Genomic DNA, 144179 nt, shown 5'->3' on the forward strand with positions numbered 1-144179 from the left:
AACATTAAGAAAGAGGGTATTAATATACATTTCTCTGTTTTAATTTCAGTAGCAGAAAGAGGTTGCTTTCACGTGCTATAAGTGAATTATGTTACCATTGAACATGAGCGTTTACCTGGTAAATGGAGCTTTTAAAGGCTGTAATGTTAGAGAACTAAGGTGACATTTGGAGTGGTTTCCCAGTGCGCTGTGAGCTCACCGGGGGTAATTGTGACTCCGAGGTCATGCTCGAAAGCACAACCTGGTAGAGGATATGAGAACACATCCGGCCAGTGGGTGCCACGGGACCTTCTTATTTAGTGACACAAGTTTCTTGTCTTTTGCAGGCAATACGCATTCCTCTCTCATCTGCTTGCTTAAAGTACCAGCACGCTGAGCACTCCATTAACAAATGCTCTAACTTCTTATTTCTTTAAATATTGACAGCATTTTAATCGTAGAGTTTCCTCCAATGTCTGTTTTAATGCTTAACTCATGTATGCAGGATTTCATCGCACTCTTGAGAGTTGATGAATACAACAATATGTATGTCATACCGTTAGTTTGATATTTTGGTTCTACATTTTAAATTTCTATGCCCGAAAAGATATTAATCACAGTGCCCGACCTATTTTTATTTGTATTTCTATTTGTATCGGTGATAAATAATATTTATTAAGGACCTTTACCTTTCTACCGACTTTCTAAAATGTTGTCTGGCCCCACAGTTTTAACAAGAATTTGACTAACGTAGCACCTACACATATAAGTCTTATGGCGACGATGGGATAGGAAAGAGCTAGGAGTGGGAAAGAAACGACTCTGGCCTTAATTATGGTACAGCCTGGTGTGAAAATGGCAAACCATGGAAAATCATCTTCAGGGCTGCCGACAGTGGGGTTCCAAACCTTTGTCTCCCGAATGCATGCTGATAGCTACGTGACTCAAACCGCACAGCAACTTACTCGCTGCCTCTCGTTTTATATAGTTTTCTATTCATTCCATTTTCCTTTCATTACTCTTAATAGGGGGATCTTACTGAATTTTCTATCTTAAATTTAACCTGATTTACATGAAATTCGGTGAGGCAGTAACTAAATTTAAACAATTAAAAATTAGTTTTTGTAAAGGTGGGGTTTCTTCCAAACGCCCTGTGCACAACTTTTCTTTTTCTGGTTTGCAACTTGATTGTTTAGCTCAAAAATGTAAAAAAAACTAAATCGTAATTATTACTGTTATTAATTAAAAACTATTATTTTAAAAACACTTCTTATTAAGTGGCATTGCTTCTTAATGTCAGTTGATTTTTCTATGCGTTGACTGAAGGTTCTTGTAAATCAATTTCAAAGTAGATCATTTAAATTATGAGCTATCTTCTGTTTAGATGCAAGCCTTTCTGACATGATCGTCTCGGTGTCAAGTCTGTATGGTCTGGAACCGCGGTTAGTCGGTTTGAGTCCCGTTGGTAGAAAAAATTCTAAAATCGGAATGTTTTCCGGCAGGGTAGGAAAGGAGGTGGTAAACAATTTCTTTTTTTTTTTTTTTGCTAGGGGCTTTACGTCGCACCGACACAGATAGGTCTTACGGCGACGATGGGATAGGAAAGGCCTAGGAGTTGGAAGGAAGCGGCCGTGGCCTTAATTAAGGTACAGCCCCAGCATTTGCCTGGTGTGAAAATGGGAAACCACGGAAAACCATTTTCAGGGCTGCCGATAGTGGAATTCGAACCTACTATCTCCCGGATGCTAGCTCACAGCCGCGCGCCTCTACGCGCACGGCCAACTCGCCCGGTACACAATTTCTAATCAACAGATTACATGCCAAAAGCCTGGATTCAGTTACAGACCTCTTCGCAGTCTTCATATGGAGCTAGGGCATACGACGCTGTTGTTGGTGATTCGTCAGTCGAATGAGGACGTTAAGCCTTGAGCAGACCCCTTGGTGCTATTCGATAGGAGTTGGCTATGTTTCGGCACCGTGTTTCAGCATCTCCCTTCCTAGTTTCATAAACCACGTCATTCCCTTCTTCTTATTAACTTATCTGAGGAGGCTGACGTCAGGAATGGCATCGTATCGTAAAAATTCTCTGCGACATTTCATCTCACTTCATTCCCGACGCTGTAGACAGAAAAACGGAACGAGGGTTGGACGTACCATCATATTATATAGATGCACGGGTGAGCAATATTTGAAGCTAGAAATGTTAAATGTGGTTTTTCTGGAGAATTTTACCGAGCTGGATAGCTGCAGTCGCTTAATTGCGGCCAGTATCCAGCATTCGGGAGATAGTGGGTTCGAACCCCACTGTCGGCAGCCCTGAAGATGGTTTTCTGTGACTTCCCAATTTCTCACCAGCCAAGTGCTGGGGCTGTACCTTAATTAAGGCCACGGCCGCTTCCTTCCCATTCCTAGGCCTTTCCTGTCCGATCATCGCTATAAAACATATCTGTGTCGGTACGACGTAAAGTAATCAAGATTAGTGACTTTCTAAAATACCATGTTGGTAGTTCTATTGGTGTTTGGTACGTTACCTGCTGTAGGTTACGTTAACCTTGTTTCGTATTTGGTTTAGGGGAAATATAATAATAATAATAATAATAATAATAATAATAATAATAATAATAATAATAATAATAATAATATATATATATATATATATATATATATATATATATATTTAATGTAGCCAAATAGCCATAATTGAGAATATAGATTATATTAATGGGTTACATATCTGCATAATCACTTATAGACATCGTTCTTCTTGTACAGAATTCAATGTGGTACTGTTCACACTTTTTTCCACATAATGTGCACTCACAGTCTATACTTGGATCATGGAAATTTTTTTTTTTTTTGGCTAGTTGTTTTACGTCGCACCGACACAGATAGGTCTTACGGCGACGATGGGACAGGGAAGGGCTAGGAGTGAGAAGGAAGTGGCCGTGACCTTAATTAAGGTACAGCCCTAGCATTTGCCTGGTGTGAAAATGGAAAACCACGGAAAACCATTTTCTGGGCTGCCGACAGTGAGGTTCGAACCTACTATCTCCCGAATACTGGATACTGGCCGCACTTAAGCGACTGCAGCTATCGAGCTCGGTAGGAAGTGTTTTAATTTGCAGAGTAGGTGATGAAAACCGTGAACTGCTAATCTTGTAATGACATGTCTTAATTCAAAACTAGCTTTTATCCACGAGCGATCTATCATTGCCTCTGTGCCATAGAAGTCTGGTTGGACTTCTTCTCTCTTCTCCGTCAGTTTTGCCAGCAGTTTCTCTGATGCACCGGTGTTCGGTGTTCCTGACATCGTCTACGAGAAATCATTTCCTTGCCGGGAGATATCCTAGTCCAGAACGTGTTCTTGATACACATATTTCACTTTGTTGTTTAAAAAATATCTACTATTTTGTTGGTAGGGTACTTACAGTATAAAGACAGGTTATTATACGAAGTTGTACCTTCCGCGGTTTTATATTTAAATTCGTATAAGTATTAGACACGACATTTCTGTAGCACATTGAGATCTGTTGCACCTATCACGAAGGAATCAATTTCTTTAAATAATACGATATCGGTAGCATTGCAAATCAATCAATCAATCAATCAATCAATCAATCAATCAATCAATCAATCAATCAATCAATCAATCAATCAATCAATCAATCAATCAATCAATCAATCAATCAATCAATCAATCAATCAATCAATCAATCAATCAATCAATCAATCAATCAATCCTGATTTGCCTTTAGGGCAGTCGCCCAGGTGGACGATTCCCTATCTGTTGTTTCCCTAGCCTTTTCGTAAATAATTGCAAAGAAATTGGGAATTTATTGAACATCTCCCTTGGTGAGTTATTCGTATCCCTAACTCCCTTTCCTATAAACGAATATTTTCCCCAATATGTCCTCTTGAAATTCAACTTTATCTTCATATTTTGATCTTACCTATTTTTTAAGTCACCACTCAAACTTATTTGTTTACTAATATTATTCCACGCCATCTCTCCACTGACAACTCAAAACATACCACTTAGACGAGCAGCTCGTCTCCTTTCTCCCAAGTCTTCCCAGCCCAAACTTTGCAACATTTTTGTAACGCTACTTTTTTGTCGGAAATTACCCAGAACAAATCGAGCTGCTTTTCCTTGGATTTTCTCAGTTCTTGAATCAAGTAATCCTGGTGAGGGTCCCATACACTGAACCGTACTCTAGTTGGGGTCTTTCCAGAGGCTTACATGCCCTCTCCTTTAAATCGTTACTACAACTCCTAAATAATCTCATAACCATGTGCACAGATCTGTACCCTTTACTTACAATCTCATTTATGTGATGACCCCAATGAAGATCTTTACTTATATTAACAGCTAGGTACTTACAAAGATCCCGATAAGAAGCTTTCACCCCATTAACACGGTAATTGAAACTGAGAGGACTTCTCCTATTAACCCTCCACTGCATGAATTATTTTTCGTTGTTTTTCGGTGAAGAAAAATTCAAGCTTTAATGTTCAACATACGTTCAGTGTTTTAGATGTACCAGCAATTCTTAACTGGGGCTAATAGCTTAACACTCGAATGTGATATGGATTGCCATATTGGAATATATACGAATTTTCATGATTTAACGCTAAGCTTTTAACATTCAAAGACCGAACATTACTACCTACTGGCCATGGGTACGTACTGCAAGGCGCAAGTACAACTTGCACGACCGTAGGTCGGTAATGTCTTTGAGGTTGAGCCAGAGGTACTTCTGAAGCCTGTGGTAATGTGATAGGGAGGGCCCACGTAAAATAAACGGTGGCTGGTACGCGTGGATGTTGACGGGGTGGAAGGAGTACCTTTGATTGTAGAGCTGTTTTGTCTTATGTTATGTAAAAAACAAAGGCAGGAACACTGGGATATATGTTTAATTGACTGTACAGTTGAAGGTGTGCTGTAAAACTGCCTCTGTCTACTATATTTATCCATTTATACAGGTGAAAAGTTATTTGTTGCCTAACGGCAACAGTATGCATTATGCAGTATGCAGTATGCAGTAGAGGGTTAACTGAAAATCACAACCTGACTTTTAACCCCGTTTATCATCGTACAATTGCCTACTGTCCATCTCACAACATTATCGAGGTCATTTTGCAGTTGCTCACAATCTTGTAACTTTTTTATTACTCAGTACAGAATAACATCACCCGTAAAATGTCTTATCTCTGATTTCACTTCTTTACTCATATCATTTATATACAGTGAGTGTATAAAGTATTCGTACGACGCCGCATGTTTTAGAAAGTAATGAATTTTTCTTACATTTAGATAGGTTTATGGATTTAAAAAGTATCATTCATGTAGTTTTCAAATACCTTTATTCATCCCATTAACAATATGAAACAAAACATTGTCACAAACTTGTAAAAATGTTACAGAATGTAAATTTTCGTTTGAGGACCCGCGAAAAGTATTCGTACGACGGCCGTTTTCGCGAGTAAAATCAGCCCTTCACTCCCTGCTAATGACGTTGTGAATGCTGCTGTGGCTCGGACGTATCCTGTTCATTCATTTCGACTCAGATGTTGGCAGAACACCGTTCGAGTGCATCCACACGTTGTCAGAATGGTCCGAAAGAGTCCAGAAATTACGCCCAGCGAACGAAAAGTCATCATCCGCCCTCTTAACAAGACATGGTCGCTCGGAAGTATCACAGAAGCAGTTGGGAGGCCTAAGTCAACCGTGCAGTCGACCAACGACCACTTTTCCGGGACAAGAACTGGGTGTCCCCGGGCCCTTACCCAGACAGACAGGCGCTTCATTGTCGGAGAAGTGAAGGAAAATCCACGATGCAGTGCCCCGAAAATTGCTGCTGAGCTGGAACGGCGAGGTGCTAGTGTGAGTGAGTCGACAGTGAGCAACACCCTTCGTCAAATGAACATCCATGGCCGTCGGAGACGTAAGAAATTCTATGTAAGCAAGCTTAATAGTCTGAAACGGTTATGCTTTGCCACGGAGCACCGAAACACAGGTCTGGAGGTTTTCAATGGACTGATGAGAGAAAGTAAAACGTCTTCGGGTCAGACGAGAACCTCCAAGTATGGCGGCAACCGAATACAAAGCTACAACAGCGGAACCTGATTCCTACTGTGAAACATGAGAGTGGTTCAGTGATGGTGTGGAGGTGTATGAGAGCTAAGGGGGTGGGAAATCTTCATTTCATTGAAAGCAAGATGGACCATCGAACGTACATGACTATTTTGAAGCAAAACTTACCTACCAGTATTGATAAAATGAGATTGGGAAGTGATTATTTTTTCAACAGGACAATGATCTGAAACACAAAGCTCGAGATGCCTCGCTCTGGTTGTTGTACAACAGCCACGAGTTTACAGGAATGATGACGAAAATGGCATAACGTGACTCCCCTGCTGGCGAGCAGCCATCGCCGATGCCATGGTAACCGGTAGGTTCGTTGCGGTCTGTCGGTCACTGAATGCAGAGCATGAAACCCGCAGAAAATAGTAATGTTCTCCATCATTTGAAGAGTAAGAGAAATTATTTACATTACAAAAGCGTTTCACGTTCAGTCCATGGATATTACAGAAAGTCAATACTGTACGAGAAAATGGAAGAAAACTGCTCTGGTTTTCCTATTTCTGTTCAGAAATGTTTAAATAATATGCTCATGTGAATCTTCCTCTGGATGAATATACTCTAAATATGAGGTTTGGTCGAGGTCTATCCAGCCGTTTCACCATGATTACTTTATTTTTCTGATACCGATATGGCAGTTGGAATCATAAAATTTAGCTAACTTATGGCCACTGGTCGTGTCATTGTGTGTGCAAAATTTGATTATATATTTCCTATAAGTGTGCCAAACGATAACATATACGTGTAAAACAGTACAAAATTAACTTAAAATCTAGAAGGGCAGCTCTATCTAACATATAGGGGATCGAGATACGGCAAAAAGTCATAGTTCAATAGTTGTAAATCTCTCCAAATTGTGCGCCGGTTATGCTGTCCGCGTTTTTGTGGTACGGCTTACCATTTAGTCACCAGTTATCCTGAAAGGAAGGTCTGCACCAAGGCAAAAAATGCATCCATATTTCGATATTTTCTGTGGCCGAAAGTTATTAATTTGAACATCTTGGAATGTTTCCTCAAAGGAAGAGTGTCCTGGTTTTGGGGTTAGCACTCACATACATACGGAGTAATTATGGTAGAAATTAATACTGTTAAGAAAGTTGACATTAATAAAAATAGGATTACAGCTGCTGACAGCCGGAAATGACAAATATGTAAATAGCAAGTGGATGTATTGAAAAATGAAATGCCCTTCCCTAAATTGTGATGATATGAGTTTGGCATATTAGAAGGCAGTAAGAGAGGAGTAATTTAGGCGCAGGGATTATTAGGTAATCAGAAAAGAGAATGACTTCTGGTGTTATTACATACGAAAACAACTTACGGAGTGAAATAATGAGTTACACTCCGCGCTACTAATGAAATATGCAGAGCCCCCCTTAGTGCTACTCGAGGGCGATTCTAACCTCCAACGTTATTCCGAAAATATCCCGCAGAATGGCAGCTTGACGACTCTCTCTCTCTTTCTACCCAAGGAACAACCACGAGTTTACAGGAATGATGACGAAAATGTCTTTACGTTACTTCCCTGCTTGCAAGCAACCACAGACGTTTCAATGGTAAACGGTACGTTCGTTGTCGGGCTGTCGATCACTCAATGCAGAGCATAAAACTCACAGAAAATAGTAATTTCCTCCTTCATTTGCAGAGTAAGCGAAATTGTCCATAAAAACGTGGTTTAAATGAAGGGACGTTTCACATATAGTGCAAGGATCTTACAGAAAATCAATAGTTTATGCAAAAAAAGGAAGGACATTTTTCTGGTTTTCCCATAACCCCTCAGTGTATTTTTAAATGGCATGCATATCCAAACCTTTCCCTGGATGAGTATACTGTAAATATGAAGTTTGGTCTAGATCTATCTGGCCATTTCACCGTGATGGTGGAACAAACAGGCAAACAGAGAAACAAAGACGAAAGATAAAAATCAATGATACGGCCTCGAGTTGGCCTAAAACGGATAAATATCTGAAAAATTAGCTAAAGAAACGAAATTACAGACAGCGGCCCCCCATAACTTTATTTATGTAGATTAGGATACTCCTGCGTAGTACTCTAATATAGTTATTCTCTCAGTATCTTGCTTACTCTACTGTCGCGTATTACTTGTGTAGTGTACAACATTTATTTTCTTTTATCTTTCTTAATTTAAAAAGTGCATTATTTTACATTATTTGTAGACTAATTTCTTCAAAATATTTCATATTTCCGTAAAGTATATTAAATAATGGCCGACAAATATAGGTACAGGCATTGTGGATGCGAGCGGGAATTAAGCAGAATGAGAAAGGATATAGTTTTGTGAGATATAATTAGGATTCTAACTGGGCTCCAGAAGAATCCTCGTGAGGTCTTCATACCAACGGAAGATCTGGAAGAATGGGAGTGTGGTGCGATGATGCAAATAAGCAGCATCGGAAATCAAGAATTTCAGAGGCAAAGAAATTCTCACATTCTCTCCACTCGAAATCCAAACACAAACTTGCCCGTGGTGTCCTCTGCTAAGCCGGGCAACTTAGTGGAAGATTGGGTAATCAACACCAAAGGGACACTGGGTCAGTGAACATATTTATGTTTTGGGGGGTGGAGGTTTTATTCTCAGCTGAACTGTTAGCCCAAAAAGTTGGGAAGTGCTGGCGTCAGGGAGCGTCTGCGGCTGTTAAACATACATGACAAAATTATAAAAATATGGCAAGTTTTTTTATAGCCTCGGAAACTGCTAAGAATTGCCAACAAGCGACGCGCAGGGTCTCGCCTATCCATTGCGAGAAATGGTCAAAAGCTACCGAGTCATGGACGGGCTCTGCTGAGGAAGCAAGTCCAAACGAGAATTGGTGCACCGACTATTGGACCTATGACTGGGAAAGGAAGAGAGATTGTGGACCTAATGATGAGAAAAAGGAATTGGAATTCTATATGGTCAAGAATCTAAGTAGAAGAGCAGTAAGAAAATAGAGCTATAAGTGGCTTTAAGTTTCTGTACAATGGATTAAAGAGTACAGGAATAAATGGTGTTGGAATTTTTCCTCCAAATACGTGATCACCTGCGAGGCTATTGTACAAAGAAGAAGAAGCCGAATTATGAGAGTGAAGTTATGTCTTGGGGGAGAGTGTTCCAATGTAAATGCCTATGCTCCACAAAATGCTGTGAGGAGGAAGAAGAAGATGCATTCTGGAGGGATCTGGAATAGGAACATTCCTGTATATCAGCTGATGAAAGGATAATTCTGGGTGGAGACTTGAATGTTTATGTTGACACCAATTTAGAAGGACAATCATTGAGGAGAGTACATGGAGGTTGGAGATTTAATACCAGAAATGAGGAGGGTGAAAGAGGTTTGAATTTTGCCCTGGCATCTGATCTAGCAATATAAAACACCTCCTTCCAGAAAAGCAAGAGGCATCGAGTGACATACAAAAGTTATAGGAAGAGAAAGTATCTTATGCAGACTAATACATTTCAAGGAGGTTAAGATGTAAAGTCATCATGGAAGAAGATATGACACCTCAACACAGGATGCTGGTGCTTGATTACAAATGCATGTATGTGTGAAGGAAAATGTAGTCAGGGAAATTACACCAAGAATGAAATGGTGGAGATTAAAAGCTAAAGGTTTGAGATGTAAATTCAAGGATAAGGTTCTACAAGAAACACGGTTAGTGGAAGGAGTTCAGAGATGGTGGACGATAAATGCAGAAGTAATCAGTACAGTATGTGTGGACGTTTTGCGTAAGATATCTAAGAAAGGTGCTCCACTGGGCAAAGAAACATGTTGGTGGAATGAGGAGTTTCAGTATACTATCAAGGCAAAAAGGAAAAAAAAAGAAATGTGACGAATAGCTAACATTCGATGCGGGAGAGCAATACAAACAGGCAAATAAAACCACGGATAGAGTGGTAGAGAGAGAAAAGTCAGCTGCGTGTAATGAAGGGTACGAAGAACTAGAGATCACAAAAGTGGAGGCAAAAATCTACAGAATTGCTAAGGCATGCGACAGAGCATCGAAATATCACACACACACACACACCAGTCATATGAGAAATTAACAAGGATTATAATTCGAGATGAGGAGCATATTGAGAAGAGGTGGGAAGAATATTTCTACAGCTGCTCAACGAGGAGAAGGTACGGCTTGATTTTGAAGATGGCATCCCAAATGTTAATGTAAGAACTGACATATGTAGGGCGGAGGTTGTAACTACTATTATTAAAATGAAATGTGGAAAATCAACCGGCCCCGATGAAATTCCTGTGAAGGTTTGGAAATGCCTTGGGGAAGAAGGAATAGAGATATGGAAACTATTTCAACATGAATTTAAGGAAGAAACAATGCCCAAGTAATGGCGAGAGAGTACCATTATCTGTATATACAGTAATATAACACGCTTGTGGGAGGTTTCCCGCTCCCCTATCGGGCGCGTCCCAGGTGGCGGATAGGGGTGTCACCGGATTTTTCGGAGGGTCTGAGGGAAATAAAATACCTATCATGGACCAAAAACAAGCACAGCCAGAAAACATCTTGAGCCAACATGTCAGAAAAACGTCAGCTGTCCGTATGGACTAAAAACCAGTATGATGAGAGTGAAATGGTAATCAATGACTCACTCGCTCCGAGCTCAATCCCTTCAGCTAAAATCAACTACGAACAAAGCATGATGGAAACACAAGTGACAGAGCGACTACTTCAGTCCCGAGCTGATAACAGCGAAGGTAAACCTGGTCATTCGGATTATGAGGTACCAGGACATCATGCTGGGAAGATTCGAAGCTTTCCAAAACTCCTCAAACCCAAGACACTGTCCATTGGTACACTTAATGTACAGACACTGACCAAAACAGGAAAACTCAAGGCACTGACAGATACCTGTGACAGATTCGGAATCTTCATACTTGCCGGACAGGAAACACGATTACGCGATTCTGATCATTTCGACTCCTGTGGATATCACACATACAAGGGAAAACCTGAAATTAAAGTACCAAAGAGCAACCTACATATGTTTTGGGAACAGGATTCCTAGTACATAACAGTATTCAGAACTCGGTGATAGACTTCACATCACCCTCGGAACGCCTCTCCGTACTCACAGTTAAATGCGCCAACAAGGACTACACAATAGTGAATGCACACTCTGCCGTCAACAATGAACCTGATAAAAACAAAGTTGCAAAATTCTGCTCACATCTGGAACGAGCACTTACGAAGATCACTCAGCATCATGTCAAGATTCTCTTGGAGATTTCAATGCACAAGTTGGTAGAGAGGGAGAACACAGGCATATCATCAGAATTTCTTTCTCAGCACACAGAAAGACTAACGCCAATGAGCATCGTATAATCAAGGTCTGTGGAATAGCTAATCTTCAGTTGATGTCCACACATTTTAAGAAACCACTACGAAAAATGAGTACATGGAAATCACCAATCACTCACATTGGCGAATATCAGATCGACCATGTAGCGATCGCCAGAAAGATTTCACAGGAAATTATGAACGTGAGAGTACGTTACGCAAGAGTTATGTGGAGTCCGACCACCATTTCTCACAAACCAAAATTCGTTTCAGACCCAATCGGAAAATGTATCAAAAAACTAAAATCCCACAGATTGACCCGGAATATCTGAAAGAACATACAAAAGAGGTTGCGCTATCATTACAAACAAAAGTACATACATGGGACACACTTCTTGATACCATCCAAGAATCGTCAACAAAACTCGGCTTACCCCTACGGAAACGGAAACAAAGATGGTGTGACAAAGCTCTGGAAGCTGGAACATTAGAATGTTGGAGACGAGCCGTAGATGAGAGCGGCATTAAAATCAGCCGGAACAAGACTGAATATGTGTGTCTGTAGGGAACTCTTCAGAAGGATAAAAACCAGCTCCAGGCAAGGAACATTTCCAAGTACTTAGGATCCACTATGTTTGACGAAGGTAATCTAGATCTAGAAATTACCCGCCGAATTGAAGCTGCCTGATCTAACTGGAAAAGGTTGTCTGGTGCCCCCTGTCACAGCAGACTAAATATATATAAATAAAGGGGAATGCCTATAAATGTGCGAAGGGACCTGCAATGGTATATGGTGCAAAAGTTTGTTCAACACTGCAGTCACACTGTAAGTGGGTGGAAGTAGCTGATATGAAGTTGCTGAGATGGATGTGCGGGGTTTCGAGAAAATACCACATCCAGAACACCTGTATACGAGGCAGCGTTAAAATGATTGAAATATCTAGAAAGGTCCAAGAAAGGCGATTATTCTGGTATGGTCGTATTACGCGCAGGGATGAGAACTGTGTAGGAAAGAGAATGCTTGACATGGTGGTGGGAGGGCGAGAGGTAGACCCTGAAGAAGATGGATGAACTGCGTGCGGGAAAATTTCAGGGAGAAGCAGTTAACACAAAATTGCATTTGGAACCGAGGGAAATTGTAACGAATAGTCAGAAACGTCGACCCCGCATGAAGGGGAAAAGAAGAACACGAAGGATAAGACGAATTTTAACCGAGGACAGGATGGAAAGTAGGTCTCGCTCAAACAATATACAGGGTACAGTTGGTAGACAGGAAGGTGGGGAATGAGGGGGATAAGTTCAGGAAGACGTGTGGGTTAATGATTTAAGGGGAAGCATACTGAGGATCATGAGGTGCAGTCTGAGTGAGAGTTAAAAAGAGGTATCGGTTCGGGTACGAGTCACTGGAGGTAGAACACCACAGGGAAGATAAGGAACAAAGATTTGTTACAGAGGATAGGGAAGTCGGAGGAAAAGGGAAGGTAGGAAAAGAAAACGCAGAATAGGATGTATATATAGGTCCACCGGGTGAGCAAAACAAAACTGGCCCGGAAAATATTTACAATAGGACTGAAGCGGGATTTACCCTTGTTAATGAACATCATAGAAGATGCTGGAAATGAATAAATGATGAACTGAAGATCCTAAAGTCCTAACTCCACTTCACTTAGAAACCACCGGCAGAACTCAACATGCGAAGGTTCGCGCGGACGCTCTAACGCATGCACAAGAGAAAATTTGTAAGGATACAGATGCAGGTTCTCACTGATAATGTTTCGACATGACGACTTCTTAATTCCCACTTGCACAAATAAACGGCGTTGAGATTTCGACGGACTTCATTCCAGGTTCCTATCACTCGAGCAAAGTTTTCTGGTGTTGGAACTCTTTTCGGGATGTTGCGGTTTCTCTTCCCTACAGAGACCGTGTCACGTCATTTTGCCACTAAGTTATGCATTGCAGACTTTGCTGGAGTTTTTTTAAAACATTTGCAACCCATTAGTGCATCGAAATCGCGGTTCCCAGCATTTCTTGTGTTAGGCAGTTCATTAGCAAGGGTCAATTCCGCGTCAGTTTTATAAATATTTTCCGTGCCAGTTTTATTTTGCCCATCCTGTATATATAAAATAAGAGTTTTTTTCTGTACGTTGCCCAGAATTTGAAAATAATCGTATTTCTGTATCGATCATGTCCACAGTAACAAGGAAATGCACTGTTTACATTTCCGTAATTTCTGTCTTTCTGTATGTATGTATGTATGTACACGCATCATGAAAAAACGGCTAAAGAGAATTTAATGAAAATCGGTATTTATAGTCGGGGGATGAGCCACTACAATCTAGGCTATAAATCATTTTTTTCACGCTAAGTGAAATGGTAGTTTAGGGCAAGGCATAAAATGTAATTCCCAAATATTTATATTATTAGTGGTCCTATCGATAAATACGACATAACTAAAGTTATATAGAATTAAAATTCCGATCATTTATGTCGGATACATTTTACCGTACCGGCTATGATAACACAGATATCAACGGGATTGTAAAGTAATGTTACAGATATCTTCATACCGTGATGAGGGTATTTAGAGTGTGTAGCAGGGATGTGCAGGACAGGGCGTATTATTTTCTGGTAAGACACCAATTAGAGGTTGGTTCCAGTGTATGGGACCCTCATTAGGATTACATGATACGAGAACTGGACAGGATCCAAACGGTGATTTCCGGCAAAATAATAGGTACGAAGACATTGCAAGATTTGAGCTGGGAGGACTTGGGACTAGTGAGACAAGCTGCTCGACTGAGTGGTATATTTAGAGCAGTCAGTGGAGGGATGCCGTTGTATGACATTAGCAGAGGAATACGCTTGAATGGAGTTTTAAATATAGGAAAGATCATAATATGAAGATGAAGGTGGATTTATAAAGGACAAGTTGGACAAAATATTCATTTATGAGAACAGGAATTAGAGACTGGAATAATTTACCAATGGGGATATTCAATAAATTTCCATTTACTTTGAAATCATTTAGGAAAAGACTAGGTATTGTACCGGTAAAAGAGCCCGACTCTCAGATTAAATGTTAAGTAGCATGACTATAGTTCTCAGGGCGAAAATGGATTAATTGTAGCTAGGGCTCGGTACAGGAGGTAGGTCCTATCTACAGAAAAACTTTGACTCTGATTGCACAAGAGTTTATTCAAATAAGACATGAATTGGCACATCACCTCTAAGTAGAAATGGATTGTCTTCCACGTATTCCAATAGTATGGCTCGGGTTCTCCAGCTCACCAAGCCAAGCTGGTTGAAGCACGTTCCAGAAGACTTCAGGGATTCCAGGGATTCAAGGGACTCCAGATACTCCAGACAGAGGCAGCTGGACTGTCTGGATTGACGGCAAGTAGAGATGTCTCGAATTCTGAGGCCCGGGTCGAACCTCGGTGATCCAGGCGATGAGGCAATGAGACTGAGAGGATTGATGTTCCCAAGGTCACTAGTAGCACTGAGTCCATGAAAACCTTGGATGATCAACTTATAAGCAGAGTTCTTGATAATTGTACATCAAGACTTCCAACACTCCTAAAACGATATGGGTGGTATTAATAATTTTAGAGTTCATCACTAGGAAAATCCCCTTCCCTGAATAACTTTTGGCAACGAAAAACACAAGTCCCTTCTTGTGAAATTATAGTTAAACTCAAAGTTCATTACTGGCGAAGGTGCAAGTCTTTGCCTAAACTCGAATGAAAACACAAGTCCATTCACTTGGAAGTTTGAATATATTTAAAGTTAATCACTGGTGAAATTCATAAAGTCTTTGAGTGACCACTGACGGAAACACAAGTCCTTCCACATAAATAAATTCACTGACGAAATTTATAAGTCTTTTAAACAAACACTGGCAAATGTACAAGTCTTTGAGTAAATGCAAGTGAAATCCTAACTTTGTTTAGAGCCGATGGAAAGTTCAAGTTCATCACTAGCAATGTAAATCAATCGCTGTCTATTAGAAGGATGAGATCCTCAACAGTCGCAAATATTCCACGTAAATAATACAAGTCCATTTCACGAACACTTAGAACAATTCCAATCTCGAATACTCGTAAATAATACAAGTCCATTCAATGATCACGTAGAAAAGTTCTGGTCTCGAACACATGAAAATAATACAAGTCCATTCAGTGAACACTTAGAAAAATTCCAGCTTCGAATACGCGTAAATAATACAAGTCCATTAGTGAACACTTAGAAAAATTCCAGCTTCGAAGACACGTAAATAATACAAGTCCAAACACTTAGAAGAATTCTGGTCTCGAACCCATGTAAATAATACAAGTCCATTTCACGAACACTTCGAAAAATTCCAGCTTCGAAGACACGTAAATAATACAAGTACAAACACTTAGAAAAGTTTCAGTCTCGAAGGCACGTAAATAATACAAGTCCATTTAATTAACACTTGTAAATATTCTAAGTTCATTTACGAAGACTTAGAAAATTTTCTACAACACTCGAAGTCTTATGAGTCCACTTATAGTACTTGGAAGAATCGTCTTCCCACACTTGTATAATGACAGAGTTCCACGATGATAGTAGCAGCAAGAGTGTCCCCGCTGACTACTCAGCTGAGACTGTGTGAATAGGCTACAGTAGGTCCTCCTTTTATTCAATCCGGGATGTCTACGTCATAATACGGTTTGATTGAATATCTCCCGAATCCCTCGATGGATTTGCTTGAAACTCGAGCATTGGGACGTTTAGGTGATCCCAAACAAGAAGACATATCGCTCGATTCGCTAGCATCATTATTATAGAAATTTCAAAATTTTCTCCATCGAACTCTCTAGAACAAGTGACGTGGAATCCAGAAAATACCAGTCAAGGCTGGTAACACGTATTGAGACGAGCGGGCGGTCTAGCTAGCCCCTGTCGCTACGTCACAGCTCACAGTCGTCATACACTCGCTAGCTGGTCCTCGCTGCTGGTAAACAAACCAGGCGCGCTCGGAACATTACGCGTGGTAAATAAACGTAACTTATGCTCAAAAAATACTTATGTACAGGTCGTAACCGGTACAGTATACACCTAACAGGAAATCTGCCACTTATTCAACAGCCCTAAATGCATAGCATTGATTGATTGATTGATTGATTGATTGATTGATTGATTGATTGATTGATTGATTCTCCAGATGCGAAGATTGAAAAAGCGTAGTGAACCATCCGGTGATGGAAGTGTGTAACATTGTATAAATAAAGCAGCGGTCAATTGAATGCAGCCTGTTCTGGTCTCTTTGTATTTCTTGAATTCAAACGTTTCAGAATTAGTAATATAGCCTCATTCGTGGTCGATCAAGTTTTCTCTTCCGAGGACGTGAAAAAATTCTCGGCGAAACGCCAAGATTCTCAGTAGCTTGCCTCTTTCGCTGGGCAAAAGCACAAAACATGTTATATCAATGGAAGCTAGAAAGCTGAATGGATATAACGTTTTTTTCATAAACATTTAAATACCTTCAGAAGTTAATCTTCCAATATTATGTAGGCTACATAGTGCGAAGCGTGAAAACATTTTTTGAAATTGAATTATTTTTAATGTCTAGATGCTTTCTTAAATTCTAAAGATATGTATTCTTTACGAATGATAGGTATACATACGTAGATGTTCAAATAAAAATCGAGCCCATGGTATTCTATGTTCTTTGAATTTAATATTTTATCAGACATAATTTGATTTATTACTAAAATATAATTCACCTCTCATGTAGATACAAACGCTGTAGATACTCACAACAAGCATTACATGTATAGTTTAAATTGACGATGACGACGATGATAATGATGATGATGATGGTGATGGTGATGATGCTGGTTATTTATAAGGACCTAACATCAAGGTCATCTGCCCCATAGGTTCAATTGTTTTTAGGAAAACGTGTACCGGCGAGGAACTTTTATAATACCATGCACTCATTCTTGTGTGGAGTACCTGTACATAGTGTGTGATGAAATTACATTTCTTCTAAATGAAACTCTTTTTCCTACATACCAAGATGCTGCCTTTAACTTTAAATGTCTGTCATATGTTACTTCTTCATATACACGATGGTCGAAAACAATGAAACTCTTTTTTCTACATACCAAGATGCTGCCTTTAATTTTGAATGTCTGTCATATGTTACTTCATCATATATACGGTGGTCGAAAACAACGTGAAACGTTAGAGCGTTGAACATACTGATCGATAATTTGAAAAAAGAAAAAAAAAAACACCGATATCTCACGCCGTTGTAATTTGGTTACTTGCTGAAGTTAGCCAATCAGATCGCTTCGCGGGCGAATTCAAATGGGCTTTAAAAGGCGGTGTTACTAACTCTGCACGTGGCTTGTTCGGGCTTGACAGCCATGTCGAGAAATGAGCATCAAACGTTAACACCGTGGGTTTCAACCAATGCCACCGTAGTTTTCTAGCTGTGGGCCGAGCCTTTTAGGTGGGAGGTTCTTGTTCAAGTCCCTCCTCTAGAGAAGTTTATTTCTTCTATTAGTGCGATCAGGCCGTAGGTGCATATATTGTAAAGCTCATTGCTTTATTAATATTGTTACATGATCTCGAAGTAATTTCTGACTTAAAATTGTACCTTTCCATGTTTTTAAACAATAGCTTACTGTATATTGAAATGTGCCAGTGTGTTATACAATATGTAGGGTAAGTCAATAAGGACGAACATCTCAAATAACTTCAGATCCTCTAAAGATGTAGATTTTGTATTTTCTTATTCTTAAATGGCATTAAAGGTCTCGTCAAACCACACGCTACCGTTTCTGTAAAGTTATTAATAACGAAAATATTCCGATCACCTTTGTTTTCTAAAGATGAACTATTAGCAGTGTTGAATTAGTCAAATTCAGTGGCGAACTGGTTTTTAACATACAATCATTCCTTACGCAGCACGTTTTCCAAACTTCACTCTTTTGATTGTGGTATGAAATGAAATGTCGTATGGCTTTTAGTGCCGGGATATCCAAGAAAGGGTTCGGCTCGCCATGTACAGGCCTTTCTATTTGACTCCCGTAGGCGACCAGCGCGTCATGATGAGGATGAAACGATGATGAAGACAACATATACACCCAGCCCCCGTGCCATTGGAATTAATCAATTAAGGTTAAAATCCCCGACCCGGCCGGGAATCGAACCCGGGACCCTCTAAACCGAAGGCCAGTACGCTGACCGTTCAGCCAAGGAGTTGGACTTGATTGTGGTGCGAATGGTAGTTACTTTTCAGCAGGAGGAACTAGTGTGTAGGTATGCGTCACGATGTATTGATAAGGCTGCAGTCAGTGTTCGAGACAGTTGTAGTAAGATGTGTCATACAACTGGATATAGGCTGCAGGGTGATTCAAAACAACACCGAGCTATACTTAGTATTTTCTAAAGAATGACCATTGTAACTCAGCATTTGAGAGCTACTATATGTGTTTGTTTAGGGCGAACCTTCACCGCTCTCTCTCGCTGTGATGTACGAACGCAAGCGCTGGGTTGCTGACCTTGCCCTTTTTTTTTCTTGTCGACGTTACAAATGACTTGAGATTTAAAAGCTGCTCCCGCTGTGTACGAGTAAGATGCCTGCCTCTTACCCGGAGTTCCCGGGTTTGATATCCGACCAGGTCTGGAATTTTCACCTATATCTGAGCGCTAGTTCGTGATTCACTCAAGCGACGTGATTAGAATTGAGGAACTATATGACTGTGAGACAATAGTCCCGGTCTGGAAAGCCAAGAATAGTGGCTGAGAGGATTAATCGTGTGGACCACACGACACCTCGCAATTTGCAGGGGCTGAACAGCGGTCACATGGTAGGCTATGGCCCTTCCATTATATTGTGGCATGGGTGTCCGGGGGTATTTAAATGTTTCCTTGCAAGGAAAAAATATGTTAATTGGTGTTATGTGGGACAGAATTTGTTCTTTCAGGATGAAACTCTCACTGTTCCAAAACCCGCTACAGGAGAGTTCACAGATTTAAAAACATGTTACTTGTCAGACTGTACCTTTGAAGGTAACTGTGAAGCCCTTAAACAAATCGATAATGGTTTTAAAATGTCGCCTAAATTTTAAAATGAATGACGACGCCTATTTCTATAAAATTTTGAGCATGTTCTAGTGAAATTGCTATGAGAACTGAATGAGAATAAAATTAAGATATGTTATCCGATGTTGGATGAATTTAAAGGAATGACAGGTGTCAATAATAAGAGTTTTATTGCGTTGTATTATTTTCTTGCAGGCTGGTGTTTTTGAATATTCTTTCTATGTTGTCTTATGAAATGCGCCGTCTATATGCGTCACTCCCCTCTATACTCAAGAGTTCTTTTACGTCTACCGACACGAGGATGACGTATTTGGGTACCTTCAAATACAACCTGACTGAGCCATGATCAAACCTGCCATTTTTGGATCAGAAGGCCAGGACCTCAACCGTCTGAGCCACTCAGCCCAATGTGTTAAAATTTGACGATAAAATTTGACGATTTGACGGATATGGTGATGGCGGTAAATTCCACATCTAGAGGAGGAACATCTACCTACACAACAAGAGCATCGCATCCTGCATTAAATAATTACAAAAGTGGTTCAAATTGTCGATCTCCAACTAGACTGCAGAACCTACATCGAATGAGCAGAGAGTGGAGCTCATGATCAAAGACGTGTGGTTGTGTGCTCAGTATTTCATTCACTGCGTGGATTCGTGGGATGAGGTCCTTCTTTAATGAAACAGGTCTCGTGCAACGTGCTCTTGATAGTCCCACAAATATGAACCCTGTGGGTGGGGCCGGTAGAATACAGTCAACGCATCCCCTGACTGTCGTAAGAGGCGACTAAAAGGGTGACCAGGGGCTTCCAAATTAGAAGCGTGGTTCATCGACTACGGTTCCCCTAGCTGAGTCTGGCATTGCTTCACTTACTTGTGCCAGTCTCCTCGCTTTCATCTTTCCTGTCCGATCTTCTTAGGTCAACTCTCTTTCTCTTTCGACCCCGATGGTATTAGGATTTTCACTCCATTCGTGGTCCTTGCGTTTCTTCTGCCGATACCTTCACTCCTCGAAGTGTCAGACCTCTTCGATTTTTTCCTGTCATTAGCCTTGATAGAAAATGGTTGCCCAGTTGCACTTCCTATTAAAAGAATAACCAACACCACTCCCACAAAATCGTGCTTGACCATGAGCGCTAATCTCTTCACCGCTGATGTAGACTCAGTAATTAATTTGAAGATGGACAATTGGAACCCCTTTTTAAATCTAGTACTCGGGAGGATGCTCTTGGTTGGTGGATGTTTCCTCATAAAATATGGAACACACAATCATACGCGAAGAGTTGTAAAAGTTTGACGCCTCACAGCATCCAAATCACTTATTTCCAGACAGGAGATCCCTCTTGAATAATTCACATTATGATTAGTTTGCCACGTCACTCAACATACTAAGCGTAGTCAGTGTTGTTTTCAATCACCCTGTATACGCTATACGAAGCAATTCATTCTTAGGGCACGTTCATCGTACCAGTGGCAAATTGGAAACGGGAGGGGAAGTTAACAAAATTTGTGCAATATTACTTTGTGTGGACAAACATAAAAATGATTAGATTTGGTCCTGAGTAACGGTATCCGAGCACGACTTATGTGTCTGAATGTTACGTAAGATGCTACTCATTCGGCCATAAAGCGAGTTGGCCATGTGGTGAGGGGCGCGCAGCTATGAGCTTGCATTTGGGAGATTTTTTTTTTTGCTAGGGGCTTTACGTCGCACCGACACAGATAGGTCTTATGGCGACGATGGGACAGGAAAGGCCTAGGAGTTGGAAGGAAGCGGCCGTGGCCTTAATTAAGGTACAGCCCCAGCATTTGCCTGGTGTGAAAATGGGAAACCACGGAAAACCATCTTCAGGGCTGCCGATAGTGGGATTCGAACCTACTATCTCCCGGATGCAAGCTCACAGCCGCGCGCCTCTACGCGCACGGCCAACTCGCCCGGTCATTTGGGAGATACTGGGTTCGAACCCCACTGTCGGCAGCCTTGAAGATGGTTACCCATGCTTTCCCATTTTCACACCAGACAAATACTGGGGCTGTACTTCAATTAAAGGCACGGCCACTTCCTTCCCACTCCTAGCATTCCTGTCCCATCGTCACCATATGACGTCGATGTGACGTAAAGCCAATTGTAAAAATAAAGACATCATAGGCCGGTCGTAGCGCCGTAGCATTTTTGACAGAGTGAGGAAAGTATTAGCAAACTCTCTCACTCCTCATCATGACTTGTATACTTCATTAACAACGGTGAACAGTCTCCAGAGAGGCTTTCAGTTCGACACCCATAGGCGACCTGGACATCTATGAAGATGGGACCGTGCCAATAATGAAATCTAATGTTGAAGACGGCACGAACACGCACTCTCCAAGCCACACGAAGTAACCAATGAAGGTTACAACTTCTTGGACCAAAGGCCATCCTTATAACCTGTTAGCCATGAAATTGGATTGCGCCTCATTATGACATTGCCGCCTGGTTTTGCGGCTTTCCTGTATCCACATAGCCTACGTAGGTGCATTTTGAGGATCTAAGCCGCCTCTGAGGTGAACACTTAAGAGACAGAATATAATTTAAGTGATCTAGAGATATTTGAGGAGGACGTTCTGCGTGACTCCTTCTGCATTTAAAAACATGCTTGTAGATTTACGTAGCTGTTGATATCATGATCATAGCCACGGTACCTCTAGTTTTGCGTGGAATGAAAATCAAAAGAATGTGACGTTTCGTTTTAAAAATCTCATGTGCATTCACCGGGTTTCGAACCGTGGCTTCCTTGGGCAAAAGTCATTGACTCGGCTAGTCTCTCGGCTATCACAACCCTACCCTGAATTTTCGATAGACAACAGACTCTTCAGACACATCTCATTTTCGATTCATTATATAAAATTTGGGTTTGCACTCTACTTAAGTAACTCTGTATTTCAAATTTCCCGATACGTAGACATCAAAAGAAGCGACCTCTGGTGAACTTAGTGACCTTAAAACTCTTCTCATCTTCAAAAATTGCACTCAATTCATGGTCTAAACACAAGTCTTTCTGTACTTTCTTGCTAAGATTTCTGATTCGAATCAGTAACATCTTAACTGCATGATTTCATTTTTATTGATCTCATGCGATTGACTGTCACAGGTAACAATTCTTAATATGTACGTACGAGCACAGGCACGTATAATGAATGACCTCTGGGGTAATGATACTGCAGATAGTCCTTGATGAAAAGTTGAAGAAATCTCGATTTTTAAATAAAACAGCAATAATATACGTATTTATGTCGTCTGTTGGGTATTCAGTCCAAAGGCTGGTTTGATTCTCCACAGCTCCTCCAACAGCTGTCATAAACAGCCTAAATGTCACTGAAGAGGCATACTAGGGAAATGAAGAGTGAGGTAGTTTCCAGTTGCTTTCCTCACCGAGCCAGCCGTTGCTGTTACATGTCAGTCTGCCAAGCCCACTGAAATACATGCACCAATCGACCCTATGAGCGATATTTTCACACCATACATAACAGGGACTGACTGCATAAGGAATGATCTTACTAGCATCACACATACCTTGGTCACTTTCATATTTTCAAATCCACGGATGAGACTGAGACAGGTCAAAAAAAGTAACAAATTTACTCTAGCCAATACCAGATGACTGCAAATACTACATCTCATCAGCAGACGCGTATAATAAACGTACCATGTGGAAAAATACGAAATATCTAAGCGCAAATTTAAACGAAGAAATCGTTCATTAATTTATCAATTGAGTCCTAATAAATTACGTTTAAATATAAAAATAATCTTATGTGCCCGTCTTCAGTGTGTGAGAGTATTTTTCTTTGAAATCATTTAGGCTGCTTGCATGGACATTATGTTGCACTGCAATAGAGAGTAGTCAAACCAGAAATCTACTGGGTGACTTACTACTGAATTCTAATAATTTTGTCGTGTGAATACCGAATGTGCAGCCGAAGACATTTTACCTGTTAACATCGTAGGACCCGGAGTGTTGAACAAATGTATTCTGACTTTCAAAAATGATGTTATATTGTATGAACACCCAATCATGATCCAGACATACTTTATTACACTGAAGAAAATGGAAATTGCAGCATCCAGAAGGAGTGGTGCTACATTGCTGCAATTGACCATGCAGGACGAATTCGATTATTACACTTTCAGGTCCCTCTGACAGCAAGTTTGGACTACAATCAATACAGGATGTGCCCAGCACGAGCTGCAATGCATTGATAAATGCATCGAGGCATCGAGTCAAAAAGGCCCTGGATCGCTTCCTGAGGAATTGTGGCCCATGCTTGCTGCACTGCACGGGTCAGTTGTTCCAGAGTTGTGGGAGGCTGAGGACGGTTGGCCAGTTGTCGACCCACCGTGTCCCACACATGCTCAATAGGACTGAGGTCCGGGGATCTGGCGGGCCATTCTAAGGTTGTGATGTCGTGGAGAGCTTCTCTGGAGGTGCGTGCAGTGTGAACCCGGGAATTGTCCTGCTGAAACATCCCTTTAGCAATGTTCGCCATCATAGGGACAATCACTGGATTGAGTACCCTATCAACGTACAGTCGAGCAGCCATAGTGCCCTCAACAAGCACTAATTGTGATATCACATTAAAGCCAATAGCTCCCCAGACCATAATGCTTGGTGTTGGCCCTGTGGGCCTCTCGACAATAAGATCTGGGTGGCCCCTCTCCCCGGTACGTCGGCGCACACGATTCCGGTGATCACTGCGGGCAAGACAGAAGCGCGATTCATCACTAAAGACGACCCTATGCCATTCTTCGACCCACGTCGATCTTTCTCGACACTAGGCCAGCCTTACATGTCGCTGTTGTGAGGTCAATGGAACACCTTCTGCAGGGACACGGGCTCGTAAGCCAGCTGAACGCAGACGATTAACAACTGTTTGTTGTGTAACGTGAGGTGCCACAGCTGCTCGAATTTGCGCCACTGTTGCATGGGGTTCCAGCCGGGCCATCCGAATGATGCGGCAATCCTCTCTTACAGTTGTCTATCGCGCTGGGCCTGTGCCAGGTGTACGAGTGTGGGTACGTTCATGTGACCACTGCTGCCATACACGTTGTACCGTAGATGCCAGTCGGCCAACACGTGCAGCGAAAGTCCGTAGCGATAATCCAGCCTCACACAGCCCAATTATCCGAGCCCTCTCAAACGGCGACAGTTGTTGATAGCGTGCTCTTCTCTGTCGTCGAGGCATGTTTGACGGGGAACACTTCACCGCATAGACTGCAAGTCAACTACGCTACACCAGAGTCCGTATACTGGAGTTGATTCCTCCGCGACTAATCACGTGGGGAGACCTGTAGCAACAATCCAATGGGTCTGAAACTTTGATCGTTTACATACCTGCATGGCATCGTTCCATATCTTGAAAATCAACACATCGACCAATGCCATCATGGGGTTGCAATTTCCATTTTCTTAAGTGTATCATGAAAAATTTTATTCAGTTTCTTCCAGTTATATTTGAGGTCGCTGGAGACCGCCCCATGCTCATTATTGTTTTGGCTGGGGGTTTAATAGCTGATTTTTAAGATGATAATCTTAACCCAGGATCGACTGGGATTCAAACCTCAGATTTCCAGGAAGGAAGCCAGCAGATATCTCCTGTCCCGTTTTATTATAATTAATAAAGAGATGCAAAACGGCACAACTTCATACGTGTCCTCCTACAAATACATTGAAGAAATCATACTGCCATCGGTTCTAGACGGTAGGGCCAACGTCGAAAGAGCCATCAAACTCCTTTAGACGTACAGACTAATGTGGAATTACTACAACGAAAGTCATATCGCGTAATGCAAATTTAGGACACTACAGGACAGTTGTTTAGCCGGATGCTTTATATGCCTCAGAAACCATATTCCTTGGAGATCAGACTAAAATATATAGAAATTGGAAAGCAAGAAAGGAAAATTCTCTGGAAAATGTATGGTCCTAGGGAGAAAATGGAATGTGGAATAATGAGTGAATAATGGATGCAGAAATATTCTGACGGAACTGGAGTGCGTATCGTCGAGATAGGATAGGAATGTTAGGAGGGGGAGTATTCATTCTGGTGAAAGAATAATTTGTAAGCTACGAAAATATTAAGGATGAAAAACATGAAGTTCTGGGCGTAAGGCTCATCTCTAAAGATAATAGGCAACTTGATGCCTTTGGAGTGTACAGACCGGGAAAGGGTAGCGCTGACACTGATTCAGAATTATTTGATAAGATAATCAGCTATGTGGGAAATGATAAGGAAAGGAACGTGATTGCAGCCGGTGATCTCAATTTACCAAATGTCAATTGGGAAGGTAATGCGAACGACATGAAGCATTAACGACAAATGGCGAATAATATAACATGGGAAGGGAACCTGATTAAGAAAGTGTTGGAACCAACTAGAGGGAAGATTATTTTGAATGTGGTGTTGATAAAACCAGATGAGCTCTTTAGAGAAACCGAAGTAATAGATGGTATTAGTGATCACGAAGCTGTTTTGTCGTAGTTAAAAATAAATGTGAAAGAAAGGAAGTTATTAAATTAGGACTATTAGGCAGTACCATATGGCTGATAAAACAGACATGAGTCAGATTTTAATAAAGTAACTATGATCGCTGGAAAATGGTAAATAAAAATGTAAACAGACTCTGGGATTGGTTGAAAGCAATTGTTGAGGAATGTCAAAATACGTCTGTACCTTTAAAGGTGAAAACGAATGGTAAAGATCCACTATATTATAACAGAGAAATAAAGAGACTAAAAAGGAGGTGCGGGTTGGAACGAAATAGAGTTAGAAATGGTTATGGAAGTAAGGAGAAATTGAACGAACTTACTGTGAAATTGAATCTAGCAAAGAAGTCAGCTAAGGATAACATGATGGCAAGCATAATGGGTGGTCATACAAATTTTAGTGAACAATGGAAGGGTATGTATAGGTACTTTAAGGCAGGAACAGGTTCAAAGAAGGACATTCCAGGAATCATTAATGAACAAGGGGAGTGTGTATGTGAGGATCTTCAAAAGGCAGAAGTATTCAGTCAGCAGTATGTAAAGATTGTTGGTTACAAGGATAATATCCAGATAGGAGATGTGAGTAATACTACTTACTTACTTACTTCCTCTTCATGGATTAGGCTAATAGCCTGTTCCGACCTCAGATTTCATTCCATCTCTTCATAGGACGACTAATATCTCTTCTTCCTGTAGGATGGTATTCCAGGGCAAGTTTTGGGATTCTGTCGTTATCCATCCTCAGAACGTGGTTTTTCCAATTTATCCTGTTTTGGAATATTCTTTCATTCATTGAGAATATATTTAATTTTTGTCTTATCTCTTCATTTCGTATTTTATCTTTTAGGGAGTATCCTTTCACTGATCTTAGGAATCTCATTTCAGATTATTGTATTTTATTCCTATAGCTTATTTTATCTACCCATGTCTCACTTCCATATAGCAAAGTTGGTACAGCCATAGTCTTATAGAATTTAAGTTGAGTATTTTCTCTTAATTTTCCTTTCAGTGTTCGGCGAATTGTCCCACACATATATTGAAATCGATGAAGCTTCTTCTTCACCTCGTCATCATCATTAAAAGATATTTCACAACCAAGGTACTTAAAATTTGTGACTTGTTCTACTGGTTGATTGTCGATTACTATCTTCGCTCTGATAGGATATTTCCCTTGCCACGCCATAACTTTGGTTTTTGTTCTGGATAGCCGAAGATTATAACTTTTACAAATGGTGTTTAACTGATGTATTGATTTCTGGAGTTTATCTTCTTCATCCTGCAGGATAAATTGATCATCTGCAAAGAGCATAGTATTCATGTATGTGTTTGTGTTCAATTTTATTCCAGAGTGCACAATCCGTTTCCAATTTCTGATTACTTCATCTATATATATATTGAATAGTGTTGGAGAGAGGCTGCATCCCTGACGTACACCTTGATTAATTAATATTTCTTCCGTTAGTTTGTATCGTAAATCTAACACAATTCTCGTCCTTTTGTACAGACTTTGGATAACTTGAATAAGATGTTTAGGGTATCCATTTTTTACCATTATATTCCATAACTGTTCTCTATCTACCCTATCAAAAGCCTTTTCATAGTCGACAAAAGCGACAAAAGTATTCAAGTTAAATTCTCTTCTCTTCTCCAGTATCTGTTTGGGGCTAAATATATTATCTGTACAGGATCTACCTTTCCTAAATCCACATTGTTCTTCCAATAAGAGATTGTGTGCAATGATTTTAAGTCTATTATTTATTATTTTAGCATATATTTTATAGCCAACATTTAATAAACTTATTCCTCGATAGTTACTGCAAAAACTTCGATTTCCTTTCTTGAAAATGATATTATTTTAGCTTTTCTCCATTCTTCGGGTATATTTCTTCTTTTCCAACAAAGATTAATTAAATGTAACATTCTAAATTTAAGAATGATCCCACCATATTTGAACAACTCCATATTTATGTTGTCTAACCCGGGTGCTTTTCTATTTTTGAATGATTTCAGAACAGTATTAAGTTCTTCTATATCTATTAGGTCAATTCCTTCAATGTCGATATCTATATCTTGATCTTCCTGACTCTCTCCATACTCTCCGTTATACCACAATTCTTTGTAGTGTTGTATCCACGATTCTTCTTCGATTACATTTATATTAGCAGTTTCTCTTTCATCACTGTTGAGGTGCTTCATTAACTTATATGCCATCTCTTGCCTACCATGGATGTCATCCTCTATTGAGCTTATTAACCTATCCCATGATTCTTGCTTGAGTTTTCTCGTTAGTGACTTGACCTTGTTCCTGCTGTTTTTATATTCTTTCTCATTTTGTGGGGTGCGATGCTGTATCATTTGCAGGTATAATATTTGTTTTTGCTTGACAGCTTCTGAAATTTCTTTATTCCATATTTTAAGCCCAGTTTTTCTCCTAAATTTCTTCTTCACTCCAATGGCTTCATCTGCTGCCCTCTGAATTGCTGAGGTTATGATTTCCCATTCTTTGTTAATATCAGTACTTGTCGGAATCTGACCTAAATACTGTTGCAGCCGATTTTGATATAAATATTTTATTCCATCATCCTGTAGTAAATATACCTTATAGATCTCTTGGTTTCTGTGTATATTTCTATTCAGCCTTTTCCTCCATTTAGCAAGAATTCTGATTTTTGCAATGACCAGATAATGATCTGTATATAAATCGCTGCCTCTATGTACTCTGACATCTGTTACATCTGGGCCTAACTTTTTATTGACCATTATATAGTCAATAATTGATCGCTGTCCTCTTGCAGTCCATGTGAATTTGTGTATATCTTTCTTCTCAAAGAAGGTGTTAGTAGTTTTTAATTGATTATAGGATGAAAATTCTATCAATAATTTACCATTTTCATTCACAGTTGGTTCACCTTTATTTCCCACTATTTCTGCAATTGGTTTGTTTCTTACTCGAGCATTGAGATCACCAGCCAGAACAACAAAGTCACTTTTACATATGTTATCCAACACTGATTGAAGAACTTCATAAAACTGTTCAGATTCTTCCTGTTTGTTTTCTTCAGGAGCATACACGGCTACCAAGGTTAATTTCCTTCTCTCTACCTTCAACCTCAGCACCAAAATCCTTTCATTTATAATGGTGTAGCTTTCTATTTTGTTTTTCCACTTCCTGTCTATTAATATTGCGACTCCTGCTGCAGCTCTTTTATCCTGTGTAACTCCGCTATAAATCATAGTGTATTTATCAATTTCTTTTGTTCCTTGTAATTTCTTTTTTGTCTCAGTAATTACAGCAACATTGATTTCTTTCCTAGCCAGCTCTCTATCCAGTTCTTCTTCTTTTCCTTTTATGCCTCTCACGTTCCACCTTCCCAACTTTAATGTATCTCTAATTCCAAATCGTTTGGCCTTTGATCTTGCCTTTGTCGTCATCATAGAATCTGTCCGGTTATTCATCTGAGATTTATGAGTGAGATAAGTTTTTAAGTGGAAGAGTTACCAGCCCTTCGCACAACCCCCAACCTGGAGGACCAGGGACTCTTCTGTAGGGGTTACCATACCTTAGCCGAGGGACCCAGTTTTAAGGCGCCAGGAACTCGCCCTCACCCATCCCCATGAGGGGTAGGATTTGCTGGTTACATTGACAGATGGACTGTCAACTAAAGCATTTCTTGAGTTTTAATGGCAGCACTTACTCGACATCAGTGCAACCCCCAAGACTCAACAACCCGCCATTGACCCTCCTCCTTTACCGGGCTTTGGACCGGCACTATGAAATCCGAGTCATTCCTAGTGGCGGAGTTTGAGTAATACTAAAGAAGTATTAAAATTTACCTATTATAACAATGACATTTACAGTAAGATACAAAATTTGAAAACTAGAAAAGCAGCTGGAATTGATCAGATTTCTGGGGATATACTAAAGGCAATGGGTAGGGATATAGTACCATAGCTGAAATACTTATTTGATTATTGTTTGGTTGAAGGATCTATACTAAATGAATGGAGAGTTTCTATAGTAGCCCCTGTGTATAAAGGAAAGGGTGATAGACATAAAGCTGAAAATTACAGGCCAGTCAGTTTGACATGCATTGCATGTAAGCTTTGGGAAAGCAAATCACCCAGAACAAATCGAGCTGCTTTTCTTTGGATTTAGACATGTTTGCGAAAATAACTGGTTTGACAAAAGGCAGTTTGGGTTTAGGAAAGGTTATTCCACTGAAGCTGAACTTGTAGGATTTCAGCAAGATACAGGGGATATCCTGCATCCAGGAGGCCAAATGGACTGACCTGTCTAAAGCATTTGATAGGGTGGATCGTGGGAGACTATTGGCAAAAATGAGTGCAATTGGACTAGACAAAAGAGTGACTGAATGGGTTGCTATATTTCTAGAAAATATATCTCAGAGAATTAGAGTAGGTGAAGCTTTATCTGGCCCTGTAATAATTTAGAGGGGAATTCCTCAAGGCAGTATTATTGGACCTTATGTTTTCTTATATATATAAATAATATGAGTAAAGAATTGGAATCAGAGATAAGGCTTTTTTGCAGATGAAGTTACAAGATTGTGAGCAACTGCAACATGACCTCGATAATGTTGTGAGATGGACAGTACGCAATGGTATGATGATAAACGTGGTAAAAAGTCAGGTTGTGAGTTTCACAAATAAGATAAGTCCCCTCAGTTTTAATTACTGCGTTGATGGGTTGAAAGTTCCTTTTAGGGATCGTTGTAAGTATCTAGGTGTCAATATAAGGAAAGATCTTCATTGGGGTAATCACATAAAAATGATTGTAAATAAAGGGTACAGATCTCTGCACATGGTTTTGAGTGTGTTTAGGGATTGTAGTAAGGATGTAAAGGAGAGGGCATATAAGTCTCTGGTAAGACCCCAACTCGAGTATGGTTCCAGTGTATGGGACCCTCACCAGGATTACTTGATTCAAGAACTGGAAAAAAATCCCCAAAAAAAGCAGCTCGATTTGTTCTGGGTGATTTCCGACAAAAGAGTAGCGTTCCAAAAATGTTGCAAAGTTTGGGCTGGGAAGACTTGGGACAAAGGAAACGAGCTGCTCGATTAAGTGGTATGTTCCGAGCTGTCAGTGGAGAAATGGCGTGGGAGGATATCAGTAGACAAATAAGTTTGAGTGGTGTGTTTAAAAGTAGGAAAGATCACAATATGAAGATAAAGTTGGAATTCAAGAGGACAAATTGGGGCAAATATTCGTTTATAGGAAGGGGAGTTAGGGATTGGAATAACATACCAAGGGAAATGTTCAATAATTTTCCAATTTCTTTGCGATCATTTAAGAAAAGGGTAGGAAAACAACAGATAGGGAATCTGCCACGTGGGCGACTGTCCTAAATACAGATCAGTGGTGATTGATTGATTGATTGATTGATTGATTGATTGATTGATTGATTGATTGATTGATTGATTGATTGATTGATTGATTGATTGATTGAGGAGAACAACGGACCTCTACTCATAAACTGACGGGTTCACTGATGCCGTACGGAAGAGACGCCTGACATTTCATGGCCATATGTATAGAATGGACACCGGCAGACTCACCAAAATATTATTTGAAGTAATCAACTGAAAAGACGTCAAAATAACTGGCTACAAGAAACTAAGGTGGAGCTCCAAGAAATGAATATCACGGATTACATCATAGAAGATCGTGGAGGCTTTAGTACAATAGTTGCCGAGCTCAACTTCGTGAAGACACGTAAAAAGTAAAACTGGTAGGATGTGCTCCACAGAACGTAAGATGGAGTACAGTGCCTTCGGGAGGATAAGAAGGCAAAACCATAGGGCTAGCGAACAAGTTATTTGAATGTGCGTAACGAAGAAAGAAGAACAAGGAGGAGAAGAAGAAGAAAGTAAATGACTGAAATGAAAATCCACAGCCTGTTTCCAGTCATTCGACCGGGGCAGGAATTGGATGAATGAAGCCCCCATCTAGCGGCGAGGATAGGAAATGTGCCGGCTGCCGAAGCCTGTCGCACTCCTCTGGGGCAATGATTAATGAATGACTAATGAAATGAAATGATATTGGAGAGTGTTGCTGGAATGAAAGATGACAGGGAAAACCTGAGTACCCGGAGAAAAACCTGTCCCGCCTCCGCCTTGTCCAGCACAAATCCCACATGGAGTGACCGGGATTTGAACCACGGAACCCAGCGGTGAGAGGCCGGCGCGCTGCCGCCTGAGCCACGGAGGCTCCAAAGTAAAAGATTATAAAGTTATATGTAATACATTGTGCATTCGGATCAATTTACATGACTAGTATATCCTACATTATAGGTTCTGTGTAACAAGTGTTAAAATATCAGTCTTGGCTTACGTCTCAATTTGAACATTGTAAACAAGTACATTAATAATCTTTGTAGCGATTTATCTTTACAACTTCACCTGAGCCTGTGAAGTAATGAAGAGTGCGGAGCAATTCCATTTAATGTTCACGTTGTCTTAGCCGGTCACATATCATCTTAAACATAATACGTCTTTCCATATAACATGTGCTTTACGTGAGTTTCATGAATAATATATGAGGTCATAAAGAGAAGTACTCTACACTTAATGACGTAAAGCTATTATCAAGTCATGAATGTTATAGTAGGTACGACATAACAAACGATCAATGTATGTGCAAAAAACTGATATCTAAGTATTATAGTCAGCTATAACTTAAGCCTTATCTCGAGAGCTCGGGAAATTTAATGCATGTCTCTTGAAAATAATCGTCCATATGGTAGAACTAGATGTCTCCAGATATTTACTGCATAAACTAGTTCTCCACGTGCAGTATGTTTCAAGTTGTATTCAAAGACATAATGTCATTTTTACTGATCTCATGTTATGGACTGAGACATTATTTTAAAAATGTAGATAGGGATTCAGACACGTAAACAAAGACGTGAGTTGATCATGATGTAGCTTCCCTTCGATGAAAACCCGGCGAAATGTCGGAAATATATAATTGTAACAGCAATAACATTTGCCATTGTTGTCACTTACTCATTCAGATCCAAATTATTTTTACTTATTGTACGACTCGTTGGCTGAACGGTCAGCGTACTGGCCTTCTGTTCAGAGGGTCCCGGGTTCGATTCCTGGCCGGGTCGGGAGCTGGGTGTATGTGTTGTCTTCGTCATCATTTCACTCTCATCACGACGTGCAGGTCGTCAACGGGTGTCAGATAGAAATACCTGCACCTGGCGAACCGAACCCGTCCTGGGATATCCCGGCACAAAAAGCCATACGACATTTCATTTCATTTTCATGTTTACTTATTGTTTATTTTTAGTGGAAGCATATTATTATTATTATTATTATTATTATTATTATTATTATTATTATTATTATTATTATTATTATTATTATTATTTTGATCAGCAGTATTCTGTAGGAACGAAGTCAGCTCCCAGACGAAACTATCTTTACATCGGTCTGTTTTCAGACCAACTTTGCTTTACGGGAGCGAAAGCTGGGTGGACTCAGGATATCTTATTCATAAGTTAGAAGTAACAGACATGAAAGTAGCAAGAATGATTGCTGGTACAAACAGGTGGGAACAATGGCAGGAGGGTACTCGGAATGAGGAGATACAGGCTAATTTAGAAATGAACTCGATGGATGAAGCTGTACGCATAAACCGGCTTCGGTGGTGGGGTCATGTGAGGCGAATGGAGGAGGATAGGTTACCTGGGAGAATAATGGACTCGGCTATGGAGGGTAAGAGAAGTAGAGGGAGACCATGACGACGATGGTTAGACTCGGTTTCTAACGATTTAAAGATAAGAGGTATAGAACTAAATGAGGCCACAACACTAGTCGCAAATCGAGGATTGTGGCGAAGTTTAGTAAATTCACAGAGGCTTGCAGACTGAACGCTGAAAGGCATAGCAGTCTTTAATGATAATGTATGTATGTAATTATTATTATTATTATTATTATTATTATTATTATTATTATTATTATTATTATTATTATTATTATTATTATTATGCGCATAGCAAGTAAAAGGGAAAAAGTTATCTCTCCCCTAGTTCGTCGGTTCCACTGATAGGCGGCCTTTTCTCCGCAAACTGAGCATGAACTTGCAAGTCAGCTTAGGAATAAAAGAAAATTAGTGCATGTACAATACTTTCATTTCATAAGTCAGTCGTCAGGTAGGTTCCGGATGGACTTTCTGGTCTTAAAGACTTCAGTTCATTTGTAATCTGCCTTGTTACACAACCAAATCAGCACTTTATACAGGGTGTTAGGTGTATACGTGCAGATATTAAGCTAGTCGGCTAAGAAAAATACATCTCATAATATATGCTATGTACTTTTTACCTTGTCCTATTAGTTTGCCCATAACTGAGCTAAATATTTCAGGACCTAATGTGTTTTGAACGGCCGTAGCAGGATACGCCGGTGATGTCATTCTGTCCACGCGTAGCGGAAGTACAGTAGCCGAGTATAGGGCTTGCTGAACCTGTTTCTTATCGCAGGCCAACACATGCTGTTGTGCACTTCCCCTAAAGGCTTGGCAAGTAGAAGAGGATGACTCACGTGCCAGGTCACTTGCTGTACTCGAAAACCGGTGTAGGGTACTCTGTGTGAAAAGTACACAGAATCCTTACAGTGACGTCGAAGATCCGTACAAGCACATACGTGCGAATCAAGTGTTGTGTATTTGTGTGCGATTTTTAAGACGTCAATGGCATTACTCAGTGATCCAAGCTGACAAAATGAAAGGCAATGGTTAATAAGTAAATGAAATATGGGCGCAACATTTCTGTGCTGTTATTGCGACAGTCTACGATGAATTTCTGACAATAGACAACGCGGGTTGTCTATGCTTATTCATAAACTTTTTAGGTCATAGAAAGGACGGTGGACACTGAAAGAAAAGGCTATAAGTATTCAGTGAAATTGTTATTAATGAGACAAATTTCAAAAACCGTAGTTGCATCCATCGTGAACATTGCTCGAAGGAAAAAGACCTACTGTGGAATTGCCGCCGGGCATTTCTAATAGAAGGCTTATTCTTCTTTTTCCTAATCTGTTTACCCTCCAGGGTTGGTTTTTCATGGGACTCAGCAAGGGATCCCACCTCCACCGCCTCAAGGGTAGTGTCCTGGAGCGTGAGACATTGGATCGGGGATACAACTGGGGAGAATGACCAGTACCTCACCCAGGCGGCCTCACCTGCTATGCTGAACAGGGGCCTTGCGGGGGTATGGGAAGATTGGAAAGGATAGACAAGGAAGAGGGAAGGAAGCGGCCGTGGCCTTAAGTTAGGTACCATCCCGGCATTTGCCTGGAGAAGGGGGGAACTACGGGAAACAACTTTCAGGATGACTGAGGTGGGAATCGGACCACCTCTACTCATTTGACCTCCCGAGGCTAAGTGGACCCCGTTCCAGCCCTCGTACCACTTTTCAAATTTCTTGTCAGAGCTGGAAATCGAACCCGAGCTTCGGGGGTGGCAGCTAAGCACACTAACCACTGCACCACAGAGGCGGACGGAAGGCTTATTACTGAACAATAAGTACCGATAGGTAAAATGATGACTGTAATGGACCCGTTTAATTAGAACGTCCGTAAAAATAATATTACTACTACTACTACTACTACTACTACTACTACTACTACTACTACTACTACTAATAATAATAATAATAATAATAATAATAATAATAATAATAATAATAATATCTTTACGTTCCACTAACTAATTTTCACGGTTTTCGGAGACGCTGAAATGCCAGAATTTTTTATCGCGGTATTTTTTAATGCAGCCGCCTCTGTGGTGTAGTGGTTAGCATGATTAGCTGCCACCCCCGGAGGTCCGGGTTCGATTCCCGGCTCTGCCACGAAATTTGAAAAGTGGTACGAGGGCTGGAACGGAGTCCACTCAGCCTCGGGAGGTCAACTGAGTAGAGGTGGGTTCAATTCCCACCTCAACCATCCTCGAAGTGGTTTTCCGTGGTTTCCCACTTCACCTCCAGGAGAATGCCGGGATGGTACCTAACTTAAGGCCACGGCCGCTTCCTTCCCTCATCCTTGCCTATCCCTTCCAATCTTCCCTTCCCCCTACAAGGCCCCTGTTCAGCATAGCAGGTGAGGCCGCCTGGGCGAGGTACTGGTCATACTCCCCGGTTGTATCCCCCGACCAAGAGTCTGAAGCTCCAGGACACTGCCCTTGAGGCGGTAGAGGTGGGATCCCTCGCTGAGTCCGAGGGAAAAGCCGAACCTGGAGGGTAAACAGATGATGATGATGATGATGATGATTTTTTAATGCAAATAAATCTACAGACACGAGACTGACGTATTTGAGCACCTTCAAATACCACCGGACTGAGCCAAGACCAAGCCTCCCAAGTTGGGTTCAGAAGGCCAGCACTTTACGCAGTGCTGCACCAATCATCTTGCCGGGCTGAGTGGCTCAGACGGTTGAGGCACTGGCCTTCTGAGTCCAGTCTTGACAAGGTGCTCAAATACGTCAGCCTTGTGTCAGTAGATTTACTGGTACGTGAAGAACTCGTATGGTACTAAATTCCTGCAAATCCGCGTCTCCGAAAACCGTGAAAAGTAGTTAGTGGGACGTAAAGCCAATGACATTATTATCATCATCTTACCTGCACAGTTCATAGGGGTATCTTACCTGGAGTTCCTCATAGGTACGTTATTAGAGCTTTCAGAGGACGCTCCGTTTCCACTACGCCGAAACATGTCGTTTTTACACGATGGTCCACCTCCTGATATAAGCCGCTTACTGCGTGATCATTTGGATCAGTCCTTTGGTCTATGGCGAATAGGACGACATGGACCCATCAATTGGCCCGCCAGATCTCCAATGGATATTACGGAAGACTGGATTCGGAGAAGTGATTTTCTTTTGTTAGTTGCTTTACGTCGCACCAACACAGAGAGGTATTATGGCGACAATCGGACAAGAAAGGCCTAGGAATGGTAAGAAAGTGGTCGTGGCCTTAATTAAGGTTCAACCCCCGCAATGCCTGGTGTGAACTTGGGAAACCACGGAAAACCATCTTCAGGGCTGCCGACATTGGGGTTCGAAGCCCCAATCTCCCGGATGCGAGCTCACAGCTGTGCACTCCTAACCGCATGGCCAACTCGCCGGTTACGGAGAAGTGAAGCCTGCAGAGTAGTCCAGGGAGGTCACTTGAACAACTGCTACGTGTTTCACATTGGTATGTCAGATGTTACACCATTTCTGCAGCGTATTGAGTTGGGAGTTCAGTTCTCAATCGATGTAGTATTTTGAGTCTCGATAGTTCGATATTCTTATAAATCCGAGCAGAAAAATTGAAGTACCAGTAACAAAAATTATAAATCTAGAGTTTCAGTTCGCGATTGCCTTGTACGTGGCGCAAGCTGAACACAACACACAGAAGACGTGCTTGTTAAAACGCTAGATATTGACCTTGAACACAGCATGGCAGTTCCTCATTCTACACTGTACTGGTTTGGGGTGTCTGTTGATGTGCATGTTTGATGTTTATACACAAAACCTGTTTGTCACACTTTGTCCTCTAGTGCTAACCACAGTACGAAGATACACCTGACTCATCGCAAAGAGACCTGGTTCTGGTCTTACGCATACTATCCTGTAGTAAACTACTGCGAGCGATGTAGGCACGGGTGAAGTACATTTCATCTTGTTTCCTCCTACACCACGCATATTTTACTATTTTCTTCCCTGCCTTTCAGCTCCTAATGACTTGTTAATAATAATACCGGTAATGTTATTTGCTTTACGTCCCACTAACTACTCTTACTGTTTGTGGAGGCGCTGAGGTGCTGTAATTTAGTCCCGCAGGAGTTCTTTTTACGCGCCAGTAAATCTACCGACACGAGGCTGACTTATTTGAGCATCTTCGAATACCACCGGACTGAGCCAAGATCGAGCCTGCCAAGTTGGGGTCAGAAGGCCAGCTCCTCAACCGTCTGAGCCACTCTGCCCGGCAGCAAAAAATGTTATTATTATTATTATTATTATTATTATTATTATTATTATTATTACCGGGCGAGTTGGCCGTGCGGTTAGAGACGCATGGCTGAGAGCTTGCATCCCGGAGATAATGGATTCGAATCCCACTGTCGGCAGCCCAGAAGATGGTTTTCCGTGGTTTCCCATTTGCCTGGTGTGAACATGAAAAACCACGGAAAATCATCTTAAAGCTGCCGACAGAGGGATTCGAAGCCAGTACATCCCGAATATTGGATACTGTTCGAACTTTGGCGACTGCTATTATCAAGCTCGGTGATGATTTAAGAGTGGATTTCTGCCGCTGGTTAATTGATCAAGCACTCAATCCAGAATTTCTGTCAAGTGTATTAGTGACACATGAGGCAATTTTTATAGAAGGAGTGTTTAACATTTAGTATACCAAGGCAACCTCTAGCACCGGCTCTCAATTAATATCTGGATGGATGCAGTGGTAAGTCTGCCTTTGACCAATCGTCTTTTTATTAGCGTTATTTTGCTTTACGTCCCACATACTATTTATACCGTTTTCTGAGACGCTGAGGTGACGAAATTTCATATCGCAGTTCATTTACGTGCCAGTATTTCTACGACGCGAGACTGACGTATGTGTGCCCCATCAAATATCATCAGACTGAGCCAAGATTGAACCTGCCAAGTTGGAGGTCGGAAGATAAGGACCTCAACGGTCTCAGACACTCAGACCGGTACCAATCACCTTACTTGCATAAATTTGATCGGTGTAGCTTTCCTTATGGTGACGATGGGACGGGAAAGGGCTAGTATCGGAAAGGAAGCGATCGTGGCATTCATGACGTTACAGCCCCAGCATTTGCCTGGTGTGAACATGGAAAACCACGGTAAACCACCTTTAGGGCTGCCGACAGAGGGTTTGGAACCCACTATATCCCACTCATGAGCTGTGGAATATCCCCATTCAATAGGACATGGCAGTTTCCAGCACCGGTTCTAATTAATATCAGGATGGGTGTAGTTGGAGGTCGGTTACATCTTTTTATTAATGTTATCTTGCTCCTGTACAGTAGATACAGTACGTTACTGGAGCTTTCAGAGGACGTGTCGCTTCGACTACGCCGAACCACGTGGATTTTACACGATGGTGCAGACATTTCCTCAACGGTAGACAGGACGATGTGGAATTATCAATTGGCCAGCCCTTATTCCAGTGGATTGTTATGCCTGGGGGGACATGAGAAACAAAGTATACCGAACTGAGGTAACCACTTCGGATGACCTCCGTGAACGTATGTTTAAGCACCAGAGGATATTCTGAACCACAGTGGTGTCTTGGCTCGAATGACAAGTTGCTTTACGTCGCACCGACACAGATAGGTATTATAGCGATGACGGGGCAGGTAAGGGTTAGGAGTGGGAAGGAAGCAACCATGGCCTTAATTAAGGTACAGCCCCAGCATTTGCCTCGTGTGAAAATAGGAAACCACGGAAAACCATCTTCAGGGCTACCGACAGTGGGGTACGAACCCACTATCTCCCGAATACTGGATACTGGTAGCACTTAAGCGACTGCAGCTATCGAGCTCGGTGTACCAGTAAATATACCGACACGAGGCTGACGTATTTGAGCACCTTCAAATACCACTGCACGGGGCCAGGTTCGAACATGCGAAGTTGGAGTCAAAAGGTTGGCACCTCAACCGTTTTAGCCACTCAACCAGGCAGGAAGCACGAAATGTGGGTACGTTTAATTTACTTAGTTGTATAATATGTCCATTTTTCGTTTGAAACAAAACGTTCGATGTGCTTCGATAATTCAATTCTGATTCTACTCATATGGATATCCTATGCCATGCATTTGTTCGTTGGCGCAAGGAACTGTCTTCCTTCTTCTACTTTTACGCAATGCACAACGGGGATCGTACCGCATTTCACGTCCCGGCGTGCGTATCCCAACCAATAATTATATCACACGCTCGTACAGGTCGCGCACCGACACAGGTTTTCAGGTCATTTCCATACTCACTAGACCACAGGGCTGACGACCACAGATATCCCTATCCCCTAAAGGACGTAACAGCAAATGAACCAGTATTAACGCTGAGAATTCAATACATCTCCAGGGTCCGAAACCGATAACTAGTGTTGTCTGAAACCCCTAAGACGGAAACTAAATACTAACAACAACAAACCAGTCTGGCGATAATGTAACGTAACATGTTGTAGACTGGTAGCCTTCAGCTGTTACAGTAGGTCAGTTGCTCGTAAACATAAAACCAGTTTGGCAAGTATATTACGTAACATCTCGTGGCATTAAATAGGGAGCGCTCACCTGTCACAGTAGTGCATTTGCTCTTAAACATAAACAGAACAGAAACCAGTTTGGCAGGGATGGCGCGTGACTTGCCTGTTATCAAAGGAAAGCTATTCATTCACAAGAACAAGGCATACTACCTATTCTAAAAACATCGTACCCCTTTGCTCTCGAAAATAACATCCGAGGATTACTAAAAGTTTGATATATAGTGGTTCGTCACATCGTTCTCTATTGCTACAATAAATATCTGCACGTATACACCTAACACCCTGTATATTGTGAAACGTCCAGGGATAACGTCCACTACATAGTCATCACAGCACCCTAATTATTTGCAATTAATCGTGATCCTGTGTAAACTGTCCAAACAATTGTAAAATATATCGCCCCACTAACTTTGTTGACAGGAGAGTTTTTGTTCCATTTCATTTTCAACCTGGAGGAACTCATTAAAAACGGTTCTTGAAGAATAGATGAGGGAAGTGCTCTGCATTGCTACAGTCCCTAATAAACGTGATGGTTGCACCAGGTATCCATTCTGAAGGCATTTCATGAAGCAGGCTGATACATCCGTGTCATTTAACGACCTAGGGTCCGTTGCATATCATATAAAATGTGGGAGGGATATAAATGGGCAGCTGCGAACACACGATGACACAGGTCATTAAGAGCTGGAAAATCCGAAAATAGTATAGTAAAAGATGCGTGGCTTAGGAAAAAACAAGAAGATTTATACTTCACACGTGGCAACATCGCTTTCAGTAGTTAACTACAGAGTACTGTGAGTAAAGCCTGTTGTGCACGATCAAATGTTTGTCAAATTCAAGACTTCACAAGAATTTTCAGTAGCTTTGAGTAGCCGACAAGAGCCTTGAAAGTGAATTAGAACATGTTCTAATCGATCAAAGAGAGGACTTCCCTTCGGGCTTCGCGGAGGGAAGCCGTGGTATTATGTCGTCTTCGGATCGGCCATGCTATCGTGACTCACTCGCATCATTTGAAAGGAGAACCCCCTCCGGTGTGTACCTGCGGCGACCATCTTACCGTGGTACACATCCTTACGGAGTGTATGGACCTGGTCGATCGCCGTAGTCTTAACCTCCCGGGTACCATCTCCCTTATCATGCGAGATGACGAGCAGTCAGCAGACCTCGTCATCCGCTTTATGAGGGATAGTGGTCTGTTTTATCGTGTCTAATGATGTCCTTTTTCCTCGAGTGTTTGTGTCAATTGCGCTTTTATCCCATTGACTTCATTTTAGTTTGTGTTGCGTATTTTAATGTGTTATTTTAACGTCTAATGTAAATTATGTATATATATCTGCACTACCAGGCAATGCCTTATTCCTTTTTTTCCCTGTATTTTCTCTTATTCTATTAGAAAATAAGGCATTGCGAATTAGATCCACAGCTGTTTTCATCTCATACTCATTTTCTCATCACCATTTTTTTAACTCTTGTCAGTGGATACATTTTAAAATTTTAAACATCATGCATCATTTCGTCTATCTCGTCCCATTAGGGGCCGATGACCTTCGATGTTAGGCCCCTTAAAACAACAAACATCATCATCATCAAAATCGATCAAAGAATTGCGAAGTTTTTGACAGAATTGGCCAATGGAATTCGAGTGTTAACGCTGCGCACTATACTGGTAGGCATACTAGTATTGGTGGAACGGGAATCAAAACAACAATAATGGCTGTTTTCATCACCGAGGGATGTTATGTGTGTATTAATTGCTAAGTATGAGGCACATCCCTGCTTATATTTAGTAGACTCCGTAGAGTACCACAATAAAATGAATAAAACGGCGGTGCACGAGGAGTTTGCAAGATAAAAATCTCAAGCAAGTGGGCAGCTTTATGTTTATTATCGTACGGTAACTTATAAATACAGACTGTTAGCAATGATCGATTAATGACGATCTTCACAAATTATTGTTATTATTATTATTATTATTATTATTATTATTATTATTATTATTATTATTATTATTATTATTATTATTATGGAATTCCTAATATATACTGATGTAATAAATAAATTTCCACTGTCTTGCTACCATTTATCTTAATATGAGTAAATGCAAAATAACACAACCTCTCTAGATGACGTTATGGCAGTAAATGCAAAAATTATTTTTAAGATAGCCACATTAAAATTTTTCCCTTGTAAATTATGGTTTATTGCCCATATTTTTTTTTTTCTTTTTAAGGAGGTATCCCACTTCTAGTCGAAGAACGACGACTGCTGTTTGCCTTTTCTCGATGTAAAAGCAAAATGCTATCGAACCTTTCCAAACTATTTCAAATCTTGTCAAACCATCAATGTTGAACATTCTTTGACAATATTTGACAACTTTTCTTCTGAAGTATTAAATTGAAAGAAACATTTGATGGTGTACAGCAGGCATAAGACCAGGACCAGGGGATAAGTCAGCAGTAACCTCGTATCGTGGCTGGCACGGGAGGACGAATTGGGACAAACTGGTTTTGTGTAAACATCAAACATACACATCAACAAATCTGAGAAACATCAGATGCCCAGATGCCCTTCCTGACACCAGCGTCATCAGACGAGTAAGTGAGGGTGGTGGTGGTGATCATTGTTTTAAGAGGAAGTGAAATTAGGAGACCAACCTCTATCAACACTAATGAAGAGAAACAAAATGAAGAAAAATTAAGGTATCGGCCAAAGAAAGACAAGGGCCACGAAGAGCGTGAATATGAAAGACTCCCTAAATTTTGACACGTAATACCGTCGGAGTCGAAAAACAACACGAGTTGATCTACGGAGGTCGATTAGGATAGATGAAAATTAGGAGCTTGTCGCAAGTAAGTGAAAGCAATGTCAGAACTCAGTTAAGGATCCGGTGGTCGCCAGCCGATGGTCCCGAGTTAAGAGCACCTGGGGCCCTTTTTTGCCGCCTCTTACGAGAGGCAGGTGATACCGTGGGTGTTATTCTACCGCCCCCACCCACAGGGGGAAAGTTAATGAGATGATCTGAATGGCGCGATATATGACGGTATGAATGGAGAGGGTGAAACACGTTGTCGGCATATAGTCCTTGAAACATCACATTTTGTTCAAACTTCTACGTTCCTTTAGGTTTAATCACCTTTATAAGGAACGCGTTTCCTTGTATTCCGATCGTCAACACTCCATGGCTTTATTTGTATTTTTAAGGAAAATGAATCCACCTCCCCATTGGCCATCAAGTCTCTTCAATAAGCGCACATACTCTGCACTAGAAAGTCACAGATACCGTATAGTTTTGGGGTTTTAAGCTCCATGACAAACTACAAGCAAAATGTACATTTCGAATAGAATTTGCTTCACTATCTCAAAAGCGATCTATGACTGTTCCAATAATGTCGAATCGATAAAAAATATCATCCCTCCCGGCAACCACTCATGCTAGCGTAAGTGAACGCCTAAGATGTTTTCCCTTTCCAGGAATGGAAAATTTGTTTTTAAATGTTTGACTTCGTAATAAGATTTCCTAATGAACCAGGAACAATTTTATGCCCTGGACTGGACCGTGTACATTAATTAATTAATGAATTTAATTTTTTATTTATTTATTTATTTATTTATTTATTTATTTATTTATTTATTTATTTATTTATTTATTTATTTATTTATTTATTTATTTACTTATTTATTTATTTATTTGCATTTACATAGTCCACCTGGTGGCCATTATCATTAAGGCGTCAAGTCTATATGGTCTGTCACCGTGGTTACTGGTTTGATCCCCGTCGGACCGGGCGAGTTGGCCGTGCGCGTAGAAGCGTGCGGCTGTCAGCTTGCATCCGGGAGATAGTAGGTTCGAATCCCACTATCGGCAGCCCTGAAGATGGTTTTCCGCGGTTTCCCATTTTCACACCAGGCAAATGCTGGGGCTGTACCTTAATTAAGGCCACGCCCGATTCCTTCAAACTCCTAGGCCTTTCCTATCCCATCGTCGCCATTAGACCTATCTGTGTCGGTGCGACGTAAAGCTCCTAGAAAAAGATTCCCGTCGGTCGAACGTTGGTCGGCAATGTAGGAGAGGTGATGACACGTCCTAATCACTAGATTCCATGCTAAAAGCCGGGGTTGAATTCCAAAACTCTCCGCAGTTTTCTATGAAGTGAGGGCATGTGACGCTGTTGATGCTGTATCGCCCGTCGGATGGATATGTTAAGCCTTAAGCAGACACCTTTGTGCTATTCGACAGGAGCAGGGTATGTGTCGGCACCATGTTTCACCCTCTCCCTTCCTGCTATCATATATCACGTCAGTCATTCATTTCATCTCATTAACTCCTCTGATGAGGTTGATGTCAGGAAGGGCATTTAGTTATAAGAACCCGCCACGACAGATTCATCTCACCTCATAGCCGATCCCGACAAGGGTTGGCCAAACAAACAAACAAACAAACAAACAAACAAACAAACAAACAAACAAACAAACAAACAAACAAACAAACAAACAAACAAACAAACAAACAAACAAACAAACAAACAAACAAACAAACAAACAAACAAACAGTCAATAATTAATATCTTCTGAAGTATTGTACCTAGAAGCATGAACTCTGTTAAAATGCTCATTATCTTATGCAAGTTTTAGAACTACAAAAGTCTCAAAACTGTAAAACCCGAATTTAGGTCCCTTTCCGCGCAACGGGTCACAAATATGTTAATTTATAATAGACTATCTCAGGTTGGAGTATGTTCCATGCCATGTATGTTATAAATCTGAAGAACATTTGTGTCACCACAAACAACAGATGGAGAAAGGTAATACAACTTGTCCATGTATGGAGGAACTCGTCAATGGTCGACGAACAAGCAGTGCGTTTGTATCAGATTGGATTTGTCTGAGCGTGTTTTCATGTAGCATTTGCATTGCGACACATGCAGCAGCCTTGTTAACAATAGTGATGGGGAATTGATTGTGACACCAACATGCGTACATTCATCAGGAATCTCACTTCCAGCATTCTTCTGGTGACACTTTGGCACTTCTATCCGAGAGATTTGGAACCAGACATTCACATCATTAGCTCCCGTTTTGAATGGGGCTACTGCAGCTAAACGTGATCGGGAAACCAGGTACGGTATTAGAGCGCTTTGTGCATAATGACTATTACGTTCTGTTTGTGATAAAGCTCAACTCGTGTACCATATGAGGCATGTCGGAATGTTTTGAACCAGTTATTTGAAGGTTTCAGATGTGTAACTGAACGCGTTCACAGAGGATTCTGGAGAGGCTTAGTTAACCGTGATTTTTATGAACACGGGGAACAGGATGATCACACTGAAGACCGAATTTCATTGGATCTCCAAAGTTCGTCATACAGCACCTCAATAGCTCAGGTGGAGGAGTGCTGGATTTCTGAGCTCGAGTCGACGGGTTCGATCCCGGGTCAGTCCGGTGATATGTGAAGGAGTTAAAATACGTCGTCCTCATGTCGGTAAATTTACTGGCATATAAATGGACTCCCGCGGGACGAAACTCCGGTACCTCAGTGTCTCTGAAAACCGCAGAAGTAGTTACTAGGACGTAAAAGCAATAACATTATTATTATTATTATCATAATCAAATTTGAGAGTTCCACAGTTGTGCATTTAAGCTCTGACTTAAAGTGCTTTAACAGTAGTCTCCGTGTCCTAGGTGAGTGCGCTAACTAGGCTACCAACGTCCAGGTTAGAATAACACACTCACTTTATATGGTCACATCTTTGTGAAAAATATAATCGACATTTTCTTGGCCACATTATTCAGGTCACCTGGCTGTGAGCTTAAATTCTGAAGATGTTTTTTTCGAATCTCACCGTCGGGAGCCCTGAAGAAGATTTTCCAGTGTTTGTCACTCTTACACCTAGCAGACTTTGGGACTGTATCTTAATTGATGCCGCGGCTGCTACCTTCCCAATCCTGATCCTTTACTGTACTTGCGTCCTCTAATGTGCGATGTTAAACTATTAAGAAAAACAAATAAAAACGTCCTTGAATATTAGTTTGGAAAGTGCAAACATACTTTATATACATAAACGTAATAGACTGTTTTGCCTTTCAGCTTTCAGTCTGCAAGCCTATATGAGATAACTCAGAGCTGCCATATTCCCCCATTGCAACTTGTTTTCTGACATCGTACTGATCCACGCCTTTTTATCAGTAAATCACAAGAAAAGATATTTAACCATCGTTGCCTTCTCCTTCTATTATCGTAGATAGGCGAGTTCAATATTCTCCTCCTCTATTCGTCACCACCGAAGCCGGTTTATACGTTCCAGCTTTTTGCACTATCTCCTCATTCTGCGGACGTTTTTCCTACCTGCTTGTATCACCAATATTATTCTCGCTATCATGTCAGTTATTTCCAACATTGGAGTAATATATAAAGATATATTCAGTTCACCGAGCTTTCACTCCCTAGAGGAAGGTCAGTCTCAAAAAAGGTCACTGTAAAGATAGTTTCGTCTGTTAGTCTACTTACAGAATAGCGTGGATCGCAACTGTGATATTTTTGAATTAGTTTTGCTGCATATTAACACATTTTTTCTTAGTACTATTACCATCCTAAGAAAATAAATGCCGCAAGTGCTTCAAATGCTTCAAAAGTAATTTCTTGTAAGTCACTTTCGTCAGAATAAAATATAAAGGGTAAATACTGGAATAATGGGCATAGGAAAAGTGACTAGTTTATCACAGATGACTGTTCACAGAGTCCGCCTCTGTGGTGTAGTGGTTAGTGTGATTATCTGCCATCCCCGGAGGTCCGAGTTCGTTTCCCGGCTCTGCCACGAAATTTGAAAAGTGGTAGAGGGCTGGAACGGGGTCCACTCTGCCTCGGGAGGTCAGCTGAGTAGAGGGGGTTCGATTCCCTCCTCAGCCATCCTGGAAGTGGTTTTCCGTGGTTTCCCACTTCTCCTCCAGGCAAATGCCGGGATGGTACCTAACTTAAGGCCACGGCCGCTTCCTTCCCTCTTCCCTGTCTATCCCTTCCAGTCTTCCCATCCCCTCACAAGGCCCCTGTTCAGCATACCAGGTGAGGCCGCCTGGGCGAGGTACTGGTCCACCTCCCCGAAAGTCTCACGCTCCAGGACTGCCCTTGAGGCGGTAGAGGTGGGGTCCTTCGCTGATTCCGAGGGAAAAGCCAACCCTGGAGGGTAAACGGACTACGATACGATTGTTCACAGAGATAATTTAAAATGAATCAACTTATGTTAAAAATGTATGAGAAGATGCTATTTTAATTATTTAAAAGTAAAATGGCTATAATATTGCAGTTATTTATCTAATTGACTTTTTCTTGGCAGTAGGAAACGCAGGGTGCATCGTAATATAAGTTATATACAACACGTCACCGCTGGGTAGAAAACACCGTACCTAAAGAGAAAACTGTACGTGAAAATTGACCCCGTTTAACCACATTTCTGAGTCATCGTTCTGATGCAGTCATGGTAGAGATGCTTACAATTACAACAGATGATCAAAACGACCCACTTACAGCTTGAATGTAAGCAGTCGTCGTTTTGTGGAATCCCACTCTTTGAATCGTACGAGGTATCTGAAGAATTCTTTGGCGGCCATCTTGAATAAACTTGTACTTTCTTCAAAGTTCTCCAAAACACGCTCTTAGATGGCAACAGTTCGGAAAATAACCCAGACTCCTTTTCTATTTTGAAATGATCCTGCGTCTCGTAGTAGTTCGCGTAATCGCTGCTCGTCTGAAGGATGACCAGTTCGAAAAGCATCAGCCTTGTTTCTTCTGTGTACATTCCGCGATTCTATACGTCAAATGCGTATCTGTCACTTCCAGGTTTAATCTATGTCTTGTGCACAACATCGCACAAACCGCTTTTAATAAACGTACAATCTGGAATGACTCACACACTGTACATAATCGACAGTATCCGCCTGTGTACCTCCTCCTTACAACAACTCATCTGCACAATATCTAAGGTGCAGCATTACGTCCGCCTAACCGTAACTTCCATTTGTTTATATATACAATTATATACTATTCTCCCACATATTGCGATACAGTCTGTATATTACACTTCCTAACACGGAAAATGATCGGCTGAAGTTTTTATGTCTCTTGATACAAGCAGTACCGAAAGGATGGAACACGTTATCATTAGACGTTTCTTAGCCAATAAGTAGACTGAAGAAAATCAACGCACTATCTATTCATAATACATACACAGGGTGTGCCAGCTACAAACTTCACCTCAACCAACTCGTAGATCGTTAAGAATATGAAAAAATATTTCAACTGCCCGGCTCCATGGCTAAATGGTTAGCGTGCTGGACTTTGGTCACAGGGTTCCCGGGTTCGATTCCCGGCAGGTCAGGAATTTTAACCACTATTGGTTAATTTCTCTGGCACGGGGACTGGGTGTATGCGTTGTCTTCATCATCATTTCATCCTCATCATGACGCGCAGGTCGCCTAAGGGCGTAAATCTGAAAGACCTGCACCTGGCGAGCCGAACATGTCCTCCGACACTCATTTCATTTCATTTCATTTCAACTTGAATCCCACCGTCGGCAGTCCTGAAGATGATTTTCCGTGGATTCTCATTTTCACAACAGGAAAATGCTGGTAAAATAAAAGCAAGGTCATCTCCGTACAGGCAATGAAGGCTGTTGATGGGGTGGAAGGTACAGGCTTCCACTATCCGTAACCTCGGCACATGGTGGGGTAGAGTGGTTAGCTCTAAGCCCGACCGCCTTTGCTCCCAGGAATTAACCTGGTTTAGTTTGAGTGAAACTCGGGGCCATATGCACCTCCGAAAGCGGAAACCTTAAATGTTTCGAATTCCCGACGGGGAATCGAAACCGCGTCCTTCCGGGTGAACCGAGGACGCCTTTAGCGCCTCGGCCAGGCTGCCCCTGTAAAATGCTGGGGATGTACCTTAATTAAGGCCACGGCCGCTACCTTCCCATTCCTAGCCCTTCCCCGTCTTTCCTTCACCGGAAACCTTCCCTGAGTTACTGCGAGCTTAAACCAGTAGCAAAATAGTAAATAATAATAACTGAACTTGTTGTGCATTTCCATGGTGTCAGTATCTTCTGAAATAGTGGTGATAACTTTACATTTTTAGAAGGAACCACACTTTTTTTTTTTTTAGCTAATATTAGATATATGAGAATATGTTCTTCCCTCGGTTTCCCACTTTCACACTGTTCCTCAATCAAGACCATGGCCGCTACCTTCCTCATACTAGCCTTTTCCTTTCCTTTCGTCACCAAAATCCTTCTGTGTATTATTACGGTGTAAAACAACCAAAAGAAAAAAGCGTGAACCTCGAGGAACATTCGTTTTATAACTAGTGTCCTCATACATCAAAATAAAATATCAGATGAAATTCGTTACCGTCTACAGTTTAGTGGGCACGGGAGGAATTATACCGAAGTTGGAGGGAGTTTCAATTTAAGGGGAGCTTTTTATGAACGACTGCAGTCAGTCAGTCAGTTCTCTTGAGAAACCATTTTTAATCTCACTAATACATTTGTTGAACTGTGCTGAGTCAGTTTCTACAATAAGGAATTGTACCTAAGCCAAGTCTATGGTACAATGTTACTAGCTCACCAGTAGAGGCGAGGAGTTACATACAAAATTGATCAAATGAAGTCGCAATTTAGTCTCTCCTCGTAAGTCATTGTGTTCAAAATTCTGCTGTATGTAGCGATAGAGTGTAAGGACACAGTCTTGCCGGAGGAGGACGAGCAACTAATCGCGGGCTCTCTTAGTTAACAGGGTTATATACATCGACCTAGTCATAAACCGAGGGAGGGTCAATTTCCCAGTGGCCATTGGCCGCAAGCGCTCAATGAGGAACGAGGGGGATCTTAGCCTGGTCCTCATCACATTCAGCAAGACTGCATTGTCATTTTCTATTAACGTGGAGTCTTGGCTAAGCTCCGGAGAAAATGGCAAGAGGGAACGAAGTGGCTGCGCACATTATGTAACAACCTGATTTATTTTTAGACCGGAGCAGGAAACCCTGGGTTATTAGGACTCACCAAAACTGTTCACTCAATATTGCTTCATGATTAAGGTGCAAACCATATCCACATTTCAGCTGGTTGCTTACGACCGCTTGCCGTATAAGTTAAAATTTCTTTGGTATCCAGCTTTTGATATAACGAAAATAATTGAAGTGAAATTATTACTTATAAGCTAGAGATCTCAAATTATTTCACTAAAATGAAACGGAAGAACTTGTCAGTGTATACACATCACCTGCGCTGTTTAAAATTTAAAATTTATTTTGAACTCTTTTCTCACTTGAGGGTTAAAGTACTCATCTTCGTCGGTAAAGACGAAGTGTAAGGTAAGGTAAGGGTTATTCTGCCCGAAGGCAGGTCCGAACCTCCGCAGAGGTGTTCCTGAGTCGGAGTTTACGTGCGGTAGGGTGGCCAGTTCCTTTCCGCTCCCCCATTCCCTTTCCCCCCACCAACAGCGCGTGGCAACCCCTCCAACTCCTGACCACGCCCCAATGTTGCTTAACTTCGGAGATCTCACGGGATCCGGTGTTTCAACACGGCTACGGCCGTTGGCAGACGAAGTGTCTGTCTCTCTATTTTGATCGAAATGAGGTTATATTTGTGTTCTATGTCACTGTATGACAATTGAGGTCAGTATCTATCATTTTACGCCCATCATTCGGTTTATTTTTGTTTATTTGATTGTATGCAAGGTGGTTGGGTGGTTGTTTGGCCCTGTGGCTATGACCATGACTACATCAAGAGTCACCTAAAATTACAAGTCATCTTTGTTTCTTATTTCTATTTTATTCAGTCACTCAAGGCCTGGCCGAGACAAGGCTCATGTGAAAGTAGCAGTACAATTTATTTCTTAGTTCAAACAACATATAAAATTTATGAATGAAATACGAAATAATAAAGCAAAATTCATAGTGTTTCAAATAATGTTCAGAATTTTCTAGAAAATTACACAAGATCCCACAAAGTAAATAACACACTTAGTCTTTGCAATTACTACACATTTATCTCACACACACATCAACATTTTATTGCACCACCTTGGACCAAATAATTCCTGATTACTTAGAAAAAAAAGAAAACAGAGCTACCCAATAAACGTTATTTAATTCCCAACAAAATAACAAATGATAGCCTCTACAACAATACATCTTTGCTTTCTTAAACACACACCAGTACCATAAATATACGGTTCCATCATGGCTAAGTGATTAGCATCCTACCCTATGGTGGATGGGGTCTCGGGCTCGATTCCCGGTCGGTCCGGGGATTTTAAACTTCATTGGTAATTTCCGATGGCTCTGGATTTGGGTGAATATGCCGTCTTCGGCATTAGAATTAATAATAGGTACAGTAAGGCCCCATCCTCAGATGCGGAATCCTGTCTAATCTAGAGGAAGAACTCGTAGGAGAGCACCCGGCAGAACACGTCTCGACTCTCGAATACGCATAAGAACTAAATATTTCGTCACTCGGACATCTCATTCAATCAATCAATCAATCAATCAATCAATCAATCAATCAATCAATCAATCAATCAATCAATCAATCAATCAATCAATCAATCAATCAATCAATCAATCAATCAATCAATCAATCAATCAATCAATCAATCAATCAAGCAGGCAAGCAAGCAAGCTGTGTCTGCCTGTTGACAAAGCTGAGATATGCGAACAACTACATCATTCATTGTTCATTATTCGTCAACTATATCATTACACGGACTGACTATCGTTAATACTGAAGTATGTTGTGTCTCTTCCTTTGCCATTTCATTATGTGGCATTACCCTCAATGGATTATGAATTCATCGCAAGTGAACTTCAAAACTCCTCTTTTCCGAAATATAAAAAAATAGCTAACTGTTTTATATGATTGATTTGTAAGGTATGTTCGTTTCAAAACTTTTCTTACCGATGCTATTTCTTTTTAACAGCACTTTCCTTTTCCACCTGAAACGTATATATTTTAAAATCTTTCCTTTCCCAACACTACTCTCAGTAAGACAACACTGCTTTTTTAGAAATATCCTTATTCATTGGAATATTGTTTTTTAAATTAGCTTAGTTTTGTGGATAGGGTGATTTTTTTGGAAAATATGAAAGAAATATTATATTTTTATATGTTTTTCATATTGTTTGGGGCTTCTTGCCGTTTTCACTATCAGATGTGAAAATTGTAATATGAGAAGCTAACCTGTTTGTCGTCCTTTACATTTTAGCAAACCTTCTTAGGAACTGGAAAGCGAGTTTGCTATTGTAGTTGCAGGAAGAGGAAGAAGAAGAAGGAGAATAACTTTAAAGGACGATTGGACTACTAAAATGAAGGACAGGTATGGTTCTCCCCATTTGTCGATCTGTTTCAAGTATATCTGGGGCAATTATTTGATTTAGTTTTTCTTAACCAGATCTATTGTTGCAGGCACAAATAAATGTCTCCACCCCGGATGCCAGACTATGGACATAATTCAAGAACTTCCCAGTGTTCCACAATTAAACTGCAAGGTATCAGGCGCTTACATCAATATTTTTTTGCCAAACAACGAATAGAGGTTCAGGACACATTCATTTTGAAATACACTTCTCAAAATAAACCTCAAAGGACGCGACGTGGAGGTAAACGTTCATGGTGCTTCTTGTAATACATATGATAATACATGTTTTGAAACCTTAACTGGATGAATACAAATATTTGTCGAAACATTCCTCTCTATCCTAGAAATTTCACACTATCGTGTTCAAAATTTATATCGCAGGTATTTTGCAACTTCACTTTCTCCTAAAACCAACTGAAGAGAACTTGAGAATCTCGTCTAATACAAAGCTGCGATAGATGACGAAGAAGTATGTGAAGATTCAGAAGAAGGTGAGAATTTTATCGTTGACAATGTCAACGAAGTGTAATATCTAGTTGTTGAAGATTAGTATAAGGCAAATTATCCTTTATTTTATTAATACCTAGATACTCAGTAGCAGTTTACTATTTTGTGATATTGTTTATTCAGTAAGCGTGCAGAAGTAGCTTATGTTTTCTCTTAAACTACTCATATCTTCCAGAAGAGTTTTCTTTATGAATCTTTCTCTTTCCAGAAGTGTTACATTCAAAACTCTCCCAATTCATTATTTCGTTCAAAACTCTCCTCAACCAGGCTATTTTATCTAAAAAAGAATCTCGTGACAGATATTTTTCCAACCTAGATTTTATACTTCTCACTAAATGTAATCAATGCCAAAAAACTGTTTTTAAGAACAGCATGCTGAGAGATATTTTATTCTCTCTCAAATGACATTGTGGATATGAAGAGTTCAAACCCACTATCTCCCGAATGCAAGCTCACAGCCAATCATTGTAGCCAACTCGCTCGGCATGTCTTTCTTCATTCCATGGACCAATACTTGCTGTTCTTACCCTTACCCTACTAGACACTGCTGGAAATTTTACTTGTGAGTCTGCTTTTCATTCTCAGTAGTTTAAAGGCCGCCCGGCTGAATGGCTTAGTCGGTTGAGGCACTGGCCTTTTGACCCCAACATGGCAGGGTCTATCCTGGCTCAGTCTTGTGGTATATGAAGGTGCTCAAATACGTCAGCCTCATGTCGGTAGATTTAATGGCAAGTAAAAGTCCTGTCGGGAAAAATTCCGGCACCTCGGCGTCTCTGAAACGGATAAAGTAGTTAGAGGGACGTAAACCCAGTAACATGATTATTATTCATTATGGGCCAATATATTGTCGTTGTCTTTCTTCTACAGCTGTGGTCCACCTTATCCTATGTCTAAACTTGCCTTTCTCTGCTTTCAGTGCTGCCTACATGTTTCTCAGTTTTTTCTTTCATTTCTCCTAACTAGATGCAGAATGTACAGTACGTTCTTAAATCGTTTATATCTAACCGTGCTATTTTAGTGAATAGCGGTTAAATACAACTCTTTGCCCAATTTGTATAGCTGGATACATAATCCTGTGCGACGTCAAATGGGTGCCATAAATGCTTAGTGATTTAAGGAAACGGCATTTTCATTTTACTTTGTAAAATCAGAGAGTTTCGCGAAACGGAGTTGCAGGACGTTACAGTTGTACGAAAGTTGAAGAAAGGCAATTTTACATACTTCACAAAATTTCTAGTATTTTTACTTTATGGCTTTAGACTGAATAAGGCTAACCATTTCTGAAGAATCTAATGAAGATTATTTTGTAGAAAGCTACTCGTCTTTGCTGATATCTGAAAAACTTCTCGATTGAGTTCATTACTGAAGGAATGAGAGATGCCGTAAAACCTCATTCCGCGTAGTAACATCACTCGAGCGATAATGCGCGGCGTTCCGCATTCGGTTGATTACTTTGAAAAACTAATTTTCTTCGGAATAATTGGTAGCTAGAGAGTGTATCATTAGCAACACTTGCTGCCTATAACGTAAAGAGAAACTTCAAACGGGAAGTTAAACTTCGATATTCTTTCAAACCACATTGTTTGAAAGACACGTTTCGATGCATATTAATCATACTACTAGACTAATGCGAAATATGCTGGCCATAAACGCCTAGTTGAGACATTTTTATACAGATAATAAACGGGTATAAACCAAAATGGATCTGATAGGTTTTACAAGCTTACATTGCAACTTTCGAAGAAGTTACGTGGACAATTGTAAAAGGTAATAAAGGTAGTAAAAGGGTAGCGTATCTGAAGCCCAGATTTCAATTCCAGACTAACCAGGGATTTTAATTCTGAATCAGGGAATGAAACGGGGTTTACTCAGCCTCAAGATACGGACTAAAGAGCTAACTAACAAGACAGTCAATGGACCTGGTCACAGAAGCCAAGCAATAAGAGTGAAGATATCGTCATGTGACCACGTGACAATCCAATATTTACAAGTTGTCTAACTGGACAGCAGTCGCCTTTGTGGGCAATAAGTTAGACTTATTACAGGCCTCTTTGCTTAGCCTTAAAATACTAATACTAATACTAATCATAATCATAATCGTACCGGAGGTACAGCCGCTCCGTACGTTTGAAACTAGTGGCTTGGATAATCCCATCTGCAACATAAACTTCGAAACTACGAATACAAGTAGTTTGGACATTTTTCGACAGATGTCTCTACTATCAAAGGTTGTGCCCGCTAGGGTGAAGATGAACTATTAAAATTCAAGAGTACCGGGCGAGTTAATCGTGCGGTTGGGGGATCGCAACTGTGAGCTCGCAACTGTGAGCTCGCATCCGGGAGATAGTGGGTTCGAATCCCACTGTCGGCAACCCTGAAGATGGTTTTCCGTGGTTTCCCATTTTCACACCAGGCAAATGCCGGGGCTATACCTCAGTTAAGGCCACGGCCGCTGCCTTCCCATTCCTAGGCCTTTCTTGTCCCATCGTAGCCATAAGACCTATCTGTGTCGGTGCGACATTAAGCAAATAGAAAAAAAATTCCAAGAGTAATTTTGTGTGTTAAGGTTTCCTAAACTGGAATATTTAGTGTTTGCTCTTGATGTTCACTTCTATCTCTTCCTGCCAAATTAAGGCGTTGGTCAATCAAAAATTGTGTACATTTAACTATTCACCAATGCTAAAATTTTGATGACCGAGCTCGATAGCTGCAGTTGCTTAAGTGCGGCCAGTATTCTGTAATCGGGAGATAGTGGGTTCGAGCCCCACTGTCGGCAGCCCTGAAGATGGTTTTCCGTGGTTTCCCATTTTCACACCAGGCAAATGCCGGGGCTGTACCTTAATTAAGGCCACGGCCGCTTCCTTCCAATTCCTAGGCCTTTCCTATTCCATTGTCGCCATAAGACCTATCTGTGTCGGTGCGACTTAAAGCAAAATAGAAAAAAAAAGATGATTTGATTATACAATGAGAATTGGGGGTGTGTCAGTGCCTTGGCCCAGAGTTTTCTGGAACCTATAAAAAGCTGACACATTTACGGATCAGGTTGTCTTCGTGATCGCTCCAGTATAGAGTGTGTTCGTAACGGAGGCGGAGGCCGCCTCACCGATCTTTGGGAGGTCCACCAGCTCAAGGAAATGGAAGATCCTGTTTAATATGTGGTAGTCTTTCAAAGTGAGCTCGAGACGAAGGTTTAAAATATTTAGTAATGCAACTTTATTTTCTAAAATGTAAATTTCTAACCTTAAAAGTAAATTTCAAACAAGTCGATAGAACTTAACCGAAATCAGGCAATAGAGAGTGAGGTTCCCTCTCGTATTCCCTCTCAACTCGATCTTGAGTTGACTATGATTTTATAACCTTTAAAGTTAAAAGATACATTCCTGCAACTTAAATATTTTTCCCCATCTAGTCACCTCCGTAGTATAGGATTAGCCTCTGTAACGTCGGGCCATAAGCCCAAATAGGGTTTTAAACAGTTCCGCAAATTCTAGGAGTGCAAGAGTTCACCTCCTTACCATTTTTGTTTTTGGCCAGTAACATTAACCTTCTGTTTTTACCGAAGGCTATGTAGAATGGGTACTTGTTATCCCCCTTTAAACTCTTATTTATTTAATGCTAAATGTGTCAGACTGTTGAGCAGTCAAGAGAGTGAAGCTGTTTAATTTTCTTAAATGTAGGTTGTACCTTTGAAAGGCCTGGAAAGTGTGAATTTTCCAAAACAGAGTCCTAAGTGTAAATTTGTAAACCAAGGATGCTCTTCCTTCTGATGTAAACATTGGGAGATCCGTCTCCTTGACTGTTGAATGAATGGAGCAGTAGTGCTCAAGTAATATTTGATTGTAAAATTGTTATATGATTATTCTACATTGTCTTTCGAGCTCACAAGCTAAAATTGTACCTGATTTTATCATTTTACTGGCAAAGTATAAACTTTGAAAAGAAAGAAAGGGAAAGGTTAAGAATGGAAATAAAACTGCCTTTTTTACACTTTTAAATTAATCTTCTGTTTCATATCCACCCATTCATGCCCGCACTTTCCATCACCTCTATTCTCCATAATAACTCCGCACAAAGTGGTAGCAGAGCGTGGTTGAATGGGTCTGGATAAATCTCCTTTTGACGGCACCTCATAGAAATCAACACCGAACTCTAAAGAAATTGTTGGTTGCTGGAATTTTCCAGTTTGTTCAGCTTTTCTATCACTATGTCTGGTTCTCGCGAAGTCCTTGCACCTGGGTACCTGTGCAAGGAGAAATTAATTTATGAACTTCTAATTAGGAAGGTCCAGTCTGGCGGGACGGTTGCGGATGATACTGCCAAACTTACACAATACTTTGAATTTTTCCATTTGTATCCCGGTATTTGGGGAGAAAGATATTGATGAGACTCTGTTCACTATTACTGATAATAACACCAAGTTAGCTTCTGTTGTTAGTTTCTTTGAAATAAGTGACCCTTCTACTAATCTACTTAAACGCGTTCAAGATAGACTGTGTCATTTTTACAATACGGCTAGGGGCCTATTTTCTCTGAAATTGAAGTATGTACATGCCAAGGAAGCTAGTAATTTATCGGAACACCTATCCGACATGTCTAACAGGGTTACTCAGTTGTTGTCCGGGGCCACTAGTGCTAAAAGTGACCATGTTCCAACTGTAAACTTGACTGCGGAAGAGGACTCTAGTAGATCTGATGAAAGTAGGAAGTCGCCAGTCACTCAACAAACGACTGCCCCATGGGAACAAGTGTCTGATCATTTAAAACAACTTCAACCCTTCTTTACCAGTAATGCAGTGTTTGAACCCTCTCAACCTCCAATGCCGTCCCCTATTATTTCGCCAGGTTTTAGCAGCTTGCCCCACCCTTTAGCCGCGTTGCTTGAGGGAATATCCAAATTTTCGATTACTTCAACTAATGATGTAATTAGAAATGAAATTTCAAGATCATGCCTTGGTATTTGCTCTCTCGCACTCGCGAATTCGCGCTATTCTGTGCGCGTTCTCTCAGACAAAATCCTGAAAGCAATAGCTGATAGATCTTCGATAGAAGATAGAAAACAAACCTTGTCTGAACATGAGGCAATGGCAGTGTCAGACGATGGAGTGAGATACGCTGACACCTTACGAGTCGCCAGGGAGTTCCCTTCGTCATCTACCAGTTCTCGGCCACCATCTCGCTGAAACTTCCCTCCGCGCAAGTGTTATGCGTGCGGATCGACAGAACACCTTCGGAATAAGTGCCCCTTGGTAAAATCTAGTGGAACGAGGAACGGAGCAGGTCCGTCCCAAGGTTGTTTAAGTACTGGCTATTCTCTCCAGTTGTATCCCCCGACCCAAAGTCTCGTGCTGCAGGACACTGCCCTTGAGGTGGTAGCAATGGGATTCCTCGCTGAGTCCGAGGGAAAAACCGACTTTGGAGGGTAGACTAAGAAAGAGAGAACGAATCATTATCATTATTATTATTACTATTATTATTATTATTATTATTATTATTATTATTATTATTATTATTATTATTATTATTATTATTATTATTATTATTATTACGTAAAACCATACTGTGAAGCAAGGTATACGAAATTTGGCGCTGATTCTCTCGTCCAAGATTCCGCACAATTTCTAAGTCAGGATATGTACTGTACCAGTACCTAAATTTCCCTTCGGGAATATCTAGTGATCACAAATGTGTCTCTCAGTGATCCCCCTATGGGTGGGTCTGGTAGAATAACACCCATGGTATCCCCTGCCTGTCGTAAAAGGCGACTAAGAGGGACCCTACGGGCTCCATCGGTTGGCGACCACGTGGCCCTTAGCTGAATCCTGGCATTGCTTCCTCTTACGTGTGCCAGGTTGCTCACTTTCATCTACCCCATCCGACCTCCTTTCGTCAACTCTTGTTTCTTTTCGACCCGACGGTACTAGGTAGCGAATCGTGGGGTGTATTTCATTTTCACACCCTTCGTGGCCCTTGTCTTCCGTTGTCCGATATCTTCAATTTTCGATGTATCGGATCACTTCCATTTCTTTCTTACTATTCCTTCTGTTTTACGCCGCACCAACACAGACAGTTCTTATGTCGGTGGTGGGATAGGAAAGACCTTGGAATGAGAAGGAAACTGCTGTGGCCTTAATTAAGATACAGTCCCAGCATTTGCCTGGTTTAAAAATGGGAAACAATGGAATTCCATGTACAGGGCTGCCGACAATGGGGCTCGAACCCACTCTCTTCCGGATGCAAGTTCACAGCTGCGCGTTCCTAACCGCACGACCAGCTCGCCCGGTCATTCCATTTTCTCTCTGATTAGCAGTATATAGAGGATGGTTGCTTAGTTGTACTTCCTCTTAAAACAATAATCGCCACCACCACTCCTTCAATAGTTTGTGCAACGCGACGTTCCCTAACAACCGTGCAGGCTGTGATCTGAAGTATTGATGGATGGCATGATATACGGATCAACGGTCTGTGAAGCTCTCTTCATCACGTGTGCTGTGCATCACGTAACACATTTTTTTTTTACATGACGCTATTCCGTTACACAAATTTTCGGATGACTCCAAGCTATAAGACATATTGATGTGAAAATGACAAATTCTACACCATGATTTTTCAAGATCTTACGTCTATAGCAAATTAACTAAAAAGGTGGCGGTTTTGTTTAGAAATCACGAAAAACGTTCACGTCCTTGGCGCAGCGTTGTAGATCTCGAGAGACCTGCAAGAACCCTGTTGTTAGTAGCGTTTTAAAGAGCACAATTATCTTCCGTCCTCGGGGGACCAGGTTCGATTCCCAGAAATTTAACAATTGCAGGAAGGCTAGTACGTGGTTAAATCGGTACATTCATAACACTTCCATTGAAAGTGTGAGGGAAAAGAGCTGCACCACCTCAGAATGAGGACACGAGTTTACTTACGTGCTAATAGCCTTCCAAAAGCACGATGTAGTCAGACATTACTGTTGTTTTATCCCTCCATGAAACTATTACACTTCTAGGACCCAGCACTGATTTGATACTTGACATTGACACACTAATTTCCCGGAAACTACACATAATGAGTTTACAATTTCCTCGTTGCCGAGGCTATTGATAACCGACTAATCTCGACGCTAAGTCTAATGCTACAGAAATTAAAAGAAAGAGATTTTTTTTTTTGCTAGTTGCTTTAGTCGCACCGACACAGATAGGTCTTATGGCGACGATGGAACAGGGAAGGACTAGGAGTGGGAAGGAAGCGGCCGTGGCCTTCATTAAGGTACAGCCCCAGCATTTGCCTGGTGTGAAAATAGGAAACCACAGAAAACCATTTTCAGGGCTGCCGATACTGGGGTTCGAACCTACTATCTCCCGAATACTGGATACTGGCCGCACTTAAGCGTCTGCAGCTATCGAGCTCGGTAGAAAGAGAATAAAGAAGCTGCCTGCCCATAGTCCTTCTTGGACTAAGAGGTTCAGTACTTGTACAGCGATAACATGTGTTTGCAAACTAGGAATGGTATTAACTCAGTACCCGAGGAGGGAAATCCAGTGAGATATTCATGCAGTGGTTACCCAGCTGCGGCTGACACTGTGTCAGCAGGATGTGTTTATCTCTTGGGAAAGCATCCTCTACCGCATAGTGGGAGTATACAGAAATGCTGTTCCCAAAGCTGGTCTATAAAGGTCCCCATAATGTATGCTGTTTATCCTCGAGAAGAACCGAGAAAACAACTGAGGTATTGATAGAACTGAAGACCTACAACTCTACTTTAGATTTTCCGGTAAAAACTACCCGCCTGGTGGCCATGACCGTTAAGGCGTCTATGATCTTAGTTTTACCATCAGATTATTGGTTGACAGGATTGGAGAGATGGTAGTATACAATCACTAATGACTAGATTGTGTGTCAACAGTCTGCGTACAGTTCTAAATCTCTTCGCACTCTTGATATGAAGTGACGGTATATGACGCTGTAGGTGATTAGTACGTCGGAGTGGAGAGTAAAACCTTGAGCAGATCCGTTAGTGTTATTCGACAGGAGCAGGCTATGTGCCGACACCGCGTTTCACCCTCTTCCTATCTCATTATCATCATCATCCTACATATAGACGTGCAGGTCTACCATCGGTGTCAAATAGAAAGACCTGCACAAGGCGAGCCGAACGTGTCCTATGACACCTCCGGTAGTAAAAGCCATACGAGCGCCAAGTAAAAGATCGGTAAAACTATATATATCACAGGGAGCCCCACCATAAATTACAACATAACTAAAGGTAAAAATAATATAAATCTTACTTCGTATTATCTTACGAGAGTTGTGTGTTTATTGTCATGGCAAGAGACCCATCAACCTATCCTTAGAGATGCATTTACTTTTATTACGAAATATCATAAATCGTGCGATATTGGCTGAGATTTATGAAAGACAGCGTAACTGAACACTGACAAACGTCATTACCAACGTCAGCACAATTGAAAGGGTCTAAAAACTTTTATGCCTCACTTCACTTGGCATATATGAAACTTGTAGGACTTGCTCCGCTTGGTATACAGGGTTATTCACCTAACATGTTACACAGAAATAACTTCTAAAGCATTAAAAATATCGACATTCTGTTTTCATATTCGTAAATGGCACCCAGGGCCTTGTAAAATAACGTGCTACATAGTCTCATAGGGTGGTTAATAACCGAGATATTCATACTAACTCCATATTTTTAAATGGAACGGCACAAATTCATACACCCGGCCTAAAAGATGAACTGCGTTCAAGTTCAAATATGTAAGTATTTTCAAAGTCGGACAATTACTTTTTGAGATATAAATAAGAACAGCATGAGCGGTTTTGCTGCCGCATCAGACGGCGTGAGTCGGGCATGGACATATTGAGGCGCAAGCTGCTTCCTGGCCTTGATTCCAGCCACAGAACGGATACCAGGCATGTACTGTAAACATAATGTGATGTACCCTAACATACCCTGGGTGTGCAAGGTTATTGTATGACTGGTGAACACACAACGGGAAAGGGAGATTAAAGTTGTATTGTTTTGTTTTGACATGTAATAGGTTGCGCTCAATTTTCTCACGGATGGGAATGGGAGGATTTGGAAAGGAAGTCGCCCGTGGCCTATCACAAAGGTACCTATCCGGTTTTTGCCTGGTGTTGAACATGGGACACCATGAAAATCACTTTCAGGTTGGGCGAGGCAGGACTCGAACCTACGCTCTCCCGAATGCACGCTACTACAGTCGCGCTGGAGCTCTGCGGAGATTAATGTGTGTAAAATAAAAGATAAATAATAGTGTTGCTGCCATTTCACCACGATCAGCTCTGACCATTTGCTTTTCTAGAAGGAGGTCTTCCGGTGTTTTGTGTTATGTTCATTTCTCAACTCATAGAGTAGTATGAACTGTACACTAAAACCATTGACAATTATAGCCTTCGTTATGTTCCTTTCAAGGCAAAGTACTTACTCTATTCCTTTTAAACACATCAACCCTTTCTGTCCTGTCATGTGTTCGTCTGTCATACACACTTTGCAAACCCATCACATGTGTACGAGGTGCTTACATGCCTGGTATCCATTCTGTGGCTGAACTCACTCCCAGGAAACTGCTTGCGCCTTAATATGTCCTTGCCCGACTTCACGCCGTCTAATGCGGCATGCAAAACAGCACTTGCTGTTCTTACTTATATCTCAAAAAGTAATTGTCCGATTTTGAAAATACTTACATATTAGAACTTGTACGCAGATGAAATTTTAAATCAGCTGTATGAATTTGTGCCATTCCATTTAAAAATATGGAGTTAGTATCAATATCTTGGTTGTTAATTACCCCCATGAGACTAAGTAGCACTTTATTGTAAAAGACCCTGCGTACCATTTACGAATATGAAAACAGAATGCTGATATCTTTAATGGTTTAGAAGTTATTTGCATGTAACATGTTAGGTGAATAACCCTGTATATACTGTAAATAAGTTAATGCTGATACATTTATATACACACACCACACATGCCTGGGGGTATAAGTAAGACTTTAAGTGGGGTACGCGAGCATCTTTCAATGAATATTTTTTGAGAATAATATAAAAGTACAAAAGAAGCAAATATATACGTTTCAAAAATACGTATATTCCGTCTTAGCGTTAACTAAATTCGTAATAACGTTGTTGGCGAACTTTTAATTTTGCCGTTTTCGACCCCGTCGCAACCTACAACATATTCGGCATTTAACAGTATAGCAAGTATTTAGGATGGCCGTGACATTTCTAAGTTTGGAAACTTGTGTTTATGTCGTCTACCTTGTAAATGACTAAATTGTTGGCAGGCCTTTACAATTATTTCAAAACACTTCAGTGACTATTACAACTTTGATGAGCATAATATCAACAATAGTGTGCATTTAAAATTAGAAAGCGTCTTAAAGGTGAACAGTTTGTTATTACTTTCATGTGAAATAGAGACAGGAGTTTAAGTTATGTTGAATGCCCGGGTTTGTTCTTTTGTAGGTCAACACCTAGTATTCTTTGTAAACTTCCATACAAACAGGAAATTTTGTGTTCTTTTATTACTATTCCATTAATACTTGATAGAGACACAAACTTTTAAAACATTAGTGGTGTGATGAATTTCCTCTCACGACCTTATCTTATGGTTTAGAATGTGTATTTAAAAGAAATGCTTCTAATCAATTAAATCTATCTGGATAATTTGGCAGGTCCTCACATTTTCAACCTGCCATTTAAGGGAATTTTATTGGGGTTTCACATTAAATCTTTAGTATGAGGGAGAGCATGAAGCTGCAGGAGTATGCAGCGCACCTTATTGGGGCTCCATATTGTAAGGTTCTACCAATATTTCTTCGTTTCGCCCAGTCTGTTTGTCAGTTTGCGTGTGGGAAGTCAGGTGGTCTTCCATGGCTAAGCAGGAACATGTGGTAATTTCTTGTTTACTACCGTCGGCGCTGATATTATCAAAAAATCAGAGAAACAAACATAGAGCATGGAGTAAGATGCGGTACTTGAGTAGGAACATATTCTGTGACTTAAGGCTATGGAAAGAACTACTGCTGGAAAATGAAACTGAAGATTAACTATTTAGGAATGGATGAAGATACATTTAATGACTTATGTACTGTCTGCCTCCGTAGCGTAATGGTTAGCACAATTAGCCGTCACCTTCGGGGCCCGGGGTTCATTTCCCGGTACTGCCAGAAATTCAAAATTGACAGGAGTGCTGGTATGTGGTTAAAAGGTACATGCAGTCCCTCTCCCTGGGGGTTGGGTGCGGGGAGGAGGAGGTACTGTATACCTGAAAAGAAATGCACCAGCTCAGGATGACGACACGAACTTACTTTTTATTTGAGCACTGAAGTGTCACTTGTAGTTTTTAAACAAGCTCATCGTGATCTGCGTGTGTGTTACTACTCTGGGTTTCAATAATACTGATTAAAGCATCCCATTGTTAAGGGAAAACACTATAGCCTCGATGGAATGTAACCATCTCGATATCACAAGACCAACTGAAGGAACTATATAATTAGCTGAGTGAACTGCACAATGGTGTTTTCGTTGACAGTTGGCATCGTGATTCAATCATACACCGCTAGCAACAAAAGAAGTTATCTATCGTATAGTTCTACCAATATTTCTTCATTTCACTCCACTGATCAGAGCAGCATGAACTGTCAGTGGCTACGGATTTACCGTTGCTTTACAGCTCTGCGTTCGGAAGGCGGTGTCCTGAGAATTGTTTTCCGTAGTTTCCCATTCACATCGCAACGGTGAATGGCAGTGCAATTCCCTTTATAGGCCACGTCCGGTCCCCTCTCACATTTTCAGCCACGCAAATCACCGCAACACATCTCCTGGCCTGAGCGAAAGCGAGGGTACGGAATAAGAACATTTTAGTAGTAGTATTAGTGGTAGTGATTTCGCCCAGTTTCCTTGCCACTTCTGTGTTTGCGCATGGGAAGTCAGGTTCCCTGCCATGGCTAAGCAAACGGAGCGAAATAGAGCCCACCCACGCAGTTTAAAAATTATTCTAGCTGCATAATTCACATAACGTCACTAAGTAAAATCACTCACTGTAACTGAGTGTGTATGAGGGGGCGGGGGGGAACCTAACAAAAACCCACTACTAGAGGTACGTCAATATAATTCTGGAGTAAATCTTATGTCCTCCTGTTAAGCAATTTAATATTATAAACAGACAAAATGGCGCGCAAAAAAGGCGATGGTTTACTGATTACGTGTGTGAACAATGCTCCAGTGAAAGTGGGTGTTTTCTGCTGATTATGCTGGTTTCCTGATTGGGAGGTGTATCTACCGATACATTAAGTTACATAGAACAGTTAAAACATTAAATTTCAATGGTAGATAGCCGTAAAAGTGGTTTAATTTGTATTCTTTATCAAGCATACTGTTTGTTACAAACCTAAGGAACTCAAAGCATCGCAGTAAGTTCTTCACTGCTAGTTCGATATATTGACCTTGTCTACATTAGCGATGAGCGCCTGTTCGGAGTGTGGAAAAGTCGAATCCAGGCAGGATATCATAGCTAAAGTACAGTGTTCTAGTTGCAGTAAATGGCCCCGTCCAAATGTAAGAATTTTCAGGACAGAGACGTGACGTTACTCTCATCTAGTGATACAAAATGGAGGTGAATAGCTTGTCATAGTAAGAAAATATCGAGCGCTGAGAGTGCTGTGACGCCATCTGTAGGCGACATCTAATAATATCTGGTTATTCAGAGGGAGGATGTGACAGCTTTGAAGAAGTCGACTAATGAAAGTGGAAAACAGTAGGCAACTCAATTAATGTCTTTCAGGAAAGGTTAGACGAACAACAGGATCTTCTTGACAATCAGCAAGCAATAATCGTTTGACAGCAAACTATTATCGATAATTTGCTATACGAAAACAAGTGGCTCTACAAAACAGTAAATGACCTTTCGATCCGATGTGATGACAGTGAACCATATTCTAGGGTAAATACTTTTGAAATATATGGCATTCCTGAGGTTCCCAATTAAAACGTTGTTCAGACCGTCATAAATGTTAATACAGTCGTAGATGTTGAACTTAAAGAGAACATGTTTGATGCTTGCCATAGATTAAAAAATCAACAAATGGTGAAGTTTTTTGGTAGGTGTCATAAGGATCAGCTCCTTGAGGGGCAAAAAATCACAAGGAACATACCCACCTCTCATATGGGCTTCATAGTTGACCATCCTGTGTACATTAATCAGTCCTTAACCCCAGGTAGGAGAATTCTATTTACTAAGGCACAGCTGCAGCACGATGAAGATTATAAATATTTATTGGTTATTAAGAATGGAAAAATATTATCAGGAAAGGAGACCGAAGTCCTGCTCATGTTCTTCGCAGCGTAAAATATAATGCGTTTTGGCTTATTTTGCTACCCTTAAAATATAGATATTAATCCAGAAATTAGTCGTTTGTGAAATTCTATGCTTATTTACCATGTTCAATGACTTTTAAATATCAGTGAACAATACGTTATTACCAAACCGTTACGGTTCTTAGAACTAAATATGATATATTTCCTCAACATCTTCCTTGCTGTTCATTTGATGTACTAGTGTCAACAGAAACGTTCTCGGTTAATGGTGTACTTGGCAGTGAATTATTTGATGATCGATACGTAGTATTTAGAAATGATAGGACCACATCACTAACAGGGAAGTCAAGAGGAGGCAGAGTGTTAATAGCTATTAAAAAGGGATAGCATGTGAAGCTATCCTCTGTTTACAGTAGTCAGCATTTTGAATCTCTCACACTTCACGTTCTATGTACCAAAAAATGTTGTCTGCATAACTCCTTCTCCTGATCACTCTGTATACCAAAATTGCATTAACTAAGTCAAAAACATCAATAATCTTATAATATTCGATTGCATCATTATGGGTCATTTTAACCTAAGTAAAATTAACGACGTAAATTATAATTTTACTGAAGGATCAACGACCAGTCGTAGCCTAGCACTGTTCATGTCGAATTTGGGATTCAAATCATATAGTAATATTCACAATTTCAACTCTAGAACACTAGATTTAATTTTCGCCAACATACCAATTGATATAAAACATGAAGAATTCGCACTGGTATCCGAAGATCTGCATCATCCCGCACTCTCTTTATCATCGTTACCAATCAGAAATCTTCCCTTTCTTAAGGACATACGGTACGCCGTGAATATTATAATTTCAAAAATTGAGATTTTATGCATTTTCACAGAGACGTGCGTGACTTCGACAGGAGCGCGTTGTATTCTTGTGAGAGCGTAGACCTTGCAGTGAATTGTGTTCTCGAAACCATTACTTCGAATGTTATGTACATACCTCAAATATCGACGTCAGTTTGTGTCTTTTAAAGCCAAAATCTCATACCACTTCATTACTTATTTTTGTGTTCCCCAAAGATCCATTCTGGGTCACCTTGTATTTTTTATTTTGATTAATTACTTGCTCAATATTCTTTGGCATGCCAGTTTTTTTTGCTGTATGCTGAAGGTGTAAAGCTGTATGAAACTATAAATGACAAGAAGGATGTGCTTCAGTAGGACATTGGTCGTCTTGTACTGTGGTATGATGTTAATCATATGGCTCATAGTGTAAAAAGGTAAATCTGTAACATTTACTAGGAAAACGAAATGTACCATTGCGTCTTACTAAACAAAATACAGTAAATTAGAAAAGAGTTACGACAACAACAGACGAGTAATATTTGGTATAAATTAATTCTCAATGCCCACATTGCCAATAACGAACGGTCTCAACCGTATGCTCGGTTTATAATAAGGAGCTCTACTCTATTTACTCAAACATCGATAGCGTAGAGCTCGCAAGAACACAATACTTGACTTTCAAAGATCCGGAACATCCCATCACTTGAATTCGCCTTTCAATTTTACAACACATTTGTGCAGGAATAAATTTATTTTCAGAATCACACACTGCCATTAATCATTTCAATGCCTGTGTTTATAATTTATAAATTCAGACACGGAGCTCTTTAAGGTTTTTATTATTGCAGTCAATTATTATTTTAGTTAAATCTTAGTTTTAATTCGTGTATATTCATAGTATAGAAATATCCGTGATGTATTTTCTCTGCATATGTATTGTATTCTTCTTTTCATTCTCTTCCTTGTCCTTATTTTCATTACTTTTATTTTGTACTAGCTGATGTACCCATGATTCGCTACGGAATTCTACACATATACATAATTCTAGGGTAAGTAGTGTACATGTTGGGATAACAATTTATAAAATTGTATAGCTCTTAACGTTTACACCAGAAACGCGGCGGCGAGTAATCATATGTCTTTTCTCATGTGAAGGCTGGGTTAGGGAATTATCAGTGTAATGGCAGGCCCTCTTTCCTTCTGTCGGTTACAATTAATTTGGGGAGTTTTCATTACGATGGTCGGCCTACTTGCATACTGTCAGTCAGAGTCGAGTTGGGCATTCTTATTATAATGGCAGAAACTTACTCTCCACTTGCCTATTTACAACCTCAGAAAGACTGTCTTTTTTGGTTTTTCCAGCTGAAGTCAACATAGGTCATTACAAATACGTCAGTAGGAATTTCGCTATTGAAATCAATGCTGCCATAAGAAATACTTGATCAAATGAAAAAACACACATTTTCTCACTTTTAACGAACAGTAATACACTACCGATCTAACAATCGAAATTTACAGTCCTCTACTTCTACCACTACTGCTACTAAGTGGAATTCCTACTCTGCCATTATTCGGTTAAGTGTGCACACTGCTCATTCCAAGCAGTGCCTCGGAGTAGGGATCGAATATCTGGAATTCTGTGATGAAACAGTGTGTTACGTACCACTAGTTATCAGCAAATTTATAGACCAGAGGAATTGCATCATAAAGAAGAGAGTTATTTAACTCCGCAGCTACTTCCCGCCAATAATCAGGCAAACAATTATACTCGGTACGCAGCAGTAATTCCATATATCGGAGATGAGTGGCAGCAGAAGACACAAAGCCCGTCAGAAGAAACCATGGTCAATGTAATGATATTATTGATCAATTCTATGAGCTTCATATATTATTTATTTATTTGATTTATTGTTCAACAGGCATTTCTGCCCAATTACAGAACATTTCATTTCTTATTTCTAATTTTATAAATACCCGGTAATTTTCAATAAAAATTAAGATATGAAACCTAATACTATACTTATGAACTATGGACAGTGGTAAGTGTGAGTTTCAACTTATTGTATTTCTCCTAAAATATACATAGTGAATCTAAATTCATCTAAGGAATAAATTATAGGCCTTCACATTTTGTCTTCCGACTCTGTGATATTAGGGCATCTAATTTAAAGTGAGTCCTCCTCTCTTTCGAAATGTCGAAAACCTACCGATTTTTTCTCTGATTAGTGTTATATAAAGGATGATTGTCTTGTTGTACTTCCTCTTAAAGCAATAATCACTACCACTGCAAATCTTATCATAGTCGGTACGGTAAAACATAATAAAGAATGATCGGAAATTGTATTATATATAACTTATGTTATGTAGTACTTCGATAGGACCAATGATATAGGTAATTTAAAATTAAAATTTAGGCGCCTTCCCCTAAACTACCATTTCAACCAGGGTAGATAAAATCATTTACAGCGTAGTCTGTAGTTCCTTATTTCCCGGCATTACATACCGATTTTCATTAAATTCTGTTTACCTATATTTTCGTGGCTTGGCGTTGATATGGACTTAGCAACAAAAATCGAAAAATCGAAGATAGCCGGTACGGTAAAATGTATAAGACATAAATGATCAGAAATTTAATAGTCTATAACTTTAGTTATTCCGTATTTATCGATAGGACCACTAATCATAGAAATATTTGAGAATTACATTTTAGGTTTCCCCCTAAACTACCATTTCACTCAGCGTGAATGAAATCATTTATGGCCTAGATTATAGCGACTTATTCCCCGACTTTACATATCGATATTCATTCAATTCCCTTTAGCCTTTTTCAAGTGCTGCGCTCACATACAGACAGACAGACAGACAGACAGACAGACAGACAGACAGACAGACAGACAGACAGACAGACAGACAGACAGACAGACAGACAGACAGACAGACAGACAGACAGACAGACAGACAGACAGACAGACAGACGGACGGAAATTACGGAAAATTAAAAAGTGCATTTTCTTGTTACTGCGGATATGATCGACACAGAAATACCATTATTTTCTTAATTCTGAGCGATGTAGAGACAAAACTTTTATTTTATATATATATATTGATATTTACCTACATATGTATTAGCATTGGTGTGTTACGAGGGTGATGTATTGGGATACTGTCTGTGTACTTTCAGAGACAAATAAATAAATAAATAAATAAATAAATAAATAAATAAATAAAATAAATAAATAAATAAATAAATAAATAAATAAATAAATAAATAAATAAATAAATAAATAAATAAATAAATAAATAAATAAACAAATAAATAAATAAATAAATAAATAAATAAATAAATAAATAAATAAATAAATAAATAACGTTTCGTGTCTCTCCTTAACTGTGCGTCCCCTGAGACCTGTTTTATCTGTGAAGACAATCTACCCCAGCCAAACTCATTCCCTCCAACAAAAGGAGAAGAGAGGACCATCGTCCAGTCCCTGAAAAATAATGAAGCTTCGGAAGAAGACTCAATAGTGGTTGAGCTATGGAAGCATCCCGGAGACCAGCCAATCAGAAAGTTAACGGAGATTCTTACAAGATGTTGCCCAATGCCTTACAGAATAGAGCCGAACCTCATCTGGGCCTCCAACTGGGAGAGTATCAAGGTGGATTCAGGAAAGGACGCTTTTGTGCTGAGCAGATTCACAACTTAAGTCAGTATTAGCACAAGTCGATAGCGGGAAAATTGGACGTAGTCACATTTATCACCTTCAAAATGGCATATGACTCAACTGATAGGCCTACTGTCATGCGAATCCTGCAAGAGCTGGGACTGGACCAGAAGTCCCACAGCCTCATCAAATAGACAATATGTAACGCCAGGTCACGAGTGAAATTCAGAGGAAAAATTTCGGAAAGTTTCGAGGTCAAGACCATGGTTTATCCCCATTTCTCTTGAACTGTGCACTGGAGGAACTTATCAGAGAGTGGCGAAAGGAATTGGATGGACAGAATATTCCGAGGGGGATTTGCCTAGGACACATACGCGAAGGTCTCATTATAGATTGCCTGGCTTTTTCAGACGAATTGGCACCTCTGGCAAGTTCAATAAAGTACTGGTAATGCAGCTTAATATACTCAGACACCAAGCATAAAAGGTGGGATTGCAAGTGTCGCTCGAGAAGACCAAATATCTCACCAACATCAGAGAGAGCCTCAGAGAATTACAGTTGGATCTGGGTGTAATTAAGAAAGTGAGGAGGTTCAAGTACTTAAGGGAATGGCTTGAACCAAATCTGTCAGAACGGGTAGCTTTAACAACCCGAATTAATAAGCTAGAGCTGACATGCCATCTGACAAAGAACACGTACAACAAAGTGTGTCTCTCCGGCAACAACAAACTCAGACACTACTGTGCTGTCACCTGTCCAAAAAACCTGTATGCCTCGGAGTGCCTGATCCTTGACAGAAAAGGGCCAACTGAAAAACTAGAGATCAAAGAAAGGAAGATTCTCAGGAAGATAATAGGGCCAGTTAAAATAGAGGGTGAATACAGGAGGCGACACAATCACGAGCTCTATAATGTACGAGGAAAAATGACTTTAGCCACAGATACTAGCTTGAAGAACATAGAATATTTCTGAGAGGGTGGTACGTAAGCATTGGGGTTGATACAGAGAGGGGTATTAGTTCACTGAATTTACGTTCTTTTGAAAATATGGTTTTATTGTTTATTTGAAACTAATTTCATATCACCTTTTACACAAGTTGAATTGAAAATATTCCCCTGTGTTGAGTAGAAATTCCCTAGCGGTGTATTCCTCCTTCTCTGAGAATTTAGCAGGCGTTTCGGATGACAGTAGTGATATTGATGTAATAAGGGATCATCTGTTAGTTATATATTAGAGCCTTTTTTACTGAGAGTTCCTATCTGTCCTTGTAGTTCTGTTTTAACGTCTTCGACCTGTTGTTTAATAGTGCCTTCTACCACCTTAACTTCTTCCCAAATGTCCTGTTTTAGCTGGGATACATCTCGGCATATACGCGTGATCTCAGTATGCGTAGTATGTAATTGGGATGAGAACGTTTTATCGAACTCTCCTGGTCTGCTCTTTACAAGATTTTGAACTCGTTACTTACTCTTTGACTATCAGTTTTGAATGAGTCTTTGATATTCTCCTGAATAGAAGCTATCTTAACCTGGGCTAAGGATAACTGTGAGTATGACTCTTAAAATTGAGTTTTTAAGGTTTCTACCTCTTTAGTAATTTGCTGAGAGACTGGCAGAATAGCTTGGATGTCGTCTTTGAGAAGGGGTTGTAATACCTTCTTTCATGACTTCCATGTTGTTTTTCAGTTGGTCATTCATTTCGGCAATTTTTGCATCTACCCTAGTGTTGGATTCCTTTGTTCTAAGGTAGTATTCGCTTCCACAAATTTTCTGTCGACTTCTGCATTAATCTGAACTACGGACTCCTTAAGTTGACGTTCAAGATTAGAACTAGACTCATTAAGTCGGCGTTCAAGATTAGAACTAGACTCATTAAGTTCTTCTCTCAAAGAATATTCAAGATTAGAGCTAGACCCATTAAGTCGGTGTTCAAGATTAGTATTAGTCTCAACGATCCTACGTTCTACGTTTTGATTTGCCATTTTCATACTGAGACTGCGAGCTTCGATTGCTGGCATTACCTCCTCCATTTTATTAAAGTAAATAATTCTAGTACCAAGAACAGAAATAATGATGTCTGAAACAGTTCACAAGATTCATTATATTTGTTGTAACTTGTAATCACTCAGGTAAAAGTTCAAAATGTTCTTAAGTCTGTGATAGTACACATATCACACACTCGCACTGTATGCTGAATAAGCATTTTCCTATTATTATTATTATTATTATTATTATTATTATTATTATTATTATTATCAGTATTTCAGTTGTATATTTTGTTATTAATATCTTAAACTGGAAGGTCTCCATACGTTATATGAGTAATTTGTTTTGTACAAACAAATGAGAAATCAGGTCTATTCATAACTCGGGAAATGTGTATGAGTCATACGTATAGCCTAGAGTCTGATGAGGTGGAATTGTTGTTGTAGTCGGAAAGTTCAGATGACTCATGTGAAACATCCCAGAGTCTGTTGATCTTGTGATTTTCTTGTGACACAGGTGAAGGGTCTTGACAAGAGGATCTGCTCATGATTGATTGGCCAGGATCAGTCTAGACGTATCATGTGAGAGGAAGGGGAAGTTGAGGTCTATAAAGGCATGTGATCATACGGCGAGAATATACAGTGGATTGGACTGGACTGGACTTCAAACTTTGGTGGAACGTGATCTTATTATGATTGTGGAACGTGACTGACTTACAACTGTCGAGTGCTTAGGCACTAGGTATTGTATCACTTGTGGCGGCTTGGTATTATATGTTTGTGAATGATGTGGGGTTCTACTGCATATCTCAGATCTTTCCAGAACTTACGTCATAGAACGACAAGCGTGTGTTGTTCAAGTGAATGTATCTTTAAGCCAAGTTTTAGAGTCAGTGAACACAGTATCATGAAGGTACAGCATCTGCGCGATGTAATAATTGTCAATTATGAGAATCTGCAAGTCGTGTTGTTACTGAGACAGTGAAGGGTACTTATCTATATATATATATATATATATATATATGCATTGTTCAACGGACTAACTGCAAATGGTCTGCTTTTGTCTTCCCACTGTTTACGTTGTGTTTTGTTGTTTTTTGTAAATATCGAGTCTTCCATAGGTATTTTTTGAGTGTATTTATGTATATTTTAGTGTGTTGATGAGATGCCCACGGACGGATACTGTTCAGGATATAGTTAGTTATTTTAGAATCAGTGGAATTATTGATGAACCTAGGTTCAGTTCCTACCTATTTAGTTGTTTTCAGAAGGTTAGGTAAGGCCTGAAGCAGATATACCAGTACGCAGCATTATGTACATGCCCTGGGAAAGAAAGATTTGTCAAGATCTATCAAAATTGGAGGGATCCATTCTTGTGAACTCTGGCGCCGATACTAAGGATATTTCGAAATATTATTTTTATTAATTTATTCAATTTTAATAATGTCAGTAATTTTTTCAGTCGTTTATTCCGATATTTTGAATTGGATTACAATTAATATCCAAGCGTGAGGTGATTATTTTGTTTTATTCATATTTGATTATTTTAATCATAATTACAATGGTTAATTATTATTCTTATTGGTAATTACAAATATTACAAGTCTTAGTTCCAATTAGTTAAATTACATTATTTAAATCGTCTTTCGAAGTTAATTTAAATCATTTCTAATAAGTTGATCTGTTCATAATTGTGGCGTTATATTTCACACTTTTCAAATGAGTTTTTGACCACTAAAACTTGTAAGGTTTTAACACTCCTACTCTAATTGAATCCGGCCACCTTAGCTTGGGCTGTATGTTAATCTGACACGTTATAACTCCAACGGAATCGAGCCCCTTAACCTTCGGGCGCAACGTTAAATCTTAAATCTGTACCAGGAAACAATATCTTTATCCGCAGATACTAGCTTGAATAGCATGGAATGTTTCTAAAGGAGTAGTACGTAAGCATTGGAGCTGGTGCAGAGAGGAGTATAAGTTCATCGAATTTACGTTCTTTAAAAAATCTGGTTCACCTTTTACACAAGTTGAGTTGATGCGATGTAGCAGGCTGGAACCACCGGACTCCGGGATGATAACATTTATCCCCGTAGAATATCCAAATATGGGGGCAATTTTAATGACCCCGCAGACCTTCGTTTCGAGGTACTTCGTGGCTAAACGGTAAGTCCTATCACAAAGCGGATGGCACAATCTCCGTTCAATTTGTAGTGATCTACAACGTTGGTCCTATAACTGTCGTAACTCTATCTCTTATACGTTAGATTTGTCTCTATTTCTCGATTGTAAGTAAATTCTGCATTTTTACACGCATAATTCATGCTTTGAATCACTTACAGAAAAGATAGAATCACCAAATTCTACACGAACATTGGCCCACCCAGTAGTCATATGTGAGCCAAATGCTATGTTTTAGCTGTCACATAATTATCCGAAAAGTAATGCGATGACAAAATCTTCTCCAAATTTCACCCTCCTCAACGTTTCTAACTCAATGTGACCCATAAAAATTTTAGATAAAATTTCATAGGAAAAGCCATTTAGACTCTTAAATACGGCGTCTTATGCTACAATCCGTTTGTCGACATGATGTACCGTTTAGCAGCAGTTAATCTGTAAATGAAGGTCTGCTATGTTTTAAACATGCATATACTTTCGTATCTCGATCTCTATATATTCACTGGTGTCTATTTGTGGTGGTCTGCTATTGTAAACGGTACTCCTCACATCGACTTTAACAGGCAGTAGGAATAGGGTCGTTCTCCAACTTCTGCGTAACTGGCATTAGTAAGGAGGACCTACCATTTTAAAGAGTAATTCGCTTCTACATTTGACTTACAGGAGGCAAGGGAGAATGCAATGTTGTTCAAAACTGTGTTTCGCTGTAGGCAAGTGTGGTCGCCATTATAAACAAACTTTTCTATCTAAAATATGAGTGGCATTAGGCATAGTGGCCTGCTATTTTAATGGAATTTCACCAACTCGGTGTGACTGGCAGTAAGCTGGCTGACAGTAGGAAAAGTGGCCTGTCATTATAATGATAACAGCGCAACTCAATTTTGACTGGCAATAGGGAAGGTTCCTGCGATTATAATACAAATTCCTCAACTGTAATCTATATGGAATTAGGAAAGGGGGCCTGCCAACGAAACTCCCCAACTCGATTGTGACCGCGCAGTAGACAATCGGGCTGCCATTATAATAACTTCCAAACTTGATTTTGAATGGCAGTAGACAAATTAGCCTGCAGTTATCATCACAACTCCACAACTGACACCTTACCTTGGAAACAACGTATGGGGACCTCGTCATGCTGTTTCTCGGATAACGCTAAGAGACGTGGAATTTAAAAATATTTATTCACTGCATGTATAGTAATAGACTTTGATATCCGTATACAATGTACCTGGGAAAATACCGTAGCAAAACACGGGTATGTTTGCTAGTAAAGAATTAATTCTTAGACTGCTGCATTAGTGAATGTTGAGTGAATTTTCATTTGCAGGGTTTAGAACATTCCGTTCTTTATAGTAAAAGACGCACACATGAATGCCTGTGGCTGTGCAATATATTCCATCAATATCATTTCGGTTTTAGAACATATTTTCTGCTTATAATACGGGATCAGTACATCGTTGCTGCAGGCTAAGTGCTCCGGTATTGCAGCGCGTAGTAAATAAAACTTGCTCCAACTGCTCATTGGTTTCATGTATAAATCCTTGCTGTTATTGCTTTTGCTGTTGTTGTTGTCCTTATGACAGGCGAGATCACGCGCCCAGCATGTGTAAGTGGCGTCTGTTGAAATTATGTGTGATTGTAGCGTTTTCACGCGTATGTATATAGTGTTCCTAGATTGCAGTGGCGACTCCTTAGGTTTAGAGGATGTATCCGAAAACATTTGTAGACATCAACGCAAACAGACCGTCATTCCAAACATATTTTCAACAGAAAGCAACAAACAAAGCCGAAAGAAAATTTTATTTAAGATCTCACATCCACTAATCCAACGGTCTGTTTCATATATATTTCTGTAGAAAAGACGAACACGCCATTTATGTTGTGTAGCTACATTCAGAGTTGGACGCGGTTGTCCTTCACTTATAATTCTGCTTTTCTCCGTAAAAGAAAGTATACTAAATGGTTCTCTTAATAAACGTTCTATTACACAGTGGATAGAATTCAATTCGGATTGCGCGGTAGAAACGCGTAACCCTGCCGCTCCTATATCCATGCCTGCTGATCTTCTCTCTGATCGGTGTAATGTCATTTCAGAATCGCATCATTCCCGCACTTTCTTTGTTTGATATTTAAACTACAAGCACACGAAACTGAATCATTTATGTTACTACAACAACATTTGTTATTATCATTTATAGCACAAGAAAAGAACCACTCACAAGCAAGGACTCCAGTAATCATGAAATTTTAAATAAATTCCGGCCACACGCGATAACTTACAGAATTCAATCAATCAATCAATCAATCAATCAATCAATCAATCAATCAATCAATCAATCAATCAATCAATCAATCAATCAATACTGATCTGCATTTAGGGCAGTCGCCCAGGTGGAAGATTCCATATCTGTTGCTTTCCTAGCCTTTTCCACCTTGTAGCGCCCTCTTGACGTATGAGTCTGTTCTTTCCGCATTCCAGATCTACGAAAGAGATCAACAAGTGTCCAATGGTCGTGCTGCCATCTGTGGAGTAGTTTGGCCATTAGTAGCAGTCACTAGCCAGCCATGCTCGTTTCATCCATCTCCGAGTATCGATAACTGTGCATTTATATTTTATATAAATAACTTCATTAAAATATGGACAATGAATACTTATTTTTCGTTGAAAATTCAAGGGATGTAACACATTAATCGTACGTATGAGAAATTCGCCACTGCCAGATTGAGAATGTGTCCTCAGCGTAGAGGTATCTTAAGGTAAAAGGGACTCAGGGATTTGTTTGGAGATTGATTCAAGAAGTAGATACTATTAAAACGTTCAATTTCGTTAATTAACCGTTTCTTTTTAATTCGTCGTCTCACAGTTTTGGAATGGACCATGTTTAATAAGGGTTCTCCCATCCTCAAAGTAGGTTTTCTTCCTTCTCTCCTTGATTAATTTTCTATGAGTAGAAAGGACAACGGATTCTGTCTGTATATAACACAATCATATTCACCCTCTTATTTCATTATTCTGCATTGTATTTATTTGGTGTTTAGCAATTTGAAGTATTTTGTTTGATTTTTACAGGAGTAGGTCTCTCTCGATTTGATTTTATCTTTCCACTCGTGAAATTCGCATTATTTTATCGAGCTGTCTACTATTTAAGTACCTCGCCCAGATCTCAGGAACCCAATTCTTTCGTGTTTGAATTAAATTATTATTAGATGGACAATGTGTTATCTTTTAGTTCTTGATCATAAAATAACGGAATAAAACGTCCTTACTTTTCTTAATTATAGCTTATAAGAAAAACTTGTCCCAAATTTCAGCACTTTAGCATCGTGGGAAGTGTGCTTTGATGCTCTGTTTAGGGTATTTAACCCAATTTCACCCCGTTCATCACGTGCATCGGAATGCAGCATCTTTACTTTTCCGGTTACTGCAAAATTTAAGCCCTCTAGCTTCGTGGAAAGATATTGTAATTAGGGTACTACCCCAGCTTCAACCACTTTTCTAATTAGCTTATGAGAAATATACGTACCAATTTGCCGCTCTCTCGCTTCACTGGAAGTGTGAATGTTAAATATTTTAGTTAGGGGAGTTGACCCTATTTCATATCCTTAATCAAAAAAGATCGAAATGAAACATTCTTACTTCCCTTAATTAGCTTATAGGAAACACTTTTGCCAAATTTCAGTCCACTACCTTCGTGGGAAGTGATTTATTTAGTGATATTGTGTTTAGAGTAGTTACCCCTATTTCACACCGTTTTCAACAAAACATTGGTAAAAAAAATCTACTTTGCTTTTCCTAACTGTCTAACAAAGGACGTATTTGTCGACTTTCAGCCCTATAGCCTTGAGAGAAATGTGAGAATTAATAGTGAGTGTGCAAGTGAGTCAGGGCTTTCGGTTTGATATATAGAGATTTATTATTATTTTTATTATTTAAAATTGAGTACATTGACCGAGGAATACTTTAACTTTAGAATGGATTTTCTGACGTCTCTAAAGGATATTTTTCTTTCCTGGATTCTGATAACGTTGTTTGTACACCCATTTGATTAGAAACTGAGAGAGATGGGCGCTACGGGATCATATGTCCGTCCAGTTGATTTTGACACTAATCTACAGTTGAAGTTGCTATCTGCAGAAATGCATCTATTAGGATGATGGCACTAGGAATTTAATATATATTGTTCATGTCAATTATGAGGTACATAATAACCCAGTGGCTTCATAACTGACTTCTGTGCAAGGGGCTGTGGCTCCATACTGCCCAAAGCATGTGCATTTTTGAACTGACACAGCACGCGTCTGTGGTTTGGTGTTACTCTGGATATGGTTACGATATCTAAAATCACTTAAAACTACAAATCTCATCAATTGTGAATTTCAAACAAGCAAGCAAGCAAGCAAGCATGTAGCAGTCCAAACCAGAATCGGCAGTGCAAGAAGTGTGTTCTAAAATTAAAACATCTTGTATGCAATCGTCGCCACCAATTTGAAACTTGGCGTGTGGAGAAGTGCGATGTGTTACCGGTTGCATTACGGTGTTGAAAGGAGGTCAATAACGTCTTCGGTAATGAGTCGACTACAGGCCTTTCAAATCTGGATATATCGTAGAACATTGAAGATCCCTCATGTAGGCAACGTCATCAACCTGGGAGGTAGATAGATTATTATCCGTGGCGAAGCTAGGGCTCCTGGCCATCTCTTATATTTAACCACATACGTACTAATACTATAAAACTCATCAAAGCAATAAAGTTACTCCCCCTTTCCTGGAAATTATGGAAATTTCTAACCACCAATATCCGTAGGAAAGCACCCTGTTTAATTCATATCTTCCGAAATGGCAGTCATAACCTGATACAACTGGTCATAAAAGGAAATATTATTTATTTATTTATTTATTTATTTATCTATTTATTTATTTATCTATTTATTTATTTATTTATTTATTTATTTATTTATTTATTTATTTATTTATTTATTTATTTATTTATTTATTTATTTATTTATTTATTTCATGACTTCATTTGTGGCGAAATTAAGGCTCACGGCCCTCTCTTACACTTAACCACACATTATCTATAATAAACTTCATAAAACAGAATAATGAAATAACATAACAAAATATAAACCCGAACCTCATTCATTCTTCCATGCACACTGCCATTCATACAAGCTGGTTATACATTTAATAGGTAATCTCGGCAAGACCGCTTGAAAGAAGCTAAGGAAGTGCAATTTCTAACACTGACTGGAAGGGAATTCCATAGTCTTGCACCAGGCACTTAAATGAAGATGAGCGATGCACAGGAATTGAGAGTGTAGTAGTCGATCGTGTGTTATGTTCAAGAGAGGAGGAGAGTAAATTAAACTTTGAGGATAAATACTGGGGTTTAGATTCATTCAACAGACGAAAAACGAGAGTTGCAATGTGAAGATGTCGTAGTTTATTGATTCATAACCAGGAGAGAATTTCATAATAGGGGGAGATATGAGTTGAAGGGAAATATGGACATTGCGGTAGAAGACTAACCTGGACTGGAAACCTCCGACATCGGTTTGACACCCACAATACATCAACTGTGATACGAGAAACACAAATAACGAAAAATTACTGATAATTTTCACCAAACTCCTGTGACGATATTGCCCTAATAGAAGAAAATTAAGCTTATAATCGTGATCATTGTCGCAGGATGTTTAGTTTAACGGGAAACATTATAGTCGTGACTGAAATGAAATGGCGTATGGCTTTTAAAGGGCCCTTTACACGCTGAGACATTTACACAGATCTGTCTGTACAGACCGTGTTTGTGCAGACAAGTCGTTGCGTGTAAATGAATCGCCGACCGTAATTTTGGTCTGCACTGCGGTCTGTGTTCGGCCTGTGCAAAGTCTGGCGGAGTTTAAATTAACACAGACCACGCGCAGACCACGTTTGCAACGACCGTCTGCACATCTGGTCGGCACTGTTCACGCTGCGTTTGCACGTTCCGACCATTTGCACCGCTTTCGCAAAGTCCTGTATTTCTAATCGAGACGAGCGCAGGTAGTATTTCCTAACCATGGCCAGATTTAGTCAATTAACTTACAAAGTGGTACTTCTGTCTAGTGTTGTTATTTTGGAAGTTAAAAAGAGGAAGAAATCACAACGTAGAAGATGGACAAAAGACTGGCTTCTACAACGTGTTTCGATTTCGCACGTTAATCTTTTGAAGGAGTTAAAATCGGAAAAGGATGACTAGTTTAACTACTTGAGAATGGACGAAGAGACATTCTTAGTGCTGTTGCATTATGTCACACGGTATATAAGGAGAGAAGACAGTGTAATGATAGAATCGATAAGCACTTTAGAAAGACTTGTAGTAACACTGAGGTTTCTGGCAACGGAAAAAGGCTATGCGGACCTTAAATTTTCTGCTATAGTGTCTCCTTTATTGTTACGCCACATCATTCCGGAAACATGCCTTGCTATATATGAAGTTCTAAGAGAGGAATATTTAAAGGTGAGAATTCAAAGGCATTATTTTGCTTAGGTAAAATAGATTGCGTCGCCTCTGTGGTGTAGTGGTTAGCGTGATTAGCTGCCACCCCTGGAGGCCCGGGTTCGATTCCCGGCTCTGCCACGAAATTTGAAAAGTGGTATGAGGGCTGGAACGGGGTCCACTCAGCCTCGGGAGGTCAACTGAGTAGAGGTGGGTTCGATTCCCACCTCAGCCATCCTGGAAGTGGTTTTCCGTGGTTTCCCACTTCTCCTCCAGGCGAATGCCGGGATGGTACCTGACATAAGGCCACGGCCGCTTCCTTCCCTCTTCCTTGCCTATCCCTTCCAATCTTCCCATCCCTCTACAAGGCCCCTGTTCAGCATAGCAGGTGAGGCCGCCTGGGCGAGGTACTGGTCATTCTCCCCAGTTGTATCCCCGACCAAGAGCCTGAAGCTCCAGGACACTGACCTTGAGGCGATAGAGGTGGGATCCCTCGCTGTGTCCGAGGGAAAAGCCGACCCTGGAGGGTAAACAGATGATGATGATGATGATGATGATGAAAATAGATTGCGCGTTCCTTCCTCAGCTGCTGGAGTTCCGTAGCTGTAAGTTGAGTGCATTCATTCATTCATTCATTCATTCATTCATTCATTCATTCATTCATCTCTCTCTTTTCAGCTGGTGGTTATCCGTGACAGGGAGAAAAGAGTAGTGGTATTTATTGGGTCATGCAAATATGCATGAATACAATTCAATCGTGCAATCACTCATTAATTTATCTATTCATACAGTCATTCACGATGTGTGTTGTAATTGTAGTATAACTGGATCAGCTACAGAATTGTGACATGAAGCACTAATTGAACTCAAGAAGTGTAAATAGTTAGTAGGCTTAATTTTAATGTTTAATGTCGTGATAGATGGACAAGTTGTGATAAGGAAATGTTAGTTTAGAAACTTAAGTAAACTCTCGTGTCCTCGTCCCGAGGTGGTGCAGCTCATTTCAGGCACACCCCCATTGGAGGTGAGCTGCATGTACCATTTCAACCACATACCAGCCCTCCTGCCATTCTTAAATTTCTGGCAGTACCGGGAATCGAACCCGGGACCCCGAGGACGGCAGCTAACAACACTAACCGTTACGCTACGGAGGCGGGCAGTTTAGATGACAAGAGGGCTGGTGTGTGGTTGAAATGGTACATGCAGCTCACCTCCAATGGGGGTGTGCCTGTAAAGAGCGGCAACACCTCGGGATGAGGACACGAGTTTAGAAACTAATACATCATATGCCGCGTTTTTTTCATTCCGGACACTGTATTCTTTGCTCTTGATCTTCCAAACACTTAGCAATGATTTATAGAGTTCTGTGATTTCAATCATAAACGCACGGGTACAATTACGCGAATCTTGAGTAAACTCACTCATAGCTATTCCTGTATTGAGAGCAAACACTACGCTACAGTACAACACTACATACATGCTCCCAGACGAAGGACTGTACTACCTGTCTGCAACGTTGTCTGCGTAAGCTTTACACGCTCAGACTTGTCTGCGCGTGATCTGTGTTAATTCAAACTCCGCCAGACTTTGCACAGGCCGAACACAGACCGCAGTACAGACCGAAATTACGGTCGGCGATTCATTTACACGCAACGACTTGTCTGCAAAAACACGGTCTGAACACACAGATCTGTGTAAATGTCTGAGCGTGTAAAGGGCCCTTAAAGCTTACGCAGACAACTCTGCAGACAGGTAGCACAGTCCTTGGTCTGGGAGCGTGTATGTAGTGTTGTACTGTAGCCTAGTGTTTGCTCTCAATACAGGAACAGCTATGAGTGAGTTTACTCAAGATTCGCGTAATTGTACCCGTACATTTATGATTGAATACACAGAATTCTATAAATCATTGCCAAGTGTTTGGAAGATCAAGAGCAAAGAATACAGTGTCCGGAATTAATAAATTCATTCATTCATTTTGTCCTAGATGTTAACAGTGTTATATGATCTAGGACAACATGCAGGCCTATCTTAACACTTCGTGAGTTCAATTAGTGCTTCATGTCACAATTCTGTACCTGATCCAGTTATACTACAATTACAACACACATTGCGAATCACTGCATGAATAGATAAATGAATGAATGATTGCATGATCGAATTGTCATCATCATCATCATCATCATCACCTGTTTACCCTCCAGGTTCGGTTTTTCCCTCGGACTTAGCGAGGGATCCCACCTCTACCGCCTCAAGGGCAGTGCCCTGGAGCTTCAGACTCTTGGTCGGGGGATACAACTGGGGAGTATGACCAGTACCTCGCCCAGGCGGCCTCACCTGCTATGCTGAACAGGGGCCTTGTGGAGGGATGGGAAGATTGGAAGGGATAGGCAAGGAAGAGGGAAGGAAGCAGCCGTACACTTAAGTTAGGTACCATCCCGGCATTCGCCTGGAGGAGAAGTGGGAAACCACGGAAAACCACTTCCAGGATGGCTGAGGTGGGAATCGAACCCACCTCTACTCAGTTGATCTCCCGAGCCCTCGTACCACTTTTCAAATTTCTTGGCAGAGCCGGGAATCGAACCTGGGCCTCCGGGGGTGGCAGCTAATCACGCTAACCACTACAGCACAGAGGCGGACATGATTGAATTGTATTCATGCATATTTGCATGACTCAGTAAATACCGCTACTCTTCTCTCCCTGTCACGGATAACCACCAGCTGAAAAGAGAGCCCTTATTATTGATGAAAGAATGAATGAATGAATGAATGAATGAATGCACTCTACTTACAGCTACGGAACTTCAGCAGCTGACGAAGGAACACGCAATCTATTTTACCTAAGCAAAATAATGCCTTTGAATTTTTCACCTTTAAATATTCCTCTCTTAAAACTTCATATAGCGCCTCCGTGGCTCAGACGGCAGCGCGTCGGCCTCTCACCGCTGGATACCGTGGTTCAAATCCCGCTCGCTCCATGTGATATTTGTGCTGGACAAAGCGGAGGCGGGACAGGTTTTTCTCCGGGTACTCCGGTTTTCCCTGTCATCTTTCATTCCAGCAACACTCTCCATACTCATTTCATAGCATTTATCAGTCATTAATCAATCACTCACCGAGCTCGATAGCTGCAGTCGCTTAATTGCGGCCAGTATCCAGTATTCGGGAGATAGTGGGTTCGAGCCCCACTGTCGGCAGCCCTGAAGATGGTTTTCCGTGGTTTCCCATTTTCACACCAGGCAAATGCTGGGGCTGTGCCTAATTAAGGCCACGGCCGCTTCCTTCCCACTCCTAGGTCCTTCCTGTCCCATCGTCGCCATAAGACCTGTCTGTGTCGGTGCGACGTAAAGCAACTTGCAAAAAAAAAAAAAAAAAAAAAAAAACAATCACTTTGGGAATGGCGACCCCATCGTACTAACAGCCTATATCTGCTTCATTCATTCCACCTCTAACCCGGTCAATGACTGGAAAACAGGTTGTAGGTTTTTTTCAGAACTTCATATACAGGGTGAAGCGAAATTCGCGCACTCGGGCGTCGCAGCGCGACTCCTCACATGCCAGCATAAAAAAATGTCTCTCACAAAATTTCGTCCTGCTAGTATATCTGGCAGAAAAAGGACGTTGAAGAGTGGCAATCTGGCAACAGTGTAACCACATACACTACCTGTGTCAGCATATGCTAGTCGTGCTGTACAGTTGGTGCAGTGGATAGAGTTTTGGGTCAGCATGCAGGAGGTCGAGGGGGTCGATCCCGGTTTGAGGAGTATGTTTTTTATTTCGGAAATGTAGTCCATGTGGTGTGGTATCTGGCATCTTAATCGTCAACAGAGAATGCAGCGCGTCCTCTACAAACCATTTGCACTTACATACTACGATCCTAGAAATGCACGAACATTCGTTTTCATTGGTCAGCTTTGAAAGACGCACTTTCCACGTCGTGGGCGTGAATTTATTCGCACCACTTCATCTACTAGATGCGTTACAACGTGTTCAGGGTTATTAAATTTTGTAAATGTAGGATACATGTGACCTAAGAAACGGTGTCTTACTGTATTACAGTATGTGATATTCAATGGAAATTAGCAAATAAAAAAGTGCTCCTCAACCCAGGATCGAACCCTCGACCCCCTGCATGCTAACCCAAAAATATATCCATTGCACCAACCATACAGCACAACGAGTACGTGCTGATGGAGGTAGTTACCCTACACGTGTTTACAGTGTTGCCAGATTGCCACTCTTCAACGTTCTTTTTCTGCCGGATATACTCGCAGGATGAACTTTTGTGAGATACATTTTTTTATGGCAGGCATGTGAGAAGTCGCGCTGCGACGCCCGAGTACGCGAATTTCGCTTCAGCCTGTATAGCACGGCATGTTTCCGGAATGATGTGGCTTGACGATGAAGGAGACACTATAGCAGAAAATTTAAGGTCCGCATAGCTTTTTCCCGTTGCCAGAAACCTCAATGTTGCTACAAGTCTTTCTAAAGTGCTTATCGATTCTCTCATTACACTGTCATCTCTCCTTATATACGGTGTGACATAATGCAACACCACTAAGAATGTCTCTTCGTCCATTCTCAAGTAGTTAAACCAGTCGTCTTTTTCCAATTTTAACGCGTTGTAGAAGCCCGTCTTTTGTCCACCTTCTACTGCACCCATAAGCGAATGTGCATAATTAATGCATAAATTAAATGTTTAATAATTCGCATATGAGAATACAGCAGTAGGCTGGGAAAAGATTGCAGTCTCACAAAGCAACAGCCAGGCGCCGTTCAGACTGAAAATATATCCACAGAATACGTCTTAAGGCACGAACAGGAAGTAGCTAGCCTGAGTGGTACGTCCAATTATGTTTTATGCTGCCGACGAGAAGTGGAAACTTTCTATCCAGTTCCCACGTGAATCAGCAAGCCCAAATTTGCCCTGCCTAAGAAGTGCGAGAGAGACACGAATAATACCCGTCATCCCTTAGCAGAAAATGGAAAAATCCAAACTGCTAAGAGCGCGAACGTCTCAGCCAATCACAAAATTGCAAATTTTAATGTCTTGTCATAGCGGGAATCTACAGCTAGTATTACGCGATTTGGTGCCCGATGTAGCTGTGAAATATTGTGTCCTGACTTCCAAGCAATATTTAAGGATTTATCAGTGCAAATGTGTGGTTAATCAGTGGTTAAATAAGAAATTTTCAACTTTACATGAAAGAGTGGTATCGCCCAGGAAATGAACAGCCATGGCGGGAAGGCGCCATACTCTGACAGAAAATAGAGCCAGTGACGCGCGACGTCGTATGAAATAACCTGTGATCGTTTCTCATAACGCAATGTAACACATAAATCGGACCAAAACTAGGAATGTTTTGAGCACATTTCCTAAAATTCTAACCTACGGACACATGATAAATCGGTCCCAAGTGCAGGATTATTACGCCACATCCCTTCCACAGAACTATTTTCGAAGTGGGGGGAGAACTGTTTACAAAAACGAAGACACCAGTGTGGTGAACCTCAGTCTCGTAAGAAATCCTCAGTCTTGTACGAAATCTCAGTCTTGTACGAAATCTCATTCTCGTAGGAAATCTTCAGTCTCGTGGTGAATCGCAGTCCTGTGAGAATTCGCGGTCTTGTAAGAATCTTCAGTGTCTTATACAGTAGTTGACACCCGAGTGAGTAATGTATTTATTTGTGTGAGTAATATCTTAGCCGAAATGAACACTTTGACAAACTTTTATTCAGCTTTAGATTATGCAGATATAATCAGGCAATTAAATTCAAACGACCGTTTCCGGTAGCTTTCATACTTTGTATTTCGCGACGATCTGGTTGATACGCAAAAGTTAATTTCTTTATGTAACGTGGTTACACATTTGGATAGCCGTGTTTTTGAGAGGCAATCTTGTTAGTTCAGGTAATTAATTAGTGACAGGAAGCCATTGATAAGTTAGCTCTGATATTTCATAACAGGTGAAACGGTGGATGATAAAAAAATAACGGGCAAAGTAATAGTAATATCCCTGATGTTTTGTGTTGAGAAATGGAAAATGTGGTATTTGGACCATGTCATTAATAATGTCGTATAAATGGATGAGGTGAACGACACAGTTATTTCGCCCGCCGGTTACGAGCTAGGCCATATTATGAGTTACTACGTCGAGAATATTGATGAATAAATAGAATTGGGAGATGAATAATTTAACCGAGAAGGTTAAATATGCGACGACATGTGTTATGGTTGTAGGCGGAAAGCCTGTATTGCTTCAAATAGTTTCCAGGGAAAATAAATGCTCGGAAAATATGCAATTGAGAGCCCGAGATAAATTGGGAACAGAGCGACTGATCAATGTGTGTTTCGACTGTCAAGTATAATCATTGATGACATGTAATACCTATAATTGTTGTCCGAAAAGATTGAATAAGGTCACGTCCAGACATTTTAGTCTGAGGTTAGACGATTGCCATCAAATTCACGTAATTTTGTTACTTGGATCAGGGTAATATTTTATACTTCTACATTGCGTATTTTTATTTTAAATTTTATTAGGCAGCGATTTTTGGGATCTAGATTTTTATTATGATATTATTTCTTTGTATATATTTTGTCACCGTATTATTTAAAAATCTGATATGTGAATTGTGTTTGATTTAATGTCTATAATAAAATAAAATAGGTGTCGTCAGGTTATTTTAATTTCAGTATTTCTTAGGAGCAGTGTTTCTCCATTGACATGTTCATTTGTGTAAATAAGATTTCATGTGTTAGGGTAAGAGATCATCGATTAGTTCACAGTCAAAACCATAGTAGGGGAATGCTCATACCAAAGATAGTCAATAATCACCAAGCATTAGAAATCCACTACATTTCAGTTAGGCAAATGAAGCGATCTTTAACAAGCAGTTGTATCAAATGCCGCAAATGAGTCAGATAAATACGATGGGATCTGCCTCCATCTAGAGTTGGTACCACAAATACGCATTCGCAATGAAAATGCAGATAGCGGCAAACTAGGTAAAGTTAACGATGTAAAGGGATCGCTTTCATTTGAGATGTAAAGCTGAGGCACTAGGCCTAATTAATTTAAGTAATTTTAAGTGTCCAGACTATCACAGTTAAGTAAATAAGGTTTAACAAAGCAAATGAGTGGTGGTAGCACTCAGGTCTTCAGTTCAATAAATTCTCTTGTTTTCAGTCACGAGTAGTTTAAATATGTGGCAAAGGTAATATAACGGATAAAATACCATGTTCATGGTTGTGTTATTTTTCCCTCTTTTCTTTTATTATTACACATGGTTAGTGTATTCTATTATTATTTTAGAGTTAGGTGCTTCCCAAATGAATTTAGACATGAATTAAATATTTGATAGACACCTTAAAGTAAATGTTAATTGGATGAATTAATAAATTAATTAATTAATTACTGAATTTATTGTGAGAGGACATTTTTCCAAGGTATTGTAAATCGTTTATTCAAATGAGACTGTATTTCTGACCAGTGTTTAAATGTAGTCATGTCATCGTCATGGAGACAGTGGTTCGATATAATCCAGAACACTAAAATTTAATCGACCTTCAGTCAAATATTTATTAAGGCAGATAATTAATTTATTGTAACGCAGATCCTTTAATTGTTTTAATTTTAATTTCATTTCACATCATTTTACTTTACTCCAGTTTACTTTCATTTTTCACTTTGCAAATTTTTTGTTAAATAAACCATTTTATTTATTCCAATTTTAATTCAATCTTTGGGTACCGTCATTTAATAGTTTAGTTTACCCCATCTTTCATTTCCTCACCCCCCGATCGACGTGTGGCCCATCAACCCGAGGGATCGAATGGCGCACCACCCTTGAGGAAGAAGAGTCTACATGAGGCGGTAGGTATTTTTTAAATGTCATTATTTTCAGGAGCAGCCGGCGCACATATCAAGAAAGAAGACCACCGCATTTGGGTGCCTTTAATAGGGCACACTACGTTGTGATTTCTTCCTCTTTTTAACTTCCGAAATAACAACACTAGACAGAAGTACCACTTTGTAAGTTAATTGACTTAATCTGACCAAGGTCAGGAAATACTACCTGCGCTCGCCTCGATTAGAAATACAGGACTGTGCGAAAGGTGTACAAATGGTCGGAACGTGGAAACGCAGCGTGAACAGTGCAGAACAGATGTGCAGACGGTCGTTGCAAACGTGGTCTGTGCAGATAAGTCTGAACGTGTAAAGGACCCTTTAGTGCCGAGAGTGACCGAGGACAAGTTCGGCTCGCCAGGTGCAGGTCTTTTCATTTGACGGCCATAGGCGACCTGCGCTTCGTGATGAGGATGAAATGAGGATGAATGCGACACATATACCCAGTCCCCGTGCCAGCGAAATTAACCAATGATGGTTAAAATTCCCGAGCTTGTCAGGAATCGAACACGGGACCCCTGTGACCAAAGGCCAGTACGCTAACGATTTAGCCATGGAGCCGAGTCGTGACTAATAATTTTATTTTAAGGATCCCACATGCACTAACCAGGATTAGAACAACGGCCTTATTGGTTAGAAACTACTGACTAAGGCACTCAGCTGTCGTGTCCGTAGACCCTCAAGCGAGTATAAGGACTTATCAGAGTCGGGGATGAATCCTATGTTAGCAAAAGGCTACAAATATGAAACGTGGATAAATCCCGTGTGTGTTAACGTATAAAAATGTGGAATATCTGTACCGAGTGAATAGCACTAGTAAATGAGTCTTCCCTTCGGGCACAAACTGTAGTGTCATTTACATCGCCATGCTGATATTGTAACCATAGTAATGTACGTAGGATGGAGTTTCAGTTAACTGTTGCCCGCGGTTTCGCGTATGTTCTAGAATAAAAATTGTTTATAAATAACGTCACCGCAATGAAGCTAACAAGAGGAGTTTGTAGTGTGGCAGACACATATTATTTTGTTGAGCTTTCGCAATATTACAATTTTCAAACTCCAGTTATAAGCAGGCCCCGATTTCAAGTAGTTAGCGCCCTGGACAAACAATATTTAGCCCCCCCCCCCTCTGCTCGTTTTCCTATTCCTCTAAAAATAATTGTTTACTAATTAAATATTACAGTTTTCAAGATTATGAGTTTTAAAACAGCATATTGTGCAAATACAGTTAATTCTCATAATTAAACTTATCAAGACAAATAAAGGTAACAGCCAAATAAGAATCAGGCTGTTTTTATTTTTATTTAAAAAACGTTGGTTCAGTTTGATAGTTTGTATCTATTTTAGAAATAAGGCACATCTTTTCATAAAATTTAAATATATAGATTAAATTCGGGTTTCAAAGTTAGAATAGTTTAAAGTGTTTTATATAGGCTAATAAAATAGTTGGAATAATTTGTGAAACGTAAAAGTAATTTGAGTGTAATTAAGACGTAATTCACGCAGGCCATAATTACTCGATCCGCCGGCCACCGCCCCTCAAAAACTGGCGCCCTGGGCAAATGCCCAGTCCGCCCATTTGTAAATCGGGGCCTGGTTATAAGCCGACAGTGAGAGTAGCTTTCTCATAGCACAGTGGTCCGGATCCAGTCCTCGTAATGTAAGGTACACAAATGAATATCGTAAAATGACGATTAAGTCGGTATCCGCCACAGTACGGACTCCCAAGGTAAACCTCTGAATGAGCTGAAACAGAGCGCCTTGCTATCGAACATGATCAGCTTTCCGGTCGAATAATCTCGCTCCCATCGGCCCAACTCCCCGTTGTTGCGTGATTGTTAGCTAAGTGTTCTGGAGGTGATACCTCGAAAACTATTCAGTTGGTAACACTTCCGGTGAGAAGCTTCTTCTTCGTCATCTATGGAGTAGGTTAATTTTGTGAAGTATACCAGCATTCTGCAATATTCATATGATCAATTTACTGTACTGCAGCAGAAGGAGACAAGGGCAATTTCAATATCTTCATACACCCTCTTCTTTAAGTAGTTAGGTTCTCTCTTCTTTCAGTCCCTGTTCTTCTACATCAACACTCATTGAGGGGCCTTCTTAAACTTCAAAAACATTAAACATTAAACTACATTAAACATTCTACATTCAACTACAAAAACCATGCAACTGTGTATTACGAGCTATATATTAGTAATATATTGCGGTTACATAGTGGTTACATGCATGGTGGTTACATTTTGTGCAGACCTAATAAACACTAGATTTGTAGCTTACGTAAAAATGACATGCCTGCCATGAATAGGTACATCCCCTCCACATCCCCCTTTCATCAGTATCGCTTGATCGACCGGAAGTGCGTTCTCTAATCGGTTGTGAATTAGATGTGACCTCCAATTGCACCCGTGCTCCCATCAGTCTGTCTGTACTGTTCGCTCATTGAATCTCAACTCGGAATATGACATAATCTACAAACGCATACACATTTTTTGACCTAAGCCTATGTCTACCAATAACGGACTTTCTCTTCACGTAAATTCCACGTATGTCTACATATGACCAATATAGTGTTCTTGCTATGTAGCTTGACGTAATAGAGCGAGATAATGGCAGGTCGGTGTGGGCAGGGGGAGCAGCAGAAGGAGACAAGGGCAATCTCGATATCTTCATACACCCTCTTCTTTTACTAGTTAGGTTCTCTCTTCTTTCAGTCCCTGTTCTTCTACATCAACACTCATTGAGGGGCCTTCTTAAAAGGTACACAGTTCTTCTCTATACTTATATGAAGTGATTTGACACTAGTTTGTTCCATTACAGTACTCAGTAATGATATATTCTCACAACTTCCTCGGAATTCATCTTGGACGAATAAAGGGCAATTTTAAGACTGGTTTGTGTGATATAATTCCATAAATAACTAGCAGCTCATGGCACATACAAGGCTCGGTGGTGGAACCCGTGGACTGCAGTTCCAGCGATTACAATTCTCAGTGCGAAATTAAATTGTTTCCATTCCTCACTGTTCATTACAGGTGTCTGATGAAAGTCCAGGTCGGTATTCGCTGTTTTCTTTTCTCCTTTCCGTTTGCAGGCGTGACATCAAAGTTGTCTCTCAACAGTAGTTCCTTAATAAAGAAATCGATCACTGCTATTATATTTACCACTCTGGCTCATGTAGTTCTTGATTACTGATTCTTGATTTTATGTACTCTAAGTGGCTTTCATTGCTTCCCATCTCTTCAAGTTTCGCAGAAGTTAGAATAGATCCAAACTGAGGTGAATCTATAGGTGGACTCTTAAACACTGAAAAGAGGTATAGCTGTTCTTAGGTTTATAATTACAGAAACTGCCTAAGTTGCTGTTGTGCATCTCTCTTCAATGGATGGATGGATGGATGGATGGATGGATGGATGGATGGATGGATGGATGGATGGATGGATGGATGGATGGATGGATTAAAGAAAAGTATGCACAGGGAGTTTGTCGTTCCCAACAGTGGTACAGAGTTTTCCGACCAGTATCTTCCTGTCAACTCCATCAAAGGCGTAGACGTATCGCATTTGTGCATTTAGTGCGTCCCGTATAACTAAGAGCACCCTATCAATGTCATGAGTGGTAGATCTCACAGGTATGAACCCATATTGCTCATTAGGCATGTACATAAAATCTATTGTAATTACCCTATTCAAAATAGTCTTCAAACATACTCTGGGAATTGTGCGCATTCGAGAGACGTTCCACAGTATGCACCAGGTTTATCTCTTATACTTTATCCTTTCACCTCACCTTGATTATAGATTATCACCATTTTATAAGAATATTTCTTTCACTGATATATAAATTGAATAATGTGGTCCAGGTCTCAATTGTTTCTGGTAATCTTCCAGTAAGTCGCTGGTCAATTTATAGATAGTAATGAAAGGACCACTAAATTCCCAATCCTAGTTCCTTCCTGTTCTACCGTCGACTAAAATATGTCAAGAAGCCAGATGGTTTCAAATTAAAATACTTAAATACGATAGCTGAGGCGATAAGATTATTATTGATTATTTTTTTTTTTTTTTGCTAGGGGCTTTACGTCGCGCCGACACAGATAGGTCTTATGGCGACGATGGGATAGGAAAGGCCTAGGAGTTGGAAGGAAGCGGCCGTGGCCTTAATTAAGGTACAGCCCCAGCATTTGCCTGGTGTGAAAATGGGAAACCACGGAAAACCATTTTCAGGGCTGCCGATAGTGGGATTCGAACCTACTATCTCCCGGATGCAAGCTCACAGCCACGCGCCTCTACGCGCACGGCCAACTCGCCCGGTATTGATTATTTTAAATACGGCGTTAAACCACTAGAAAAAAACATCTAAATTTATTTCTCAATCTGTCGTTTAATTTTCTGTTTATTGTAATCTTAGTTTATGGAGCAACATCATATCTTGCTGAGTGGATATTCCACTAATTCTTTGCCAATATTATCTCTAGTTCATCCATAGACCTGTAAATTGTTAGAAACAGCTCTCGTCAGAAAGTTTTGGTGATTTAGTAGAGATATCTTGGCTAATACTTTGTAGCTCCAGTTTATATTTATAGCATTGACTATTAAGCGAGTGTATGCTTATTTATATAAGTAACATTCTATTTTTTTTTATGTGCACCAGTGGAAATCGACCGAAAATTTCATAGCGAAGAAGGGTGGGTGGCTATATAATTAAAAATATTCTCCTTCCTGGCATTCTTACCATCTTATTTTGGGTCTGCCTTCTTTCTTTTCGCCCTCCATTTTACTCGTTCTTTAGCGTCGGCAGGATGAACTCGTGTTGCTGTCATGACACACCCCCCACTGCTACTTAGGTCGGCCTCTATGCAATTTTTCGCACTTACGATGAACGTTACATGCAATGATTTTATATTCTTCAGGAATAATATAATACTATTTAATAAAATAGGGGCTGCCTGGCCGAGGCGGTAAAGGCGTGCTCGGTTCGCCCGGAAGGACGTGAGTTCGAATCCCCGTCAGGAAGTCGTAATATTTAAGAAACGAGATTTCCACTTCCGGAGGTGCATATGGCCCTGAGGTTCACTCAGCCTATACCAAAAATGAGTACCAGTTTAATTCCTGGGAGCAAAGGCGGCCAACCACTCTACCCCATCACGTGCCGAGGTTAACAATGGTGGAAGCCTTTACCTTCCACTCCTCCAAGGGCCTTCATGACCTGTACGGAGGTGACTTTGCTTTTTTTTTGCTTATTTAATAAATTAGAGATACTGTATTACATTTTCAAATTATTGCAATAATATCAGGCTAACATGAAAATAACGCACAGTATTTTGTGATTGTGTGAAACATAGCAGTGAAATTTATAGAAAACAAGTTTCAAATTTTGTTGAAGATTGTATGTCTTAATTGAAAAATAAACAAGAAACACTCTCAAATGGACAAAAATGTCTGATATGCTTAATGTTCTCGGAAATCTCTTCATGGTATGACCACACATAGAAAGAACTTCTCCCTCTCCCTTTCACACTAAATCACATGCCACAAATATTGTCAACTCAGTAGCTCCTAGCCTCTTGTCAATTTTTATTATTTGGAACATTTTTAATCAGATATCTGGGTTCACATCGACCCAATTCAAAATTAAAGATTCTTCTTCAATGAGGTGGGCGTGTCTGAATGTCTTGACTCCCGTTTTTTAATTCCGTTCAACTGATTTGAACTTTGTAGATGCTGTAATTAAATCCGTTACATTCCCTTGTCCATAGATCCAGATATAATTTATTGAGGTATGATTTGTTTATGAATCGCTGTAGACGGCTAATTAAGGAAAGGTGCCATGTTATATTTCATGAAATGACGAATGTGTACTATGGTGTAATCACAATATTGTCGTGTAACTTATTATGCAATCTAGAAGTTATAAAATTTATTTTATTTCACTATAAAAGTTTAATATAACTCTAAGATGAAATGTCCCCAAACTGCAGTTTTGAAACATGTGAGTATCTCACATATTATTTAAGCAGTTTTTTTACGACTGAATCAAGTTCTTTTGAATACACGCTGTAAATAATAAGACAAGGTTGTGAAACGGAATTCAATTATTATAATTCACCACAACAATTATTATAGTGATTGTAACATCAAGTATCCTGCAATGATAATAAAACAACACGGAATTCCTCGTTTATATGAAAGTTTTATAAAACATTATGTGTTAGCCTCAATATGAAATAATAGATTGAATCATAATTTTGATTATGTTGTTGTTGTTTGAATCATCAGTCCATAGACTGGTTTGATGCAACCCTCCATGCCACCCTATCTTGTGCTAACCTTTTCATTTCTACGTAACTATTGCATCCTACATCTGCTCTAATCTGCTTGTCATATTAATACCTTGGTCTATCCCTACCGCTCTTACCACCTACACTTCCTTCAAAACCAACTGGACAAGTCCTGGGTGTCTTAAGATGTGTCCTATCATTCTATCTCTTCTTCTCGTCAAATTTAGCCAAATCGATCTCCTCTCACCAATTCGATTCAGTATCTCTTCATTCGTGATTCGATCTATCCATCTCACCTTCAGCATTCTTCTGTAACACCACATTTCAAAAGCTTCTATTGTCTTTCTTTCTAACCTAGTTATCGTCCATTCACTACCATACAATGCCACGTTCCACACGAAAGTCTTCAAAAACATCTTTCTAATTCCGATATCAATATTTGAAGTGAGCAAATTTCTTTTCTTAAGAAAGCTCTTCCTTGCTTGGGATAGTCTGCATTTTATATCCTCCTTACTTCTGCCATCGTTAGTTATTTTACTACCCAAGTAACACTATTCATCTACTTCCTTTAAGACTTCATTACCTAATTTAATATTTCCTGCATCACCTGCCTTCGTTAGACTGCACTCCATTACTTTTGTTTTGGACTTATTTATTTTCATCTTGTACTCCTTACCCAAGACTTCATCCATACCAGTAGAGTATCTAGAAGAAAGCTGGACCAGAGTTTCGATAGAAGAATTCTGGACCAGCGGCAGCCACTGCGCATGCCCCGTGCGCTTCACTCCCTGAAGGGGCCTCTCACTTGGCAAGGCACGTGCGGGGGGCGCCTCTCGCTGTCAAGGCTACACACAAGTGTGGAATGTCGCTCCTTGCGGTAGCTTACTACTGCTATGCTTAGGGTGGGTGGGCGTGATAGGTGACATCACTTGTTTTGGTGCGTAATTGAGTATCTTTTTACTGAAAGGTATTGTAAGAGCAAAACAAGTTCACTATTAACCTCACTCTTCTAGTAGAGATTAAAAAAAAAGATCCTCTATTGAGTGTAATAAAAGTGCTTAGCTCAAAAAAAAATATTCTACCCTACTTGCCTATGTGATTACCTCTTGAAATGTTTATGTTGGTGACAGGAAAGACATTTTGACAAAAATCATCATGTTAGATATGGTACTAAATTTATATATTTTTTTTTTTTGCAGAGTTCTTTTTACTTGTTAGGGTGCATGTAGGAAATGTTAACTACACTTACCCAGAGGTCTTTATGTAAGAGGTAAATATTTCTTGAAAGGCAAGGTTCTGTGAGTAGATTTGCTTCTAAAAGTTACTTGGTGGAGTTTCTCTCACTGCTCAAGGTGAGACAGCTACATGTTAAATAATTGCAGCAACTGGATTTGCTTGACAAGGTTACTTGCTGCCCAAAAGGTGAACAGGATATGAGATTTTTTTTGTAAAAAAGAATCGCTCCTCTCCTCCAGCTTTGGTCTGTTGAAGGTTAGCGAGTAACAACTCTAGCCAACTGGTTGGTGATGAGTGAAGGACAACACAAAAGTGCTTAGTTTAATTAAATAATAAAAATATTTTTCATGACTACTTACCTTTAATTATTTTTTCAACAGGATGCACATCTAGCTGTAATTCTTGACGATAGATACACGCATTGTTTACTAACCTTAAATCAATAAATGTCATCTATGAAATATCATTGTACTAGGTAAAAAACAAATTAAAAAAAACCCGGATAAAGTCTGAAATCAGAGGTTGATTAAGACATTCCGTTGTTACGAACGCGATAGTATGAATTTTTACATACGGAATAAAACAAAAACATCTCGCCATTTTTGTTGGATATGTCGGCAACTGTGTATACTCATCGAGGTCAAACAGCTCATACATGAGAGTGTCATGTCTGTGATTTCTTATTATCTTTGTCCAAGATGGCTAACACAAAAAAAATGCATTATGATCTCTGAACTAATAAATTAGTTAGGCAAACACATGATGTGCTATCTCATCAAAAATTATATCGAATATATATGTTTAGCACGGAAGATGAAATAATAAATCGTCTAATGAATCGGTTAGGGGTGCGTGAATTCACCGCAAAGAACAGCAAAGAACTTCAGTGAACAAAGACATCAAACACGACAGTGTTTTAACAAAACAAAAGAACGTGCTGCCACGTAGCTGAAATATTGGTTGAAAAACTGTAAAGCATGGTTTCTTTTTAAATAAAATATTACGAATTATTTCTTAATCAACCTCTGAATTGAGACAGTGTGTGAGTGAAAGCTATAATTTGTCACACCTACACAGGTTGGTGATTTGAGGATAGAAAAATAAAATCTGGTAAAGGATTCAAGGTTATAGCATTTGGATGGTGTAAAAACAAAAAAAAATATGTGTATGCATATATAGGTTAGGATGAATTATTCAAGCAACTCGAATAATAAGTGGAACATCACACTGTTTTATTTACCTGTTAGTTCAAAATACATGATTAAATTCTTTCTTACATGCTTCACAGTCTTTAATCATTGGAATCGCTCCGTCAAAACCATCAACCTCGTCTTGTCCTCTGTAGCAATAATGTCTGACACACGGGCTGCAAACTGCTATTTCCAGTTTTGCTTTTACATAGTAGGGTAGTTTCTCCCATGCTTCATCTAAATCTTTAGCGGCATATGTTGAGAGAAACCCAGATGGTAAATAGCGAATTAGATGTTGTGGCATTCGAAGTAAACTGCCATGTGTATAGTATGATGTAATAGCCTCACTTACTAATGAGAAATATATTGTACGTAAAGGATCAGGTTTAATACTTGGTGTACAAAGTTCACATTTACACTGGATGTTACGGTTTCTCTTCTCACCAAACTCATTCTTTACTTGTCGCTCCATGACTGATGACACGCACACACTGTTGCCAACAAAGAGAATACCTTAATATTTATTCACACACTTTTTTAAATAGTGTGCTACAGTTTACGTTACGTCACACTGACATGGTGTATACTCCAGTTAGCTTTAAAGTACACTTCTCTTAGCAGTTACCTAGTGTTAAAATAGCGAACTAGAGAGAATAATTTTATGATTGCCAACGAGGAGGATCGAACTTGTACTCATCTAGATGTGAGCGAATTCACTTGCTTTATATAAAAATTTTAATGCTAGGTGTAAGATAATCTCACATTATATTACCAGACGCAACTTTATTGTGTGTAAAATTATTATTTTGTAGACATATGTTTGAAGCAGAACATTCCTTTGTAGTGTATATCTATCCCGGATGTTTTCTGCAAGCAGCTTTCGCATAAACCGGTTAACGCCTTACTTCTTTCGCGGTCATTGCTGGTCATGGTCGTGCTTTGACCACGGTTTCATCAAGGCTACAAAAAAAGAGGATGCATGAACTCAAGTGCGGATCGCTACGCAGCTTACTAGCAGATGTTGTATCCAGGCAGGTTTTTTGAAACTAGTTGTTTTTTTTTTCAAATTACATATCACCGTTAGAACAGGTATATATACTGCGATCGCTTGCTGTAGGTACGTTACAGTTTCAAACTGCCTTCGAAATGCCGTCCGTCCAAGAAACTCTCTTTGAAAAGCTTCTCGCGCTGCGGGAAATAGTTAGATTAATGGAAATGTGTGAGATAAATAATATAGTAGAAGTACAGGGCTCATTTGAAAGAGCGATCGTTAACAGAATTCGGCATATGACTAACGAAGAGTTTCGGCTTCTCGTTAGGCTGCATACACGTATTTTGTTACGGCGCGAAAGCCCGAACTTCAATATATTATTTATCCACAAATTTAGTTTCTTTTCGTGCAACGCGATGTTAGCAGAACTAAGAGAGCTAATGGACGATCACGGAAGTGATGGCGATATTTTTGGTGAGTTTTAACTTTTTTCTAAATTTCAAGACTTCGTCTATTGTCGGATTGCGAAAGATTTTAATCTTACATTAACTTTTTCTTTCTATATAGGAGAAGATTAAGAAGTGATCCTGGAGGAGGAGGAGAATTTAATTTATTTGAACTGTTATAGGTGAGTGCAAAAATATATTTTATTTATCTTGCTTTCTTTTCTGCTCTTAGGAAGATAAACTAATTGAATATAATTTTTTTTTACGTCGCACTAACACAGATACGTAAAGGAGTAGGAAAAAGGTTGGAATTTAATATTTAAAAAATTACAAGAGGTTATCTTTAGTTAAATTTTGTTTATTATATTTTATTAAGATACATGTTACACAAATGTTTCGAATTAATTATGCAGAGTTGAGGTGGAAATATCTTCTTGCTTGAGGTAATGTCCAACGTTGTCATCAACAAAACAAACAGCACAGTTTCTTGGGCAAGGGAAGTCTGCAACAATAGAGAGAGGACACTATAAGATGGTAAATCTATCAGACATTAGAGTAAAAAATTAAAAATATATTATACTAGCGTACTTACTATTGATTTTTTTTAGAATACATATTCCTTCGGAATCCATGAATTATGCGTGGCGTCGAATCCTAGCCACGATACGAAAACTTTGTCGTTCTTTCTTTTTAAAATTTTATCAATGAGGTATATTTTAGGATGTTTTGTCTTCTGCAGTTCTTGTTCATAGAACGCACCAAATATTGGTTTATTTTGATAGTCGTGAAGCAAGTAAGTTCTCGGTGATGTTTCTTTTACTTTTCTTACAGTAAATAATTCATTACTCCAATTAGGAGTATAGCCCTTTGTAAAATATCGCTTAATTTTACTTATTCGTACTGTGTCACCTACTTTAAATTTTGGTGGATAAGGTGACTTCTTTTTCTTCATTTCCCGTAATTTGTACACAGTAGCAAGTTGTTGTAGATTGTTTGTGACGTCTATAGGTTTCATAACAATCGTACGATGTTTTCGATTATTATATTCATCTAATAGTTTTGGTAGCATGCGAAGCCAGTGGTATGATCCGCACGCCGAGAATTTCCTCCACATCCACTGCTTCAGTGTTCGATTGAAGCGTTCAACTACGCTTGCCTTCAAGCTGCTCCCTGTCGAATAGTGCTTAATTTTTCTTATTGTAATCCACTGTTGAAAAATCTTATTATAAAATTCTTTTCCCCTGTCAGTTTGCAGATGTTTTGGATAGCGTTTACATTTTGAATAGATGCGTTCCATATTCTCCACTACTTCGTTTCCTGTTTTTGTTTTAAGTGGAACTGCCCAGGCATACTTTGAATAAACATCAATAACAGTTAACATGTATTTATATCCACTATTAACTTTCGAAAACAGAGACATATCAACAAGATCCGCTTGATGTAAATCATCTCTCCCCCGGCTAATAACGCTCCGTCTTTCAAAATTCTTTCGCACTGGAGCGTGGAGTTCTTTCGCTATTTCTTCTCTGATATTGTTCATAAAGTATAGGTAAAAGAATTCGTTCTGTGTCGTCTATTCGTTTCTTGAATCGCAGTCGATCTATAGCCAGTTGTTGCCAGTTGCTTCTTCTGTCTTCACATCCAATTTCATAGATTACTGAAATATCCTTTGAGAATCTAACCGCTTTAAATATATTTGCGAACGGAAGTTCGTCCCACCGCGCAGTGTTCATTTATTCGATGTACCTCGACTTTCGAAGTTCTTCTTCGATTGACAAGATTTCGTTTTCGTGTGACGAATGACCAGCACTTCTAGATGCTATTAACTTTTTCAATCTCTCCACTAGACTGTTTGGATCATTCCAGTGAACTAATTCGATCTTCTTTCTTTGTTCATTTTTCCACTTGGCTACTTTTGATCCTCTTCCTGTACGTTTGTATTTGTGTACACTTACAAATTTTGGTGTGCTCCTTCCTTTTTTCACTTTTGCATCTTCTACTAATGGCTTGATAATTTTTTGAAATTTGAGCGATTTCGTGCCTCTCATTGGCTTGCCTGCGTCATACTGTTTCCTGTGCACGTTAGTGTAATTTAATATATGACTGTAAGCTGACAGATCCTTATCATCATACAACTGTGCGTCCGGATCTTTCTGAAATATTAATTCAAGGAGACCTTCAGTTAAAGGATAGTTAAAATTGTCAATTATAAGATTGTTATCGCGAAACAGTACTTTTTTTCTCCCTAAATAGTGTTCTCCATGAACTACTCGAACCCCGAATATTCTATCAACTTTGTGTCTCAATTGTGGGTTAAGATAATTTTGCAGGAGAGTTGTAACCTTTCTGTCCAGAGTTTCTTCTTCTTCTTCTTCTTCCGATTCTTCTTCTGCCTCATCACTTATATAACTATTTAATTTTCGATTTTTCTTTGCAACTAATCCATTCGAGTTAACTGTAAGCTGCTGTAGTTTATTTAATGGTGCAGTTATTGGTTTAAATGTTTCTTCTAACTTTAGTTGGTTTAAAGCCATATCTGCTTTAAGAGAGTTATATTTTTTTTTACATCTTTTCTTAATTTTGCTAGTCTATCCTTTACACGACTTTTTTCCACTATGTTCGCCTGCATTTTTTAAACTGAAGCGTAACGTCTATTGTTTTACTCATATATAGTATATTCAAAGAGTATATGGAGCGGAAGATCGTTAGTATTCCATTGTTCTGGGTCTTTTAGGCGGAATTGAATTTCATCACCTTCCTTTACAGCAATTGGTGTACCTACTTCTAATTCGATTGGATTGTTCACGTGATTAATCATCGCATATACCAGAGAACCACGTGTACTTGTTAACGGTGTAAGTGTACCCGTGTAGGGAAGCTTATACATAAGACGACAGTTTTGTAGCATATATATTGGTGACTGATTTGACGGTAGACTGTTAATTTGAAAAAGAGCTTTTCTTGGTTTTTTGTGCAGTTCCTTTTTCATCACTTCAAACTCTTCTTTTGCAGTTGCAAACGTTTCTAAATACTGTTTGTTAACAACATCTTGCTCGTGGATAGGTGAATCAACATTTGTAATTCGTTTGTTCTTCATATTTAATTCTCCGTTAGATTCTACTGGTAGAGAATTTTTCTGAAGTTTAGATACGACAAGTTTTAACTCGTCAACTTCTCTCCGTGCAGCTGCATACTGTTCTACAAAGACTTTATTTGCAACATCTTTCTCATTTAACGGATTATGTACGTTAGTAATTCGCTTATTTTCCACACTCAAAGTACCACCCCCATCAACGTTTAGTTTCTGTTGATTGCTTATTTCATTCTTCAGTTTTTCGAGTTCTTCACGCGCTGCTGAATGTTTTTCCAGGTATGCTTTATTAATCGCATCCGTCGAATGAATAGGTTTGCCGATGTTTGTTACTCGTTTATTTTGCATATCTATCGATCCATCGTCATTCACTTGTAGTAGTCTACCTTTTGTATGCTTTTCTAAAAATAAAAGCGAAATTGCATCTTGTTCCTCTTCAGGATCTGCCACACCCGATATTCTCTTGTTGTTCATGTTGAGGATATTGTCAGTTACAGGAAGGTGATCATCCACAATATCACGTAAAAGAGAATCAACATATTCTATGCGTGCAGAAACGTCGTTAACTCGTTTCTCTAAATTTCTCTGCACATGGTTAGTGTGCGTACGCATTGTGTCAAGCGAAACTGCTTCGTTTCCATTCATCGCTGGAGCTATTCCTTTCAGCCTTTTGTTCTTAAAATCAACTGCATCCTCTTCTAGTTCACATATGTCATGTATTTCATTTTTAAGATCTAAAATGTCACGTTGTATTTCTTCTTTATTAATACTGTCCTTAACGGTTTTTAACACATAATTTTTATTACAAGCATCCTCCATGTTTATAGGATTGCCGACGTTCTTTAAACGTTTACCATGAATACTTAAGTTTCCGTCAGATGTTGATGTTACGTAATTTGTATTAACCATCATTTTTTCATCTACATATGATTTAGTAGCAATATCATGACGTGATGATGGTCGCGTTACATACACGTTACTGGTTCTGTTGTTTGATGCCATCGTGATGTTCTTTCTCTACTCAACAATTCGAAAATGAGTTCGTTAATGTATACACTCTCGTATTTATATCACATAAAATATATCGAATCCATTTCGATATCGACCTTTGCTTATTTCGCTATCTTTATCGATAACGAGAAAGCTGAATTTCGACTGTGACCAACAACGATAACATAAATCAGTGAACTGGTTGTAACTCATATCGGTGTTCACGTGATCGTCGTAGACATGCCGAAGATTTCTTGCATCTTGTTTAAACAGAATAATGAAATTAGCGTTGTCTCTAATAAGTTGTTTGGGAATGAAGGAATAGGTCTGACATAAGTAAAAAACATCCACGATATGGTGTCGACCTCTACTAAAGTAGTCTTTCATGTGCTGCTGTTTGTCGCTTGCTACATCGTCAAAAATAAACACGGAATTTCTTTGAGCTTTTTCTGGCGGTATTACTTGCTCACGATCAGAGTAAAACTCGCATTTTATTTCTTTAATAGATTTTAAAAGCTTCTCTAGCTCAATATATTTCTTCTGCGACAATGATTTTGAGTAAACATACACATTCTCAAAACGTAACCCGTTCGGTTGCAATAACAAATTAATCATTACATTAGTCTTCCCTGCATTCGATGGTCCGCATATGAGACAGCGTATTGTGTCCGGCAACAGTTTACTATGTTTATTTTTCTTTCCTACTGAACGTTTTGTGTCGTTCAGATTTGCAACAGGTAAAGATATCGATTGTTTTATTGTCTTCACCATCACTTTCTTTTGATGATGATAATTTTCAACGATCGAGTGCACAGTGGATTTCTTTTTTCTCAAAGTTATTGTTGATTACTAAATAAACACGAACTTTTTTTTACCTTCTGTTTTACTTATCTAGTTCCAAAATGGTTCGTGCATCACACTACACGTAGTATTAAGAAGTGCTGGAAGAGCTGTCCTGTTATAGTGATCTAATACTATGTTGCCAACTTCACAACCTCTCATATACCGACAAGAAGGCGACCATTTTCCATGTTCTGTTAACGGATCATCATCTTTATCCCACGAAAATAATTCGATTCCGCAAAAAATACATTTAACTGCGTCTAGGTATCCCGTGAAGTAAAATCCAGCTTTAGCTAAACTTAAGGGGTCTATCCACGGTACACGCCATCTAGCGAAAGTCCTTATCCGATCTACCTCAGATTTTAAATTTAACGGACGAGGAATGTACGCCATGTCGCTGTAAAATGAGGAGAGCAGAAAAATATCTCTCTTATATATATATATCTTTCTACCTTTCAGAAAAAAAAAGAAAAAAAATAAACTTACATACATTTTTAGTACTCAACAGTTGCACATCGTGTAAAAATGTAATTCGTATATAACAACACACTTGATAGCAGGAGCTCTTATTTGAGTATGCTGCGTCGAAGACGCAACGTTGTAGCAGCTCCATGTAAACGAGTAGGGAAAGGAGGAATAATAGGCAAAGTTCTTAATAAAGCTATAGATAATTTACCAGTAGAATTGCACATACCAGGTTATGAATTCTGTGGACCTGGGACAAAGTTAGAAAAACGACTTAAGCGTGGTCATCAAGGAATAAATCTATTAGATAAGGCATGTAAAGAACACGATATCGCTTACGCTACATACAAAGACCAGAACAGAAGGAAAGAAGCAGATGAAATCTTAGCCTCTAAGGCTTGGTCTCGTGTAAACTCTCAGGACGCATCATTAGGAGAAAGAGCAGCTGCACTAGCAGTTACGGGTATTATGAAAGCGAAAACTAAAGTAGGTGGTGGTAGACGAAGAAGAAAATCAAAACATCGAAGAGAACGAGTAAAACCAAAAAAAAGACAACATGCTGTAAAAAAAAAGGTGGTTTTCTTCCACTCCTTCCGATATTTGCAGCCTTGTCGGGCTTGGGCGGTCTAGCAAGTGGAGCTGCGGGCATAGCATCGGCTGTAAACAAGGCGAAAGCTGCACAGGAAGAATTAAAAGAAATGAAGCGCCACAATCGAATGCTAGAAGCGATGCGTGGGAAAGGGCTTTCTACTCGAAACAAAGGAAAGGGCATTTACTTAAATCCTCCAGCATACAAAAGATAATGGAAGGTCTGCCGAATAGAGCATTAACTAACATAGATCTGTATCGTTATGCATATCGTTTAAAAATTCCCTACTTCAGAGGTGTGTTTATGCGAGATACGTTACCGAAAATTTCTCGTAAAAATGAGAGTTGTATTTTGAATTTAGATCCGATAAGTAAATCTGGTTCGCACTGGGTTGCGTTCAGTAAACGAGGTGCGTATGTCTACTACTTCGATAGTTTTGGTAATTTACGTCCCCCTAAAGAGGTATTAGAATATTTAAGAAACTGTTACATTCGATATAATTTTCATTCTTATCAAACTTTTAATTCATCAATTTGTGGTCATCTGTGTTTACTATTTTTATACTGTATAAATAAAGCAAGACCTTAGTATTTGTGTTCAGTGTGCACGATGCCGTATGAAAGACGGATTACACTCGAGGGTAGAGGCTCGAAGATTGATGTAGTATTAGAAACTCCGATTTATTTGAATAGAGCTTCTTTCTATGAAATAGGTCTTGCCGCACTATTTACATCTAATAGTATTCGAAATGTCACTAGTAAAAATAATAAGTTTGCTATATATTTGAATGGTAAAAAAATTCTTTTGAGTGTAGCAGAAGGCATTTATGAATTCGAAGATCTTGTTGCAAAAATAGAAAGTTTGCTAACTATTAAAAATGTGAAACTATTTCTGCGGGTGTACACTCCAAAACTTAGTTTTTTTATCTCGACTACTATGCATTCTCCGTTTGACATTGATTTCAATGTACCGAACAGTGTTGGCACTAGCTTAGGTTATCTGTTAAATGTATATGAGAAATATGCTAACCATGAATCACAGCTGAATGAAATAGAAAACGTAATCGTTAATAGCACAAATAACCAGATTGGTATTAAAATGAAGGGAGACAAAACAACTGTACTCACATTACCGGAAGGTAGTTACACTTTTTCGGAAATAGGAGCTCTAGTTCAAGAAGCAATAATTAACAACTTTCCTATTCTCGAAGAGGAGAATGACCCTCTAGATGGAGATAGTAAACTTATTACTATTACTTACGAAAAGACCTATCTTCGCTGTAAAATGTCCTCCAACCTAGACGTAGACTTTGATGTTTCCGATTCAATTGCTGATTTGTTAGGATTTTCACGCCGAAAATATGATGCTAATAAATTACATATTTCAGGAGAGATTATTAAAATTAATAACGTGAACTCGATTCGTGTATGTTGTAATCTCGTGTTAGGTTCCGGTTCCTACCTCAACGGTAAACAAACACATTCGTTATACAATTTTAAACCGCTTGTTCCAGCAGGCTATCCTATCGTAGTTCAACCGTCAACTATAAGCTTCTTACCGGTAAACACTAGTGTTATTCAACATATATCCGTTGTACTCGAAGATCAGTTCGAAAACCCAATGGACTTACAAAATGAGGATGTAACAGTAGAGTTAATTATTCGTCCAGTAAAAATACAGTAATCATATATAACATAAAGCGTACACTTATGTACTATCATTCGAGTAAGGAACAGTTGAACAACAACATCATGGTAGTAATTTACAACAACCAGTCAAAAAACCGAGGATTAAAAGAGGAAGCAGCTAGAGTAGTAAAATATAGAGTAAAGCTAAAAAAACAATCTCATCGTGTACGCGACAAGAAAAAATTAACCACAAACAATAAAGACTTTTTACAATCGCTAGGCTACCGACTACTATAAGTTCTATTTCTCCTACAGAAACTACTTTACTCTCTTTTCGTGTGCGTAATCAAGGTAACATCACTCTCTTTTTGTGTGAATTCACTTTACAATGCTACCGACTACCCCCCTAGGATAAAGCATATAAATTCTAATTCTCTACCAAAAACTACTTTAGTCTCTTTTTGTGTACAATCACGCTAACATCAAGGAGAAATATGTTCAACGTAACGGACAAAGTTATATTTGACAACAGAGTTGCTAGGCGGGAAGTAAGGAGCTATCATCCATATGCTGGCACGAAATATGAAAACAACGATGAAATTCGAGTTCCTGTACACAACCAAGAACATATATTTTTACCCTCTGAAGCTGATGTTCACATCGAAGGTGAAATAGTTAGATCAAGCGCAGGTAATACACCATCAGCTACAGCCGTTCCCGATCAAAACTTTGCAGCAAATCTCTTCGATGAAATGCGTATTGAATTGAATGGGAAAGAGATTGAAAGAACACGACGTGTAGGCACAAGTAGTGCTATAAAAACTTTCGCCTCTTATTCTAAAAATGAAATGTTAGCGCTGCAAAATGCAGGCTATTTTCTATCAATTTCTACACCACCAAACGAAGCTAATATTGCCCACGCAACTACAAAGCTGTTCCACGCAATTATCCCACTGAGTCTTCTTTGTGGATTATTTGAAGACTACAGGAAACCATTCATAAACTGTAAACTTGAATTTATCTTTATTCGTTCTAGAGATGACAAATGTGCACTGTTTTCAGCCAACGCGGAAGATACAGCTAAGGTCAAAGTACGAAAAATGTATATAAAGCTACCAACTCTAATACTGTCCGACGAGGAAGAAGTTAAACGCATAAAGTTAATCCAAAAAAATCCTTCTATTCCTGTAGCATTTCGATCGTGGAGTTATCACGAGTTACCTACTATTCCAAATTCAACGAAAATTAATTGGACTGTTATGACTACGTCACAAATAGAAAAACCGAGAGTTTTTATGCTTGCTTTCCAAACCGATCGTAAGAAAATTAATGTTTCTTCTTCTCTGTTCGATCACTGTAATATTCGATCCGTTGGCGTATTCTTAAATTCAAACTTTTATCCCTATGAAAAGGCTGTAGCTAATTTTAACAATGGTGACTACAGTGAATTGTATGATATGTTCATCAAGTTTCGTAATGCGTACTATCAGCTTGATGATAATCGTTCCGAACCGAACATATCACGAAGTGAATTTCACTCGCATTGTCCTATTGTTGTTGTTAATTGCATGGAACAGGTTGAATCGATAAAATCTTCTTCTGTAGATGTTCGCGTTGAAATTGAAACGAACGAACCTATTCCAGCCAACACTACTCTGCATTGCATTATTATTCATGATCGCATAATAAATTATAAACCACTAACGAATGAAGTATTTTTCTTCCAATAATCTTGCGCGAGTTTTTCTTCCTTTTTTTTCCTTGCTAATAGTGTATATAAACGAGAGAGTGAAGATTCTCTGCTTCAGTTCTTCGATATCAAGCACACCATGAGTGCAAAACCCAGAGGAGTGATAGTTGACATTCAGAGGTTACCTACTGGAGGTTACGAGATAGCCTGTTGTAATATAGATTCGTCTACAAATGTGTTATCTACTGCTCTATTAGGTATGAGTGTACCTAATTTAGATTTCACGCTTACGTCGTTTTTCAATCTTCTCAGTGAACAACAATACCAATATCTGGTTGTGTGCAACTGTGTTAATGAGTTACGTCTATTAGCACTGCAAGAGTATCCTCGTACATGCATAATTGACTTGAACACTATAGAAGGTGTACCTGATTTAAGAACAATGCGTAACGAGTGTTTCCCTGTTGACTGTCCGCGCCATTTACCACATGTTGCAATGACATTCAGGCAGCTGTGCTATGTTCAACGTTCACGCAGTTCATAGTTGGCTAAAATCGACAGATGGTGTGATGAGAATAGTGTGTTCAGTGATAAACAAATTTAAGAAAGAAGGTGTGAGCAGATTCAATAAATTTGAGTGGGCTTTCTTCCCTGAAAACATATTATCTATTTACGAACACCATCAGTTAAGTGCGCTCTGGCAGTATCTACCAGATCATCTGAAGGCGAACGTACACCAGGCTTGTCAGGATTCAGGAGCTAACAACAACGACATCGTCCGAGCTTGATATCAGCTACTAATACATCAATTATTAAGGTGAAAAAAATATAGATATAATACCATCCTTTTTTCCTTGGTTTTTTTTTCGGTTTTATTCTGCTTCTAACTAATTTATTTATTTTTTCTCCTCTGCAGGTGTCTCCTCATAGTGGGATCAACAACAACAACAACAACAACGACGTCTGAGCTTGATATTAGTTACTATTTCATCAATTATTAAGGTAAAGAAAAAAAAAATAGTTTCCTTTTTTTTCTTGCTTGCTTTTTCTGTTTTATGCTGCTATCAACTAATTTTTCTTTCTTTTTTTCCCCTCTGCAGGACTCTCCTCTGGTGGCGGTAGAAGATTCAGTCTCTGCAGATCTCTCCTCGTGGTTGCAGTTACAAATTCAATCAGAAGTTTATATTTTGAAAAACCTTTGTAGTTTCCTATTCAATAAACTTGATTGTAAAAAAGAAATATGTTCTCTTTTTTTTCATTCTCCTACTCCTACTTTAGTTAAGAGTACAAGGAATAAAAGGAGAGGCTGCGCAGGATAGTTTGAAAGAAAATCAAACTTTTTGATCATCTAGTGTAGAGTTTTTATTTTTTTCGAAAAAGAAAAAAGATTAAATAAAGGTTTACAATGCACTTTAATATATAAATGATAGAAAATTAACTTACAGTACAATACTAGTTAGTACAATAGTATACAATGTACTTAAACAGCGAGTGTAATTCTATAAGATTCCTTTTTTTTCATAATTAAATAAATATAATAGTATGCAATGTACTTTAAAAGTATAAATACAGTACAATACATTGAATAAAAGAAACAGCGAGTGAAATGTTTATCTAGTTTGAAATTCTATAAGCTTACATTTTTTTTCATTAATTACAGAATGAAACAAAAGTTTCTCTAAAATAAAAAATGATTAAAGTAATCATAGGAGCTTCTCCTCTTATTACTTAATATTCACCTTCAGAGAAAATTACATTATTTTACATACAGAGGGGTAAACTGATGACAAAGTGGAGGAGGTGTTCACAAAAAAAGCAAACCTACTTTGCAAGATAGCTATACATTAGTTATACTTCTTTTCTCTGCAAGACTGTAATGTCCAAATGGTAATGTATTAATTTTGTTATCTGTGATGTACCTTTTGTCATCATTAGCTGTGAGTGCTAGTTTGTATTGACGAACCGTGAACACAGAATGAGAATTGGAAGTAATGCACACTTGTAGTTTGGTCACTTGTTCACCTTCATACAGACAACGTCTATACTGATCAATTGTAAGGTGATCGACAACATTTTTTTTGACACCCTTAGCTTTACATGTAGGTTTCTCTTTTTCACACAACTTAATAGCATACATCTTTGGTCTCAAACCTACAAATTCTTCAACAATACTTCCACCGTTTTCATCCTTCATCAAACCTATTTCACCTGAATTTTTTCTTTCAATTTGGAAAGGATTATTTTCATCATGATTTCCTGTATCAAACAAAACTGAATTTTCCTTCATAAACTCATATATATCAAATGAAAAATTGTATATTAAACTGTCGGTGTCAGTGTAGAGTAGTTGTGAGTTTGATTCTGTGTTTCTCAAAATAACGTTGTAGTGAAAATCGTTCATTTTCATTTTTGACAAATCTAAAATTGTAGCACCGAGGTAAACCGGTTGATTGTGATGAATTTGAAGTTTCTTCATTTCGATAACCATACACTGTTCGTCTACTATAATACGACGTTTGAAGTTTGCTCTTGAGATCAACGTACCAGCACCATAACGTCCCTTCCACTGTGTGACCCATCTGACGTCGCGCAGCTTCCTTACGTTCATTAATGAACGACCAAAAATTGCGTTATTCATTAATTTATAGAAACTTTTCTCGAACTCATTTTTTGCTAACTTTCGTTTCTCTGTGTTCAAATCAATGTAGCATTTTAACCATGCGCTCTGATTAAACTGAATCGCTCTGTAAATGTGAGCTACTTTCATACCTAATTCTACACACTGTTTTAATAGCCTATAATGAAGAACATACCGTTCCTTGTTGTAAAGAGTGCTCATTAGTTTCGTAGATTTTTCAGGACACAATGGATAATCGGCATGTTTATCATGAAGTTCTAGCGGGTAGATTAAATCAACTTCTACCATAAACCCAACATCTGCTTCATCTCCTACATTCATAATGTCTAAATTCTCAACGTTTTCGACCCATTGAAAGCCGCCCGTTGGAAGAAACTGTTGCATAGCGAATCCATACAAATTGTTCACGTCAAAGTACATTATGTATGATTCCGGTTTGGACTCATCGTATGTTAACATGTATTTGTTGTTTGCTACTGCATGCCGCGTAACGCATTGCACATTACCACCGCGTATGGAGCGTTCGAAAAACTGCAGCATGTCGATATCCTGAAGTAATTCTAGCTGGACAGCTGTTATTTTCTTCATAGCACTCCATGCCATAGACGGTACCGTGTAGAAATGAGCGGCATCAATACCATATGTCTCTTTTCCACTCAATCTAAAGTTTTCAAATACATCGGCCAAGAGTAAAGTATCGATTTTCAAGTAAAGTTCAGAATATTCACCCAACGATTTACAGTTAAACTTATTCCAAATAAGCTGAGCAAACGCGTAGTTTTCTTCCGAAACAGTTTCACCCTTTAAAGAGCTAAAGAATGAACTCCTTAACGGTAAACTAGTGTCGTCTAACACCTCCATACTAGTAACATATTCGTATGGAAATACCCCTTTCCGAGAAGCGAGTTTAAACTGTAAATCATCGGTGAAATACCGTCTCGTTACAAGCTTTGACTCGTCACTAAGCAATAGCGACATTTTGTCCAGCGAAAAAGGAATAAAGTTGTAAGTGTCTATAAATCTTAGTTCAACACACTGTCTTTGGTTATAACGTATAAAGTTTGAAAATCCTTTGTATCGTTCCATGTTCACTGCTAATAGTTTAATGTTCGTTCTGTGATTTGTCACAACATCCCCTCCCTTCCTATGCAGTTCTCTAATTATGAAATGACCATCATAGGCTGTCAAATTATGGAATGCTACCGGCAAGATAGAAATTTTACGATACTGTAAGTTACACAATTGATGTGCTGATCCCCTGTAAACACCCGTTAAATGACAATGATCGCGAACTTTAATTTCATTATCTGCAATTTCCTTCTCACATATGTGACATAATGTAGACGAAAGAAATTCATTTTCTTGCTCAACAGTTAATGCTAACATTGGTTTCGTATCAAAATAATAGGGCGCAAGCGTGTCCACCAAGTTATACATCTCATCTACGAACCATTTTACACAATCGCTACCTCGATAGAGTTTGAAAGAGCACAAATCTCTGTCAAAACTACAGTGTAAATAATATGCTACGCTGTATGGCACATGTTCGTGAATTGGAGTTGAATGTGAGGTGTCATCACTTGGAAAACAAGTAGACACAGGTTTCAGTATGCATTCTGTGTCAGCATACACAATAAAAGGCACTGGCTCTTTAACCTTATACTCGGTAAAGTACACTAGCCGTTCGCTATCCGAAGGCATTATACTTTTGCCCACCGGAAATTGTATACAGTTATTAGTATGCAAAGCTAATTTTTCCTTATTAGAAAAGTAAGACAAACACCGTCTGCAAATATAAATTCTATTATGGTTCTTCGTAAGAGATGAGCGCACAAGACGTGGAAGATTCTTAATCAAACAAAAGTGATACTTCTCACTGTCGCCAATCTGAAGCATTAGAAGATCTACGATCTTTTCACACGTTTTATGTGAAATGTACAATGGTACAAGAGTAAACTCTTTTTTGTCATCATTCCGTCCTATGCACACCCAGTTGTTCTCGTCATACTGCGCTCCGAATACATTCACGGAGATTTCGTTTTGATCTTCAAATTTTCTCATGTATCTCATTTCCATCGGGATTGGTATGTCTTTTAAATTTAAAATTGCCTTATAATGTGGATAAGAAGAAATGCGATCTACATGATGTTTAGCTGGAACTAAGCCAGCAACTACACTCCACGCAAAGCAAGCATCTCGTGTGTTCCGCAGATTAATAACTGCTTTCTTGTTTCGAATTGCTGTAGGCAACGTTAGACTAGTTGGCGACTTGCCCACGTGAAAACCTACATTTTTTTTAATGTTTATCCGCAATTCGCGAATTCGTAGCAGAGACCATCCCGAATCACGAGCCTCGAACTCTGATAATTTTTTCAGAATCGGTCTCGTTACATGTTCGTTGTACCATTCTCTTAAATTAGTACCTTCAGTAATTTCAGCGTTCCTTGAATGAAAATAATTGTTATCGATTTTATCGTGAAGGACATGTTGTGTGCAGAGAACGGTATTTACTTTTAATGCTTGTGTCTTGAGTGCTTCCTTCACGTATTTATTAAACCACACGTAAGATTTATCTAGGAACTCTTCGGGGAGTAAGAAATCATTGTTAACATTTACCACCGCTAGTGTGTACACTCTGCGCCGAAAAGCTTCCTCGATTTGTTTACACTGGAAAGCAGACAAATCTTCTATCTGAAAAGTTAGTCCATTAACAGCGCGAGCGTGAAAATAAATTTCTAACATCTGATTACGCATTTCCTCTAGCTCGTTAAGATTTTCAATCAGCTTGAACTGAGCTTCTTCTCGCTCGTCGCTAGGTTCGAACCGATATGAAATTAGTATTGATCCATTTACCTCCCTCATAAACGCGCGAATGCGTTCAAACGCTCTATCAAAATGAGTTTGCATTCTACCCGCATCTTCATCTGTCTGTAAATTAATGTCTAGTTTCCTACGTTTGCTGCTCGAAGGATACTCCATGACTACAAAAAAAAAAAAATTACGATTTGGTGCTAAATTTTTCAGCAATCTCAAGACAAGTCCAGCAGTTGCTGTAGCAACGACTTATCAAGAATGTACAATCCGTCATTACACAGTATAACCATCGAGCTAGGTCACTACCTTCTGCATCGCGTGAACAGTGTACAGCTTCGCTAGGAAACTCCTCCTGAAGCTTCCCTAGCAATGTATTACGGTAATAGGAAATGTTATTTGAATTTTGTGACGAAAAGGAAAATTCAATTTTATAAATTTCTTCGAATGTATTATAGCCAAGAAATAGTAGAAAATGTTCATTACTTGAAAGTTCACTCAAAAGAAATCGCACTACAGCAGCTGTCACTTCCTGCTGGCTTTCATAAGCTTTACTCAGGTTCGTCACATATACTGTATAATTAAAAAGAGAACCCCCTCTGTTCCATAGTTCAATACAATTAGCACTCACTTCTTGTTCTTGTTGTGCGCTCAGTTGTCCCGCTTCATCTTCAACAGGCTGTGAAGTAGCGACCACATCCTCCTCTCGATGTACTTGAAGACGACGACTCTGTATGCTTGGATATGCTTGATGTTCAGTTCCTGGTTTAATCTCAACTTTCTTCCACTTCATCATATTACCACCTCGGACCTGAAAAGAAACACCACATACTATTTTCAATTAACAAAACAATTATGCGAATACGGCGAAAAAAAAAAATTACATTAAGAACGAAAATACTCTCTGCATACTTACTTAGTTAAAATAGATGTCGTAACTGATGACATTCTACTGTAGGAAGCACACTTGATGGTAGCCCCTCTCCATGCCTCTGTACATCATTTTCAAGTTGTTTTTTAAAGAATTTATTTCTTCTATTTCTTCTGCTGTAAGTTTTGAGAATTGCGCCGGCAGGAAAACACTCACAGTCTCCTCATCTTCCCCTTCTATATCAACGATTATTTTCCTCCCAAATCTTGTTTCTACCGCTCTCAGCGCTTTAACCTTAAATGGATGGTTAAGTTGCAACTCACTTAACTTTCTATTATGAAATTGTGGTGCCTTGGCAATTTTGTTTAATTTCATTAACATATCCATTTTGTTGAAACTGCTATATCTTTTTTAAAATTAACAAACTAAATAAACTTACACTTACTGAAGAGGAAAGAAAAGTAGTAGTAGTAGTAGAGAACTCTTCCCACTAGATGATAGTTTTCATGTTGTGCTCTGCTCCTTAAATACTCCCTGCCACCACCTTCACTCCTCACCAGTAGGCTGGACTTGTCACTAGTTCACCTTCACTCAAAATTACAACCTACAATAAACATCCTGTTCGTGACAGAGATAACCTTCAACAAGTTAGAAAGCGGATCTTGCCTAGTAACAGCTGCACTGTAGCACTCCTTAGTGTTTCCCCCTCACCCCTCTAGTAAGAGAGGAGTGAGGGATCATTTTTTTTTACATAAACTAACATCCTGTTCAGCTTTCACCAGCAAGTGACCTATTAAAGCAAATCCAGTTGCCACATAGTTACTGTACCTTGCCCACAAGAGTAACCTTTCAAGAAAATTAATTACCTCTTACATAAAGACCTCTGAGTGTGTTGTCCTCATTCTACATGTGGTTGACCCCCTTAGCCAGTGAAAGCTACTCCAGCAAAATCCAGTCACAGCACCTTGCCCCCACACCTTTCAAGAATTAATTACCTCTCACATTAAGACCTTGCAGTATGTGTAGTTAACATTCCACACGTGCCTTGCCAAGTGAGAGGCCCCTTCAGGGAGTGAAGCGCACGGGGCATGCGCAGTGGCTGCCGCTGGTCCAGAATTCTTCTATCGAAACTCTGGTCCAGCTTTCTTCTAGATACTCTACTCATACCATTCAGCAACTTCTCGAGATCTTCTGCAGTCTCAGATAAAATAACAATATCATCGGCAAATCTCAAGGTTTTGATTTCCTCTCCTTGGACTGTGATTCCCTTTTCAAATTTCTCTTTAATTTCCTTTACTGCCTGTTCTATGTAAACATTGAAAAGGAGAGGGGACAAACTGCAGCCTTGCCTCACTCCTTTCTGGAATGCTGCTTCTTTTTCAAAGCCCTCGATTCTTATCACTGCAGACTGATTTTTATACAGATTGTAGATAATTCTTCGTTCTCGGTATCTGACCCCTATCATCTTCAGAATCATAAATAGCTTGGTCCATATATTATATAAATTATGAATGATCAAAATTTTCAATGAGGTAGGTGTGCTTCCATGTCTTGATACAGTTCTCTGACGTGTGGTTTTCGAGGTCAAGTTTTCTTTTATTGCAGTACATATATTTTAGGTAACAATTGATGGTAACCCGTTTTTGTTTAGATACGTTTTTGAAAAAAGGTATCATAAAACTTGATGGCATGGTTAGCTATATGAAGAATTTTTAAGTAATTTTTTTTGTCGTATTTAATTTACCTTCTTCAAATATTCCCTTAAAATTTTCTCGTGCAAACCTTCAGACCTACCTCAGTTTCATAATCACTAATGTAATAAATCGCAATTAATACTTTAATAAACAAGCTATGCACGATTATGAATTCTGTAGCAATTTATACTTAATAGTAAGTAAGAGACCCGTGCTGTCCCAAAGCATTCTTTACAAATAGGTCAAATTAAGAGTCTTAATATGAAATTGCTCCATTTATTGTTAGGATTTGTATAATCTGTTAATGATGTGTGAAGTGAATTTTTGTAGATTTAATTATTGTGACGTTGATTGACATTTCACGAACTATTTTTTGGCTTTAGAATTATTTTTGTTTGATTAATTTAAAGTTTTAGTATATTTTTTGCGTGGAAGTTTGTCCTTTGGCAACCTAGATTGTCTGGGTAGCTGATCTTTTCAAGTGAATGGCAGAAGTAAGTGATGAGGCGTCACGCTGTAGATATGACGCATACGACTCCAACCGTCATTGGCACTGTCACCAATCAGTCTAACGAACAGAAAAAAAACTGTGGATTAAACGCTAATCTCGGATATTTTGGGCATTTTATTTTTCACCCCTTCTGATCCCGATGCCGATGTAGGATGAACGCGGACTTTAACGTCATTCTGAGTGTCACAGTTCATCTAAGAGACCTCTAAACCTAAATTATAATACATAATGTTATTTGCTTTACGTCCCATTAACTACTTTTACGGTTTTCGGAGATGCTAAAGCGCAAACATTTTCTCCCACAGGAATTCTTTTACGTGTCATTAAACTACAGACACGAGGATGATGTATTTGAGCTCCTTCAAATACCACCGTTCTGTGCCGGGATCGAACCTGCCAAGTTGGGTTCATAAGGCCAGCGCCTCAACCATCTGAGCCACTCAGCCCGGTCTTAAATGTACGGGTCTGAGACTAATATTCTTCGTTTTCGGTTATTTTTACATGCCACTCAAACTCTACCCCCTAACCGTTGAAGTGTTAGGGGTGTCTTAGCGCCACAGTATTTTTTTCCAGGTAGTAAGTCATATGTGAACCATGTGACCTTGCCACGGTGAGGAGGCTTGCGTGTCCCAATAAAGCAGATAGCCGAGCGATAAGTGCAAACATATCGAATGGGTATCTGCCGGGAGACAAGACTAACGAATGGTTCATCGAAAGGGGGGTAGCAGCCTTTCGGAAGTTGCAGGAGCTGATATGGTCTTGTAATAATACTTAACATGGATCAGCTGTGTTGGTACTGCTACACGGCTGAAAGCAACGGGAAACTACTTCCGTAACTAATTCCCAAAAACATGCAGCTCTCTCTGTATGAATGATGTACTGCTGATGGCTTTCTTCCGGGTAAAATATTCCGGTGGTAAAATAGTCCCACATTCGGATCTCCGGGTGGAGACTACACGAAAGGGGGCAATCATCAGGAAGATGGATACTGAGATTCTGAGGGTTGGAGCGTGGAATGCTACAAGTTTGAATCGCTGTGGTAGGTTAGAGAAACTTAAAACGGAGATGGATAAAGTTAGATGTAGTTGGTATAAGTGAAGTACGCTGGCAGGAAGAGCAGGATTTCTGGTCAGGCGACTACAGAATTATCAACACAAAATCAAACAGGGGAAATGCAGCAGTAGGTTTAATAATGAATAAGAAAGGCAGACGGGTGGTTTAATTCTGTACCGATCACAATTTATTCCTGGCTAACATTTGATTCAAACAACGCAAACCGACGGCTGTATACATAGACGAGACCTGGAGACACTGGAAGGTATGAAATAGACTTGATTATGATTAGGCAGAGATTTAGAAACCAGGTGTTGGATTGCAAGACTTTCCCAGGAGCAGACATGAACTCTGACCACAACCTGTTGGTCATGAAATATTATCATAAGTTCAAGAAACCGGAAGAAAGGAAGGAATGCAAGGAGATGGGATCTAGCCATGTTGAAAGAAAATAGTGTGAGAGATTGTTTGAAGAAACTTGTAACACAGGGACTAAATGAAAAGGCTGAAGGAAACATAGTAGAGGAAGAATGGACACTCAGGAAGAATGAGATCAGTAAGGCTGCCGAAGAAAAGATAGGAAGAAACGAAAGATCACCTAAGAAACAATGCATAACTCAAGAGGTACAAGACCTGTTTGACGAACGACGAAACTACAAGAATGCCAAAAATGAGGAGGGCAGAAAAGAATACAGTCGAATATGGAATGAATTAGATAGAAAGCGCAGGACAGCTGAGGAAGAATGGCCGAGAGATAAGTGCAAGGTTGTTGAAGGTTGTATGGCCTTAGGAAACGTAGATGCTGCATACAGGAAAATCAAGAAAACCTTTGGAGAAAGGAGAAGTAGATGTATAAATATTAAAAGCTCAGATGGGAAACCACTTCTAGGGAAAGAAGACAAGTCAGAAGCATGGCAGTAACATATCCAACAGTTGTATCAAGGTAAAGAAGTAGATGATAGGGTTCTGGAACAAGAAGAGGCTGTTGATGCTGATGGCATGGGAGACCCAATTTTGAAGTCAGAATTCGACAAAGCTTTGAGAGACCTAAGTAGTAAAAAAGCATCGGGAATTGATGACATACCCTCAGAATTACTGACTGCCTTAGAAGAAATTAGCATGGAGAGGTTATTCCGTTTAGTGTGTAAGATGTATGATATAGGAGGTGTGCCATCCGATTTTCGGCAGAATGTTGTTATACCTATTCCCAAGAAAGCCGATGATAACAAGTGTTAAAACTACCGCACCATTAGTTTATTATCACCCCTGCAAAATTTTAACACTTATTATTTAAAGAAGAATGGAAAAACAAGTTGAAATTGAGTTGGGAGAAGATCAATTTGAAGGTGACTTTAGAAGAAATGTAGGAACACGTGAAGCAATCCTGACTTTACGTCTGATCTTTGAGGACCGAATTAAGAAACACAAGCTCACGTATATTGCGCTCGTAGATCTAGAAAAGGCATTCGATAATGTTGATTGGACCAAGCTGTTTGAAATTCTGAAGATGATCGGGGTCAAATACCGAGAGAGGAAAATTATCTACAATCTATACAAAAACCAGTCCGCAGTGATAAGAATTGAGAGCTTTGAAAAAGAGGCAGCAATCCAGAATGATGTGGGGCAAGGCTGCAGATTGTCCCCTCTCCTTTTCAATGTTTACATAGAACAGGCAATAAAGGAAATCAAAGAGGATTTTGGAGAGGGTATCAAAGTTCAAGGAGAGGAAATCAAAATCCTGATATTTGCCGATGATATTGTTATTTTATCTGATTCTGCAAAAGATCTGGAGAAATTGCTGAATGGTATCGACAGAGTCTTGGGGAAGGAAAACAAGACGAAAATAAATGTCCGAAACAAAAGTAATGGAGTGCGGTCGAACAAGGTCAGGTGATGCAGGAAATATTAGATTAGGAAATGAAGTCTTAAAGGAAGTACAGGACTATTGTTACTTGAGTGGCAAACTAACTGATGGTGGCAGAAGCAAGGAGGACATAAAATTCAGACTAACACAAGCAAGGAATGCATTTCCTTAAAAAAAGTTCACCTGGAAGATTGATATAGGAATTAGAAAGATGTTTCTGAAGACTTTCGTCAGGAGCGTGGCATTGTATGAAAGTGAAACATGGACGATATATAGCTCAGAAAGAAAGAGAATAGAAGCTTTTGAAATGTGGTGTTACAGGAAAATGCTGAAGATGAGATGGGTAGATAGAATCACGAATGAAGAGATACTGATCGAATGGGTGAGAGGAAATATATTTGGCTAAATTTTACCAGAAGAATAGAATGATAGGGCACATCTTAAGATACCTAGGTCTTGAAAAGTTGGTTTTGGGGGGAAGTGTAGGTGCTATGAAAGGTAGGGGTAGACTACGCTACGAATATGACAAGCAGATTAGAGCAGATATAGGATGTAGTATTTATGTAGAAATGAATATATTAGCACAGGATAGGGTGGTATGGAGAGATGTATCAAACCAGTCTACAGACTGATGACTAAAACAACTAGTCATATGTGTGTCAAGTTTGATTGAGAGCTATGATTGCAGCATACACACATACATTCTTAATCTCGGTCTTTTCGGACATTCCCTTTACCACTCCTCACCCCGATGACTAAGGTGGTTGAACGTGGAGTTAAATGGCATCCGAATTGCGTCTATTCACTTCATCTACCCCAAAAATTGTGGATTCAACACTATTGACCTTCGATTATTTGTATATGCCATTCCCTCCCCACCCCCACCCGTAAATGTGCAAGGGGTGTATTTATTTCCAGATAATATTAAGTCATATTTGCATCAGGTTTGCTTGAAACTGCGCGTTTGCCAATGGTCGTCTGGAAATTTTACTATGTTTTTTGTTTAGTTTCGCTGATGGCTTTACGTAACATGACTGTTTGCAACCCGGTAAATACAGAGTGTATTGCGGATAGGGTGAAATTTCGTCTGAAAATACTGGAGTGGCCATTTAATTGTTTGATTTTAGGATTATCCAGTGTTGATGTATTTATTGATCTGTCAGTGTTTGATGATTCATTGGCAGGTAATTCCGGAGGGAATAAAAAGGAAATGAAGTAAGTCGATCCAGTAGAACGGCCAAAAAGACTGGAAATAACTATTTTTATTACATGTTTTATTATATAGATTCAAAAATCACGCTAATGAAGCCCATTATGAAAATTATTAGGAAACAGTCGAAGGGAAATGAAAGACACCAGGCAATTTCCATGTCACAAAACAGTGCGAAAAAATGTTTATTTCTCTCGAACTCATACGAAAATTAATTCGAAAAATTATGCCTCGAGTTTTAAGAGGTATTTTGCACCGATAGAATTCACGAAGCGTTATCCTTAGTCAGTGACATAACGTGAAACAGCTGTGAAGTTTGTCTATACAATGATAGAATAATTCATTTCAACACGGATTATGTCCGGGTGTTTATCAACTTACTGTTCTTCGTTATAAAATACGTGCGCACCTGCGCCTGAAATATCAGGCAATTTTATGAGTCATGAAACTTTCTTAGGCTATCTCCTCAGGGAAGAGCAAAGTTAGTGAACAATAAAGATGGTAACGATGTAGGTAGCTCACAGACGGTCGATTCTCTCACAGGGAAGTGCCACAAAACAATCTTGCAGTAATCTCACACTATGACGTCAATGTACCTGATGTAATTTTTAGAATGTTGTCGGAAATAATGCAACACAAACAGCAAGAGAGACAAACTCGAACAGGGAGAAGCCGGATGCTTGGAGAAAAAAAAGGCTTCACTAGTGTGGCGAGAAAAGGACTGTGGTACTCAGTATAATTCTCTTCCGGGGTTCCAAAGTGAGCGTCAAGCAAGAGGCCTAAGATTGGTCCGGTACCGCTTCATTGTACTGCTTCTATCGGGCCCCTCTACTGTAGTATTTTCATGACGCTTTCATGGCCGGGAATAATATACATCCTTAGGGTGGATGGGTGTATTGGTTGATTGGTTGGTTGTTTCGTCCTCTCAAATTGCGGACTTGAATTGGCAACCACATAATCCCAACTGACAAGGGAACTCATTGCGTCGGATCACATAGAATTCATTGAACCATGGGGGAATGATCCACTATAAAGGAAAACAATGCTGACTCCTTTAAACTCTATTGTAAACGATTAGAGTAAAGAAGATATTATAATTTCCTTAAAACATCTTCCTCCACCACCACTACTATAAGCAATTTTAACTGAAGGGAGAGGATACATTTCTGACCTTGGGGGGAAATACTCTTATAATTGCCATTCGTCAGTGCTTAACCCAATGACTGTGGAGAAGGCTACTTCGTGACTAAACCGGAATAATGAATCGAACACACGAATTATTAATGTGCTTTCACGTTTAAGGATATAATAATAAATAATATCCTCAGCCTGTTTCCCGTCATGTGACCGGGTCAGGAATGGAATGAAAGAAGTCCCCATCTACTGGCGAGGATAGGCTTTGTGACGGCTGTCGAAGCTTTGTCGCACTCTCGTGAGACAATGGCTAATGACTAACAAATGAAATTAAAAGATATTGAAGAGTATTGCTAGGATGAAAGATGAAAAATGGGAGTACCCGGAGAAAAATCCGTCCCGCCTCCGATTTGTCCAGCACAAATCTCACATGGAGAGACGGGGATTTGAACCACGGACCCCAGCGATGAGAGGCCGGCATGCTACCGCCTGAGCCACGGAGGCTCCACGTTTAAGAATAAACGCACAATTAATAATAATAATAATAATAATAATAATAAATACTTTACCGAGCTCGATAGCTGCAGTCGCTTAAGTGCGGCCAGTATCCAGTATTCGGGAGTTAGTAGGTTCGAACCCCACTGTCGGCAGCCCTGAAAATGGTTTTCCGTGGTTTCCCATTTTCACACCAGGCAAATGCTGGGGCTGTACCTTAATGAAGGCCACGGCCGCTTCCTTCCCACTCCTAGCCCTTTCCTGTCCCATCGTAGCCATAAAACCTATCTGTGTCGGTGCGACGTAAAGCAACTGGCAAAAAAAATACTTATAGATTGTTATGATTTTCAGCACACAAGTCTGCAAACCTCGGTGAGTTAACTAACCACCTCCAGTACTCCCTGTTTGCAACAAGCTCTGTGGCTTCGTCGAGTTCATACCCCTTAACACTGAATCATTCAAAACCGAGTCTTACCATCGTCATCTTGGTCTTTCTCTTGTTCTGTTACCCTCGATTATTCTTTCAGGTAAACTATCCTCCTCCATACACCTCACAATGACCACCACGATGAAGAAGAATGAAGCGTACAGCTTCATCCATCGAGCTCATTTCTATAGTCATTGCCTCATTTCGAGCACTCTCCTGCCATTGTTACGACCTAACTCTACCCAGAAATCAGTCTGTTACTTCCAGCTTATTAACATTATATCCTGAGTACACCGAGCTTTCACTCCCGTGCAGAAAAAGTTGGTCAAAAAGCAGACGGCTGCGAACATAGTTCTGGCCGAGAGGTGGTTTTCTGCTTACATGATACCGCTGATATCAACTGCTGGCTCGCTGCGTTAGATTTGCAGTGTCTTGGTGCAACATTACTTACTGCACGACCATCTTAGGAGAAAACACATACTAAATGAAAGAAATGATCCAAATATACCCGTTTCGTATCACCATCTGTCATTAACTTCATTTAGACTTCTTCCTTACATCACTTCTTAAGTCTTCGAATACTTTTTCATATCATAAGAGGTGCAACTCATTTCAACCTGAAATACATTCGAGTGAAAACTTTCAACAAAATCTGCCAGTAATATAAAATTGTCGGAAACCAATTTTCGTACTATATTTCCACCAAGTTCAAATAATCTCTGCCATTTTACACCTTTCATTAAATGATTTTGGATATTGTGAACAACAAAGGTGAAATATTACAGCTTTGTTTAACCACCGTAACTAACTTGGATCAAGAACTCATTACACCTTCAGTTCTCAGTAAATATCAGTGTGATATTTAAATGGTTTTGATTTCCTTTAAAAATCTATCCCTAATCCCATAATCACTCGATAATCTATAAAACACCTTCTCTGGATATACAAAAAGCATGACCGTCCATTCCTCTAGTAGCATTTTTCACTTACCTTGACCCATATTGAAAATCTAATACTGACAACTCCTCTGTGGTCTGAAATCACAATGGTTTTCATTCAAGTTGATCTCAGCCATTGACGCATTCTCTCTTCCAAAATGTCTCTGTGTACATTGCCTTATTATACTCTCCTTCTTTTCCTGCCGCTTTTTCCACAACTCTGGGGTCACGGGTGTGAACTGCGTATCACATGTATATTTGGCCTTGTTTTACGGCCGGATGCCCTTCCTGACGCCAACGTTTTATGGAGGGATGTAATCCCTATTGCGTGTTTTGTGGTGATTGGTATTGTGGTATGTTGTCTGAATATGAAGAGGAGAGTATTGGGACGGACACAAATACCCACTCCCCGAGCCAGAAGAATTAATCAGAAGGGATTAAAATCCCCGTACCGGCCGGGAACCGAATCCTGGACCCTGTGAACAGAAGGCCAATACGCTGACCACTCGGCTAAGCACTCGGACACACTGCCTTATTATACTAATCGATGAAATGTCTCGCTAGATGTTGCAATCATTTCTGTTTCCTTTCTGATGCATAGCTGCAATTACTGCTTTCGTCCAGTAAGAAGGTACGTTACGCAAAATCCATGCTAATCTTATTACACTATAAATCAATTCAATCGCTGTCTTCTCACTATATATCACCATTTCAGGTCTAATTTTATTTATTCCCCCTGCTTTTCGACCATGTGTTAATTTACTATCCTTTCTTTTTCTCAAGTGTAACGTTGTTCTCCTCCTCCTGTTCGGAGTTTTAGGTGGAAGGGTTCTTTTTACGGTAAGGAGATTTCCAAAATATTCCTTCCATATGTTCGGTGGCATATACAAAGGCTGATTTACTCACGACACTATTAATTTCTCTTTACCCTCTCATTCTTAGATTATTCAATTAAATCCATTCATTACAATCCACAAAAGGTTCACTGCCGCTTTTCCAGGTCATTACCAAAAGTTTTCAATGATTTCCTCTTTGACACAACAAAATGGCATATCAAGTTACCGAGCGAGTGGCTGAGCGGTTTGGGTGACGTAGTTGGGTTCCAACCCCATTGTTGGCAGGCCTGGGGGATGGTCTTCCATGAATTCCGTTTTCACAACAGGCAAATACTAGGAGCCTATATCTACCGATGAAAGAGACGTATTTGAGCACCTTCAAATACCAGTGGACTGAGATATGATCTAACCTTCCAACTAGTGTTCAGAGAGCCAGTACTCTATATTCTGACACAACTCAGCCCGGATTGCTGAAGACGAATTGTATTCTTGCAATAGGTTTTCTTACGCCATCGTGCTGGCTTGGCACTGGTGAGGATTAGTCTTGTCGCACGATTGATTTTTATCCTTGTTCACAGAGGACAAATTCCCGGACGGAGCAATTTATGCCTGGAGCGGAGAGTAGTGTTTCGACTTGACTGCCCTTGAAGTATGTGAATGGAGAGAACATTACTAGGATTAAAATGTTCATTTATCTCATGTACTTCTGTTTACTACCTCCAGAAATTTAATTTTGGGTAAATAAGTGCATTGAATAAGTAAACTGAATAGAGTGGATCGTGGTGTGAGTGTCCTGCTTCTTACCTGGAGGCTCCAGGGTTCAGTTACCGGCCAGTCCAGGAATTTTAATTGTGGACTGAGGGCTGTGGTGAGGTTCCCATAACCTCATAAGACAGACCAACTGAAAAGCTACCTGATAGGAAAGTCAGTGCAACTGGTCGGCAAATCATCAAATAGTACGACTGGGGATGTCACCCTGAGCACATGTCATTGCAATATTTGCAAGACATGTGGCTGGGCAGCAGATGTCTTTTCAGGCCAATGCCCTAATGATCTCTTATATGTATGTGCATGAAGGAATAGGTGCATGAGTGGATACTTGTTATTGGTTCATGACTCAAAAGTTTTTTTAAACAATTACCTTTACGTCACACTGTTACATACAGGTCTTATGGCGACGTTAGGTAGGATGGGGCTAGGAGTGGGAAGCTTGAAAAAAGTCGACGTCCCCACATTTATGGGGATTCGACAGAACACCCAGGCTCATTTTAGGGCTTGGGTCATCCTAGCGAAAATCCCGCACAAAATCGTCGGTATTCGAATCTAGGATTATCACGAGAGTGGAGACGCTAAATAACTATGTCAACATGCCCAATCGTCATTTTTGCCTCATGGTTGGAAATGAGACGATTTTCATAACACATTCGCCTATCAGCTGAGAAAAATAGCCAGTAAAGTCATCACAACTCAACAGCACACACTTATTTTATTAGGAATAAGGGAAACTTACCTTTAGACTCATGGATTTATGTCACCGCCAGTGTTTGTAATAGGCGTTCTTCCTTTCCTGAAGTAGAGAAAGCTACGAGCTCTCAGCCATGTTGGAAAGAAAGTCAGTCGCCCATAAATATCTTGCAAACACTGCCAACTCCAATGTCTTACAAGAAACGGCAGTACTGCTCTTGTTCCATATCCCATTTACGCCCGTATTATGTTTTTTCTTGTTACACACTGTCACCTTAATGTGTTTTATGCTTGTAACACGGCTGCGACACCTAGTAATTTCACACCTTGCAATTTTAGCGACTCACGTTCGTGGTTTTGGCAGACAATTTCCTACGCATGCAGTTGAAATCATGCTGGGAGTGCTAGTAACAAAACACACTGGTATTAACCACAATATATTTAGTGATGGTGGTAAATGAAATGGCGTATGGCTTTTAGTGCCGGGAGTGTCCGAGGACATGTTCGGCTCGCCAGGTACAGGTATTTGATTTGACTCCCGTAGGCGACCTGCGCGTCATGATGAGGATGAAATGATGAAGAAGACAAGAGATACACCCAGCCCCAGTGCCAGCGAAATTAACCACGAAAGTTAAAATTCCAGACCCTGCCGGGAATCGAACCCTGGACCCCTGTGACCAAAGGCCAGCACGCTAACCATTTAGCTATGGAGCCAGACAGTGATGATGGCGATTATTGTTTTGAGGAGGAAGAGAACATGAAAAGCACATCATTTTAACTCTAACCATAAGAGAAAGAGTTCCCATCTTTCTAAGAATGAAGATATCAGTGTAATAAAGGCTGAAAACTCCTAGCATTCGTAACCCTCGTCTGTGGAGAAAAAATATCAAGAGCAAGAGATGTTAGGTGGGAGAAATGAAAGTAAAAGGTTTGGCACTAGGAATTCGAAGGAATGTAAAGAGGCCCTGTGAATTACTGTAGAAAATGGTCACAATAATATACAGCTGAAAATCTGTATTTTTCAAAATTTGATAAGAATTTGCACCATTCAAAATCTTCTTCCTCGCGTTTTTACTGGACACTGGCCGCACTTAAGTGACTGCAGCTATCGAGCTCAGTAATTCCATTAATTTGTCAGTGTTGCAGTTGTACTAACTACTTGCAATGTCCCAAGAACAATAATTGTTGTTGGATCCTTTTATTGCATTTGCATTTGATGTTTAATAACAAATAAAATAACTTGCTCCTAATATAATTTTCCCGAGAAGGTCAATACGCCCATCATCTTTGAAACAATACAAGAATGTAGTATTACACAACCAACACCACTGTATTAAGGGTAAATTGAATAAACTGAACTTAAATAGGGTATCAAACACACCTTTATTTCTCTTCTTGTCCCGGATGATTCATTCCAAATTCGACATGCACTTAAACATACTTCTCCCCGAAGTTTCTATTTTATGTTAGGATCACTATATTCTTTGAGTTCTTTATTTTAAAGAGCTTGTGTTTTCCGATCTCTATTATCAATCTGTCGGTATCTGGCACACTATTTATAAGGTCGTCATCAGGATTTGATTCGTTGTCAGATATTTCTCGCCACTATTCTAAAATTCATGCAGTCAGACAGTGGAGACAATTGCTTGAACTGCGATTAAATGGTCGCTTGTGTGCGCAGATTCATTGCTTTTTGTGTGACTCATTCTGAGAGCGGGATATTCGCATCTCTAAGAAAATACTTGCAGTTCCATCTTTTAAATCGCTGCGATTTTACGTTTACATGTATGTTCATTCGTATTTGTAGCAATGCGTTTCATTTTTGCGGCTAAACCATCTCGCGATTATAAATCGCAAGAGCGCGCCCAGCCTTGGTATAGAATAACTATGACGAACACTGGTTGCCTGGTTGCCACAGTGTCGGTTTCCTGTCCACGCAACATTGTCTACGCTCAATTTATGACGCTAATTTCAGATTGACCCTCAGCCCAAAAAATATATCCAAGTTAATATCATCAGTAAATAATGTTAAAATAGCTCCCTCCGTGAATCAGTGGTGGAGTTTCGGCCTCGGGAACTCAAAATCACGGGTTCATACGGGACGAGATAGTCAAATATTTGATGGGTGGAAGAGAGTCTCTTCAACACTCCATGTCGTACGAAGTTGGCATGTAAATAATCTCTGGTGACACTTTTGGTGTGCCTGAAATAATTGATTGACGCTTCCATAGATAACCCAACAGAGATCCAGTTTACTAATGGAACCCCGAAGTTGACGCGCTGGAAGCCTACATAGTGTCTGAGTAAAAATTCCTTCATATGGCAGCTGAAACCACGTCTGTTAAATCATCAGCCCAAAGGCCGGTTATCGTCCAATAACACACCACCAAGGGTTATGCGTTTACAGCGAAACCACAAAAACAGACGTCAGCGCCAAAATTTGGTATACCGTAGGCAGGCTGAAGGGTGAGGTAGATTACCATTGATTTCCTCACTGAGCTAGAAATTACTATTGCAGCACGATCAGTCTTACGAGTAGCACCGTTTATAACACTCAGACACACTAGTTATTCTCCGAACGTCATTACTCAGCAACACCCATTCCTCAGCAGCTTCCAAATTGTCACAAGCCGCAATGAAACGGGGACGTAGGTAGAAAGTATATTTTTCTTCACTCCAGGCAAATGCCCTTTCGCATCCTTGCGTAACCGAAACACCTTAATGTGTTTAAGCGATGTTAACCAAGCAGCAAAAGGAAAGAAAAAGGAATATTTTCCCCTAGCCTGTGCCAAGACTCAAATGTAAAATTACCGCATCACAAGACACGTCAACAGACTTACGATTATTACAGTAATAATAATAATAATAATAATAATAATAATAATAATAGTAATAATCATATGGCCTCAGCTACCGTGTGCAGACATTTCAATTTGACGCCATCTTTCTGTCTGCTCGTCAATTTCGACGTTCCGTTTTACTCTAGGCTCCCACTAGATGGCAGACCGAGTAAACCGAAACTCTGTTGGGCATCTATGGCTGAGATTTAATGAATTTTGTCAGGTAAACACCAAATGTGTCACCAGAGATCTTTTACATGCCGACATCGTACGACATGGAGTGGCGAATGGGCTTTTTTCCGTCTTCAAAAAGCCGACTGCAGTACCTCTGTCGGGTTTGAACCCACTATCTTGGGATCCGGAGGCCGACACTCTACCGCTGATCCACAGTGAGTTTCTCTCATCGGTTGGCCGATAGGCGCGCCCATCTTATCTGCCTCCCGTTGACTCATCACCTCCCGTTACACAGTGCAGCGACAGCACGGGAATGCCCGCACTTCGCAGTTCAGGTCCGTGCTTAGAATGTGTATTAAGTGTTGATCTGTCGCTCCGACTGTTCGCCAGCTGTAAAGTGTTGCTTCCGGGTAAAATTCTGATGATGATGATGATGATGATGATGATGATGATGATGCTTGTTGTTTAAAGGGGCCTAACATCTAAGGTCATCGGCCCATAATTCTCATAATGACTCCACATGCGACACGGTAGAAGAAAGGGTATTTATTTACAACTAGTACGTAGGGTCTGGGGCCGCCTCTGTGGTGTAGTGGTTAGCGTGATTAGCTGCCACCCCCGGAGGTCCGGGTTCGATTCCCGGCTCTGCCACGAAATTTGAAAAGTGGTACGAGGGCTGGAACGGGGTCCACTCAGCCTCGGGAGGTCAACTGAGTAGAGGTGGGTTCGATTCCCATCTCAGCCATCCTGGAAGTGGTTTTCCGTGGTTTCCCACTTCTCCTCCAGGCGAATGCCGGGATGGTACCTAACTTAAGGCCACGGCCGCTTCCTTCCCTCTTCCTTGCCTATCCCTTCCAATCTTCCCATCCCTCCACAAGGCCCCTGTTCAGCATAGCAGGTGAGGCCGCCTGGGCGAGGTACTGGTCATACTCCCCAGTTGTATCCCCCGACCAAGAGTCTGAAGCTCCAGGACACTGCCCTTGGGGCGGTAGAGGTGGGATCCCTCGCGAAGTCCGAGGGAAAAACCGAACCTGGAGGGTAAACAGATGATGATGATGACGTAGGGTCTGTCTTCAACAGTCGAAATTACTATTTATAATGTAATCTATATATATAAAAGCAAGTCGGGCTGTAGCGATGTATATATAAATATTTAAAAATGAAAAAAGACGTGAATTAATGAGGCACTTCCAGAAATCTCAGAAATTTGAAACTTGGTACGGAGGAAACTGATGCCCCCAGGATCCCTAGAAAAATCGGAAATTCTCAAAATTCCCTGAAGGGGGCACGCTGGGGGGGCTCAAATTTCGGGCTCAGCATAAGAACACAGTCGTATAGTATATCCAAAACGATAACCTAAAGGTTTCGTGGGCTTAAACATTTTCGAGAATTTCCTCATTTTTATCCCCTATCCCCCCAAATCAAAATGGCGGCACAACCTGCCAGACGAAGTAGACAATTGAAATTTGGTGAAATTATAGCTTTTGGTCCCTAACCGACGGGAAAATTCCAAGATGTTCAAATTTTTCACTTTTTACCCCCCAAAGATATCGAAATATGGAGGCAATTTTAATGACTGTGCAGACATTCCTTTTGAGCTATTTTTTGGCTAAACGGTAAGTCGTATCACAAAACGGATGGCACAATGTCCCTTCAATTCGGAGTGATCTACAACTTTGGTCCTGTGACATTTTGTCGTATCTCTCTCCCTTATACGTTAAATTTGGCCGTATTTCTGGATTGTTCGTAAATTTGGTGATTTTTTCAAGTATATATCATTGTTTGGCACACTTATAAGAATGATATTATCATCACGTTGTGTGCGCACATTGGCACGATTAAGGGACATATGTGTACCAAATTTCATGATTCTAGCTTATACATAAGTAGGCAAAAAGTAATATATAATGATAAAAATGCACCCAAATTTCACCCTATTCAAAATTTAATCTCAATTTACCCCCTTAATATGGGCGATACGAGGAAATGGTTTAGAAACAAACATGTAGAGCGATAAATGAGGCGTCTGATGGCGCAAACCGTTTCTTAATATCATAAACCGTTTAGGAGATATGAATCTCGAAGTGGAAGTCTGCACTTTTCAACGTGCTCTTGCTTATCTGTCATCTATATATATAAAAGCAAGTCGGGCTGGAGCGATGTATATATAAATATTTAAAAATGAAAAAAGACGTGAATTAATGAGGCACATCCAGAAATCTCAGAAATTTGAAACTTGGTACGGAGGAAACTGATGCCCCCAGGATCCCTAGAAAAATCGGAAATTCTCAAAATTCCCTGAAGGGGGCACGCTGGGGGGGCTCAAATTTTGGGCTCAGCATAAGAACACAGTCGTATAGTATATCCAAAACGATAACCTAAAGGTTTCGTGGGCTTAAACATTTTCGAGAATTTCCTCATTTTTATCCCCTATCCCCCCAAATCAAAATGGCGGCACAACCTGCCAGACGAAGTAGACAATTGAAATTTGGTGAAATTATAGCTTTTGGTCCCTAACCGACGGGAAAATTCCAAGATGTTCAAATTTTTCACTTTTTACCTCCAAAAGATATCGAAATATGGAGGCAATTTTAATGACTGTGCAGACATTCCTTTTGAGCTATTTTTTGGCTAAACGGTAAGTCGTATCACAAAACGGATGGCACAATGTCCCTTCAATTCGGAGTGATCTACAACTTTGGTCCTGTGACATTTTGTCGTATCTCTCTCCCTTATACTTTAAATTTGGCCGTATTTCTGGATTGTTCGTAAATTTGGTGATTTTTTCAAGTATATATCATTGTTTGGCACACTTATAAGAATGATAGGATCATCACGTTATGTGCGCACATTGGCACGATTAAGGGACATATGTGTACCAAATTTCATGATTCTAGCTTATACATAAGTAGGCAAAAAGTAATATATAATGATAAAAATGCACCCAAATTTCACCCTATTCAAAATTTAATCTCAATTTACCCCCTTAATATGGGCGATACGAGGAAATGGTTTAGAAACAAACATGTAGAGCGATAAATGAGGCGTCTGATGGCGCAAGCCGTTTCTTAATATCATAAACCGTTTAGGAGATATGAATCTCGAAGTGGAAGTCTGCACTTTTCAACGTGCTCATGCTTATCTGTCATCTATCTATCTATATATATAAAAGCAAGTCGGGCTGGAGCGATGTATATATAAATATTTAAAAATGAAAAAAGACGTGAATTAATGAGGCACTTCCAGAAATCTCAGAAATTTGAAACTTGGTACGGAGGAAACTGATGCCCCCAGGATCCCTAGAAAAATCGGAAATTCTCAAAATTCCCTGAAGGGGGCACGCTGGGGGGGCTCAAATTTTGGGCTCAGCATAAGAACACAGTCGTATAGTATATCCAAAACGATAACCTAAAGGTTTCGTGGGCTTAAACATTTTCGAGAATTTCCTCATTTTTATCCCCTATCCCCCCAAATCAAAATGGCGGCACAACCTGCCAGACGAAGTAGACAATTGAAATTTGGTGAAATTATAGCTTTTGGTCCCTAACCGACGGGAAAATTCCAAGATGTTCAAATTTTTCACTTGTTACCCCCCAAAGATATCGAAATATGGAGGCAATTTTAATGACTGTGCAGACATTCCTTTTGAGCTATTTTTTTGGCTAAACGGTAAGTCGTATCACAAAACGGATGGCACAATGTCCTTCAATTCGGAGTGATCTACAACTTTGCTCCTGTGACATTTTGTCGTATCTCTCTCCCTTATACGTTAAATTTGGCCGTATTTCTGGATTGTTCGTAAATTTGGTGATTTTTTCAAGTATATTTCATTGTTTGGCACACTTATAAGAATGATAGGATCATCACGTTGTGTGCGCGCATTGGCACGATTAAGGGACATATGTGTACCAAATTTCATGATTCTAGCTTATACATAAGTAGGCAAAAAGTAATATATAATGTTAAAAATGCACCCAAATTTCACCCTATTCAAAATTTAATCTCAATTTACCCCCTTAATATGGGCGATACGAGGAAATGGTTTAGAAACAAACATGTAGAGCGATAAATGAGGCGTCTGATGGAACAAACCGTTTCTTAATATCATAAACCGTTTAGGAGATATGAATCTCGAAGTGGAAGTCTGCACTTTTCAATGTGCTCATGCTTATCTGTCATCTATATATATAAAAGCAAGTCGGGCTGGAGCGATGTATATATAAATATTTAAAAATGAAAAAAGACGTGAATTAATGAGGCACTTCCAGAATCTCAGAAATTTGAAACTTGGTACGGAGGAAACTGATGCCCCCAGGATCCCTAGAAAAATCGGAAATTCTCAAAATTCCCTGAAGGGGGCACGCTGGGGGGCTCAAATTTTGGGCTCAGCATAAGAACACAGTCGTATAGTATATCCAAAACGATAACCTATAGGTTTCGTGGCCTTAAAAATTTTCGGGAATTTCCTCATTTTTATCCCCCATCCCCCCAAATCAAGATGGCGGCACAACCTGCGAGACGAGGTAGACAATTGAAATTTGGTGAAATTATAGCTTTTGGTCCCTAACCGACGGGAAAATTCCAAGATGTTCAAATTTTTCACTTTTTACCCCCAAAGATATCGAAATATGGAGGCAATTTTAATGACTGTGCAGACATTCCTTTTGAGCTATTTTTTGGCTAAACGGTAAGTCGTATCACAAAACGGATGGCACAATGTCCCTTCAATTCGGAGTGATCTACAACTTTGGTCCAGTGACATTTTGTCGTATCTCTCTCCCTTATACGTTAAATTCGGCCGTATTTCTGGATTGTTCGTAAATTTGGTGATTTTTACAAGTATATTTTATTGTTTGACACACTTATAACAAGGATAGGATCATCACGTTGTGTGCGCACATTGGCAAGGTTAAGGGACATATGTGTACCAAATTTCATGATTCTAGCTTATACTTAAGTAGGCAAAATGTAATGTAAAATGTTAAAAATGCACCCAAATTTCACCCTATTCAAAATTTGAACTCAATTTACCCCCTTAATATGGGAGATACGAGGAAATGGTTTAGAAACAAACATGTAGAGCAATAAATGAGGCGTCTGATGGCGCAAACCGTTTCTTAATATCATAAACTGTTTAGGAGATATGAATCTGGAAGTGGAAGTCTGCACTTTTCAACGTGCTCATGCTTATCCGTCATCTATATATATAAAAGCAAGTCGGGCTGGAGCGATGTATATATAAATATTTAAAAATGAAAAAAGGCGTGAATTAATGAGGCACTTCCAGAAAACTCAGAAATTTGATACTTGGTACGAGGGAAACTGATGACCCCAGGATCCCTAGAAAAATCGGAAAATCTCAAAATTCCCTCAAGGGGGCACGCTGGGGGGGCTCAAATTTTGGGCTCAGTATAAGAACACAGTCGTATATTATATCCAAAACGATAACCTATAGGTTTCGTGGGCTTAAAAAGTTTCGGGAATTTCCTCATTTTTATTCCCCATCCCCCCAAATCAAGATGGCGGCACAACCTGCGAGACGAGGTAGACAATTGAAATTTGGTGAAATTATAGCTTTTGGTCCCTAACCGACGGGAAAATTACAGGATGTTCAAATTTTTCACTTTTTACCCCCAAAGATATCGAAATATGGAGGCAATTTTAATGACTGTGCAGACATTCCTTTTGAGCTATTTTTTGGCTAAACGGTAAGTCGTATCACAAAACGGATGGCACAATGTCCCTTCAATTCGGAGTGATCTACAACTTTGGTCCTGTGACATTTTGTCGTATCTCTCTCCCTTATACGTTAAATTCGGCCGTATTTCTGGATTGTTCGTAAATTTGGTGATTTTTACACGTATATTTTATTGTTTGACACACTTATAACAAGGATAGGATCATCACGTTGTGTGCGCACATTGGCAAGGTTAAGGGACATATGTGTACCAAATTTCATGATTCTAGCTTATACTTAAGTAGGCAAAATGTAATGTAAAATGTTAAAAATGCACCCAAATTTCACCCTATTCAAAATTTGAGCTCAATTTACCCCCTTAATATGGGATATACGAGGAAATGGTTTAGAAACAAACATGTAGAGCGATAAATGAGGCGTCTGATGGCGCAAACCGTTTCTTAATATCATAAACCGTTTAGGAGATATGAATCTCGAAGTGGAAGTCTGCACTTTTCAACGTGCTCATGCTTATCTGTCATCTATCTATCTATATATATAAAAGCAAGTCGGGCTGGAGCGATGTATATATAAATATTTAAAAATGAAAAAAGACGTGAATTAATGAGGCACTTCCAGAAATCTCAGAAATTTGAAACTTGGTACGGAGGAAACTGATGCCCCCAGGATCCCTAGAAAAATCGGAAATTCTCAAAATTCCCTGAAGGGGGCACGCTGGGGGGGCTCAAATTTTGGGCTCAGCATAAGAACACAGTCGTATAGTATATCCAAAACGATAACCTAAAGGTTTCGTGGGCTTAAACATTTTCGAGAATTTCCTCATTTTTATCCCCTATCCCCCCAAATCAAAATGGCGGCACAACCTGCCAGACGAAGTAGACAATTGAAATTTGGTGAAATTATAGCTTTTGGTCCCTAACCGACGGGAAAATTCCAAGATGTTCAAATTTTTCACTTTTTACCACCCAAAGATATCGAAATATGGAGGCAATTTTAATGACTGTGCAGACATTCCTTTTGAGCTATTTTTTGGCTAAACGGTAAGTCGTATCACAAAACGGATGGCACAATGTCCCTTCAAATCGGAGTGATCTACAACTTTGGTCCTGTGACAGTTTGTCGTATCTCTCTCCCTTATACGTTAAATTTGGCCGTATTTCTGGATTGTTCGTAAATTTGGTGATTTTTTCAAGTATATATCATTGTTTGGCACACTTATAGGAATGATAGGATCATCACGTTGTGTGCGCACATTGGCACGATTAAGGGACATATGTGTACCAAATTTCATGATTCTAGCTTATACATAAGTAGGCAAAAAGTAATATATAATGATAAAAATGCACCCAAATTTCACCCTATTCACAATTTAATCTCAATTTACCCCCTTAATATGGGAGATACGAGGAAATGGTTTAGAAACAAACATGTAGAGCGATAAATGAGGCGTCTGATGGCGCAAACCGTTTCTTAATATCATTAACCGTTTAGGAGATATGAATCTCGAAGTGGAAGTCTGCACTTTTCAACGTGCTCTTGCTTATCTGTCATCTATATATATAAAAGCAAGTCGGGCTGGAGCGATGTATATATAAATATTTAAAAATGAAAAAAGACGTGAATTAATGAGGCACTTCCAGAAATCTCAGAAATTTGAAACTTGGTACGGAGGAAACTGATGCCCCCAGGATCCCTAGAAAAATCGGAAATTCTCAAAATTCCCTGAAGGGGGCACGCTGGGGGGGCTCAAATTTCGGGCTCAGCATAAGAACACAGTCGTATAGTATATCCAAAACGATAACCTAAAGGTTTCGTGGGCTTAAACATTTTCGAGAATTTCCTCATTTTTATCCCCTATCCCCCCAAATCAAAATGGCGGCACAACCTGCCAGACGAAGTAGACAATTGAAATTTGGTGAAATTATAGCTTTTGGTCCCTAACCGACGGGAAAATTCCAAGATGTTCAAATTTTTCACTTTTTACCCCCCAAAGATATCGAAATATGGAGGCAATTTTAATGACTGTGCAGACATTCCTTTTGAGCTATTTTTTGGCTAAACGGTAAGTCGTATCACAAAACGGATGGCACAATGTCCCTTCAATTCGGAGTGATCTACAACTTTGGTCCTGTGACATTTTGTCGTATCTCTCTCCCTTATACGTTAAATTTGGCCGTATTTCTGGATTGTTCGTAAATTTGGTGATTTTTTCAAGTATATATCATTGTTTGGCACACTTATAAGAATGATATTATCATCACGTTGTGTGCGCACATTGGCACGATTAAGGGACATATGTGTACCAAATTTCATGATTCTAGCTTATACATAAGTAGGCAAAAAGTAATATATAATGATAAAAATGCACCCAAATTTCACCCTATTCAAAATTTAATCTCAATTTACCCCCTTAATATGGGCGATACGAGGAAATGGTTTAGAAACAAACATGTAGAGCGATAAATGAGGCGTCTGATGGCGCAAACCGTTTCTTAATATCATAAACCGTTTAGGAGATATGAATCTCGAAGTGGAAGTCTGCACTTTTCAACGTGCTCTTGCTTATCTGTCATCTATATATATAAAAGCAAGTCGGGCTGGAGCGATGTATATATAAATATTTAAAAATGAAAAAAGACGTGAATTAATGAGGCACATCCAGAAATCTCAGAAATTTGAAACTTGGTACGGAGGAAACTGATGCCCCCAGGATCCCTAGAAAAATCGGAAATTCTCAAAATTCCCTGAAGGGGGCACGCTGGGGGGGCTCAAATTTTGGGCTCAGCATAAGAACACAGTCGTATAGTATATCCAAAACGATAACCTAAAGGTTTCGTGGGCTTAAACATTTTCGAGAATTTCCTCATTTTTATCCCCTATCCCCCCAAATCAAAATGGCGGCACAACCTGCCAGACGAAGTAGACAATTGAAATTTGGTGAAATTATAGCTTTTGGTCCCTAACCGACGGGAAAATTCCAAGATGTTCAAATTTTTCACTTTTTACCTCCAAAAGATATCGAAATATGGAGGCAATTTTAATGACTGTGCAGACATTCCTTTTGAGCTATTTTTTGGCTAAACGGTAAGTCGTATCACAAAACGGATGGCACAATGTCCCTTCAATTCGGAGTGATCTACAACTTTGGTCCTGTGACATTTTGTCGTATCTCTCTCCCTTATACTTTAAATTTGGCCGTATTTCTGGATTGTTCGTAAATTTGGTGATTTTTTCAAGTATATATCATTGTTTGGCACACTTATAAGAATGATAGGATCATCACGTTGTGTGCGCACATTGGCACGATTAAGGGACATATGTGTACCAAATTTCATGATTCTAGCTTATACATAAGTAGGCAAAAAGTAATATATAATGATAAAAATGCACCCAAATTTCACCCTATTCAAAATTTAATCTCAATTTACCCCCTTAATATGGGCGATACGAGGAAATGGTTTAGAAACAAACATGTAGAGCGATAAATGAGGCGTCTGATGGCGCAAGCCGTTTCTTAATATCATAAACCGTTTAGGAGATATGAATCTCGAAGTGGAAGTCTGCACTTTTCCAACGTGCTCATGCTTATCTGTCATCTATCTATCTATATATATAAAAGCAAGTCGGGCTGGAGCGATGTATATATAAATATTTAAAAATGAAAAAAGACGTGAATTAATGAGGCACTTCCAGAAATCTCAGAAATTTGAAACTTGGTACGGAGGAAACTGATGCCCCCAGGATCCCTAGAAAAATCGGAAATTCTCAAAATTCCCTGAAGGGGGCACGCTGGGGGGGCTCAAATTTTGGGCTCAGCATAAGAACACAGTCGTATAGTATATCCAAAACGATAACCTAAAGGTTTCGTGGGCTTAAACATTTTCGAGAATTTCCTCATTTTTATCCCCTATCCCCCCAAATCAAAATGGCGGCACAACCTGCCAGACGAAGTAGACAATTGAAATTTGGTGAAATTATAGCTTTTGGTCCCTAACCGACGGGAAAATTCCAAGATGTTCAAATTTTTCACTTGTTACCCCCCAAAGATATCGAAATATGGAGGCAATTTTAATGACTGTGCAGACATTCCTTTTGAGCTATCTTTTTGGCTAAACGGTAAGTCGTATCACAAAACGGATGGCACAATGTCCTTCAATTCGGAGTGATCTACAACTTTGCTCCTGTGACATTTTGTCGTATCTCTCTCCCTTATACGTTAAATTTGGCCGTATTTCTGGATTGTTCGTAAATTTGGTGATTTTTTCAAGTATATTTCATTGTTTGGCACACTTATAAGAATGATAGGATCATCACGTTGTGTGCGCGCATTGGCACGATTAAGGGACATATGTGTACCAAATTTCATGATTCTAGCTTATACATAAGTAGGCAAAAAGTAATATATAATGTTAAAAATGCACCCAAATTTCACCCTATTCAAAATTTAATCTCAATTTACCCCCTTAATATGGGCGATACGAGGAAATGGTTTAGAAACAAACATGTAGAGCGATAAATGAGGCGTCTGATGGAACAAACCGTTTCTTAATATCATAAACCGTTTAGGAGATATGAATCTCGAAGTGGAAGTCTGCACTTTTCAATGTGCTCATGCTTATCTGTCATCTATATATATAAAAGCAAGTCGGGCTGGAGCGATGTATATATAAATATTTAAAAATGAAAAAAGACGTGAATTAATGAGGCACTTCCAGAATCTCAGAAATTTGAAACTTGGTACGGAGGAAACTGATGCCCCCAGGATCCCTAGAAAAATCGGAAATTCTCAAAATTCCCTGAAGGGGGCACGCTGGGGGGCTCAAATTTTGGGCTCAGCATAAGAACACAGTCGTATAGTATATCCAAAACGATAACCTATAGGTTTCGTGGCCTTAAAAATTTTCGGGAATTTCCTCATTTTTATCCCCCATCCCCCCAAATCAAGATGGCGGCACAACCTGCGAGACGAGGTAGACAATTGAAATTTGGTGAAATTATAGCTTTTGGTCCCTAACCGACGGGAAAATTCCAAGATGTTCAAATTTTTCACTTTTTACCCCCAAAGATATCGAAATATGGAGGCAATTTTAATGACTGTGCAGACATTCCTTTTGAGCTATTTTTTGGCTAAACGGTAAGTCGTATCACAAAACGGATGGCACAATGTCCCTTCAATTCGGAGTGATCTACAACTTTGGTCCAGTGACATTTTGTCGTATCTCTCTCCCTTATACGTTAAATTCGGCCGTATTTCTGGATTGTTCGTAAATTTGGTGATTTTTACAAGTATATTTTATTGTTTGACACACTTATAACAAGGATAGGATCATCACGTTGTGTGCGCACATTGGCAAGGTTAAGGGACATATGTGTACCAAATTTCATGATTCTAGCTTATACTTAAGTAGGCAAAATGTAATGTAAAATGTTAAAAATGCACCCAAATTTCACCCTATTCAAAATTTGAACTCAATTTACCCCCTTAATATGGGAGATACGAGGAAATGGTTTAGAAACAAACATGTAGAGCAATAAATGAGGCGTCTGATGGCGCAAACCGTTTCTTAATATCATAAACTGTTTAGGAGATATGAATCTGGAAGTGGAAGTCTGCACTTTTCAACGTGCTCATGCTTATCCGTCATCTATATATATATAAAAGCAAGTCGGGCTGGAGCGATGTATATATAAATATTTAAAAATGAAAAAAGGCGTGAATTAATGAGGCACTTCCAGAAAACTCAGAAATTTGATACTTGGTACGAGGGAAACTGATGACCCCAGGATCCCTAGAAAAATCGGAAAATCTCAAAATTCCCTCAAGGGGGCACGCTGGGGGGGCTCAAATTTTGGGCTCAGTATAAGAACACAGTCGTATATTATATCCAAAACGATAACCTATAGGTTTCGTGGGCTTAAAAAGTTTCGGGAATTTCCTCATTTTTATTCCCCATCCCCCCAAATCAAGATGGCGGCACAACCTGCGAGACGAGGTAGACAATTGAAATTTGGTGAAATTATAGCTTTTGGTCCCTAACCGACGGGAAAATTACAGGATGTTCAAATTTTTCACTTTTTACCCCCAAAGATATCGAAATATGGAGGCAATTTTAATGACTGTGCAGACATTCCTTTTGAGCTATTTTTTGGCTAAACGGTAAGTCGTATCACAAAACGGATGGCACAATGTCCCTTCAATTCGGAGTGATCTACAACTTTGGTCCTGTGACATTTTGTCGTATCTCTCTCCCTTATACGTTAAATTCGGCCGTATTTCTGGATTGTTCGTAAATTTGGTGATTTTTACACGTATATTTTATTGTTTGACACACTTATAACAAGGATAGGATCATCACGTTGTGTGCGCACATTGGCAAGGTTAAGGGACATATGTGTACCAAATTTCATGATTCTAGCTTATACTTAAGTAGGCAAAATGTAATGTAAAATGTTAAAAATGCACCCAAATTTCACCCTATTCAAAATTTGAGCTCAATTTACCCCCTTAATATGGGATATACGAGGAAATGGTTTAGAAACAAACATGTAGAGCGATAAATGAGGCGTCTGATGGCGCAAACCGTTCCTTAATATCATAAACTGTTTAGGAGATATGAATCTCGAAGTGGAAGTCTGCACTTTTCAACGTGCTCATGCTTATCCGTCATCTATATATATAAAAGCAAGTCGGGCTGGAGCGATGTATATATAAATATTTAAAAATGAAAAAAGGCGTGAATTAATGAGGCACTTCCAGAAAACTCAGAAATTTGATACTTGGTACGAGGGAAACTGATGACCCCAGGATCCCTAGAAAAATCGGAAAATCTCAAAATTCCCTCAAGGGGGCACGCTGGGGGGGCTCAAATTTTGGGCTCAGTATAAGAACACAGTCGTATATTATATCCAAAACGATAACCTATAGGTTTCGTGGGCTTAAAAAGTTTCGGGAATTTCCTCATTTTTATTCCCCATCCCCCCAAATCAAGATGGCGGCACAACCTGCGAGACGAGGTAGACAATTGAAATTTGGTGAAATTATAGCTTTTGGTCCCTAACCGACGGGAAAATTACAGGATGTTCAAATTTTTCACTTTTTACCCCCAAAGATATCGAAATATGGAGGCAATTTTAATGACTGTGCAGACATTCCTTTTGAGCTATTTTTTGGCTAAACGGTAAGTCGTATCACAAAACGGATGGCACAATGTCCCTTCAATTCGGAGTGATCTACAACTTTGGTCCTGTGACATTTTGTCGTATCTCTCTCCCTTATACGTTAAATTCGGCCGTATTTCTGGATTGTTCGTAAATTTGGTGATTTTTACAAGTATATTTTATTGTTTAACACACTTATAACAACGATAGGATCATCACGTTGTGTGCGCACATTGGCAAGATTAAGGGACATATGTGTACCAAATTTCATAATTCTAGCTTATACTTAAGTAGGCAAAATGTAATGTAAAATGTTAAAAATGCACCCAAATTTCACCCTATTCAAAATTTGAACTCAATTTACCCCCTTAATATGGGAGATACGAGGAAATGGTTTAGAAACAAACATGTAGAGCGATAAATGGGGCGTCTGATGGCGCAAACCGTTTCTTAATATCATAAACCGTTTAGGAGATATGAATCTCGAAGTGGAAGTCTGCACTTTTCAACGTGCTCATGCTTATCCGTCATCTATCTATATATATAAAAGCAAGTCGGGCTGGAGCGATGTATATATAAATATTTAAAAATGAAAAAAGACGTGAATTAATGAGGCACTTCCACAAATCTCAGAAATTTGATACTTGGTACGAGGGAAACTGATGACCCCAGGATCCCTAGAAAAATCGGAAAATCTCAAAATTCCCTCAAGGGGGCACGCTGGGGGGGCTCAAATTTTGGGCTCAGTATAAGAACACAGTCGTATAGTATATCCAAAACGATAACCTATAGGTTTCGTGGGCTTAAAAATTTTCGGGAATTTCCTCATTTTTATCCCCCATCCCCCCAAATCAAGATGGCGGCACAACGTGCGAGACGAGGTAGACAATTGAAATTTGGTGAAATTATAGCTTTTGGTCCCTAACCGACGGGAAAATTCCAAGATGTTCAAATTTTTCACTTTTTACCCCCAAAGATATCGAAATATGGAGGCAATTTTAATAACTGTGCAGACATTCCTTTTGAGCTATTTTTTGGCTAAACGGTAAGTCGTATCACAAAACGGATGGCACAATGTCCCTTCAATTCGGAGTGATCTACAACTTTGGTCCTGTGACATTTTGTCGTATCTCTCTCCCTTATACGTTAAATTCGGCCGTATTTCTGGATTGTTCGTAAATTTGGTGATTTTTACAAGTATATTTTATTGTTTGACACACTTATAACAATGATAGGATCATCACGTTGTGTGCGCACATTGGCACGATTAAGGGACATATGTGTACCAAATTTCATAATT

Source organism: Anabrus simplex, chromosome 3, assembly GCF_040414725.1.
Source record: "Anabrus simplex isolate iqAnaSimp1 chromosome 3, ASM4041472v1, whole genome shotgun sequence".
NCBI lineage: Eukaryota > Metazoa > Arthropoda > Insecta > Orthoptera > Tettigoniidae > Anabrus > Anabrus simplex.